We start from the raw sequence: 143,266 nt of genomic DNA, 5'->3' as shown, positions 1-143,266 counted from the left end.
CGACGCAGTCCTCCGCCGCTCGCAATGGCTGGACTAGCCGACGGCCGCCGTCCGACCAAGCGGCCGAAGGCGGAATCCGGGGAGGAGGGACCGGCCAGCATCCGCACCACCACCACCATCCACTCGCTCGGCGACGATCTCCTGCTCGCCGTCTTCCTCCGCCTCCCGTCCCTCGCGGCGCTCGTCCGCGCCGCCCTCGCCTGCCGCGCGTGGCGCCGCACGGTCGCCTCGTCGCCGGCCTTCCGCGCCCGCTTCCGCGCAACCCACGGGCCGCCCTTCCTCGGCCTCTTCTTCGCGCCCTCCGCCCCCGCGCAGGCGCCCAACGTCCCCGCCTTCCCTTCCTTCGTCCCCTCCCGCCCCCGCGACCGGGACATGGCCGCCGCCGTCCGCGGCGGCGACTTCTTCCTCACCTCCCTGCAAGATCGCCCCCACGACGAGCAGCAATGCTGGGACGTCATGGAGATCTGCGGCGGCCACTGCCTGCTCATGAATTGGGATGATGGGTTGTTCGCGGTGCTCAACCCATTGACGCGGCGCACTGAATTTGTTGTCGATTTGAGCTCCGCGGAGTTCTCTGATGGGGCGTGCGGCCAGCATCACACAGTTGAGCTCACTCCTCGCCTGATCTGCTCCGACGGGCACCCCAAGTCGTTCCGCCTTGTGGTTCTTGCCATTGATGACTCCAGGGTGCGTGCAAGCATCTGCTCATCGGACAACACCGGGGAGTGGGAATGGTCGTCCCTCCCATGGGTGGACATCCCAGAACCTGTCAGGTCAGATGACACTGGCTGCTGGCTCCTGAATGAGGGTACCATGCAAGCCAATGGATCCCTCTACTGGGTCTAGGATCGGAGGTATCTGCTTTCGCTTGACGCCGCCACGATGGCGTTCTCCGCTGTTCAGCTTCCACAGTGCCTGAGACATTGTTCTTCTCTTGATGTCGGCGAAACAAAGGATGGCGCGACCTGCATCGTTTACGCGCATCAATTGAATGTCGGCGTTCTGATGCACACCAAGGGTGATGATGGTGCTGCTGAGAGATGGGTGACGGACAGGGTAGTTCCCTTGGGCAAGGAGGTCGAACGAGTCCTTCGAGCCCCGCTGCGCGACGGCAGTGTACTGATGCATTTGGTGGATAACCCCAGACAGGTGTTTGTGTTAGCTGTCCGCGACGGCTACGCGTATTTAGCAACATCTCATATGTTCCATGATCCCCAATCTCCTTGTTGGTTCCTGTCCCTATGTTTGGAAACGATGAAACTGGAAAGGCTGTTTCGCAGGACATTTGACAATCTTGTTCAGCCGTACATCATGGCATGGCCTCCTTCTTTAGTCGGTAACTATGGGAGGTTTGCAGTTGAAGAGGCTCCATGAAATGCAGTACTCCTTGGTCATTGGGCATTAGAAGAAAATGAGCAGAATCTATGAACCACACTGCCTTGCTCGTGATTAAATCGAAATGCTGGAGAGATACTAGAAATTGATTTTTTTTTTTTGCCGGGTCGGCCGAAACAAAGGACGAACAAAGGCCGACCAAATTTCATTAAGATTAGGGGTGTGTACAAATACTAGAAATTGATTTAGTTTGAAGCTGTATCAAACTGAAGAATCTAGTCAAGTTGCATGATGTTCATCCTTTGTTTTTGGTCTTACACTATTTTTTTTAAGCTTATGTTTATCTGTTAGTGTAGAAGTCACCTAGAGCTTTTCTGATTTAGTGTAGGAGTTCAACCTGCTCTTTTAGGATGTCAACTGGGTTTAATTTTTGGCATTCCGGTATGGTATTATTGCTCTATTTTGTATGCCAATCGGATGCATAGTTAGCAATTTATACAGATAATGTTCCTACTGTATGATTAGCAGGTCTTCAGACATTCACTCACAATTGGGGAGATACACAGACTGGATTGAAGGAAAAGAGAAATTACAAAACACACACACACACACACACACACACACACACACACACACACTTTCCTGGCCATTTATAGTTGTCAACTACTCCCTCCGTCGCAAAAAAAAGACCAATCCTAGCAATGTATCTGGACGCGTCCGTCCAGATACATTGCTAGGATTGGTCTTTTTTTTGCGACGGAGGGAGTAGTTGTCATACAGCAAGCATGATTAGCATTGAGTCATAGGCTGATTAGCTCTATAATATTGCAATGTCGGATCAGCTGGGTGTTATCCAATCTTTGGTAACTCCAACGAATGAAGATGCCACTTTGTTTTGAGTTGATCAAGTCGAAAATTCGTACTGCTTCCAAATGTTTGTTTGGAAAAAAATGCTTCTGCCACATAGTTGAGTACCGTCATCTCAAATGCCACATACTTGAGCGACAAATTCGCTGATTTGCCGCAAGAAAGTGTAAGTTTCTTGACTACATTGTCATTGTACTGAACAATCTTATGCAACATTCATATCATTATTGCTCATTGCTGTCCATTTTATTTTATTTTATTTTATTTTTGGTTTATGATCAAGGAGAAATCCTCTTCTCGATTTTGATGGGCAGACCATGCAGCGGCGTCGGCATGGGGTCCCTCGCGAAGGTGTCCTCCTTGCAGATGGAATTTATCCTGAGTGGGCAACAACTTCCTCAGACAGATGAAGATAGATTATATGCAGCCCGTCAAGAGGGACAGAGGAAGGATGTTGAGCAAGCCTTTGGTGTGCTGCAGTCTCGCTTTAACATCGTATGTTGTCCAGCCCGGATGTGGCAGAGGGGTGATGTTATCAACATAATGGAAGCTTGTGTTATTCTTCACAATATGATAGTTGAAGATGAAAAGGAAATGGCTGAAATTCCTTTGGATTTGAATGAGAACCCAGGAGCATCAATCGTTCTGCCACTGGAAGTGAGCAATTCCTCCAACCCCAACCCATGCTTTGCTGCAGTATTACGAAGGAATTTATATATTCGTGATCGTCCAACTCATATGCAACTCAAGAAAGATTTAGTTGCGCATATATGGCAGCGCTTTGGAAAAAAGTAGAACTACTCTATATAACGAAATAATGTAATTTAGCTTACTGTTTGCTTAAATAATATTCCCTCCGTTTCACAATGTAAGTCGTTCTAGCATTTCGCACATTTATATTGATATTAATGAATCTAGATATATATATATCTATCTAGATTTATTAATATCAATATGAATATGGAAAATGCTAGAATAACTTACATTGTGAAACGGAGGAAGTAGTATATGTGTGTGGCTCGTTGTCTTTTTATATGATAGCTTACTGTTTGCTTAAATATAGCTTACTGTTTGCACAATGTATGGAAGGCTGAAATTTACATTTGATCTAGTATACATGATGAATTTATTAGTCATTTATTAGCTTGTATTAATGGAGAGTCAGCTAAAGAGACCATCCTTTGTACATAGGAGTTTTTTCGCTGACATGGAGTGTAGAGAGAACCTGCGCTGGGCTCTAGCTTTGAGCTTTGAACATGCCCTTAGCTAGTTGATGTCTTAGAATCGAAGCAGATGGTTTGTGTATGATGACTAAGCATTAACTATTACAAACTTAAAAAATAGAGAAACATGTCTACCATAAACGACTAATTAGATGACTCTAACCGTATTATTATTGAACTCATCCTTAGGGTGCGTTGTAGTCTCGGTTAACTAATCGTAAGTACGTTTCCTAAACTTATAAACGATATGAATTTTGCAAATAGTTTCTATATAAGAATCTTTTTCTTTAAAATATGAAATAAATCTAATTTTGAAACTTAATACTTAATTAATCATGTACTAATCTCATGCATATACTATGTTTTCTGTGCTACCGAGTAGCTAAAAAGGTTGTGTTCGTCCATTCGAGAGGAGAGAAAGTTCATCGTGTTTCGCGTGCATGTTTTTCAAACTGCTGAACGGTGTGCTTTTGTTTGTAAAAATTTATATACAAAAATTGCTGAACGGTGTGCTTTTGTTTGTAAAAATTTATATACAAAAATTGCTTTAAAAATCATATTAACCTATTTAGTGGCGGCGGCGGCCACCAGTGGCAAGTGATCCATGGCTACCTGGCTACGTACCTCACCAACGAACACAAGACGGCCATGACAAATGTCACGTCCATTTTATAGAACAAACAACTAAACAAGCGTGGTTTCGTGGAAATTCCCAAAAACGGGGTGATTTTGGCATTTGTTTGTTTGCTTGCTTTACCTCATCAAGTCTCCTCTGATTGAATTGAGTCGAGTCGAGTCGTGGAGCTGATGGTGCCATGGCCCCTCTGTTGGTGTTTAGATTCAGTGTATAAAATTTTAGCGTGTCACATCAGATATTATATAAGGTGTCGCATAGAGTGTTAGGACATTAATAAAAAAACTTAATTACAGAATCCAGTAAACCGCGAGAAGAATTTATTAAGCCTAATTAATCTATCATTAGTAATATTTACTGTAGCACCACATTGTCAAATCATGGAGCAATTAGGCTTAAAAGATTTGTCTCTCAAATTAGTCGTAATCTATACAATTAATTATTTTTTTAAGCCTATACTCCCTCCGTCCCAAGAGAAGACAACCTTCTAGTACAACGAATTCGGACATAGAGCTGTCCAGATTCGTTGTATTAGGAGGGATCATATTCCCTCCTAGGTTAGCTTTTTTTTTGGGACGGAGGGAGTATTTAATACCTCATGTAGATATTCAAATGTTTGATGTGACAGGGGTGTAAAATTTTAGGGTGAAATATAAACACACCAAAATTGAAGTTGGTATGTGAAAAAGGAGAGAATCCTGGGTGGAATCCATGGGCGCGACGCGGTGATCTCTGATGCGGAGGCGGCACAAATGACGGTGGATGATCGATCGAATCACGGCATTAGGGGACCGACAAGTGACTATTATTGGATGAAACTATACGGAAAAGGCCGTGATACCGATCACTTAATCCACTGTGATAAAGAAAAAAAACCCAGCAAACTATATAGCCTTCTCTTGTTTCTATTAGGCGGCTTGGTTCTATTAGGCCTCTTACAGTGCACCGAGTTGGCGCGGATCCTAATTGCGCCAGTTTCTGATTTTCGCCAACGTGGAGCGAGCGACCGCGCCTTAGCTAGATTTCTCGGCACCTAACTGAGCAACGCAGAACCTCGCCAGGACCAAGGCGCAGCGAGGAGAAGACGTGGGAAGCGCGCGCTGTGGGCGGCGTAGCCTCGCGCTCGCGTGCCCCTAGCACCCAAAATCCCCGATTCACACTCCCAAAATCCCCTCCCACCACAACATAATTTCTCCCGCCACAGATCGGATTGGAAGAGAAAAGGCAAGAAAATCTTGGGGATTGGAAGAGAAGAACAAATCGGATTCAACAAGATGAAAAAGAAAATGAAAGCAAAATCATCACAGCAAGATTCAACAGATCGGACTCCTCCTGCAACACCACCCCCGCCTGCTCCGATTCCGACGACGAGGACGACGACGACGAGGTGGGGAGCAACGCTGACGGCGGAGGACTCATCGCTCCCGCCGCCGGCGGAGGACTCGAGGAGGACTCGCTGCCGCCCTCCAAGAACTGGTACGGGAGGCGAGGAGGAGGACCAGCTCACCGTGCTCCAGATCCGGCCGCCGCCGCCAAGAACCGCCTGCTGCCCGCCGCTAAGAACCGCCACGCTGCCCCCGCCGCTCCCACTGTCGGGAAAGGCACGGTGGTGGACCGGGAGGAGGCGCGACAGCGGACTCGGAGAGGAGCGGCGTGGGAGGTGACAGTGGGAGGTGAGGCCTCGCCGCCGTCCGCTCCCGCACTTCTCCCGAGCGCGCTTCCTCCTCGGCACGAGTGAGGGAGGAGAAGCAGAGTGTGGGACATAGAGGGAGGGGAAAGACTCACCCGGTGCGTGCGGTTTCTTGCGACGAGGCGGCACCGTTGACGTGGGAGGCGAGGAGGCGCGGCAGCGTGGCAGGAGAGGAGGAGGCACGGCGGTGCGGGAGAGAGGAGGAGCCGAGGAGGCGGTCGCGCCGAGGAGGGGAGGGAAAGGGTGGTGCGAGTAGTAGGCGAGGGTAGTTGAGAGAAATAAATGTGGGGGTAACGTGCCTGGGGTTACGATCACTGTGGGCTTGGTACCTTTACCAGTGTCTCCATTCAATTAAGCCACACAACTAGAGGTGCTTACACTATGGTATGGGTGTCTCTGGGCCAACTTTTTAGGCTAGGGTACGGGCCCTATAACTTGCACTGTGAGAGGCCTTAGGCGGCCCTGTTTTGTGAAACACTGAGTGCACTGTGCAGTGGGAAGGTAAAGTGCACCTTTTCTCGCATGTTGTTTCTCTTGTCGTGTACTTTTTTCGGCTAGGCGTGAAAACAGGACAAATATTTCTCTACCGCCCATCCGACCCAAATCTTGCGGGAAAAGTATATATAGGAGAGAGAAAATAGGATACCCGATATTATCCGAGTTTAAACTTGAATCTATAAAATAATATGGGTTAAAATACGAGAAGAGTTGTATCCGCTCGTATAAAATCTATTATAAATGCACCTATAAACATAATAAAAGATTAGTTAATCACTATTTTTAATGAGCTCACACGTAATATTATATAATTTATTTCTTGATGTATCTCTTTTAGTACTTTAATTGTCTTATTATATTATATATCTATAAGTTACATATACAAACAAATATATGTTCGCGAATCTGATTCGAAAAAAATAATATGGGATAGGATACAGGATGAATAATAAGTTATCCGATACTACCTATCCTCGGTTCCGAATTTAACGGGAGATATGGGTTAGGATATGAGAACGATGTGATCTGACCGTACCCGATCCGTTTTCACCCCTGCTTTTGGCTTTCTTTCTTTCTTTCTTTTTCTGTGAGATGCTAACCAACAGGTGTCTGCGTTCACATGAATGTTGTAAATTCTCGAATTTGATCGTTTTAAATCAGTCCGCCGCCCGTCCAAAAATGTAGAAATCCATGGGCTTGCTATTCATTACTCACTGGAATTTTTTTTCATAAAGCATCAATCACTTTTACGGACAACCCAGATTACTTAGCAGATAAGCTTAGTGGGCAGCTTCCTCTTGCTCCCGATCCCGGTTCGAATCACCCACGCTACCACGTGGCCCCCTCTTCTCCTCACTCCATGATCCCCGTGCGCCGCTGCCCTCTACTTCATCAGTGACGACAACACAAGCTGGTCATGTTGATGCCCTCTCCCTTCCTTAGGGCAAGCCCAATGTATGTGTGAACATTGGACTATAAAGGTGGGGCTTGCTTTACTTCGTGTTGCTGACTTGCTGCTGTTGTTGTCCAAGGAGCCTGCATCATCGCTTCTCAACCACATGGCTTTCCGGGGATGCCTGATGCACCCGCGCGGTCAGTCCCCCCATAGTCTCTCTTCTCTTCTTTTTATATGTACAAATATATACTTTATATACACACATATAAATTTTTAATATATAAAAAATATATACACATATGCATTTTTTTTAAGAATTACACAGTACAACACAGACACTCACAACACACGTACACTCACCCCTATATAAAACTGAGCCAACAAATCCTGGAGATTAGCTGTCAACGTGAAAGCACAATGCCGTTAAATCCTGAAAAATTCACTCCCATAGGGACTCGAACCCAGGACCTAAGGTGCTACCAATGCGCTTGTAACCACTAGGCTATAGGACCTTTCGCCACATATGCAAAATTTGTATAGGTACGTATACAAACAATTTATAACCGAAAAAACCACGTATATAAACTTTGTATATGCACGTATAAAAACCAACCACCACGTGCCCCCTCTCCCACGCCCTACTGCCCCCCCCCCCTCCGCATGGCCATGTGGCTATGCCACGCGGGGAGGGGGAGGGGGGATTTCATGGCTTTGCTCCTCCCACCCCAACACCAACCCGCTCACCATCCTCCTATGTCCATGTGGCTTTGGAGCCTTGTTGTCTACCGGTCTTCCACCGATTCTGTTATCCCTCTAAAGCTATCCTAACCATCCTCCTACCCCCTCCCACTGCCTCCAATGCTAAACCGTTAATTACTCCATGGGTTCTCAGTTGGAGTCTAGGTCATCGGTCTACCGTCACCGTTGAGGACTCATGGAATAGTCACTGTCAATGTCGCTGACTCCCTGGTGAGAGTCCTCCCCGCCAAGGCTCTCTCTCTCTCACCTCCCCGGGCTAGAGGTAGACGAAGACGACAACCATCTGGCTATTGGATTAACAACCGACGGCTTTGATCAGCCCATTGTGATTTATGAAAACCTGAGTCTGATAGTAAAGGTGGTATAATATTTGAGGGCCCTTGGATTCATATGATTAACAAATGAGTTTTATAGGATTTAAATTCCTATGGATTCATAAGAAATGAATAAAACTTTTTACATGATTGTATTACTATGCTTTACATTTGATAAGAAAAAATAGCAAGAGGTATAAACTCTTTGTAATCTTTCCTTCTTATTTTCCTATAGCACTATCAAAGGGTTCCTATCTTCTTTCATGTGTATTTAAATTCCTGTGAAATCAAAGAATTATACCACTTTAATTCCTGTATTTTTTCTATCATCAGAGGCCTAGAAAACGGTTCATCTCCTGTGGGAATTCAAATTCCTCACTCGGTTGCAAGCCTGATCAAGTTACCAAGGCCCATAGCGAGTGAACATGGGCTGTGCCGAGATGTGCTCTTCAGACCGAGGGGCACCTGGCAGCTCTACTCAGCCCAGCGACCACCGCGAGGAGGTCGCCGCTCGCCGGAGAATGACAACTTCCCTCGAGTACAGTGAAGCGACGGGTGCGCTCAAACTGTATCGTCAGTGTTAGTACTAAGGGCAGCCGCAACAGGTGCCGTTAGGCTCTCTACAAGAAATTTATATCATCAATCTCTCCTACATCAAAAACAATAAATTAGGAAAGAGAACACAGCTCTCTGTAGACGTGGCGAGAGCCGATATACACAAATCGAAATCGAGGCTCACAACGACGCAAGCTGGCAAGCTGCCCCTATTCAACACGTTTTCTCGCCAAAGGGGATCAGGTGTTCCCTACCCGCCCCTGCGTTTTTTTTCATGTAGCCACATGTGTAGTTAAAGGGATGGTGTTCACAAAAGATCATTGTCTTTCATATGTACATGCAAGTATTAAAAACCGAGAATGCTCCTTCTGGGTTGCGCGGGGGGAGGGGAAAAAAATTCGGTCGCTCTCCCATCCCCTATCACGTGCGCACCAGCAGCCCCTCTAGGCCCCCCACCACATGTCCACTGTCCCCACCTGCCACTTATCTACACACACAATTCCATTGCAATAAAGCACCCACATATTTTGAAACCCCTATATTAAGAGAATTTGGTTTATTTTTTTTTCCATAAAAAATTTTCACCTAGTGTACTCACAATGTTTCACTATGTATAGATCTAATGTTGCAGTGAACTGAAATATTCCATTGCAACAAACAACCCACATATTTTGAAAACCCCTATTAAGGGAATTCGTTTTATTTTTTGTTCCACCAAAAAATATTTTACCTAGTGTACTCACAATGTTTCACTATGTATAGATCTAATGTTGCAGTGAACTAAAATATTCCAATGCAACAAAAAAAACCCCACATATTTTGGAAACCCCCTATTAAGAGTATTTGTTTTATTTTTTGTTCCACCAAAAAAATGTTTCATCTAGTGTACTTATAATGTTTCACTATGTATGGATCAAATGTTGCAGTGAACTGAAACATTCTTTCGCTATTTGCTAAAACATTATTTTTATATAAGGTGAAACAACACCCGATTTAAATGAGTGTAACATTTTCGATATACTTAGTTAAACAATTCCGATATACCTGGTGGAACATCGTGCAACATTTAAAAATAATTCAATAATAAGCTAAAATTTTTTTCGTCGGAATATATCCATGTGTGTTATTGTTTTGAAGATTTAATTGCAACGAATTTAATAGTGCAATCGGATCATGATTGGATAAGTAATTTAAGAGAAAATCAATTTAAAGTAGTTTTGCATATAAATCAGGCGCTGACGTTAGCGCCCGATTTTTTCTCCAAATCGATCGAGTGCCCAACCCGTAGACTCGTCCATTAAAAACAGCTAAAGATATCCTCATGGACACACCATTAAATTGGTTTGCTATAAAATTATCTATAGATGAGGTGGACAAGTTTTATAGAGAACAGCTTACTTTACCATTGAGGCTGCTCTAAGGGGTGTTTAGATCTAGGTGTAAAGTTTTGGCGTATCATATCGGTTATTATACGGGGTATTGTATAGGGTGTTCATGCACTAACAAAAAAAACTAATTACAAAATCCATTAGTAAACCGCGAGACGAATTTATTAAGCCTAATTAATCCGTCATTAGCAAATGTTTACTGTAACACTACATTGTCAAATCATAAAGCAATTAGGCTTAATAGATTCGTCTCGCAAATTAGTCACAATCTGTGCAATTAATTATTTTTAGCCTATATTAAATACTTCATGCAGGTGTTCAAACGTTCGATGTGACAGGGTGAAAAATTTTGGGGGTGTGATCTAAACAGGGCGTAAGCATATTTTGATGCAACTTTTATACTGCGATGGTTTATTAACACTTCATCCATCTCATAAAAAAAATAGACGAAACACATCACTCGTGTATAAAAAAAGAATCTTGATCTTTCATTCATAATCAATGATAATACAGATTGCACGTTCTTCTTGCGAAGAATTCCAATAAACCATCCTATCTAAGACAAATACGAGATCACTGTGCCTTCCATGACACAAAAAAAAAAAAAAACAGAGGAAGACATGTCTGAATCCTACAAGCTTCTGCACCTACTGAAGAACACTGATCACAATGCCAAGAACGCCTCGGAGTTGGCACGCAGCTGCTCCTTCTCCAGCATCTGCATCTTCAGCCGCGGCAGCGACTTGCCGGCCGTGGTCGGCCGCGGGGCCGCCATGTTTGCCGGGGTCGGGGCCGGGCGCGGCCCCTGCAGCTTGACGTCCTTGACGGCGACGCGCACGGCACGGAAGGGGTCGTCGCGCGGGAAGTTGCCGTTGTAGATGACCTCGAGGTGTCCGTTGTCGTCGGCGGCGTCGGCGTCGGAGACGACGACCGCGCCGAGCCACATGACGAGGCGCAGCGCCGTGGTCCCTAGCCTCCCCAACGGCGTGCGGACGCGCACCTCGTCGCCCTTCTTGAAGGACATCTCGTTGACCGGCGATCGTCCTGACGGCTTCTTCCCCTTGGCGTCGACGGCGCGGTGGATGATCGGGCGCGAGGAGCGGGGACTCGAGCGGCGGGGAAGCGCCATGGACGACGGCTACGAGCGCTGCTAGCTGCGACTGCGACTCTGCGAGGATGGGGTGGAAGGAATTGTGGTGGATGCAGCGCTAGGATTTATCGGCAGCCGAGTCCGACTCCGAGTCGAAACCAATGAAGCTAGCTACGTAGCACGTCGGAGACGGAGTTGGAGTTGAAGTCGGTGATTAGCTTGCAGTGATTAATGGCTAATCCTTGTGAATTCTGCTCTATACACGCGGCATTATTGAATCCGAGCCCGACTAGAAATCGTAGATTTCTCGAAGCCTAAGCCGAACTGGTGGAGGTGTCGCCGGAGGGGCAGGGAGACGACGTACGGCGGCTCAGTTTGCACCGTCTCCATATGCAAACATCAATCGGAGAAAAACGGAACGAGTGAATTATCCGCTTCATTGACAAATCAAATATTTTAAGAAACAAGGTTAACAGATAGCTTAAAACAAATGATATTAGCAATGCAGTAGAAAAAAAGGTTTTTTTTAAAGAAAGTATATTGTTTGAAGTGTGGAAGAAATATTCCGTTTCAATAATCCATAAATAATTAAAAAATGAATTGAGTAAACCATGAGTAGAAAGTTAAGAAGTGGGGGACGCTAGTCCACCAACAAGTAGGAATGCACCATTAAATTTGTTGCAATTAAATCTTCAAAACAAGACTACACATGGATATATTTCGACGAAAAAAATAGCTTATTATTGAATTATTTTTAAATGTTGCACGATGTTCCACCAGTTATATCGGAATTGTTTCACTAAGTTGATTGAAAATGTTTCACTCGTTTAAATCAGGTGTTGTTTCTCCTAATATAAAAACAATGTTTCAGCAAATAGCGAAAGAATGTTTCAGTTCGCTGCAACATTAGATCTGTACACAATGAAACATTATTAGTACACTAGGTGAAACATTTTTCGGTGGAACAAAAAATAAACCAAATTCCCTTAATAGGGGGTTTCCAAAATATGTGGGTTTTTGGTTGCAATGGGATGTTTCATTTACTGCAACATTAGATCTATACATAGTAAAACATTGTGAGTACACTAGGTGAAACATTTTTGGTGGAACAAAAGATAAACCAAATTCCTTTAATAGAGAGTTTCCAAAATATGTGGATTTTTTGTTGCAAAAGAGTATTTTTATTCACTGCAATATTATATCTATAAATAGTGAAACATTGTAATTACATTAGGTGAAACATCTTTTGTGGAAAAAGGGGAGAGAGAAGTGAGTGGGCCCAATAGGTGTGCACGTGGGGGGAGGGGCGCACGGGAGGAGCGCCCGATCGGGCTCCCCCCGCGCCGGACGCCCGGCTCTAATCATTCTCGGAATAAATATTCCGTTTCAATAATCCATAAATAATTAAAAAATGAATTGAGCAAAACATGACTAGAAATATAGATGGTCAACTGGGCTGCCCGACGCAGCACGGCCCACGCCCGGCCATGCCTAGGCTGAGGCTAGTCGGGCCAGCACAGCCCGACCGACACGGCCGTGCCGTGCCACGGGCGACATACACGGCCCAGGCACGATGGCCCGTCGTGCTTCCTCATAGAAAAAGTCTATTATTCGTCCCTCAACTCTGTGGGTTGTGTTCAAATGGCTGGAAAATAAGTCTATTTTGTATTTCTCTTCTCTTTGGGCCTTGCCTTATACGGTTATTTAAGTCTATTTTGCATCCCAATATTTTTTTATTTGATCGGGCCGTGCCGGGCCGGCCCACTGTGCCGAGGGTGCAGCCCAGGCACGACCCGGCTGTTGAGCCAGGCCGGTACAGGCACGACCCCAGTCAGGCCGTGCCATACTTGGGCCGGGCCAAAATAGTGTGCTTCGGGCCGGGCCGTGGGCCTCGGGCCATATGGCCATCTATAACTAGAAAGTTAAGAAGTCAGGGATGCTAGTCCACCAATGAGTAGGAATGCAAGTGGGGTAGGCTTGTGGGCTTTGAGGCCCCCATTGTAGTTATATTTTTGCATCTGTTTCTGATTATTAGGTAAAAAATAAACTAACATGTGTGCTTTTATATGCATTACAGTGCCGAAGACTCGAAGTGTTAGTAGGCACTCCGAAGGAAAGGGGAAAGGGGACACCACGACTCTTGTTCAATCAACAATTCTCTACTATTATAAAAATTGAAGATGTTTTTGCCGGTACTTTGGTACATCATCTGTATATGAGTAGGTTTTTAAGTTCGTCCTCTTTTGGAAATACATTTCCGTATTTGAGTTGGTTTTTAAGTCCATTTTCTTTTGAAAATACAAAATGAGTCGTATAAGAAATCTCTTTTAAAAAAACTCACATGCTAACTTGAGATGAACAGACTCCTATTTGCAACTCATGATTTTCTAAAAAATATTATCGGAGGGTGAACTCCGCAAACGGGGGCCAGTGAGGCCCCCCTTGTTGGTTTGGCCGGGGGCAGCGGGTGAGATTCGGGAGCTCGGTGAGTAGTTTGACGTAGAGGGGGTCGGGCCCCTCAAGAATGATGAGACAAAAGGGGTTTATACATGTTCGAGTCGCTGAGAAGCGTAATACCCTACTCCTGTGCTTAGTTGATCGTGTGATGATTTACAAGATTTCCTTATTCGAGTAGAAGGTGTTGATGATAAGGGGGCAGGAAAATTCCTCTAGTGAAAAGGGCTCATCCACTCCCTAAGTAGGCTTGGACCTCCTTTTATATCTTAAGGGGTTACCACATGGGCACACCGAGCCTATCTAGGGAGGATAATCACATTAAATGCATGTCTTATTGCTTGCCTTAGAAGCCACTAGCACGCCTGCTGTGGCGTGGGGCCAGCCAGATCTATCCGGCTGAGACAGGGAACACGCACGTCTTATTCGTCATTTAATGAGTGAAGACTTTTGGGTCCTTACTCATGCCGGGAAACGAAAACCCTGCACTGACCGGGTTAGACGGACCGCCTCCGACTCATCATCGCGACATGACAGGGGATATTAGGCGGCACGCCGCCTGACATGCAACTAGTATGCAGACACACTACCCTGGTTACATCGGTCATTCGACCGGTCGCAGACGGGTCGCAATCCATTCAGGTGCACCACGCACCGCATTTAATGCGGCGTGGTGCGCTCGCTCACACTGCCTTAAATGGGGGCGTCCACCTAACCCGGCACACGCGGCACCACATGGAAGGGGTTGGGGTAGCCCGATCCTAGGCAAGGAGGGGCCGCCGCCGCCCTGCCTCAGGCCAGACCCCCCCTCGGGGAGAGGGCCACGTGGCTACCGGGCACAGCCTCCTCCCTATGGACCTGATACCTCCGGACCCATATCACCAACAAATATATATATCCAAGCGAATTCCCACAGAATTTCACCTTAACTTAAAAATATAACCATATAACAATAATAAGATAAAAATAGTCGTCACCCGTTGCAACACATGGCATTTTTTCTAGTTAATATAAAAATCCGAGTTTACTATTTTGTGTCATTTCTTCATCAATGTTGTCTTTGCCAAGGACTTATCCTAGCTGTATTTCTTCCGGCTTGCATAACATGCATGGTAGCTAGAGGGAGTAGGGGAGGTTGGACATTTACCAAGTAAAATGCGACATATATGTGTGAATTTTGAAATCATATGACAAACAAAGAAACAAAAATGAGACTATGCCACTCAACTTTATGGTCAATTATAATATCATGTTTTTTTCAATATGCACGCGGTAAGCCAATGCAGAGATCGAACCAAACAGAACCGTAAGATTTTTTTTTATTTTGGCATTAATTTTGGGGTGGGAGGCTAAGGCCGTCAAGGTGGTCACGATGGAGGAGAGGGTGACCAGGCTCGATCGGCTCCTCGTCATGGCCGCCGGAACCGCTGCGGCGCTCGCGGGCTGCTACGCGAAGGGCAGCGGTGTCAGAGACGGTGGTGCGTGAGAGCCGGAGCGCGCCCTCGCCAAGGTGGAGCGTCTCGTCCGATTGAGAAGGGGCAAATTAGTACTTTTCACGATTTTTCTCTCTCGATCTACATCGGATATAATCAAATAAGGTTTTCAGTAACTAATTACCAGACTTTTGCGGTGTTCTATAACCAATTTACATCTTTGCGGTTTCCCATAGCTAATTATATGTTTTCTGGGTGTTCTGTTGTAATTTTTGACTTTACGATACCTCCCATTACTAATGATAGTAGGGTGGTAGAGGTTTGATCTTACCGTTGATTATGATGGGTGTTTTAGACATTTAATCCAATATCATATTATATTCGACTTCCAATTTAATTTATTTGTGCAAAACAGATCACTGTATTGACCTGGACATTAATCGGCTTCTCTAGGCTATGATCATCACCTGCCAGCTACCCATCGTGTGGCATCGTCGGCGAGCTCGTCGTTTAGGTTTAGATTGATCCTCTCGCTGCCGCTAGAAACTATCTCACCTAATTCCTATGCATGCAAACCGTGTACGTAAATGCACAGAATCACAGGAGCATGCCTACTTTCTCTCCAAGTAACTCGCACATATAATCCAGTGATTAGCCAAGAAAATCATATTCGTATTACGGATCAGTGATCAGTGGCCCCACCAGCTGCATAAGGGTTTCACAGTGCAAGCCTCAGTTGCCAACTAGACCCAAGTCCCTCTAAAGTCACATCCTTCAAAAGTGCAAGTTCGTTGTAGTGGGCCTCACCATTATCTTCTTTTTTCAATCTTTCCTTCCCCTCTCTCTCCTCGTAGTTCTTCTTTTTCACTTTCCCCGTCGGTTTAGACGGCACCGGGCGGAGCCTCGGTCGGAGCAGCGGCGGGGCGATCCAAGCGGCAGCGGCGACGACGGGCAGAGAGGTGGTGTGGTGACCTAGGCGGCTTGGCGGCCCAAGCGGTGATGGTGTCGGGTTGAGCGGCCAGATCTAGCTTCGGGCGACGAGGTGGGGGGATGATGGTGCGGCGAGCTCACTAAATCCGACGGATGCGGCGGCTTGTCGGGCACGGCGCGAGGTCGGCCGTGGCCGTGGCTTCCTCGTCGGCGTCGTAGCCACCGGTTCCTCGCCGGTGCTGGTGACGAACTCTGCAGCCGCCACCCTGCCCTCCTCACCTGCACCGACGAGAACCTCTCCTCTCCGCCACCAGCCCACCATTGTCTTTCCTCCTCCTGCTGGTTCCGGCCATGCACGGAACTAACGAGGCTTTCACTCACCCAATTTTTTCTGACAAAACTGACGAGGCTCTGGGTACCCAAATTGGACATGGGAACACTATGAAAACATGGTCCCCACTCCATTCTCTCCACGTAAACATTTTGTCTATTAGTTGTTGGGGTTGAATGCCACGGAGGCGCACTATAAACGCCCTAAGAAGGCCATGCAAGAATTTATACAAATTTACTTATCTATCATGATGCTTTTTCCCCAAATTTGCCACAACTTCTACTTTGGATCAAAAGATATGGATGGCTCATATATCCATTGGAGGGTCCTCTTCAAAAAAAAAAAAAAAACTTTTTCTATTGGTCTCGTTTGCTTGAACCCACTAGCCGAGAAAACCGATGTCACATAAATCTTATCCACTAGGCATGACGCATCTGGCCCAAGGCCCACCAGCTCAGCAGTGGACAGCTCTTCGGAGCAACGAAGTGAGACAAAATAATGTTCCCGCCTCAACTAAATTTCTTTGTGAACAGTCAACAGACTACCACTAGTTCGTCTGAACGAAAAGTGAAGGAAATACATATGGCCCTTGCCTTCCTTTCAGAAAGAAAAAAATTGACACAAACACTGGCACAAACTAATATCCAAGTCAGAGTAGAAATGACATTACTAGATGCTTTGTTTGCTGCATACCCAGGCTCTTGATCTAAACGAAGGAAAGGAAAGCCAAAGGCATGCAAAGAATTGGAAGCTGAATCCTAGCTACAAGATCAAAGTTGTCAGCAGGTGGATTGTAATCATACATATGTAATCAGAGGGCAGCTGGATTGTGATTCTGATCTCTTGAATATCAACAAAACCAAAGGATTAAGGAAAACATTCACCATGCATATATTGGTAAAAAAAATAAAGAAGAGAAACCTCGATCTTTCATTCATAATCAATGACAAATTACAGTTGACAGATTGCATGTTCTTCTTCTCATGCGAATAGATCATCCTATCTACGAAAATTTAAAAGATCACATCGCCTTCCATGCAAACCAAGAACAGAGGAAGACATGTTCTGATTCCTACAAGCTTCTGATTCCACCTACTGCTACTACTGAACAGCGCTGATCACAATGCCAAGAAGGCCTCGGAGTTGGCACGCAGCTGCTCCTTCTCCAGCATAAACATCTTCAGCCGCGGCAGCTTCTTGCCGGCCGTGGTCGGCCGTGGGGCCGCCATGTTTGCCGGGGTCGGGGCCAGGCGCGGCGCGGGCAGCTTGACGTCCTTGACGGCGACGCGCACGGTCCGGAAGGGGTCGTCGCGCGGGAAGTTGCCGTTGTAGATGACCTCGAGGTGGCCGTCGTCGGCATCGGCGTCGGAGACGACGACCGCGCCGAGCCACATGACGAGGCGCAGCGCCGTGGTGCCTAGCCTCCCCACGGGCGTGCGGACGCGCACCTCGTCGCCCTTCTTGAAGGAGGACATCTTGTTGATGGGCGATCCTGATCCTGACGGCTTCTTGGAGACTACTCTCCCCTGCGCCTCGACGGTGAGCTCACTGCGGCGGTGGATGATCGGGCGCGAGGAGCGGGGACTCGAGCAGCGGAGAAGCGCCATGGACGACGAGTGCCGAGCGCTGCTGCGAGGATGGGTGGAAGGAATCGTGGTGAATGCGGAGGGAGGCGGCGATCGGCCGGGGCTGCGAGGATTTATCGCCAGTCGGGTCCGAGTCCGAATTGAAGTCGGCGCTGTCAGGCACGATCCGTCAATCCGAGCTCGACTCGGAATCGGAGACGTCCGTTACGCCTCGCCACCATCACGCAATCCATTCCGAATGGCGCCAAGCAGGCGGGAACGCGCAGCGAAGCTAGGTGTGTCGCCGGCGGCGGTGGCGGCGGAGGACAAGCAGATAACGGCGGCTCAGCTTTCTGATTGGTCTTAGTACATCCGAGCAACTGATTGGGCTTATAAAGGGGACAAGTTCTTGTATTTTTACGTGTTGGTACTTTGTCGACATATAGGCATATAGCCGACAGGAATTATCTAAATTGAGTTCTACTTCTAGTTTGTGGTTAAAGTTAGAAATTTACCTATAGTCCGATCAAACTAAATTTTACTAACCTTTTAGAGATACTTGGTATAGATGTTCTTACATTTTTATTTAGAAAGCGAAAAGTTTTTAATTTACCTTATTCGAGCTACTCTAGATAGCTGGATGCTTCCCTACTTGAGAATTGAGATTGTAACAAAAGTTTTCGAGAAAAACTCTTCATGAAATTTTAGTTCAGTTGAATTTTCCAAAATAAGCCGGTCGTACACTCGCGTCTTGATCTCTTGAAATATAATGCCGTTAGCACGTTTGACTTGGCCATCACATCATGGGAAACTGAAGCAAAATAAATTTTGAATCATGTCGGTTGTATTTGTTGATTCTTTATAAGGGAAACTATTCTAATCTCTCGAGGGGATGTCCCCTCGTTTGCTCAAAAAACATCTAAACAGTTATGAAAAATTCTGGAAAAATTTGACAACATTCATACAACACATATATATAACTCCACAAAATTTTAAGTCCAAACTCAACTCACACGTCGAGATATAAAAAAGACAAATTCAGCGTATGAATAGTAGCGTACTATTTATATATAAATTTGTCTTTTTTGTTTCTCGATGTGTAGATTGAATTTAAACATGAATTTTGGTGGACTAGTAGATATCATTATACTCTACATTGTCAATTTTTTTCAGAATTTTTCACAACTATTTGCATCGAATTTAGAAGAAAAAGGTATACGAGGGGACATCCCCTCGAGGGATTAGAATCCACTCCCCGTACAATAGCCTTGGCCTCACATTTTAAAATTAAAAACCTTGGCCACAGACGTCAAATTGGTAAATCACAAGGAAAAATGTGTTCTACTCTAAACAAAATACAAATACTTTTTCTTTGAATTCCTTTTCACTATAGCACATGAAAAATAAAATTGTACAAAGTAACAAACATGATGCGGAGTGCAATTTGTTCTGTTGATACGATTATTGACGCAAGTAATCTTCATAAAAAATACATCGTACCCTTTTATATGCTCACATGAATTTTGTGCCTGCATGAAAGTTAGCCGCTAGCATCAAGCGTATCAACGGGTCAAAAATAATTCGTAAATGTAAATAAAAACGGAGACTCTTTATAAAACATGACATGGACACGTGGCCTTGCGCCTTGAGCTGCTTCAATTCAGTTGGGCACTCAGTCACTAGCTAGTCACTAGACCACTAATTAAGCTTTTCATTAGGTTAACTCGATAACTAATCATCTTGGCTGAGTAGTAAAAATACGTATCACCAGTCAGTCAGCAAAGGCTCGCCATTGATGAGTGATGATGGATGGCTTAGAAGCTCAAGTGCCGCAGAATACTTGGCTCAAGGATAGCATTGAGCACTGGTCATGTATGAGACAACAGAGACAAAAACTCATCCTACGCCTATAAAGAAAGAGAGAGGAGACCTTTTCTACCATTCATAATCAATGATATATATAGGTCATACATTGCATGTCCTGTTACGCAAAGAATTCAAAACAAATTATCCTAATTACCAACAGTGCCTTACAAGAATTCAGAAACAGAGGAGCCGCTGCACCTCACAAATGAACAATGATTTTCTCTCTATCCCTTTTTCATTTCCTCATTCAAGAGAGAGAGAGAGAGAGAGAGAGAGAGAGAGAGAGAAACTATATAGGCTGAGCAAACAGTTGCAATGTACAATCAAGCAATGAATCATTATCCATCACCATCACCACAGCAAGAAGCAGCCAATTTACATGAATGTAAAAGTGCAAGACTATCGTTCTCTACTATTACAAGACCCCCGGTCACCGATCTAGAACCTGTCTGATTGAATGCTGTTGTCGTCCTGATAGTGTTTTAGGAAAAGAGACATCAAATATTATCCTCAAGTTTCCTTTCAATCCCTCGCCGATTGGCGATTCATCATTTATTACCAGCTCATACCCTGGGTACACGACCTCATCAACTTTGATCTTCAAGTAGCGCCCATCAAGTGTCTTAAGATTTATGGTACACTTTGCAAGTGCATCCACAAGACGAAGAACCCAATGAACTACCAGGTCATTTCCATAGAGGATGTAGGTCTCATGAGGTGCGCTGTCAAGGGTCAAAATTAAATCATGGGGCGGCTGGCCATAAAAATGGGACCCTTCATAAGGAAGTGTTATTTTTGTTCCTTTCCTTGATCCAGGCAGCACTTTAACTTGTAAAATTATTTCTTCATTCTCCACAGGTCTGCATAATATGAGAAGCCTAAACTTAGACATCAATTACATCCACTGTTGTTTACAGGTCGCAGATATATGATTCCTTCAGTTGCAGATTTTTAAAACATAAAAAGACGGTAACACTTAAACAAAAGTGCAAACATACTCATCAGTATGTCTTGTGATCCTCCTATGAAGTGCTACTGTCAAATCAGTTCCCTGGTACAGCTCTTCAAGGGTGCACATAAGTTCTCCAACTGTTGCTTGTGGATTATCCAATTGATCATGATAAATCATTGCACAGCTTTGTTCAGCATCTTGAATCTAATAAAATAAATCACAGTTAATCAAAAGTTCAAATTACTAATAAACAACACATAAAACTGCAGGAAGGAAAGAATGATAGTTACATCACTTACATTTCCATAGAAGAATAACGTGTGGGGTTTTAGGCACCTCAGCTGGTTGTATCTTTGCAATTCCTGTTGCAACAACGGTAAGAATAGTGGATACTTCACAATGAAGATCAATTCAAACTGTTCAGCGGAATAACCACCAACTTCCTCTATCATGAAGCATCTGTCTAACCGGTGGCAATTTGAATGTCGATAGTATTTAAAAAATGTTTCTGGGTCATGAGCCTTTTCCGGATTGTCATCAACACCATAGTTTTTGTGCTTCAGCGAAGCTTCCAGTAAATAATTCCCTTCGGTGATTTGAAACCATCTGTTTTGGTATGGAAGCATCTTAAGTATATCACGATAAGCAGCATCATTGGTGTAGGCTAAGACAAACCTCATATGCTCATAAGCTCTGAAATAGAAAAGTATCCTGTTCTCGATTGGTATCAGTGGTGCATAATTGCAGATAAGATAACCATGCTCATGTGGATTGTGCAGCATTAGAGACATTAAAGATCTCCAGTCCTCTGGTATTTGGTCCATACTGTAATTCCTGAATACGGTTTGACGGATCACATTACGAAGATCAAGATAATTTTGACAAACCAATTCATCCGTCCTTTTTGTCCTGGTGACAAGCCGGAATCTTATGTGTCCAGTAGGGGCAACCCAGATATTAGATTCACCAAATCTTGACAAGCAATACCCCTCTTCATGTTGATTGAATAACTCCACAGCCATTGATCTGACACAACACTTAATCCTCTCCTTAACAATCCAAACATTGAGTTTCTTGTATTCTCCCAACAAACTACACCGAGTGCTGTCTATATATTCCATCGCTGATGTCGTGAATTCTCTGACAGAGATAAAATACTTGTGATCTGGTAAATCACCATAGGAAGTGCCTATGTCATCCTTCATTATGTCGTAACCCTGAGATAGCATGCTAGCGAATGTTAAGACATTGTATAATTTATTCAAATCCTAATTTCATTGAGGAATTCTCCCATAACATAAAGGGCATTCACATTAAAATCTGAATAAAGGGCCTAAGGGACATTTAATACACTGCTGTACACCTAGTTTCAGAACATGAACATCTATCTAGTAGCTGTACACCTAGTTTCAGAACATATATATCTAGTATCTAAAACCACAAGGCATTTTTTTCTAGTGAAACAAGATGATCCTTTTTACACTTTTCAAAGTCAATATTATATTATTCTGTACCATTGCATAAAAGTATTTCAACATATGAACAGTATAGTACTCATACCCTGTAGATCAAGTTTGAAGTTGGTTCTTGGCGGAGTAATAGATACTAGTATAATCTACATTGTCAATTTTTAAAATTTCTTCACAAGCATTTGCATTAAATTTTAAGAGAAACATGCATACAAGAAGATATCCTCTCAAGAGATTAGAATCCATTCCCATATCACGAACAGAAATTATCATTATGCATAAGATTTGAGAAACAGAATTGACCCCTTGTTGAAATCAAGAGTCTTAGGATGAACTGGCACAGGCATGCGTTCTTTCTTCAAGAACATTTCATTTCTTGATTGAGAGAGAGAAAGGGAGAGAGAGATGGCGATTCAACCTTAAACGAGGCGATGCTCTCAATCAAGAACGTTTCTTGATTGATTGAGAGGAGAGAGATGGCGACTAACCTTGAAACGAGGCGCAGCTCGGCGTGAGAAGCGTCCCTCCTCCCCATCCCTGGCGCAGCTCGGCGTGAGAAGCGTCCCGTTCTTCTCTCCCTTAGCCTCCTCCTCCCAGGCGCAGCTCGGCGTGAGAAGCGTCCCGTTCTTCCCTCCCTGAGCTTTTGTTCGTAGACGAAGGAGAAGAAGTGACGTTCCGGCAGGAGCACACGAAGGAGAAATGCTGGAGAACGCAAAGAAGAAGATGACACGACGTTCTTCTCCTCTTCCTCCTCCCAGGAGAGGAGGCGCCCCCTGCTGATCGCTGGAGATGACCTCTCTGCTTTCTGCTTTCGTGGCAGACCAAGGAGGAAGAAAGGAGGTGTCAAGCCGTTGTAGAAGAAGAGGTGAGTAATTTAAGTATTGGACCGCCAGGCCCGCCACAGTCTAACCATCCCCATGGGCCGTATAGCCCACGTTCGGCCCACTCCTCCTCTGTCCTGCCATCGCCGCCGCATCCTCTCCTCTGCGCGTGGACGGTGGCCGGCGGCAGCGGCGGCGCGCCGGAAGTCTTCATTCAGTAGCCGCCACCCCCGCTGGTTAGCAGGGCTCCTCTCGTGCTGCCCTTCACCATCCGTAGCGGACTTGCATAGCGCCCCGGCGGCCCGGACCTCAGCGAGTGAGTGAAAACCCTCGGGCGGCAGTGTCGCCGGAGCAACCTGCCGCCACCGCCAACTCCACGATCGCCGCACATACTGGATCTCGCACTCGATCTCTCTCTCTCTCTTTTCCTCAGTACTTCTTCGTGGGGGCGGTGAAGATTGGGGATCGGCGCGGTGGGAGGAGGCGAGCGACGGAGGAGACGAGGAGTCGGATGGGGCGACTGAATCAGAGGAGTTTTTTTTTTTTTTCTGGTTCCACGCATAGACTGGAGTACTGGACCCACCACCTATACAATGACACATTTTAGGGTTAATTAGATCCATGCCACTATAACTTTTGCCAAATTTAAAAATATCGCTATTTTCATCATATCGGCTATGTACCACTGGAAATTTTTAAAATTGAAACTATATCACTCCCGTCACTTTTTATGTCTCATCTCTCGCGCCGTCTCCGTTCCCATCCTCATCCCCTCCAGGACCCAAGCGTTCACGTGGCGGGATTCGCGGCAGAGTCGTCAAACGCGCGCGCGGAAGCGAGGGGGGATGGTGGCAGGCGGGACGCCTCCGCGCCGACGACGAGGAGCAGCAGTAGGAGGACAGGCCGGGGCGGTTGCAGCCGGGCCTAGCGGGGTTCGCGGCAGAGTCGTCAGGCGCGCGCGGCGTCCCGTGCCAATGACGAGGAGGATCAGGAGGAGGAGGACACGCTTCACGCCCTGGTGTACATCTCCTTGATATGCCAGAGGAGCGCCGTCAGCAAGGACCTCGTTCGCTACCGCAACATCCTCTGTGCCGTCGCCGAGATGCTCAAGAGCGGTAGCCCCTGACTCCGCCTCAAGTCCCTCCAGGTCCTCCGTGTCCTCGTCGAGGACAACGATGACGACAAGGTCGCAAATCCCATTCCCCAAGTTTCAACATCCCCCAAAGCAGATAAATTCTGCAAGAAACCAAGTAATAGTTGATCGATTCTTAGTTTCAATTTTGCAGAAGTTGGGGAAGGGCGACACAATACACACCATCATCAAGTTCTTGTCAAACAAGCTATCGGGTCATGAGCCGACGTGCAAGCGGATCGTCGCGGTCGGGATGGGGAGTAGCAAGTCAGAGAGCGTCGTTGCCGTCGACAAGGTGGAGAGCACGCTCTGCAACCTCGACCGCTTCAAGGCCAACACCCAACATGAAGTAGGGCCGACAACGCCAGACTGCAACTACTCCTCACCAGGCTGCTTCAACGCCAACGTCAAGCAGGTCGCGATGGCCACGCGTTGGCGAACTCGGTGAACTCGGCTAGATCACTACCTCAGCGAGCTCACACTGGCGAACGATGACAAGGCCACGGTGGCTGAAGCCGTGCGTAGCCATGGAGAGGAGGGTGATGAGGACGTGAACAAAGACGGAGTGAGAGAGGCCGATAATTAGGTTTTGGTACGCACGTATGACGAGTTACAAACCAGGAATCCTAATTAGGTTTTGGTGTGCTAGGGAGAGAAGTCGCGCACGGTTTCCGAACATGTTGCGACAAGCTAGGGTTAGGGTTAGGATTTTAGGGGTGGGGTGAGGGGTGGTGTTGTGGAGGGAATGCAGGGGAATTGGGCATAGAGGGGTGCCGTAGGAGGCGGCAGACCGGCAGTGGGTGGTGGGCAAGGGCGGGCGACGAGACGATGGTTGCATGGCCCGAAACTGTGGGTTCAGTAGCGACGGTGGGCCAATGTTGGTGGCGTTGGCAGAGTGAGGCAAGGGAGACGCCCGGGTGGGGCCTCTCTAGCATGTTGACTCCTTTCGGCACTGGCAAGGCCAGGCGGCCTTATGGTGGGGGGGGGTGGGGGGGGGGGTGGGGTGGTGGAGGAGAAAGAACAAACCCGGTGGCGGTGGAGGACGAGGGAGCTCGCCCGAGGGTTGTAGCCCTCGCCTGCTTCGCTCACCATCGTCATCGTCACCGTTGCCTTCTGTGTTGGGGAAGTTCACCGGAGGGAAGAGGGGGCCATCACTGTTGTCGTCGCTCGCTCGATGAAGACGTGAAGACGAAGAGAAAGACGTATGGGATAAGGTAGAGAGAGGAAGAAGAGAGGTAGGCTGCACATAGGCCTCGCGCACGACTTCCTCCGTCAGCATGTGTGCGCTAGGTGCCCATGTTGCTATAAAAGTTGCGAACTGAGCTCAGGCCTCCTTTCTCGCGCGTATGCACCCGCAGCGCACATTTTGGCCCATCTAGCCCATAATGCTGCCATCTAAAGGAGAAAAGACAGTCAACAAGACCACTGCTTTTTCTCTCATCTCCCTGCCTCTTTTCCCATTGAAATCCGTCAAATCCAGATACGGAAGGGGAAGGGGAAAGAAGATGAATATGGACCAAGGTAAAAGAAAGGGGCAATTTGGTACTAAAAATTTTACAACTGCATCAATAGGTTAAATAGTGGCATATCTTAAATACATGTAAAATTGTAATGACATGTTTAAAAATAGCTGAATAGTACCATCCGTTTCATAATGTAAGACTTTCTAGCATTGCCCACATTCATATAGATGTTAATGAATCTAGACATATATATGAATGTGGGCTATGCTAGAAAATCTTACATTGTGAAACGGATGAAGTAATGGTATATTTTACAACTTAAGATTTTTTTTTGAGGTTCATCCGCACATTCTTATTACTGGGGAGATTCAGTACGATCACGAATCACCAGAGTACGTACAAAATACGGGTCAACCCAGACCACAGACTGATCCGGGTCCCAACTCACACCAATCTTGGCTAGATTATGAGCAACATTATTACAGGATCGAGGGGCAAAGGAAACCTTCGAATTAGCAAAATGAAGTTGCAGCAGCATCTTGATTTCAGCGAAAATTGTAGCCCCAACAGCTTGGTTATGGGAGGATGACGTTACTGCTGAGACCAGAATAGCTGAGTCAGACTCGATCTCCACCTCAGTCACACCTTGCACCGAGATGGCCAAGAGGGCAGATAAGCATGCCCTTGCTTCCGCCGAAACAACATCATGAACGAATTCCAGCCGTCCAGCTCCTGCCAGTAATGCATGCCCTTCTTCATCCCGCAGCACAAACCCCCAACCACCCGTCTTGCGATTTGCTTGGTATGCAGCATCAACATTGAGTTTAATCTTCCCTGCGGGGGGCGGTGCCCAGTGTTTCATCACAGCAGCAGTAACACGCGTATCAAGCGTGTTTGGGTCAGCCATTTCCTAAACCATCGCGTTTTCACTCTGTGCACAACTTTCTCTGGCAGTAGCCCACGTTCCCCGGCGTTGATTTTGTTTCGGGCAAACCACCAGTTCCACAGAAGCAGTATCACCTCCATCCTACATTCTTCTTCTAGTAATAACACACGATGAACCACTTCTTTAGCTGATTTCAGATTGATTAAGTCTAGTCTGATCTGCTTCTTCTGTAGCAATCGCCAGCACTTCTTGTTTTGTTTACATTTCATAATGGCATGAATCTAACCCTTTAGTTTCCGTACTTCAACTCCCGGAGCGCGCGCGCGCCAGAGCTAGCTTTTTCGAGGCCGGCCGAGTGCGAGTCGGACCGCAAGAAAAAGAGTGGCCGGCCGAGTGCGACCGATACCGATGGCGATACATACGGTCTGGCTGGCTGGCGGCGCGCCCATATATAGCCAATTGAATACCCCTCGCTAATTAAGCTACAGTACATACGATACGATGTGTTTGTTGACTACTAGTATGGCGGGAAAGGAGCGGAGCCACGTGCACTTGTGCCTCACCGACTACAGGGACGGCACCTACACCTACACGGTGCACCACATCGACGTCGCCCCCTTCTTCCTCCGCTCCGACGACCCCGACGTCCCGGACCCGGGAGCCATGGAGGAGGCTGTCCTGCCCCCACCCGCCACGCGCCTCGCCACGCGCCCGGAGACCAACGGCCTCGAGTTCCACCACCTCCTCCGCGCCGCCGACGGAGGCGACATGATCGTGGCCACCGACGACCAGCGCCGCACCCTCATCTACGACGTCGCCGCCCGCGCCGTCGGCCCGGGGCACATGCTGCTCTCCGACAAGCGCGTCCCGGTCTCCGCCGCCGTCGCCGACCGCCTCTACGTCCTCGACACCTCGCACGCCGCCCGGCGCGCCACCTGCTTCGAGGCCCTCGTGTACGACGGCGTCGAGGACCCGCTGCGCGCCGACTGGTACTGGCGCCGCCTCCCGGGCCCTCCCTACGCCGACGACGGCATCGGCCGCCCTCTCCCCGGCTCCCGTGTCACCGCCCTTGCGGTGGTCGGCGCAGGCATCTGGGCCACGACGGCGCCGGCGGAGGACGGCGTCGCCTCCGTCCGCCCCTGCTCCCGGCTCGACCCCAGGCGCGGCGTCTGGACGACGCCCAAGGGCGCCGGCGCCGGCCCCGGCACCTACTCGTTCGACACCGAGCGGCAAGCCTGGAGGAGAGAGGGCGACTGGGAGCTGCCGTTCGCCGGCAAGGCCGAGCTCGTCCCGAGCTGCAACCTGTGGTTCGGCTTCTCCCGCGCCGACGGGTCGTCGTCGCTCTGCGCCGCCGACCTCGCCGCGGCGCCGCACAGGGCGTGCGGTGTGTGGGAGGACTTCCGCCCGCCCAAGGAGTGGTTCAGCTGCGGCCGCCACCTCGTCAGCCTCGGCTCCGGCAAGCTCTGCGTCGTCAGGTTCTTCGCCACCGACCCCCTCGACAAATGGAGGCGTAGGGACCCTGTCGCCATCATCACCGCCATGGAGGTGCGGACTATGCCTGCTTGCGACGGCGACGACGACGGCGGAAGAGGAGGAGAACGGCGGATCAAGGTGGTGAAGCACATGTCTAGGTGTATCAAGCTCCCAAATTACAATAAAGGCAGAAATTGGGTTCTCTAATACTCGTTAAATTTCACTCTAAAAGGCACAAGTATGATTTCTTTAATTAATTTATAGATCTAAAAGATGTATGTATCTACATAAAATTCAATGCAACTCCAACATTTCCTTCCAAGTAAATGGTATTAATAATCTCTCAAAACTGAAGGATAAAGATGATGTACTCATGGCGGCTTCTCAACTCTAATTCCCAGTGGTTTGCTTCATCCTCCTCTCATCCAAACGGATAGCTGCTGTTTACAATTGGCTTATTAATCCCTGTTCAGTCCCCAGATAGTTATTCACTTGTCCAAAGCCTGTCCATTGTCTTGATTCCTACTACTTTCCTAACCAATTTGTGCAGGCAGAAAGAAACTTCTCCTGCAAAGCAGACAACTTACAAATTAGGTTGAGTTATTCCACCTCCAAACAAACTACAGCTTGAAGATGCAGTTGAGACTGTAAAACCAGCCCTTGAAATTTGATTCACCGCATCGGAACCAGATCCTCTGACGTAGCGCTCGCTACGTCAGAGGGACGTCCGATGGCTCTCGTCCGTCCATGCGGCATCGGACGGAGTCGAGGCGAGCATAGCGAATAGGCTCGGCCCATATGGTATAAAAATCGACCCACGCGATTCACAACCATCGACGCCAGTCGCCACCTCCGAGCCACGGCCGCCGGCGCTGCTAGGAAGCAAGTCGTCGCCGTCGGCGTCACCACCACAGCCTGCGCGGCTGCGCCTCCATGTCCTCCCTCGAACGGGAGCCTCCGCTGCGTCCGCCGTGGAGGTCGCGGACCGTCCGCTTTGACGAAACCATGACTCCTGATTGGAGGTCAACCTGTCATGGAAGATGCAGCAAGAGGGAAGCAACTTGTCCAAAGCAACAATGCATTGTTGTGAGATTTATTGTTAAGAGCATCATAAGTGTTGCAATTTCAACACAGATTTGATCCAAGTCTGTATTCATGTCAGTTCCGTTCTCAAATTGCAGCACTAAATTAATGATGTATATGTGAATATACCTTTGTTTTTGCCATTTTGCAAGCAAACATTAGGGTTTCGTCAAATGCTCAATGCAGCAAGAACAGCACATTGTAATGTTCAATGTTTACTGTCGAAGCAGCATCAACACAAGTGACATTCTTTTGCTAGACTGAAGTTTCACTTCAATTCCTTTAAACGTACTGAATTGAAAACGAAAAATTGATGCAACTACAATCTTCACATTCTCAAATAGACACAACAATCAATCTCAATTGGCAAAGGCATTCAGTCATCACATTCAGTGTTGAGTTACAAACTTACAATCCCAATTCACATCAATTTACAATATCCATTCATATCAATTTTAGATCTCGATCTAGGATTTTCAAGATGCTGCCATTGCAAGCCCTTGTAGTAGGTTCTGGTGATGATATTACTTTCATCCTCAAGAAAATTGAAACTAGGAATCAGTCGGCAACCTCGAACAACAGCTAAGTGTATATAACCTGCTGCTGCTGCTACTAACGAATTAACAGGAGTCCCCTTGAACTTTTATGCAGGGATGATTTGAAGGAGTACACTGCCGGCAGCGAGCCAGCAACATGCTAAGGGAGAGAGAACGCAGGGGCGAGAGATGGGGAGGAGGGCAGCGACGAGGGGAGGGGCTTCTTCCAGGATCCACTCCACCCGCGGATGCGCCGGAGGAGACGACGAGCGGCAGTGAGCGGCCGGCCGAAGACCACGGGAAATCAGGAGCCATCCCGATTTTGCTGGCCGAGAAGAGGATGGTGGCAACGAAGGGGCCCTCGCGCGGGAGACGCAGGCTGTGGCGGTGGCGACGACGCCGACGGTGCAGAGGTCTCCCCTCCCCCATTTGCTTCCTAGCCGGCCGCGGCTGTGGCGTCGATGGTTGTGGATCGCGTGGGCTGATTTTTCTACCATATGGGCCGAGTCTATCCGCTGTGCTCACTCTACTCCGTCCGATGCCGAATGGACGGACGAGAGCCGTTGGACGTCCGTCTGACGTAGCGCTTGAGGATCTGGTTCCCACAGCATCAGTACCCCACCCGGTCATGAACACTTGCCATTTTGGACATCGATGTGGTCTTCAAAATGCAGCTATGATCACTAATTTCTATCTATTGCAAAATATTCAAAAGGCTAATTATAATACTAAAAAATATTTTTTCCTTTTCAAGACAAATCTATAAACATGATTTTTATAAATTTAATCCAAATGTTTTATAATATATGGATGTTCAAAGTTTTTAAACTTTGACTTGAGGTATGTCCAAAACGACATGTTTTTGTAACTGAAGGAGAGAGTACGTGGCATCCAATTATAAAAGAACCGAAAGAATCACAGGTTTGTAGGAAAGCACTAACAAAATGAAATGAGATGGTGCCATCTGTCAAGGGTTAAGGGAACTTGTCATGTCTTTAGCCACAGATAGTTCAAGGTTCCAGAATTCCCGGTAGCTATAGTGCTATACCAACAGGTATACCATCTGAGGCCATTGGAAGCAAAGATTGTGTATCGATATGAATTAGAACTTACAAGCGGAGGTCATTTTTGCTACTTACTTTTACACAAGTGTATCATCATAAAGAAATTGTTCAAGGTTGCTATATCTGGTGGGCCTTGTAAAACTGAACAAATGCATCTTAACGAAAAAAGTGTCAGTTAGGACAAAAATCGCTAGTTGGTGCTTGACTTAAGCAGCTAATGTCCCTGCTGTTGTAAAAATAGTACAGCCATATTGCTTCACACTGAGACATGGTTAGAAGGGTAACACTGCCCTATTATGTAGTGAAAAGATGTCGATAGCATAGCTCCATGATGTCAACTCCCTATCAACACTAGGTAAAAGTTTGTCACTCACTCACTCTCACCAAACACATTTTATGTGGAAGCTGAAGCTATGCAACAGTAATCCAATTATCTCCTTGTATATCATCATCATCTGAAAAGGCCAAAAAGGGCAATCTCGCAAACTAATGTTATTACCTTCTGTGCTCCAAAGTCCAAACATCCAACTCTGGGCTAGACCATCATCATTGTAATACTTTCAGTGTGATAAGAAATTGCCAACAATACCATGGAAAATTTTCCCTACAATCATGCCATTGAACAAGGAATGAGCCACAATTGCAGTTTGCAGACTTGTATTTCCCACTCATAATCAGATGCAAGAACTTAGAAGCACACAACAAGATGTACATTAGTACATAACATTTTTCGTACAGGCTATATATTTTTTTTCTTTAGAGAATCAGACCATATTACAAATATAAGTAGTTTGACAGTACAGTATATTTATGGTATGCAACACAAGGAACTATAAAGCATGCTAAGATTCACAAGCATAATTCCAGAACGTAATGTAAGTTTGAAAGAACGGTGTATATACTTGTGTACACCATAAAAAATGGAGCATATAACTAAGAGGAAAAAAAAAGTACTAGTAGGATACAACAAGGACATGTATAGGACTCAGCAGACAAGGTATTGCAATGTTGTTGTAATGGTGGCAAAATAACATCCAATCATAAAGATTAAACGCTAAGCAGTTTAGCAGAAGTTCAGCTAAAGAAGTCCTTGGTTCACTGATATGTTCTGAAGTAGTTGAACTTGATAGTAGAGGATAGGACTTGAGTACTTACTCCATCACACTATCAGATATGGATCATACAAAAGGCACTGTAGAAGTGAACAGTATTCATTTCTCATGGCCTTAAGTGCTTGTAAGAATCATCACTTTATTTCTTTACATGCTCCACAGCAACAGGATGGTCTATCTGTCAAAAAATATCACAAATTTATTGATCACACGTCATGAAGAGGATGTTGAGTACGCATATGTCAAGGCATGACAATATTGAATGATCTAACTGCATGGATTAACACAGGTAATGATTTTAACCCTATATGTAAATACAGATGCTTGTACAGTTCCCTTTTTTTTCCTATGCATATATGTGTGAATGTGTGATCGTGTGGCTTAACCTTACTTAATTATAAAATTGTGATCTTATGTGTGTTGTGACCTTGAGGTCAACATGACATCATCAGTTCACCAGGACTCTGGTGTCAGAAGAGTCCTGATTTGACCAACAGATGTAATACAGTGGCAGATCAACTCAAGCAGCCTGGAGTAATAGACATGTAGCCATGTAGGCAAGGCACAATTACAAAAAATGATATCCAACTCTCTACAAGGTTTACAGCATTATGCAAAAACTGCCATTCAAACGCTGGACAGCTATAGGAATTCCTATTAGTACAATTTGAAACATAAGTACATAAAAGCACTGGTTCTCGAAAACTTTTCCCTAACCAATGGCGATGTGAGTTACAAACATAAGTCCACACAGGTCAAGCAGTTAACTCTACGTAGCTGGACAGCTCTAGGAATTCTTATTAGTACGATTTGAAACATAAGTAGTAAATAATAAAAGCACTGGCTCTCCAAAACTTTTTCCTAACCAATGGCAATGCGAGGTACAAACATAAGTCCACACAGGTTAACACTATGTAGTCGGTACAGATTTGACAATGTCATCACCTAATGTTACTTGAAAGTTTGTGGAGTGATTAATGAAATCATTTTCTATGTTACCAATTGTTTAAGAAAATTGTAAATTTCTGAAGGGTTTAAATTGGTTGCAATCACCAAAATTTAGGTGCTCCCAGAGCCCAGAAATGTCGTCATATAGTAACTGTACAAGAAAACGGCAGGCAATACTCTGGAAAATAAAACAATGAATTCAATGTGCATTTTGTCTCTTACCTTGCAAATTGCATAATAACCATGATGAGCAATCCCATACGTATCTGTAATATCCAAGAACCTCCCACATCTCTTCAAGGAATCTCATGATAGCTGTAAATAGAGGATATTATCATCAATCATAAGAAAATGCAGGAAATTGCTAAAGTGTCCATGGATGATTGATTTAAGTGATTAGATGAAATGAATGATTACCTCAACTGTTATTTCAGCATGGCAAAAAGGGCAGTGCTTTGTCTGTTGTGTGTTCTTGGTTCACTTTACACATTGCCAATCCTGAATAGATTAGGATGATATCATTTGCCAAAGCATGTTACTTACATATATGCTCTTCTGCAAAGTCATCATCCGTGTCAGCTATAGATTTCACAAGAGTGACTTCCACCAGTTCATCGCAAAGTGCAAGGGTTGACTCCAAATTATCTTCATTAAAACTGAGATCAATATAAAAGTTGTATACATCTGGTTCTGCTGTAAGACGTTCCTTCCTCATCTTCTCAAATAATCTTCTCGCTTCAGTAAATTTCTTTTTTTTATTCAACAATCTTATAAGAGCATTGTATGAGCTTGCAGTAAGCCTGAATCCCTTTTCTATCATTTCACTATGGAAATACAGAGCCTCTTTCATATTTCTTGCCTTACAATGTCCCTTGATCAAAATATTATATGTGTTTTCATTTGGTACCACCTCCTGTGAAAGCATTCCCTTGTAGATCTCGGTGGTTGATTTCATGTTCTTTTCAATGCAATACTGCTTCATAAGAGAATTGTATGTTGTGGTATTTGGGTGGATGTTCTTCTCCAGCATCCATTCAAGCAGCCTCTTACCTCCTTCTACCCTACCTGACATGCAAAAGCCATTCATTAGAACATTATAAGTCACAATAGTAGGCTTAATTCCTTTATCTAACATCTCTTGCAAAAGGCTGTGAGCCCTGTCAAGCTCTTTGGACTGGCAAAGAGCACCAATAATAGTTGTATATGTGTAAACGTCTGGTTTAAGACCTGCTTCATCCATGTCTATCATGGTCCTCATAGCTTGCTCCAAATTGCCAGCCTTGCACAAGCCATTGATCAGGGAGTTGTATGTGAAAATATTCAGCTCTAACCCCTTGCTGCACATCTCATGCAATAGTTCATTAGCAGCACACACATCCCCCTGCTTGCAGAGTCCATCTGACAGAGCCGTGTATGTCACTACATTTGGTGTCACTCGTTTCTGCACCATTTTGTTATGCACCAGAAAGGCCTCCGTCATCTTCCCAACCTTGCAGTACCCATCAATGAGAACTGTATATGTGACCGCATCAACATCCAATCCCTTGTCCTCCATCTCCTGAAGCACTCTCTCTGCCTCTTTCAACTTTCCAGCCCGACAAAGGCCATTGATCAGCGCAGTATACGTCACTCCATCAGCTGCCAACCCTCTCTTCTGCATCTCATCAAACCAATTCCTTGCAGCTGCCAAATCACCTTTCCTACAGAACCCACTCATTACCGTTGTGAACACCGCTGCATCCAACACCACTCCATGCATCACCATATCCTCTACCACCCTCACAGCATCTGAAACCTGCCCTTCGTCGCACAACAATGCAATAACACTAGTATAGGCTACTGGGTTGAGTTCCAACCCCCTTGCTGCCATTTCACTTAACAGCTTAATCGCAGTCTCCAGCTCACTAAGAGTACAATACCCATGCACCATAATGCCATATGTTACAACATCTGGCGGCGATGCCATTTCATCAAACAGTTGGTGCGCATCCTTGATGCGGCCAGCGGTGCACAGCGCCTTGAGTAGTATATTGTACGAGCAGGTGTTCTTCTCCGGGAGTTCCTGAAACAACTGAACGGCTTCATCAAGCGGGAGGCGGCAGAGCACCGCGTTACAGGACTCCGGGGAGGGAGAGATGCCGTACTGGCGGAGGCGGAGGAGGAGAGGCGCGGAGGGGAGGCACAGGAGGAGGAGGTCGAATGAGACAGGGTCGGAGGAGAAGGCCTTGTAGGTGGAGATGAACTGCTCGACGAAATGCCGATGAGGGGACGGGAAGCGAAGGGCGCGAACGAGGATGGCCCGTGCGGCGCCGGGATCGCGAACGGCGGCGAGGTGGGCAGCGACCGCGAAGGACTGGAGCAGGTGAGGGTGCGGGCGAGGCCCGGAGGGGAAGAGGAGGAGGAGCGGCAGGAGGATGGTGGGGAGGTGCGGGTGCGAGGCGAGCAGGGGGAGCGCGAGGAGGAGGTGAAGTGGGCGGAGGAGAGGGAGGAAGGGGAGGGGAGGGAGAGAGCCCGGGTTAGGGGAGGAGAGGACGGCGGCGGCGAGGCGGCGCGCGAGGTCGTCGTCGGCCGGCGAGTCCGGGCGGGGCGGGGAGTAGTCCGGGAACGGGCGTGGCGCGGCGGTGGTTGTGAGGGCGTTGCTCTCAGCCGGCGGCGCGCGACGGCGGCCGTGACGATGTTGGGAGGTGGTGGTGGTGGTGAGGCTAGAGCAGGCAGGGCCCGCGCGCCGGAGGAGGGGTCGCGAGTGCGATAATCGGGAGGAGCGCTGCGCTACGGCGGCGACGGCGCGGCGGAGGAGCATCCGGCGCGGGCGGATCCGGGGATTGGGCCGCCTGCCGGAGGCGGCGACGGCGGCGGCGGCGGCGGGAGACGGGCAGATCGGTTGGCAAAGAAAAATGAAAAACTTTCGGGACGCGATAGCATATTGAATGTCACTAAAACAAGAATAAATTCAGCCCAAAGGTGCACGTAATTGGTCCAAAAGTTTATTTGCAAGTCAAATAGGCCCAGAATTTCATCCCAATAATTGGGCTATTTTGTGGCCCATAGAAAAATCAGTGATGGGCCAAACCGTTGCCTGACGTCAGCTGTTTGCAGGGCAGACCGACGCTTCGAGTCCCAAAACGGTCAAACCGAAACCGAGCCACCTCTCGCCGTCGTCTCCGGTCGCCAACCCGTCCCACCCGTGACGTCATGCCGACCGCCAACCTCAGGTCGCGCGCCGCCGCGGCCGCGGCCGCCGCCGCATGCCTCGCGGCCCTCGCGGTGGCGGCTCTCCTCCACCGCCGGCGCAGACGGGGTCGCGCTCGCGCGCCAGCCTCGCCCGGCCTCCTCGGGGGACGGCGAGGGCGCCGCCCGCGCCGAGCCTGCGAGGAGGAGGAGAAGCCGCAGGCCCGGTTCAGGCGCGTGGTCGCGGACAACTCCTACTCCGCCTTCAAGCACCTGCGCCGCCAGGGTGCTGGACCGGTTGGCTCCGGCCATCACGGCAGCGAGGCCCAGCCGACGTCTCAAGGTGTGGTCACCCTGCTCCTGTTTCTTTTGATGTCGGCATTGCCTTGCCCTTGTAGATGTGTGGTTGTATTGGGAATTCTGCGAACGGTTGGTACGCTAAGGAGACTAAGGCAGGATTAGGGGGGACGTAATAGCGTGTTGGTTCTTCGGGGAATTTCGTCGAACATTTTGAGTGCAAGGTTGCTCCGAGCTTGAGGATTGACTATGGAGATCTGGACCTGTCTCTTTGCATACGGGGAACATAAGGAAACGATTGCTTAGTTGATTGCACAGCGTGTTAGTCCTTACTTGGCATAGGAAGGGGCCTTCATGATGCCAGTTCCCTTGTTGGAGCTTCGTCAGGTAGTTATCAACGTGCACTGAAAACACAACGTGGATCTATTGCATGCTTTGTCTATTTCTTTATCAATGCATTACTGTACATCATCACACCCTTACCCATAATATTTGGTACAGTTAGTGCATCTCTTGTTTAGGAATTAGGATTCCTAGTTAGACAAAAATTAAAAAGGTGGATCGATCAAAATTACTACTTCACGAGGACTTTTATTAACTTTACCAAAGATTCCTACTTCTCAAATATTATGAGTTAGTAAGTTTACTACAAGGCTGTACTGCACAGCCTTGCTCACAATATTTGGTACAGTTACTGCATCTCATGTTTAGGGACTCCTAGTTAGGCAAGTAAATTGAAAAGATTGATCGATTAAATTACTACAAGTGCATAAACCGTTATTGATAGTTAGTAAGAGGAGATGCTGAAAGCACAAGTGCCTGAGTTTAAGTTTGATTGCATGAGTTTTCACCATAGTCTCTATGCTCATACTGCAAGCGAATTGACTGCACATTGAGTAGGTGACACATTTCCTTTTCTTATCGATACAGAGTCATCACAAAAGGTGCATCCATTTGAGGAGGAAATCACTTCCTTGCTGAACAACCCACCTGATTTTCAGAATTTTATGCCTGGTGATCGATGCCCAGAAATGAGCACTTCATACAATTGGGTCGAAACAGATGCTCAGTTGGAGGACCTGGCTAGGTTGTTGGATGATGAAAAAGCTTTTGCTGTTGATACAGAGCAACATAGCCTTCGGTCATTCTTGGGATACACTGCACTAATGCAGGTAACTGGTGGTGGATACCTTCTTATTGCTCTGTTGCTTATTGGCCTGTTAAGATTATGACATATAAATATCATTTTTAGATCTCTACCCAGAAGGCAGATTATTTAATAGACACAATAGCGCTGCATGACGTGATGAGCATTCTACGACCAATTTTTGCCAATCCTTCAATCTGTAAGGTTGTGCATCTCTTATATCTGATATCACTGGAAACCATTAGTTTTCATTTTCAGTTCTGCTTAAAGTGATTTTGCCACTTACCATTTGTATTTTTGAATTGTGATGGATTTGCATGTTGTCCAACTTTGGAAGCTCTAGAATTATGGAATGTGCAGTACAGATGATGGTGTGAATTGATTTACATGTTATTCCAATAAAGTTTAAATTACACTTGTGATTACAGAGATAGGGTGTAGGAGAACATGGTGTAAACAAGTTGTTTCCACCAGCGTCACATTTGTGTGCACCCTTGGTACTAAGATTACTATAAAAGATATCTAGAGAAGTTCAGAGATTGATTCTTTCTGGTTAAAGAGCTGAGCCATGGTCCATGGTCCATAAATAAAACAATGTAAAAATGCCTTTTAATGATTATATTTTCACCATAACACATGATTCACATTGTCTGATGTGCAGGAGGGATTAAGCCTAGAGCTTTCATAGTTCATCCCTCCTAAACGTGGTTGCTTTGACAGTCTAATTTCCTGTTTGTATCAAGCTTAAACCCACTAAACTCTAATTTATGATATCCATAAGATGGTGGATTGTTCTTTCTCAGCCATCATGAAAGATAATTATGTGTCTCTGCATTAGAGGTAGTAATATATTTTTTTTTCCAAGAATCATGCTGCATTGTTGATACTGCAGGGCCAGGAACCACTATACACAAACAACCAAAATATGGAAGTTTGAAGGACAATAAGTTAAAAGTTTTTTCAGCCAATCCTAATAAGACATGTAATTTCTATAGAAGCTGGGCCCCGAACACTCTAAATGAACGAATGCTGAGTTTGGTATTTGGCCTAACAAATCAATCCAACAAACCTAAAGCCCTTAAATCTTCTTGTAAATTTGAATTTCTGGAACATGGGGCCCTAACAGCATGGATGATTTACATGGTACGGTGGGTGTTTGGTTGATCAAGATAAGATTGCTGAATGAGTCCATCAGTGTTCTCATAGACATTTTACTATTTTGCCCAGCGATGGTCCGTTTACCCTTGGCTCTTCAGAATCAATGCTATATGAATCATTTGGTTCTTGTTTTTTCCTTTCCTGTCTGGTTATTATTAACTTTTTTCATGTATTATTCTTTGTCAGCTCTCTCTCTCTCTCTCTCTCTTTTGTTTACTCTTCTCTGTCTATTACTCACTATCAAACTGATGATCACACTTTAGCAAGTGAACATTTGGACATTGGTAGAGTTTTAGTTATCGATATGTCTGCTTGATATTTCACCATGGAGAAAAATAAACCACAGTGAAGCGAACTTTTACAAAGCCGTATAGACATCCTTATGTATATGAACTGATGCTAGCTCTAACCCCTAGACTACGGTTTTGAGTTGTTTCATTACCATCCTTGCTCCCTTTTCTTTTTCTGTCCTTTGTGCATATGGAACCTTCAGTATTGTCTCTGACACTTGATAGTCTCATGAATTCCTTCAGAGCTCATAACTATTTTAGCTTGTAATCTCATTTCTTTGCAATGTAGTGGCAGAGGCCTTTTTTAGACACCTACACTAATTTCTAATGAGTTTTTGACTAATAGCCAAAATCAATTGCTGTATAATCGTCTCAGCAGAAGATCTGTGTTGCTTTCTTTTATTAAATGCAGTTTCATTTACCTTCTCCCTACTTATTTGTCAGATCTTCCATGGAGCTGACAATGATGTTCTTTGGCTTCAGAGAGACTTTCATATTTATGTTGTGAATATGTTTGATACTGCCAAGGTAAGTCCCCCTACAGTATGCATGTCTTGGATGAAACATCTAATACCATTCCGCAGAGATTTCTCCAGCATGCGAGCGAACTGTGCCTGTTTTTTGTCGCATATAATGTTTGCTTGCCATGTCTTTTCACTGTAGCAAGTTACATGCCATACTGTACGTTGATATGGCAATAGGTCATGAAACATCATTTTACTTGGACATCTCATTAGATGTGAGCATATTTTACTTTCTTTAATGTAATGAAAGAACATCAGCAGTGCCAATCAACTGCTGACCTACATTTGTGTGCTTCCCGTTCATTTTTGCATTAGTGGTTATAGTTTTTTCATGGGACAACATAATGAGCTGCTAAGCATCATCACCAATATTATGATATGTGATAGTTTAAAGTTCGTCACGCTTGATTACAATTTCTTATGTTTCAATTTTATATATTTGATTTTAGCTTCAAGTTTCAACCAGAAATGTATTCATGGTTTAAGCAGGGGAAATGATTTCATAACTGGTTTACTGCAATATGAAAAGATTTATGGATTTACAATGTGTTTACGATGAAAACATCTTTTTTTGGTACCAGTTCCTATAATCTAGAGTAGAGATCACCTTCTTATGAATATTTTGGTCATTGAACATTGGTTGTTTAATGGCAACTTTGCCCCTAAAGTTATTCACCTATTCTATCTTAGATGTTCATTTTTTTTTTCACCGGACCTCACTTTATTATTTATGTTATGCATGTATGCCCTTTTCTGAATTGCCTTATGAAAGTAATTTATTGCAGGCATGTGAGGTTCTATCAAAACCACAGAAGTCATTAGCATATTTGCTTGAATTATATTGTGGAGTGACCACAGATAAGACAATGCAGGTAGGCCATTTATTAAGGTTGGCTTGCTAAAGCCACTAAAGTGTTTTCATCAGCTTATTTACTGGTTTGTTTACTGTTTAGTAGCTGGTTAGCTTTCATCTGCCGCCTCAATTTTTACATGATTACTTCTTTTTAGCACTTTAGACACAATGGTGCACAGGGTGCTACAAAATGTTTAACCATGTTAGTTACAGAGAATCTTTGCCAATTCATTTAGAGCATTTGTGTTGCACTTATTTATGAGCTTAGCAAGATATATGTTTAGCTTTTGTTGAAGCTTTCATGTCCTAGAAAACATTAGTTGCATAAGCTCATGTTATGCATTGTTGATTGTGATTTCAGAATAATAATGTAGCAGTAGGTTCTTTCAAATTCATTTTTGCACCTATGGAAGCTCATGTTATGCATTGTTACTCTGATTTCAGAATCTACTGGTGTAGCAGTAGATTCTAAGTCATTTCTGCACTATCTGTTGTTACAAATATTAAGCACCATTACTGAAATAAATGATTGTTGACCTAAATACCTAATGGTGGTCAGTGGTACTAAACCCTAAATTGTGGTGGTTTTCTGAATTTGTGCCTTTACATCCTTTAAAGCATGTCACTAAAATGGTTGTCACATCTTTAGTTATATTTTGTCACTACTTGCATTACTTTATGCATGATTCCCTTGCCCTTTTACTCACTTCCATTTGATCCTCATACAAATTCTTGATCGAAACTCTGTTCCATTAATCAATCTCAGCTGATATTTAGAAGCCTGTTTCCTTATGCATTCAATTGTTATTAAATAGGTGACATGTAAAAGAAAATGATAAACAAGTTCCTTCTGCCTACTTGTAATCGATGACCTTTTAGTTGTGCCTGCAAAATTTACTCCTTCCAGTCAAGTATATTTGACATAGGGAGTACTAGAACTGATACTCCCAACGTCAGATATACTTGACTGGAAAGAGCAGTTTGTTTTCCAGCATCACAGTTGCTCTCATTTTTACGGTTCATTCTCCTTGATTCTGATATTTCAGCGTGAGGATTGGAGATTACGCCCACTAACACCAGAAATGATTCAGTATGCCCGTTGTGATGCGCATTATCTGTTGTACATTGCAAATTGTTTGGCATCAGAGCTTCATGCAAAAACTTACGGTATGATCTATGTTCCTATGTCGAGTTTCCCCTTGCTTTTTTGGAGGGGAACTTTTCCCTTCCAATATGTACTATATGCTACTTTTAGTTGTTACAAGATAGTAATTTGTTCAGCAAACTGAGTCAACAAGGCAATTAGGGTGTGTTTGGTTGGGTGGATGGGACTGGATGGGAGATAGCCGCCTGATTTTTTGGGGTGTTTGGTTGGAGGACAGGGTGGATATGGTGGCCCAGAATAGAGAATATTCTCTCAATATGCTGGATGAAGGGATCCGGTTCTTTTGGCCAGATGAAGCCATCCACCTTCTTTAGGATGCTGATTAGTACATGATTAGTGAGTTGATTAGAGTATGATTAACGGTATTAGCATGTTTTGCTATTAATTAGTAGTTAGCATGGCAAGATTAGTGTCAACAAGTGTTAATTCCAACCGGTAAGTGTATAACTAAGTAATATTATGCCAATTAAGATATTATAATTAGTTAATTAATCTCATCCGATGCATCCTCATCCTATCAACCAAACAAAAAGTTGGCTCATCCCATCCATACAACCAAACACAAAACTTGTATATCCTCATCCTTAAAAACATGGATGGACATATCCCATCCAACCTTGCCCTTCAACCAAACATGGATGGACATATCCCATCCAACCAGACATTACAGCATTACCACAGACAGCTACATTTGACATCTTAGAGTCCTAGACAATAGAACTCATGACTCCCTGCATCTCTAAATTAGTTTCACATGAGCTCACAAGCATCAGTTTATCTGGATTGTTCTATGTTCACCCTTCAGTTCAGCTGAGCACATTGTTTTCTGCAAATGTAAATTACTGATGTAGCTCTGTTGGGCTGCGTTCCAACCTAGAGGTTCCAAACGTTTCCTCTCTGGCACGAAAAACAGGTGGCTCATTAGCACATGATTAATTAAGTATTAGCTTAAAAGACTTGAAAATGGATTAATAATTTAATATGATTTTTTTAAATAAACTTTCCAATATAAAATTTTTGCAAAGAACGCACCATTTACCAATTTGGGAAGCCTGCGCATGGTAAACGAGGGAGTAGAAGTTTGGAAACTGGAAAGGGGAGCTTAGAACACAGCCTTAGTCTGTTATGCTTAAACTTTAAAAAGCTTCCAGTCCTTGAGCTGTGTCTGGAGGACCATCTATGAAAAAATTATATAAAGATATGCACTATCTATTGTACTCTCTTTTGAATGCTTCCTCCACCCAAGAATGTAAGGCATATTTTTTGGACTGCAGCCCTTAGAGATACTAATTAGAGAGTAATCAAGTAACGTCTAATGACTCTTTGGTCTATGTTCAAGATGAAATATATCTTACATTATAGGACAGAGGGGATCAGTAACTTTCAAGCTACAAGTAAAAACAAAATTTCATGTACTAATACCTTAACCTGTGCATAAACTGGAACCTTCTGGATCAAGTATCTAAAACTTATTTGATAATAATATCAGCAAATATTTAGCTTTGTAAGAAAATATATTGGTCTATTAGCCTATACAATCCTGTTATGCAGCTTAAGAAAATGAGATTCCGTGTTGAATTGATGATATTTTATTGCTTCCTGAAACCAAATTACATAATTATTTCCATTGTTCCCTGTCTCACTTTTTTGATAAACTGTAATATCTAATCAGATGCTTCAGACTCTCCCAATGACAAAATCAATTTTTTCTTCGAGGCCAGCCATCGCTCAAATATGGTGTGTATGCAACTGTATGCAAAGGAAATTGAATGTCCACCAGGAGCATCCTCTGCGGCGTCTATTTTGTCAAAAAATTTGCAAAGCCATGGACTTGACTCCTATAAATCAAGTGAAGTGAAGGTGCTTGTTTTCTGTATTTGTTTGCCTGCTTGCCAGTGATTTCAATAAATTCTCAATTTTGTTGCTCTTTTGTAGGATCTTGTTTGGAAAATTTGTGCATGGAGGGATTTAATGGTCAGCCAACATATTCTTATTCTTTTAGAACAATTGATTTTCGCATTTTCGTAGGGTATATTCTTAGCTTTTTGTTAAATCTATTAGCTGTATTTGGTGCTTCACACATTGTATTTTCCTATTTCTGCATATATTAAGTTGCTGTACCCAATAATTTGACATATCTGTTTTCTTGTGATTCTGGTCTCTGGATTTCCAGACTCTTCAATTATCTTGATTACTTCATTGCAGGCTCGCATGCATGATGAGAGCTTACGGTATGTCCTGTCAGACCAAGCTATAGCTTCCCTTGCTGTTAGTGTTCCAAGAGGTCCAACTGAGGTGTGTTCTGCCATATTAGAAACTGAAACAAGCAATTCAACTGTGTATCCTTCCTTGCCGCCACCTTCACCTATTGTTGTTGCTCATGCTGAAGAACTTCGCTATCTGATTGAGGACATCACTGTCAGCATGGATGCCACCTTTAAAAATTTGCTTGAGAAGTACAAAGATCCAAGTAGATTATGTCGACTATCAGTTTTTAATTATAACCTTGTATCACAGCTGAGTTTGAAGCAAAAAAATATGTTCTCCTTTGCATCAAGTGGGGAGAAGTTGTTGATGGCACCAACTAACAAAAAGGCTTCCCGGGAATTATTCATTAAAAAGTTTTCATGCAAGTCCCCAGTATATCACAATTGCAGGATCTACGCCAGTGATGGAAGACTGCTTTGCTACTGTGACCGTAAAAAGTTGGAATGGTTTGTCACTTAGATGCACTATTTAGTGTTTATAGGTATGTAAAATCATGGTTATCTTATCAAACTGACCGACTCTTCTTTCCAGGTATATTCAACGTAATTTAGCAAAATTAATAGAAGATAATCCTCCAGCAATTGTGCTCTTGTTTGAACCTAAGGGTCGCCCAGAGGATGAGGATAATGACTTCTATATTCAGAGCAAGAAAAATATTTGTGTTGGATGTGGAGAAAAGAGCCACTATATCAGATATAGAATTATACCATCGTGCTACAGGATGCATTTTCCAGAGCATCTGAAGAGCCATCGTTCACATGATATTGTACTTCTTTGCGTAGACTGCCATGAAATTGCTCATTCAGCAGCTGAGAAGTACAAGAGGCAAATAGCCAAAGAATTTGGGGTGCCGCTTTTTGTACAGAAGATATTAAACTCAGGTGATATAAGTTTAATAGCTGGTGCATCATTATCTGAAGATAAATCAAATGGAACAGGTGTGTCTCCTTTGCAGCTGAGGACTGCTGCAATGGCCCTTTTAAGACATGGATCCAATATGCCTTTGAAGAGATGTGAAGAGCTAATGCAGGTGATGAGAATCTTCAAGTATTTTGGGCTTCACCACAGTTTCAACATTGTCTTATTGAAACTTTTCATTCTAGTTATCATCAATATTTCAGTAGACCAAATTTGTTCTTATAATTAGCCTTAAATCTGTATTGCTGACCTATTCATTTCTTTGCAGATTGTGAAGTCATACTATGGTGGTAGGGATGTGACTCCTGAAGATCTTGAGATGGCATTACTTGTTGGCATGAGTCCCAATGAGCGAAGGCGACATTCAAAGAAAAATGGTTTTTCTTACCGATCCCAGGCTCAAAATGTTATTAGAAAAAGCAACAGCAACGGCATTGTTGAGAATAATGAACATGATCCAGAAAATGGATATGCTGAGCAATTTTCTAAAAATGGAGTTGAGAATAACAGTCATCCAGACATTGATGAGAATAACAATCAGCTAGGTATTGATGAACATACCAGTCAGCCAGGCTCTGGGGATAATAAGATACATGGTCCAACTCTGAGCAAAGAAAGCACAATCTATCCACCCTGTATGGCTAATCCCATTTCTGACTCTAGCATGGAGGCAGACACCGTGCAGCAAGCAAGCTTAGGTGGTAATCCTGCAAACGGTGATCTTGACAGGGATCCATGCGGCAGTAACAATTCTAACCAAGCCATTCCCCAAAACGGTGACAAGAAGATCTCCCTGTTAGGTCATGGGCATCACGGTAAACAGGTCGTGGAGCTTTTGCTTTCCAACGGTGGCGAGGAGGCCATTAACCAGTTCAGCCAACGGTGGAGGCAGGTCTTCGTAGCTTCTCTTCACCCTCGTTATTTGCCTTCGGGCTGGAATATAAAGCACAGGTGAATTCACCTGTCGTTTTGCTACTCGGTTTGTTCTCACACATTGATAATTGCGCATGTTTGTGGTGCAAAATCACCCTGGTTATCTATCAACTATGTGTAGGTAGATTTGGAAGATTTTTTCTGTTAGATGATTTTTTTTTCCTGGACAATTATCTTTGACCCTCTGGACATGCATACCTTGTGTTCTTTGCTGTGTAGTGGACGGCGGGATTTTGGCGATTTCAGTGTCTACAAGCCATCAAAGAAACCTCCTGCTGCAGATCAATCCGAGACTTTAGCTGCTGCTGCTGTTGTACCCTGAGGTTCTAGTTTACATTCGAAGTAACTTCCATTTCATTAAACCTGAACCTTGTACCTGTACTGTGCCCTTCTATATTCATGTACTACCTTGTTTCTACATCTGGAAAGAACTGGGTTACATCTGTTTGTTCCCTCTGCCATGAAGTTTTGTGCTCACCAATTCTATATATGCAGAAGAATTACAGCAAAACCGGTAAAATAAATAAAATCATTTCCTTGCTAAAATTGAAAGCAACAAGCACAAGTACTAAGGCTGTGTTTAGTTCCACGCTAAAATTGGAAGTTTGAATAAAAAAGTTGGAAGTTTACGTGTGTAGAAAAGTTTTGATGTGATGGAAAAGTTAGAAGTTTGAAGAAAAAGTTAGGAACTAAACTTGGCTAACCTAACCATCATGTCTAAAGCTTGTGTTAATTTTTATTTTTTTGGGTAGTATCTGATATCTACTGCAGGATGCCAGGATATCCTCAGCACGATCCTGAGTCCCAGCCAGTGTGAGTTACTAGTATCTCTTTTCCTTTTATTTTTCATTTTTCCAATATGCTATTCTTTCAGTTTCAGATGGGCCAAGCCAAAAAATGATTCGAGTGAAATGGAAGCAGCAGAAGCAGCAGCACATCCATCCACATGATCCGACCACTGCCTCCTCCACCACTCACCCCGCCTTGAAAACCCCACCTGCCCTACTTCCGCCTGGAGAGCCTCGGCCCCTCGCCTCGCCTCGCCTCACCTCCACCCAAACCCAATCCGAAATCTTTCCCTCCACCCGCCGCCGCCGCCGCCGCCGCTGTTGCCGGTGACCCGCCAGCCATGTCGTGCTCGCACCTCTCCACCGCCTGGTCCTCCTCCGCCCTGGCCACCCGCCGCCGCTCCGCTCCTAGCAGCGGCAGCAGCGGCCGCCTGCAGGTGGTGCGGTGCTCGCTGCGTGAGCTGCGGAGCCGCATCGACTCGGTGCGCAACACGCAGAAGATCACGGAGGCGATGAAGCTGGTGGCGGCGGCCAAGGTGCGGCGGGCGCAGGAGGCGGTGGTGTCCTCCCGCCCCTTCTCGGAGGCGTTGGTGGAGGTGCTCTACAACATGAACCAGGAGATCCAGACGGAGGACATCGATCTCCCCCTCACCCGCATCCGCCCCGTCAAGAAGGTCGCCCTCGTCGTCCTCACCGGCGAGCGCGGCCTCTGCGGCAGCTTCAACAACAACGTCCTCAAGAAGGCCGAGACCCGCATCGAGGAGCTCAAGCAGCTCGGCCTCGAGTACACCGTCGTCAGCGTCGGCAAGAAGGGCAACGCCTACTTCATCCGCCGCCCCTTCATCCCCACCGAGCGGACGCTGGAGGTGAACGGCATCCCCACCGTGAAGGACTCCCAGTCCATCTGCGACCTCGTCTACTCGCTGTTCGTGTCCGAGGCGGTGGACAAGGTGGAGCTCCTCTACTCCAAGTTCGTCTCCCTCGTCCGCTCCGACCCCATCATCCAGACGCTGCTCCCCATGTCGCCCAAGGGGGAGATCTGCGACATCAACGGCGTGTGCGTGGACGCCACCGAGGACGAGCTGTTCCGGCTCACCACCAAGGAAGGGAAGCTGACCGTGGAGCGGGAGAAGGTGAAGATCGAGACGCAGCCCTTCTCACCCGTGGTGCAGTTCGAGCAGGACCCCGTCCAGATCCTCGACGCGCTCCTCCCGCTCTACCTCAACAGCCAGATCCTCCGCGCGCTCCAGGAGTCGCTCGCCAGCGAGCTCGCCGCCAGGATGAGCGCCATGAGCAGCGCCACCGACAACGCCATCGAGCTCCGGAAGAACCTCTCCATGGTCTACAACCGCCAGCGCCAGGCCAAGATCACCGGCGAGATCCTCGAGATCGTCGCCGGCGCCGACGCCCTCGCCTAAATCCAATCAACTCATTTCTTCATCCCATCCACCTCGCTTGAGCTGCTGAGGTTGCTGCTGTTATATATACTACTCTATTCTTTTTGACTTCCTTTTTCTCTCTTGCTATTGTGTCTGTAATTTCTGTGATAGCACGAAAATAAAAAGGAAAAAAGATCGATCCGACTCGATCGATGTAATTGTTAATCGCGCGAGATACACAAGATTTCAATTCAGCGATGCCAAATGTACAAGCAGAGTATTCTACTACTATCTTGCAATCTCCTCTACTTGCCTTTCTAGATTAGGAGGGATATCGCCGTATGCAGTTTCTTCCTTTTCTTGTGTGATTTTGGTGTTGACGACACTTCCTTTTTTTCCTTTCCTTTTCTTTTCTGTTTGCTTCACTTTCCTCGAGCAAGCAAACCTGTGATGCTGCTTCACCGTGCACAACTGAAACAGTGTCGTGTCGTCTATTAGCTGCAAGTTAGCAACTTTGACGGGCAGCAGTTCACAGGATCATCGGAGAAGAACGACGCCGCCGGCGTCCAGAGCTTCCTCAGCGAGCTTCATTCCCGACTGACGCCGGACACATATGCCCATCGTCGATCTCTCGTTCTGCTTTTCTCCGATTGGTCTCCGTATTGCATAAGGAGAAGGTGCAAACTGAGCCGCCGTAAGTCGTCGCCCAGCCCCTCCGGCGACACCTCCACCAGTTCGGCTTAGGCTTCGCGCGCGAATCTGCGATTTCTAATCGGGCTCGGATTCAGCAATGCCGCGCATATAGAGAAGAATTCACGAGGATTAGCCATTAATCACAGCAAGCTAATCACCGACTTCAACTCCAACTCCGTCTCCGACTTGCTACCATCACCGATTTCAACTCGGACTCGGACTCGGCTGCCGATAAATCCAAGCCCGCCGCCACTCTCCGTCTACGCATTCCCCACAATTCCTTCCACCCATCCTCGCAGCAGCGCTCGTTCGTCCATGGCGCTTCCCCACCACTCGAGTCCCCGCTCCTCGCGCCCGATCAGCCACCGCCGCAGTGAGCTCGCCGTCGAGGCCAAGGGGAGAGTAGTCTCCAATAAGGCGTCAGGAGGGTCGCCCGTCAAGAAGATGTCATCCGCGCCGTCGCCGGCGCCCGTGTCCTTCAAGAAGGGCGACGAGGTGCGCATCCGCACGCCGGTTGGGAGGCTAGGGACCACGACGCTGCGCCTCGTCATGTGGCTCGGCGCGGTCGTCGTCTCCGACGCAGACGCCGACGACGGACACCTTACCTTCCGGCGACTTATGGCGGCGGTGCAACCTGAGCCGCCGTTCCCTTACCTTCCGGCGACACCTTCAGATTGAACAATGCCGCGCAGAGAATGAATAGATTGTCCAAGTAGAATACCGGATCAGTTAATCACAGCCAAGCTAATGGCCGACTTGAACTCGGACACCGACTTCAATTCCAACTCGGACTCGGCTGGCTATAAATCCATGCGCGGCCGCCTCCCTTCGCATTCACCACAATTCCTTCCGCCAATCCTCTGCACTCCCAGCAGCGCTCTCGTTCGTCCATGGCGCTTCGCCGCTCGAGTCCCCGCTCGTCGCGCCTGATCATCCACCGCCGCAGTGAGCTCGCCGTCAAGGCGAAGGGGAGACTAGTCTCCAAGAAGCGGTCAGTATCAGGATCGTCCGTCAACAAGATGCCCTTCAAGAGGGGCGACGAGGTGCGCGTCCGCACTCCGGTGGGGAGGCTAGGCACCACGGCGCTGCGCCTCGTCTTGTGGCTCGGCGCGGTCGTCGTCTCCGACGCCGATGCCGACGACGGCCACCTCAAGGTCATCTACAACGGCAACTTCCCGCGCGACGACCCCTTCCGGACCGTGCGCGTCGCCGTCAAGGACGTCAAGCTGCCCGCGCCGCGCCCGGCCCCGACCCCGACCCCGGCAAACATGGCGGCCCCGCGGCCGAACACGGCCGGCAAGTCGCTGCCGCGGCTGAAGATGTTTGTGCTGGAGAAGGAGCAGCTGCGTGCCAACTCCGAGGCCTTGTTGGCATTGTGATCAGTAGTAGCAGTAGGTGCAGAAGCTTGTAGGAATCAGAACATGTCTTCCTCTGTTCTTGGTTTGCATGGAAGGCGATGTGATCTTTTGAATTCTCGTAGATTGAATGATTTGTTCGCATGAGAAGAAGAACATGCAATCTGTGTGAACTTCAATTTGCCATTGATTATGAATGAAAGATCGAGGTTTCGCTTCTTTATATTTTTTTTTACCAATATATTTTATCCTTGATTTTGTTGATATCCAAGAGTACAGATCAGAATCATAATCCAGCTGCCCTCTGATTACATGTATGATTACAATCCACCTGCTCACAACTTTGATGTTGTAGCTAGGATTCAGCTTTCAATTCTTTGCACGCCTTTGGCTTTCCTTTCCTTCGTTGAGATCAAGAGCCTGGGTATGCAGCAAACAAAGCATCTAGCTGGTAATGTCATTTCTACTCTGACTTGGATATCAGTTTGTGCCAGTCTCTGTGTCAATTTTTTTCTTTCTGAAAGGAAGGCAAGGGCCATATGTATTTCCTTCACTTTCCGTTCAGACGAACCGTTTGGCTCTCAACAACATCAACGAATCCCAAAAGAACTAGTAGTAGTCTGTTCACTCTGTTCACAAAGAAATTTAGTTGAAGCGGCAACATTATTTTGTTTCACTTCGTTGCTCCGAAGAGCTGTAAACTGCTGAACTAGTGGGCCTTGGGACAGATGCGTCATGCGTGGTGGATAAGATTTATATATGACATAACGGTTTTCTCGGCTAGTGGGTTCAAGCAAACAAGACCAATAGAAAAGGATTTTTTTTCTTTTTTGGAAGAGTACCCTCCGATGGATATATGAGCCATCCATATATTTTGATCCAAAGTAGAAGTTGTGGCAAATTTGGGGAAAAAAAAGCATCATGGTAGATAAGTACATTTGCATGTATTTTTGCATGGCCTTCTTAGGGCGTTCACAGTATTCAGCCCCAAACAACTACATAGACGAAATGCTTACGTGAAGGAGAGAATGGAGTGGGGACCATGTTTTCATGGGGTTCCCATGTCCAATTTGGGTACCCAGAGCCTCGTCAGTTTTTTAAGAAAAAATTGGGTGAGTGAGAGCCTTGTTAGTTCCGCGCATGGCCGGAACCAGCAGCAGGAGGAAAGACAATGGCGGGCTAGTGGCGGAGAGGGGAGGTTATCGTTGGTGCAGGTGAAGAGGGTGGGGCGGTGGCTGCAAAGCTCGTCACCAGCACCGGCGAGGAACCGGTGGCTACGACGCCAACGAGGAAGCCACGGTCAACCTCACATCGTGCCCGAAAAGCCGCCGCATCCGACAGATCTAGTGAGCTTGCCGCGTCGTCATCCCCCCCTCCCCCTCCCCCCTGCCCACAATTCGCTGCCGTCGCCCGAAGCCAGATCTGACTGGATCTGGCCGCTCAGCCCGACGCCATCACTGCTCTGCCCGCCGCCGTTGCCGCCGCTTGGATCACCCCGCCGCCGCTCCGACCGAGGCTCCACTCGGTGCCGTCTAAACCGATGGGGAAAGTGAGAAAGAAGAACTGCGAGGAGAAAGGGGAAGGGAAGATTGAAAAAAGAAGATAATGGTGAGGCCCACTACAACGAACTTACACTTGAGTATGTGAATTTAGAGGGCTTTGGATCTAGTTGGCAACAGAGGCTCACCAAGTGCGATAGCTGCACCGTGAACACCCTTATGCAGCTAGTGGGGCCGCTGGTCACCGATCCGTAATACGAATATGATTTTCTTGGCTAATCACTGGATTATGTGTGCGAGTTCGTTGGAGAGAAAGTAGGCATGCTCCTGTGGTTATGTGCATTTACGTACACGGTTTGCATGCATAGGAATTAGGTGAGATCTAGCGGCAGCGAGAGGATCAATCTAAACGGCAAGCTCGCCGACGATGCCACACGATGGGTAGCTAGCAGGCGATGATCATAGCCAATAGAAGCCGATTAATGTGCAGGTCAATAGAATGGTCTATTCTGCACAAATAAATTAAATTGGAAGTCGAATATAATATGGATCAGTGATGGCGATGTCCTCCGCCGACAAGCATGTGCGCGGCGATGCCTCTCTCGTCTCCGCCTCCATGCTAGGCGTGCTCGTGCTCCTCCTCTATGGCGAGCGTGTGCGCAGATCGGCCGCCGCTACGAGCTCGCCATGGAGGCGGTGAGATCGACGGTGAGCTCCACTACCTGCCTTGATGTGCCAGAGATGGAGAGAAGGGAAGACGCAAAGAGGAGGGGGAGAAGAAGAGGATTGGGCTGACAGTGGGCCCCACCATGTTTATTTGTTGTGGCTGACAGTGGGTCCCATGTATCTTTCTTTTGTTTTGGTTGACTAGACTGCCACGTGTACGTCCACGTAGGACTGAAACTACACTGGGTCGATCTAGGGGGGTAATTCGTCCCTTTTGTAAGTTCAAGGTTAAAAATAACCGGTATTAGAGTTCAGGGTTAAAAATCAGACGACCATAACTATTGAGGGGGTAATTCGTACTTTTTTTCAAAATATAACTACAATGGGGGCCTCAAAGCCCACAAGCCAACCCCACTTGCATTCCTACTTGTTGGTGGACTAGCGTCCCCCACTTCTTAACTTTCTACTCATGGTTTACTCAATTCATTTTTTAATTATTTATGGATTATTGAAACGGAATATTTCTTCCACACTTCAAACAATATACTTTCTTTAAAAAAAAACCTTTTTTTCTACTGCATTGCTAATATCATTTGTTTTAAGCTATCTGTTAACCTTGTTTCTTAAAATATTTGATTTGTCAATGAAGCGGATAATTCACTCGTTCCGTTTTTCTCCGATTGATGTTTGCATATGGAGACGGTGCAAACTGAGCCGCCGTACGTCGTCTCCCTGCCCCTCCGGCGACACCTCCACCAGTTCGGCTTAGGCTTCGAGAAATCTACGATTTCTAGTCGGGCTCGGATTCAATAATGCCGCGTGTATAGAGCAGAATTCACAAGGATTAGCCATTAATCACTGCAAGCTAATCACCGACTTCAACTCCAACTCCGTCTCCGACGTGCTACGTAGCTAGCTTCATTGGTTTCGACTCGGAGTCGGACTCGGCTGCCGATAAATCCTAGCGCTGCATCCACCACAATTCCTTCCACCCCATCCTCGCAGAGTCGCAGTCGCAGCTAGCAGCGCTCGTAGCCGTCGTCCATGGCGCTTCCCCGCCGCTCGAGTCCCCGCTCCTCGCGCCCGATCATCCACCGCGCCGTCGACGCCAAGGGGAAGAAGCCGTCAGGACGATCGCCGGTCAACGAGATGTCCTTCAACAAGGGCGACGAGGTGCGCGTCCGCACGCCGTTGGGGAGGCTAGGCACAACGACGCTGCGCCTCGTCATGTGGCTCGGCGCGGTCGTCGTCTCCGACGCCGACGCCGCCGACGACAACGGACACCTCGAGGTCATCTACAACGGCAACTTCCCGCGCGACGACCCCTTCCGTGCCGTGCGCGTCGCCGTCAAGGACGTCAAGCTGCAGGGGCCGCGCCCGGCCCCGACCCCGGCAAACATGGCGGCCCCGCGGCCGACCACGGCCGGCAAGTCGCTGCCGCGGCTGAAGATGCAGATGCTGGAGAAGGAGCAGCTGCGGGCCAACTCCGAGGCGTTCTTGGCATTGTGATCAGTGTTCTTCAGTAGGTGCAGAAGCTTGTAGGATTCAGACATGTCTTCCTCTGTTTTTTTTTTTTTTTGTGTCATGGAACGCACAGTGATCTCGTATTTGTGATAGGATGGTTTACTGGAAATCTTCGCAAGAGAACGTGTAATCTGTGAAGTGTATTTATCATTGATTATGAATGAAAGATCAAGATTTTTTTATATATACACGAGCGATCTGTTTCGTCTATTATCTCATGATCAATGCAATACTATCTTTGCCTCTCTCTCTCTCTCTCTCTCTCTCTCTCTTTTGTTGGTGTTGTTTGAGACAAATATTAAGTTTACAATCACAATGCTTTACTCTACTGCTAAAGAAAAACAATCCTCATTCGTTTGTTTCTCTAAAGATAACTTTAGGTGTCAAAATCACCACTACATATAAGGCTATCTCTAATGTGCAACAAAAAGTGATTTACCACCTTATCTCTTTAAGCGTGTGTTAACATTATAACGATGCTATTATAACAAATTTATGCTAAAAACTATCTAAACATTGTCGAGCTGGATAACTGTCCAAACACGTGCTAGGTAATGGTAAATACACGTAGATATAATACTAAAGAGCTTTGAAATACAACTGCTAATTGGCAGCCAATCCTTGCTATGCCCTCACATGTGAATCAAGCAGCAGAACATCCATTTTATCGACGCTTGAGATATGGCAGATGATTTGCCCTCGAACATTATCTGACCATGACCCATCAATGACTTGGACACTGACAATAGTGGCCATGCAAGCGACCCGACCTACGAACTTACTTACATGTCAAATAAGTGGTTACCCATGGATTTCCACATCGTAACCTAGATTGTCGCATCTAGAAATGCAAGTGGATTGATCCATAAACTCATTTATAATCTATGGGTTACCCATTAATTTTGCTTATAAATAAGTTTGTGGATTAGACTGCTTACATCCCTAGTGGCCTCGAATATAGCTCGCATCTTAGCTCAAGCTTGCAACGCTTGCTGGAGCAACGTTTGTGCATCCTTACAGGGCGTGTCGCGTGATCGTAGATCATGTTGTGTGTTATGACACTCAAGATCAAGGTTTCGTCCTCAGACTCTGTTTTCTCCCTTTATGAAATCCATTAGCACGACTGCACAACACGGGCCCGTTAACGATTTGGATCTCTGCAAGCATCACATGCAATTGATCAATAAGTTAATGACCTATATTAGCATCACAACTCAAGTAATTGATCAATAACATAAATTGACCAATCCATGTTAAATGTATAATTACTCTACACTTAGCAAACTAAGGTCAGGAACATATAATGTTTTTCACAGGCTTATATTTGTACAGATTATAGAAGTGCCAAATTGTTCATTTAGTTTGTATCAATGAGTTCTTTACAAAGAAGAGCATCATAGGAAATACACAATTATGTATAGTAAGAATGTTAAAAATGAAAACTAGAAATATAGGAAGGACCTCGATGAAATTTTTTTTTTCCAGGGAAGGGTATTTTTTTTTACCCGAACTCTACATCCAACAATTATGTATACTAAGAATGTTAAAAAAAAACTGCAAATATAGGACCTCGATGAATAGTTTTTTTAGAGAAGGGTATTTTTTTTACCTGAACTCTACATCCAACTGGACATATGCAACATTTTAAAATTAGGAACTTAGCCTATCGAACATGGAACTTAGCCCTCAAATAACCCAATCTAAAATTCGCTCCTATGGAGATTTGAACTCAGAACCTTAGGTGCTACTTAGGTCACTGCATACGCTAGGCAAATATAGGACCTTGATGAATAGTTTAGGCATATAAAAACTATAAATGTAGCAATGACACCCTGCTCTCACGACAACAAAAAAAAAAGTTCAACGAATATGTGCTTACGGCACCTAGACAGGCTGCAAAACAAAGTGATAGACCGTCATACTTGTCATCGAAGAACATTGTAAATATTGATTAGATGTTATGCAGATATCTTGATTCTTGCATAGTTCTGGACGCAATAGGTACCCAATCTCTTGTGGATTTTTTTTCCAGTTAGGCAAAATATAAGAGAAATCTATTAATTTATTAAAGGAATAGAAAAAGGAGCCTTAACGTTCGCTCTCACCGACTAGAAATTCTTATATCTATCGGAGAAAAAGAAAAACAGTGTCCATATAGAGATACATTTTAGAAATAGTTGAAATTCGGAATTAAAAAAATAAGGAATATTGGAAGAGGTGACTAGAGTCCATATAGAAATACAATTTATAAATAACTGAAATTCAGAATTAAAATTAAAAAAAAGAAATATTGGAAGAGAAGACTAGAGTCCATATAGAAATACAATTTATAAATAACTAAAATTCAGAATTAAAAATAAGGAATATTAGAAGTAGAGTATAGAGTCTATATCGAAATGCAATTAAGAAATAATTGGAATTCGGAATTAAAAATAAGGGATATTAGAAGTAGAGTATAGAGTTCATATAGGAATTTAAAACTAACTAAAATTCGGAATAAACATAATAAAATTAAAATTAGAGTTTAGAGTTCGTATAAAAATACAATTTACAAATAACTAAAATTCAAAATAAAAAAACATGGGAAGTAGATTCTAAAATCAATATATGAATACAATTTAGAAACTGAAATTCGAAATTAAAAATTAAAGAATATTGAAACATGAGTTTACATAGAAATACAATTAGAAATAATAAAAATTTAGAATTAAAAATAAATAATATTGGAAGAAGAGCCTAGAGTCTACGTAGAAATACAATTCACAGTTAATGAAAATTCAGAATTTAAAAAAAAAGAAATATTGAATGACGAGTCTGTAGAGTCCATATAGGAATATAATTTACAAATAACTAAAATTTGATATTAAAAATAATTAATAACTAACACGCATATAAAATACAATATGAATATTACACATTAGTAGTTCGTAAAGTTAGTACAAAATTTAAAATTATGTTCTCATTTTAATATATTTGAATAATACATTAAGAAAACATGTATGATATTATATGAGAGAAAATATAACGATGCTAGCCGCACAATCTGCGCGGGCTACTATGCTAGTTACTAGTATTGCAGTAGCAAATCTGGGTATTAGTAAGATAAGGATGCACGAGAACAGGTTTTTTCGCGAGAAAATGTTGAAGAAAACTACTTGAAAAGAAAAACTGAAAAAGAGTCCTCGGCGAGCTTCTCTCCACGACAGATGCGAGAACACGCATGCCGTAGCTCGTTCCATTTTTGCGACCAGTTCTGCATATGGAGATGGTGGAAGCTGAGCCGCCGTCATCTCCTTGTCTGCCGCTGGCGGCGGCGGCGGCGACACACACCTAGCTTCGCGTTCCCGCCTGCTTGGCGCCATTCGGGATTGCATGATGGCGGCGAGGCGTAACGGACGTCTCCGATTCCGAGTCGAGCTCGGATTGAAGAATTGTGTCTGACAGCCACGCTTCGCTTCCTTCACAGACTTCAATTCGAACTCGGACTCGGCTGCCGATAAATCCAAGCGCGCCGCCCCCACCACAATTCCTTCCACCCATCATCGCAGCAGCTCTCGGCGCTCGTCCATGGCGCTTCCCCGCCGCTCTAGTCCCCGCTCCTCGCGCCCGATCATCCACCGCCGCACTGAGCTCGCCGTCGAGGCGCAGGGGAGAGTAGTCTCCAAGAAGCCGTCAGGATCAGGATCGCCCATCAACAAGATGTCCTTCAAGAAGGGCGAGGAGGTGCGCGTCCGCACGCCTGTGGGGAGGCTAGGGACCACGGCGCTGCGCCTCGTCATGTGGCTCGGCGCGGTCGTCGTCTCCGACGCCGACGACGGACACCTCGAGGTCATCTACAACGGCAACTTCCCGCGCGACGACCCCTTCCGTGCCGTGCGCGTCGCCGTCAAGGACGTCAAGCTACCCACGCCGCGCCCGGCCCCGATCCCGGCTAATATTGCGGCCCCGCGGCCGACCACAGCCGGCAAGAATCTGCCGCGGCTGAAGATGTTTATGCTGGAGAAGGAGCAGCTGCGTGCCAAATCCGAGGCCTTGTTGGCATCGTGATCAGTGTTCTTCAGTAGTAGCAGTAGGTGGAATCAGAAGCTTGTAGGAATCAGAACATGTCTTCCTCTGTTCTTGGTTTGCATGGAAGGCAATATGATCTTGTAAATTCTCGTAGCTAGGATGATCTATTCGCATGAGAAGAAGAACATGCAATCTGTCAACTGTAATTTCTCATTGATTATGAATGAAAGATCGAGGTTTCTCTTCTTCTTTCTTTTCTTTTTTACCAATATATGCATGTTATCCTATTGCTAGGATTCAGCTTCCAATTCTTTGCATGCGTTTGGCTTTCCTTGCCTTCGTTGAGATCAAGAGCCTGGGTATGCAGCAAACAAAGCATCTAGCTGGTAATCAGGGTTTTCAATTTTGATTTCAGCTAAAATTTCAAGGAATTTTCGGTATTTTTTGGGCCGAAATTTTCTGAAATTTTGACCATTTAACTGAATTTGACTAAATTTTAAAAAATTGAGAAAAACCGAAAATTTCGGCCGAGAAATCAACTTGTCGGGGGGTCCGAAATTACTGAAATTTAGGACATTTCGAAACGAAATTTCAATCCCAGTTCTGAATTGGATAGTGGTATGAGCTAGTCTGTTATTTCCTTCACTTTTCGTTCAAACGAACCGTTTGGCTCTCAACAACATCAACGAATCCCAAGAGAAGTAGTAGTCTGTTCACAAAGAAATTTAGGCTGTGTTATTCCCCCAGTTTTTCTAACTCACCTCTCTCATTTTCTGCACGCACGTTTTTCAAACTGTAGTTTTTGCAAAAAAAAAATCTATATGAAAGTTGTTCTAAGAAAATCCATTTTTTTAAAAAATAGTTAATACTTAATTAATTCTGCAATAATATGTATTTCGTTTTGCATGCGTGCCGGGGAGAACGCAGCCTTAGTTGAGGTGCCAACGTTATTTTGTTTCACTTTATTGCTCCGAAAAGATGTACACTGCCAAACTGTGGATTAAGTAGTGGGCCTTAGGCCAGATGCGTCATGCGTGGTGGACAAGATTTATGTGACATATCGGTTTTCTCGACTAGTGGGTTCAAGCAAATAAGACCGGAGAACTTACAAATTGGGCTCCCGATTTTTGTTGTAAAAATCGGACGATGTTTCAGTTTTTGCAAAAAGAATGTTTTCCCACTAGCTTAACACATGTTTCAGACTATTAAAATGATGAAGAACGGTTGAATCATTGTTGAAACATGAAACATCAAAGTTCAATTACTGAAACATCAACAAATTCACAAGAATCAAAAGACAAAATTGAAACACAGTAAGAAATCTCACTGCGGCAATTTGATCTTACACAAAGAAACACCGAGATACATCAGCTGAAACATAAAAAAATCACGAAAATATCAGTCAGACCTGGCTTCTTCCTATAGAAAACATCATAAACCGAAGGTTACAAAAATAAAAAGACGAACAACAAAATGAATGCAAAAAAATAAAATCTTATAGTTCTGTTTGGTTCAGTCTCAGTACTGGCTTACCGCATGCGTATTGGAACAACGTGAAATTATAATTTACCATAAAGTTGAGTGACATACTCTCATGTTGTTTCTTTGTTTGTCATATGATTTCAAAATTCAAACATATATGTCGCATTTTCATTGGGTAAATGTCCAACCTCCCCTCCCCCTCATAAGAATTGACTATTTTCCATCCTCCCAAAATGCACATGCTCAAATGTCAGTCTCCCAAATTTTCATTCCTATTAGCCACCCGAGCCCACATGTCAGCCTCATTTTCCATTTATTAAGTTTGTGCACCCGTGTGGTCCTAAGAGTGATGCTGGCATGTGGGCCCGGGTGATAAATGTTAATGAAAATTTGGTTGAGTAACATTTAAGCATGTGTATTTTGGAAGGATGGCAGCTAGTAAATTCTAGCTACCATGCATGTTATGATCGAACTTATTTCCTTCTTTCCTTGTTGGTAGGTTCGCAGATGAGGAGGTGGCGGCGGCGGCTACTGCTACTCGAGGCGAGGGATGGAGAGCCGACAGCGGTGGCAACGAGTGCATCCGACATCATCTTCGTCGTGGGCAGATCTGATGATGACGAGTGCAGCCGCAGCCTCGGATGATGGCCCTGATGAGGGCAGCGCTCTTGAGGCCGGTGTGCCCTTTGATCCGTCCCTAGCCGGCGTGCTCGAGGTTATCACTCAAGCTAGGCCGAACTTGCTCCACCACCACCGCCCACCGCTCCTTGCTATGAGCCACCACTGTCACCGCTCCATCCTCGGCTATCAACACTGTCGTCGTTGCTTGATCTATCACTATCGGTGTCGCTGCTTGCTGGTGGATGGCTGATGGAGAGAGAGGGGGAGGGGAGAACCACGAGGGATGGGAGAGATGGTGGGACCCACCTTTAGCCAGTGAAGGAGTCTGGCTACATTTGGCCATCCGGATGGAAAGTCTGTTGGAGTTCGTTTTTTCTCAATGTTGACCAAATTTTAGCAAAATAATTTTTGAATCATGTCGATTGTATTTGTTGATTCTTTATTAACCCCATTCAGTTGCTCGGAAGTACTAAGGCCAAAGATTACTGCATTGTATCAAAATATAATGAATCATGTCTCTCGACTAAAACCAATTATTTTTTTTATTTTTTTTAGAACACCCTCTGTTTTCTGTGACAGCCGCCAGGTGTTCGATGTCATCCCCGGCTTCCTCGGCGAGCTTCCTTCCACGACTGATGCGAGAACACGCATTCCGTCGTTACCTCGTTCCATTTTTACATATGGAGACAGTGGAAGCTGAGCCGCCGTCATTTCCTTGTCCTCCGCCGGGCGGCGGCGGCGGGCGGCGGCCACACACCTAGCTTCGCTAACGGACGTCTCCGATTCCGAGTCGAGCTCGGATTGAAGAACTGTGCCTGACAGCCACGCTTTACCCTTTACTTCCCTCACCGACTTCAATTCGGACTCGGACTCCGACTCGGCGGGCGATAAATCCTCGCCGCCTCCCTCCGCATTCACCACGATTCCTTGCACCGATCGTCGCAGCAGCGCTCGCTCGTCCATGGCGCTTCCCCGCCGCTCGAGTCCCCGCTCCTCGCGCCCGATCATCCACCGCCGCAGTGAGCTCGCCGTCGAGGCGCAGGGGAGACTAGTCTCCAAGAAGCCGTCAGGATCAGGATCGCCCGTCAACAAGATGTCCTTCAAGAAGGGCGACGAGGTGCGCGTCCGCACGCCGTTGGGGAGGCTAGGCACCAGCACCACGGCACTGCGCCTCGTCATGTGGCTCGGCGCGGTCGTCGTCTCCGACGCCGACGACGGACACCTCGAGGTCATCTACAACGGCAACTTCCCACGCGACGACCCCTTCCGGACCGTGCGCGTCGCCGTCAAGGACGTCAAGCTGCCCGCGCCCCGTCCGGCCCCGACCCCGGCTAACATGGCGGCCCCGCGGCCGACCACGGCCGGCAAGTCGCTGCCGCATCTGAAGATGTTTATGCTGGAGAAGGAGCAGCTGCGTGCCAAATCCGAGGCCTTGTTGGCATCGTGATCAGTGTTCTTCAGTAGTAGCAGTAGGTGGAATCAGAAGCTTGTAGGAATCAGAACATGTCTTCCTCTGTTCTCGGTTTGCATGGAAGGCAATGCGATCTTGTAAATTCTCGTAGATAGGATGATTTCTTCGCATGAGAAGAAGAAGATGCAATCTGTCAACTGTAATTTCTCATTGATTATGAATGAAAGATCGAGGTTTCTCTTCTTATTTCTTTTTCTTTTTCTTTTTTACCAATATATGCAGGCACAATGCATGTTATCCTTGGTTTTGTTGATCCAATTGTTAAAGATCAGAATCACAATGCAGCTGCCCTCTGATTGCACGTATGATTACAATCCACCTGCTGACAACTTTGATCTTGTAGCTAGGATTCAGCTTCCAATTCTTTGCACGCCTTTGGCTTTCCTTGCCTTTGTTGAGATCAAGAACCAGGGTATGCAGCAAACAAAGCATCTAGCTGGTAATGTCATTCATACTCTGAATTGGATATTAGTTTGTGCTATTATGTGTCCTTTTTTTTTCTGAAAGGAAGGCAAGGGCCATATGTATTTCCCTCACTTTGGCTCTCAAGAACATCAAACGAATCCCAAAAAGAAGTACACTAGTTCACAAAGAAATTAGTTGAGGCGGCAACGTTACTGTGTTTCACTTTGTTGCTCCGAAGAGTGGGCCTTGGGCCAGATGGTTGGTGGACTAAGATTAGGGACGTATCGATTTTCTCGACTAGTGGGTTCAAACAAACAAGGCCAATAGAAAAACCCAGAAACCGAAGGTTATAAAATTTGAGAAAAAAACGAACAAGAACTATTGTTCAGTTTGGTCCGGTCTTTGCATTGGCTTGCGGGTTTTTTTTTCCTCCACCCCTTAAGACATGCATATTGAAGAAACGAGAAATTATAATTGACCATAAAGTTGAGTGACATACTCTTATTTTTGTTTCTTTGTTTGTCATATAATTTCAAAATTCACACCTACATGTCACATTTTACTTTGGTAAATCCATAAATGCCCACTTTCCTCCTCCCTCTGGCTAGTCTGTTATGATCGAGCTTCTCTCCTCGTTGGTAGGGATACAAGCTGGACATAAATGCATGTACGAAATTAAGTCGTTGGTAGGGGTAGAAAGGAAGGGCACGGAATAGACAACTCTAATTTTTATATTCAACTGTTGATTGAATAATGGTGTGTTTAGTTTACGCTAAAATTAGAAGTTTGATTGAAATTGGAACGATATAACGGAAAAGTTGGAAGTCTGTGTGTGTAGAAAAGTTTTGATGTGATGGAAAAGTTGAAATTTTGAAGAAAAAGTTGGGAATTAAACTCGGCCTAAGGAATGTGGTTTCCCCTTCTTGTGAATCCCTTTCCGCTTCCGAGTGCCTACTAATACTTCGACAATGCATAAAAATACATGTGTTGGTTCATATTTTACCTACTAGGCTACTCGTACAATAATAGATTTAAAATATAGCTATTATTTTAGCCATCAATCCTATGAACCTGGACATGCACCTTTTTGGTCTGCTTAGGTTTTTTTTTAATTATTCACCAAATTATTGAAACATATTGTTTGCTCCAAATTAAAAAGATATGTTGCTAAGATCACTTGTTTTAAACTACACCCTCCATCTCAAGAAAAGAACAATCCTTCCTATAAACCTAGACATGTGCGTGTCCAGATTCATAGCTGGGATTGGTTTTTTTTCGAACGGAGAGAGTATTTGGTAGTTTTTTTTTTTTCAAAATATTCAATTTATCCATCAAGCGAATAATTCATGGCAACAATCCGTTCAATAATCTAAATCAAACGAAGCCAACATGCCCATACTATGTTCCATGTCCTCTTTGGTGATGAGTTCGGTGTCAGCACCGGCTTCGCAGCCATCGGTGTCCCTCCATTGCCATCCACACGAGCTTGTGCCATGGGAAGCAAGAGAGCTTGGGCACTGAGGCTGGCTGCTGCGGGTACGTTCGCGAAGAGAAACAACGAGAATACAAGACCATGCATAAGACGCTGAAAGAGATGAGGGCAATTAATATTAATCTCGTCTTTGCACACATGACATAATGACATTGAGGCGTTATGAGTGAAAACTTAACAGTAACACTTGCGAACTTTCGATGACATTGAAACAACCAATTTTCCAAATAACTATTGTGCCCCCCAAATTAAAAAACACACACGCAGCTAGCCAAGATGTCGTGCCAAATCTATATCGACCTGTGCTTGAGTATTCCAGTAGTATTGTACAGCAGTACACAGTACAGGTCTGAGCGACTGTGGCGTTGTGCGCAAGTGAAGACACGGCCGGCCGTCGCATCGATCGGTCCATCTGCGCGCCTCTTTCTTCACCTGCTGCGGCAGCGCCAATGCGCCATGGCCGACCTCTCATCACATCCATCGATCATTCACGTCCATCGATCTTGGACGTGAATCGATCCGGCCGCTCTGGATGAATATAATGCTGGTTCGCTGGCTAGCTGTGGCTGCTTGCTTCCTGCAGACAAGGGGCACAGGCGAATCTGTACTTGCCTCGAGCAGCCTCCCACCCAATCGCAGCCCCTCCGCTACCCCGTCTCGTCACTCAGCTTATCCGATCCAACCACATCTCTACATACATATATATATATATATATACATATATATATATATATATATACATATATATATATATGGAGTACTAGCAAATATGTCCGTGCTTTGCAACGAGAGATCTAGTAAGAGGGGTTAAATGTTTCGTTGCACTCTATTATTATATGTTTTCATTTTTTTAGTGCTACAAAAGGAAAAAGGTAAAAGGCATCTGCAATGAAAAAGAAACACACACCTTATAGTATCGAAATAAAATATGTAGTGGAATATGTTCGAATTTTAGAAATAATTTAATATTTAAGGAAATAATAATTATTTTGACCTGAAACAATCTACTGAATCTACTGAGTGATTAAATAATTGATCATAATTTCCTAGCAATTTTAAATGGCTTAAAATAGTTCCAAACAAAATTCTGTAATTTTTAAAAAATTAAATCAGTTGCTTTGAAAAATAAACTGATTAGGGCCTTAGTAAGTTTCGGGGACAACTTGAGGGACCAAAACTGAACTTATCCGTGCGGAGCGTACACGTGGCCCAATTGTGTGGCGGCCCGGGAACGGCGGCCCGATGCAGGAGAATTCGCAGCCGTCCGATCTAATCGACGGTCACGATTGATTCGTACATATATAAAAGGACGGCAACCCTAACCCTAAATCATTTCCCTCCCCCCCTCTCTCTCTCACGACTGCATCGGCGACGCGCGCGACGCCTTTCCCCTTCCGTCGCTCCCCCTCTCCCTCCCCACCGGCGCCGCCGCTCCCCTTCCCCCTCTCCCCACCGGCGGCGACGCTCCCTTTCCCCTCCCCTCTTCTCTCTCTCTCTCACGACTACATCGGCGGCGCAGCGGCGCCTTTCCCCCTCCGCCGCTCCCCCTCTCCCTCCCCACCGGCGCCACCGCTCCCCTTCCCCCTCCCCCGACCGGCGGCGACGCTCCCCTTCCCCTCCCCCCACAGGCGGCGACGTTCCACCTCCCTCTCTCCCTCCCGTCTCTTCTCCCTTCAGTGGCGGTGGTGGCGTCGGCTGCGGTGGCAACGGCCGAGGGCCGCGGTGGAAATGATCTGGCGCCCCTCTAGCCTCCCTCCCGTGGCATATCCGCCGGAGGTGGCGACGGCGTCGGCGGCGGCCGTGGGTGGATCCGACGGCGGTGGGCGGATCCAGCGGTGGTGGCTCGCTCCACCCCCTCTCGCCTTCCTCCCGTGGCGGATCCGGCGGCGGTGGCGGCGTCGACATGGAGGCGGCGGTTCGGACGGCGTGGAGGCGGCCGGCCGGACCTCGCCTCCGCCAGATCCGGTGGCGCTGCGGCCAGGACGGCGTCGAGGCGGCGAGCCGGGCCTCGCCTCCTCTAGATCCGGCGGCATGGAGGCGGCTGCGGCCCGGCGGGGCGGCGGCCCGGACAGCCGGAGGCGGGCGGTGGTGGCGTCGGCGGCTGCCGATTTTTTTTTTTTTTTGCAATTTTTTTTCCATCGCTATCTCTAACCTAATCGGATTGTGTATGGACGAAAAATCGGACGAAATTATATGTGATGACCGGAAAAATACGAATATTTATATTAGTTATAGATATATGTCTCTACATATACATATATGTGGAGTATATATGTTGACATGTTTGTGTCGAGATGTTGGGTTAAATCTCATATCGATAATTGATGATGAAAAAACACAACTTCAAACATGAGTAGTTCTTATCCATGAGACTGTATTTTGGATTGTGTAAGTCCACGATCTAAAGTTATGACTCTGATTGAATCCATGGTGGAACAGACCCAATGTAACTTGGGTGATCCATGGTTAGTGGGTCCGGCGCACTATAACAAGTGGTATATCAACTAGTATGGAGATCAGCTTAAACATACTATGTGGACCAAGCTATGCACTATAACACAAGTGGTATATATATCAATAGTTTCAAAGTCAGCTTAAAATACAAGACCCCTTTGAATCAAAGGATTATGCAGGAATTTCATAGGATTGAAATCCTATAGAAAATTTTCTATTTGGCCCTTTAATTCAAAGGATTGGAGTTTTCCAAATTCTATAAAATTTCTATGGAATGGGTCATTGCATGTAGGTTTTGGAGGAAATTCAGCAAGAGGTCCAACCTCTTGAAGAAATTCCTTTGAGTCTACCTAACTCTCTCATCCGATTACTGTATTTATTTTTCTTGCGGTCTAACTAAATGATTATTCATGTGTTTTTCTGTGTTTTGTAATTCTGTGCTTTATGTACTTATATTCCTATCAGAATCACGTGTTTTTCCCCTTTTTTATTTCTACGATTTAAAGGGGCTCATAGTCATAATAAATCGGGTCAAGTTTAGCTTAATTTTAGCTCGCTAGCTAGCTCGACCCAACATGTGGGTGAGCTTGATTAGTGTATACTTTGTATATAAGGCCACACTATCAATTTATGCTTGTTGTTTTGTTATATTTCCAATCTATTTGTATTTAGTTAGTACTTTGCTAGCTAGTGTTTATTATTTTATTTACACATAATAAGTTGAAGTTAAAACTGTTGAGGTGATATGAATAATCTCAGCGGCGGAGCCAGGGCCCAGCTAGCCTCGGCAGGTGCCCAGGCTCCACTAGATGTAGCTGTACTGTGCAGTCACTACCACATAAAGGGCCTTTGGTGCCAGCTGGGAAACCCCCTTAGGTGTCGGTTTTCCCAACCGGCACCACGTTGGCGGCACTGATTAGACAAACCGGCACCTTTGAGATATATGATTTGCAAAAAAAACTCCGGCTCGGCTCAATTTGAGCTGAGCCGATGCTTCAAAGCACCATAAATAAATAAAAAAGAAGATAAAACAATCCACAATCAGACAATCAACAATAAGCTCATGATCAAATGTTCATCAAATTTTCACATTAGACAATGAACAACAAGTTGATCAAATGTTCATCAAATTTTCACATCATTGAATCAAATGTTCAGACAATCATCAGCTCACTAGGTGTTCAGATCTGAAGAGGCCGCCGGATCCAAAGCCCCCCGACGTCAACGTCGCCGCCTTCACCGCCGCTGCCTCACCTCCCGCTAGATCTGGTGGAGGGGAGGGCGCCACCGCCGCCGTTGCCCCGAGGATCCACCGTCGCCGGGCCACCACCGCCTCCCCTCCACCATTGGGCCGCCACCGCCACCCCTCCATGTCGTCCACCGCCACTGCGCCTCCCCTCCCGCCCCTGCCGGATCTGGCGGAGGGGAGGGCGTCTCCGCCCCTCCTGCCCCTGCCGGGCCGTCATCGCCTCCCCTCCATGCCGTCAGCCGCCACCGCGCCTCCCCTCCCGCCCCTGTCGGATCTAGCGGAGGGGAGGGCACCTCGAGAGCGAGAGACGAGAAGTCGAGAAAAATCGACCTTATCTCCACCGGGTGTGAGCCCCGCCGGGAGAAGAAATATCTCATCCGGTCCGGCTCGGCTCGATTCTAAAGGTGTCGTTTTTTAAAAAAAAACCGGCACATTTAATTATTATAGTTGTAAATATAAAAAAAGATAAGTCATATGTAAAATACTTTTGATAATAAAACAAATGACAAACAAAATAAAAAGTCAAAAACGTCACCTATTATGGGACGAAGGGAGTAATAAGCACATAATATAAAATCCAGTTAAAATTTTGAAGATTTGAATATCAATATATTATGACCTAAGGAGCTAGCACATATTTTTATTAGTGTTAGCAAACAGACATACAGTACACTATGACTGTTTAATGATTATTCTTCATCCATATCGCTGACTGCCTGATCAATAACAAATTCTCGCTAGCTATATATATATAGCGCATGTTTGAGAAGCTTAAGATTTTAAAAAGCAACAGCTAATTAAAAAAAAAGTTGGGTTTCCTAGATTCTGGCTAGCTTCTAGTTTATTTTTTAGATTCTATGACTTCTCGGAATCTGAATCAAAAGTTAGACTGTCTAAGGGGGTTTCTTGTTTTGAGACTTGAGAGAAGTTGCAGCAGTCCCTCGTAGATTCCAAGCAAAAATAGTATGTGGCTGAACACAAACAAGGCCGGCCACTGCTGCTAGCTGGAGTATACTTGTATCCAGTATCCTCACTGAAGCAGTGCGTGCTCAAGCGAAAACACCTGTGAGTCTGTTGGTCGGTGAGCGGCACCAGTGCAATCTTGTCTCGTCCTGCATTGTTCGGCTTGTGACAAGTATACTCCCCGCTGCCAATGCCAAGTGCCAGCCTCACAGCTAGCTGAGCTCGCAACAAATCATCACACACTAGCTCACAGCAAGCTATAGCTAGAGAGAAAGCTTTAGCTCAGCTTAGCGCCCATGGCGGGAGTGGTACGTCGAGTGGAGGAAGAAGAGGAGTTCGACGAGGGAGAAGTGTGGGAAGTGCTGCATCACGATCAGAGCAACGAAGCGGCGGCGGCGGCGCTCGCCGGCAGGACGACGAAGGGCGCCAGGAATAACAGGCAGCACGAGGAAGGCGGCGGCGGGGCGGCAGCTGCGAGGAGGAGCAAGGGGAGGTCGTCGGCGCCGGTTGCCATCCCGGCGGCTGCTGCCGGCTCCTCGTCGTCGTCGTCGTTGTCGTCAAGGCGCGGCGGTGGCGGTGGCGAGGAAGACGAGGAGGAGGAGGAGGAGATGATGATGATGCTGCCGCCGCACGAGTGGCTGGCGAGGAAGATGGAGCGGATGAGCGCGGCGGCGCCGGCGCCGGAGATCGGCGGGGGGAGGAGCAAGGGGAGGGAGATGAGGAAGGTCAGGGACGCCGTCCTCCCCAAGACCGCCTTCTCATCGGAGCAGTAGAAGAAGAAGACGACGACGACGACGACGAGCTAATTAAGCATGCATTCATGTGCGTGCACACTAGCTATAGCTATCTAATTTATAGTAGTGGAGTAATTAGAAGTAAGTGAGGTAGATTTCTTTTTGGAAATGCATGCAAGCATGTTGCTGCTTGCAATATTGCTTTCTTTTGATGTTACTACCTCAAAGCCTGCAGGGTACGTAGTTAATTAATTAATGCTACTGATAATTAGGGTGAGGTTAGTGTAAGCTGTCTAGCTAGCTATCACTTCGCTGTAATGTATTTTAAGCTGTAAGGATCATATGCATATGGTGCATGTCTGCATGACCACTTATTTTTTTGTGTGTGTATTTTGCTAGCTTGAAGCTAGAGCTAGACATGTACTTTGATCCCATGTAATGCAAGTCCAAGCTTAGTTTACCGGCCTTAAGTAAGCAGCAGTTATCGTAATATCGTTGGATACCCACGTGTTTCAGACTTTCAGTGGAGAATTTTCAAGTACTACTAAGAAAATATTTAGAATTCTTGTACTCGTAGTATCTAAAAAGACTATATATATATATATATATATATATATATATATATATATATATATATATATATATATATATATATATATATATATATATATTGGCTCTGTAGTAGTTGAAGTTGATGTGGAATTATATATATAATTATGCAGGTGCATGGATGGTTATGATCCAGCATTAGAGGTTTGTCAATTTGTCTCCCCAAATGATGCTCTGACATGTATATTTGCTGCCAAATCAGACTAAATTACAAGTCCAAGCGATTAGTCATGGCTTGATTTTTAAAGGGTTTACAGAGATTTTAATAGGCAATTGCCATGCATATGAAAATAGTTGCATCAATATGCAGGTAATTTTCAGGGCAACATATTGGCTCTGGTGTTGGGCACAGTTACAAAGGTGTGACGAAGACGGAGAGGTCCTAAAAGTTGCATGCCGCAAGCTTGAGTCAACGATTATGCAGCTTTTTGCCAATTATGGGTGGAGATTCACAAAAGACTTCAATAATGTGTTCTCCTTATCTTTTATTGGTTCGTTTTTATCTTTCCGCTATGTTTGCTTTCTTATTTGAACCACACCCTGTTCGTTTCCTCTAAAGTTTAAGGATAAACTTTTGGATTAAAATGACATATTTTTTAAACTGCTAAACGGTACATTTCGTGTGAAAACTTTCTATATGAAAGTTGTTCTAAAATATCAGATTAATCCATTTTTCAAGTTTGTAATAATTAAAACTCAATTAATCACATGTTATTACCACTTCATTTTGCGTGAAACACTTACTCTGTATCTTCATCTTTATCTTCATGAGATTCAAACACCACCCGAGTGCTAGATTATAATAATGGATTGTAGCTCTCTTGAGTAAAGGCCGGGATGTTATATTCTATTATCTTAAAAAAATTTAAGATCTTCTTGTTTTATATATACGTACTAGTAGTTTCTTTGGTTAATGATAATTATCAGAAGGTTCTAAAAAGAATAGGATGTGAATAACATAGTGAGTTTGAGTTTATTTTAATTTGCTAGCTACTGCCAAGGAATACTATGAATCTATGATCAGTTCATTCTTCTTTGGGAGTATTTCTCATGTAGCTTGCATCATAATGCTCACCATAAAAATATTAAACATTTTATTATTTATTTATTTACTTCCATTGCAACAACCACGATGAGAATATGCTCCATGCGTAAGAGGATACACGGAAGCTAAAGATTCTCAGGAAAAAAAAAATAACTCCATGGAACAAAAAGAGGAAAAACAAAATTCTCTGAGAGGAAACAAATTGGGCCTGGGCCCACTAGGCCCAGCGAAGTCGGCCCAGCTAGAACTACCTCGTGGCGTGGTCGTCGCCTCGTCGGCAACGAGTTCGGCCCCGAAAGTCCAAACAATTCCCTTATCTAAAAGAAATTATATTTTTATTGATTTTTTATTAATCAATCATGCTTTGGATAAGAGAGACGATATACTCCTATACGTCTTCGATTATGGGCCGGAGCGTATAACGAGGAGATCTTGAAAGTTCAACGTTGATTCTTTAATATAAACCCTCGGTTTTGCCTGGAAACTCAAGTTAATCTAAAGAAACAGCCCTGAATAAGTAAACTTCAAAACTAATATGATAGTAGGTTTTGCCTTGAAACTCAAGTTAGGCTGTTTGGATCCAAACTTCAGTACTTTTCCATCACATCAATCTGTCATACACACAACTTTTCAGTCACATCATCTCCAATTTCAATCAAAATCCAAACTTTCCCCTCAACTAAAGAAACAGCCCTGAATAAGTAAACTTTAAAACTAATATGATACTAGTATGTATGTCCCATTGTCCAACTTAGCTAAATAGTAGCTAGTACTAAAATAGATCAAATATTAAGTGGATAGGATATATCCTATCATAGTGCAATAATTTGGATATATGTCTATCCAGATAGTACTAGGATACCTTTCATCCACTCAAAATTTGTTATATTTTAGGATTTATTCAGCTACATAATACTTCTCAGATTAATAGTACTATGATATGTCTTATCCACTCAAAAATATACATTTAAACTTGTTATATTTTGGGACCAGATCTGTAGTGCTAGGAAATGTCACATTCACTTAAAATTTGTTATATTTTAAGTTGGAGGGAGTACTATTACAATTTTTCATGTAATTCAAGAAAAAAATTATGATGTTACTATCACTTAAATGGACTATAGAGTAATAGATGTAGAGTAATACTAGATGTGATTTTCCGGTGAGTACGAACGAGGGGGCAGTTCACAAAATTTGCACTAAACCTAATACAGTATATTCCAGATTTTGTAAATATATTATATAACTCCTCGTGAAAGTAAAGGAAAGTGGTAAACCAAAAGGAAACGCTTAACAACTCTACTCCGAGCCGTAGACTTTATTTATTAACGATGGAATTAAAGCAATATCCAAGGGGTTAAACGCAAAATCCGCAACAAGAAATCCCCATTAAATAGCGGCGACACGCCACCAACCAAACCAAACCCTACCGCGACTTCCTTCCTTCCTTCCGGTTGCTTCCGCCGATCGACTTCTCGCCCCCCAAATCGATTCGCCCCCCGCCTCGATCGATCGATTCCGCGGCAGCGCCCCTTCGATCGGTGAGCCTCTCGTCTCGATCCCCCAACGGAGCCGGCCGAATTCGCGAGGATTCGGGAGGTTTTCCCTCTGCGTTCGTTTCTGCGGATGATTTGTTTTTTTTTCTTTTGGTGGATCGGTTTGATCGAGGGGAGACGTTGACCTTGGGGGTTTGTTTCTGATGATCGATTGATGATTTGATTCGCAGGTTGGAGATGGCCAGGACTTCCTTCAAGCTCGAGCACCCACTGGGTTTGTTGCTTCTTCTCTCTCGCCCCATTACCTCTTTGCCCTGTCAATTTGTTGCGATTAGGTTGCAATCTGTGATTCGATCGATGGTGTGGTGGTAGATTGATTGCGAGTTTTAGATGGGCGTTTTATAATCGGAACTAGCTTTGCGTTTTTGTGTGGTATATGATGATCTGATTGTAGATTATATATGAGTACTACTTTTGTGGAGACTGCCTTGTGTGTGGGATTGTTTTGTCGGGCGTTGTGTTTGTTGTTGGAGTATGATTTGGCCCACCCAAGGATTGATTTTTTCTTTTGGTTGCGTGTGTTGCATATTGGTCTTGAGCTGTGTATTAGTTGCAGAAGAGGACTCTGTAGTTTACGGTCGCTTGTTTCCAGAACAAAAGTTTAAACTCTGGGATACTTGTTTTATTCCCAGTTGCAAAAGGGTTTTTATCATATTCGGACTAACACAATGCTTATTGTATAGATTTTTGTTGGTAGTTCTATTACTCGTAACACAATGCTTATTCTTCGGTAGTTCCATTACTCGTGGCAGATAACATCAAATGTCCAATTAAGCAAACATATTTGTTCTTGTTGATCTAGTCTGTTTTATGATTGAATTGTGTTCAATGTGCATTGTTGTTTCAATAATAAACTGTTTCATGTATTGAACTTGTTTACTTCAGTCTTCAATATATCATGATTCTCTTGATTAGCAGTACCCTGTTTACTGGTGGTTGGAACATGCTGTACTTTGTATTTATTTGATTGAGCCTTGAACATATTTGCTAATCTAAGAAAAGCTAGCTTGTACAAGAGGTTGAGATGATATTTTTTCTTCTATTTATCTGCTTTACACTTAGCACAGACTACCCCTAATTCCATTAGTGTAGCAGAACCAACTGTGAAAAGAAAAAAAAAAACATTCCCGACTATGTTTATGTCAACCACATGTAATTTGCATATAGCATCTTATGATGTTTGTATTTTGAATGATATTGCAGAAAGGAGGCAAGCAGAATCTGCCAGGATCCGTGAGAAGTACTCAGACAGAATTCCGGTAATATATCTCTGCTGTTTACTTTTTCGTTTGTGCATATCTCCTATATGCATCTGTCTTATCTAAAATTCTGCGATATGCTATTTCAGGTGATCGTTGAGAAGGCTGACAAGACCGATGTTCCAGAAATTGACAAAAAGAAGTAAGCTTTCTTTTCCACATCTCCTTTATTATGACGGGAGATGTTCTATCTCATGGTTGCTTATATCAGCTACTAAAGCTTTTTTTTTATGTATGAGAGGGCTTCCATTTTTCCTCTCCTTTTTAACACCTGCTTTAGTTGGAGGAAGATAAAATAGGAGCAACTTTTCTTTCACATTGGGTTCTATCTAACTCAATCAGGCTAATTTCGCTTTAGATGTCCTGTATTCTCTGGAATTTGGCTTGCTATGTTCTATTTGTTTGGTTAGTACTTAGTACTCTTTATTTATGTTGCTTATTGACTTAGAATACCCAGGCATCTGCTATTAATTGAATTGAAATCCTGAAATATTAACCTTCTCTTGGATACACACATCTTTGTTTTTTTTTTTTCTGATGTAGGTACCTTGTCCCTGCTGATCTCACTGTTGGCCAGTTTGTCTATGTGGTTCGGAAGAGGATTAAGCTTAGCCCAGAAAAGGCCATCTTTGTCTTTGTGAAGAACACATTGCCGCCAACTGGTAAATTCATTGTTCTTGATTTGTCATTGTCATATCACCTACCCTTTTGGTTTCCTTATATTTTGCGCATACATTCTATTGGCAGCTTCTTTGATGTCTGCAATCTACGAAGAGAACAAGGATGAGGACGGCTTCCTCTACATGACTTACAGTGGCGAGAACACATTCGGCTCTGCGTAATTCATCAACTGTTGCTGCTGCTGTAAATAAACATGGATGGCCAGGTGTCATGGTCAACCTCCTGTGTACATAGCATGTCCCTGTGCTGGATTGCCTCAATGGTCTAATGCGTCCTTAGCTTTTTAAGTGGTTCGTATGCTATCGTTTGAAAGTTGGAACGACCCATAGAACTGATATTATTCATTCTGGGTTGATGACGTTTCTTATTCTACCATTATGCATTTGCAACGTGTTTTAAGTCTGAAGTGTGATTGGGCGTTTCAATTTCAGTTATCTGTTATCATTGTTAATTGCAACTGATTCAGGCCAATAAGAAATCAAGGCCTTCTTAATCGTCATATCTCGCATGGTTGCACGCATGATTGTTTTTTTTTTTGGTTGTTGTTGTTGATGTTGGAGACTGCACCATAGTCACCGTGTTTTCTTCTCGTCTCATTCCATCAGCTATTTTCATTTTATCAATTTGGTGTTTTCTTCTCGTCTCATTCTATCAGTTATTTTCTTTTTATCAATTTGGCATGGCACCGTCAGTTATTGCTAGGCGGTAATGTCATATGCGCGACGCTAGATTCAATATGTTCTTCCTTTTTTTTCGTAAGATGATAATCGAGAATGGACGTAAATGGCATCGAGTGCTTTTACTCTACATATGATTACTCTTTTTTGGGAGCAGGCGACAGCTGGATGTTTGTAATCATCTGTTTGTGTTTGTGTCACCTCTAATGCCATTATTATACGCAAATGATGCCACTTGTCCCCATCATGTCTCGACTCTCGACGATGCTCCTTTGCTATACAATGTAGGCCGTCAACTTATTCCTTTCGGCCGTCCGATCCAGATGTACAGCTGAGAGGCAGGGAGGGTTAATGGGCTGGCCCGATTCGCATTTTCTGCTATATGTTAGTCTGGTATTGTTATGGCATGTACCGCGTATATCTCTCTCCTGATATTGTTTCTATAAGTCGGTTAAGTAAATAAGGGAACGATGTGTCAGTATATTCCCAGGAAGGCTGCGCCAGGCTAGCAGGGCGGGCCGGGTAAGGCGGGTGGCAAAGGAGGCGATGGCGCTAGCGGTGAGGAGGGCGGGACAGGCGGCCGCGGCGGCGATGGGGGTCCAGCGGGGATCGACGGCAAGGGCGGTCGCGGCGGCGACGGCGGGCCTTCCCTTCCGGCCGCTAGGTAATGCCCCCCACTGCGGGCGCTACCGCCTAGGCGCTAGCTACTGGCCTACTGCGCTGTCCCAGCCATACTGATTTGCTGTTTAATTTCCTTCCGTTTGAGATGGAACCCCTGAACTTTATGCTTTGGCAAAGATTAGGGGCCATATTCAGCACCAACTTTGGCGAAGATGCATGGTCCGCCATGCATGCGATGTCGGTGTGGACGATGCTTGTAATTTTTGTCTTGTGGTGCTCAGGCACATCAATAAAATGGCTGGGATGGAATGTTAGTGTGACGTTCGGAGTGTTGGCCTGTGCATGGCTACCAATAATTGAAGCAACGTTGTCCGAGAGCACTATTTAACACGAAAATAGTCTCAGACTTATATATATGCTATGGTTTTTGCATAATATTGAATGCATCACAATCCAGAACAACTAAAAAAATATTGATTTTGGGTCGCATAACAGCGTAGATCGATTCGACGTCATCATTCTTTCCTGACATCTCTTCTGCCTCTAGATGTTTTTTGTTGCACTATGAATTTGCTCAACTCCATCTTCAGCGTTTGTTCTCTTCACAGGCTTTCCTGTTCAGAATGACAACTGTCAGAATAATACGTCCGTTAATTCTCCATGAGTTACCGCTATTGAACCAAACATTATCATATCAAGAAATATAGTTGCTGCTATATCACTAGTAACCGTGCACGTGCAATGCACGTTTATGTCAAAAGTATCACTTCAATTCCATTTATTGTTATAAGCAATAAACTTATTCCAAATCGTTGATGTTTACATGAAACATAACCGATTCCCTCTAAAATAAGCACTGTAGAACCATCCTCTTGCCATAATAATCTGTGGGCAGGCGAAAATGGAGGTGGTGATAGGATGATGTCACTGTGGTAAGCAACTGTAGAACCATCCTCTCGCCATAACAATCTGTGGGCGGGCGAAAAATGGCGGTGGTGATAGGATGATGTCGCTGTGGGAGGGTGAAATCCCGGTGGATGGTAGGGAGGGTGAAAGGGCTCTACGAATGGACGGTAGGGATTTAACCAATTGATTTGACCCGTAGGATTGTTAGGGATGAACGGCTCTTTTTTATATTACTACTCCATAAAGTATAGACGTAGGAGTAACTCCAACAGTTCATGTGGGAATATCAAACCACTCATATCACTTAGTACTCCAACGCTTCACGTGATTCGGTAAGAACGAATTCTGAATTTGATTAAACCACTCTAAAATCTAGGAATTCAGCCATGGGTATATAGGTGGGCTATTCATGTAATTTCGATAAAAACATTGTAGCGAGCACAACCTTATTGGTGGACTGGTTCATGGCATTGATGGATAGTGAAAGGGCATATAGCCTAGTGGTTGCAGTGACCTGAGTAGCACCTCAAGGTCTTGAGTTTAAATCTCCATAGGAGCGAATTTCAGATTGGGTTTATTTGAGGGCTAAGTTTTCTGTTTGATAGGCTAAGTTCCTAATTTAGAAAAGGCTGCATATATCCGGTTGGATGTAGAGGCCGGGCAAAAAATACCCTTCTCTAAAAAAAGGGCATTGATGGATTGGTACATTAAATAAACTATAAAAAAATGAATGTTCTCTCTTTTTTATTTAAGCTATCTACTCTTTCCATCCATAATATAAGAGATTTTGGAAAATGTAACACATCTAATTACTACGAATCTGAACAAACTGTATGTCTAGATTCGTAATAATAGGATGTCACATCCTTTCCAAAATCCCGTATATTTTGGGATGGGAGTAATCACTACCGTATTTTTCTCATCTAGGAATCACAAATCCTTTACATTGATGGATAAAGTAAAAAAAAAACATAGTCCCTTATATTTACCGATAGAGAAAGTAATCATTGCAAATAAATAAACTCATCCACTTAGGAGTATATGAAAATGATATCCCTTAGTCCCAAAATAAGTGCTCTTCTAAAGAAGTGCACTCATTTTGATAGAACTAGCGAAGTATACATATTTTAGGATGGAGGAAATACTCCACTATAAAAAAAACCAATTCTGATGATGTATCCGAATAACGTGTATTTCACATATATTTTTAGAATTGATTTTTTTTTAACGGAGAGAGTACTTACTGCAATGCGCAATTGAATTCTAGCACAAGTTGGTAGTAATACCAACAACTAAGGGGGTGTTTAGATTCATACGTGTAAAGTTTTGGCGTGTCACATCAGATATTATATAGGGTGTCGCATAGGGTGTTCGGTACTAATTGCACAGATTGCGACTAATTTGCGAGATAAATCTTTTAAGCCTAATTGCTCCGTGATTTGACAATGTGGTGCTACAATAAACATTAGCTAATAACAGATTAATTAGGCTTAATAAATTCGTCTCGCAGTTTACAGGCGGAATCTATAATCTGTTTTGTTATTAGTCTAACTTTAATACTTCAAATGTGCGTCCGTATATCCGATGTGACACGCCAACTTTTTACACCCCTGATCTAAACACACCCGAAATTTTGACAAATTAACCCTTTAAGAAGACTTATTTTAAGATTGATCCATGCTAAAAACTAATTGCAAAACTAAGCCATCAGCTCAGCGCTATGAAGATTGGCGCTGATATATAACGTCTCAGCGCCCGTAGTGTTGGTGCTAAGATCCTAAATGAGTTGGCGGCGCATTCCATGTGGCAGAGGGTCAATGCTAAATTCTTTGGCACTGACCCCATGTACCGCTTAAGGCTGTGTTTGTTAGATGGGTTGGGAACCCATCTTCTCTGCACGGAAAACGGATCAGTTCATTAGCACATGATTAATTAAGTATTAGCTTTTTTTTTAAAATGAATCAATATAATTTTTTTAAGCAATTTTCGTTAGAAACATTTTTTAAAAACGCACCGTTTAACAGTTTGGGAAGCGTGTGCGCGGAAAACGAGGCAGAGGGAGTTGGGAACTCCTACTTACGAAAACGAGGTGGAGCGCCAATGAGTTTGGCGCTGCTAGGATCTCAGCGCCAGTTATCGGCGTTGAAAAGTTACATGTTAGCGTCTAACTTGATGGCGTTGAGCCAACGGCTTATTTTTGCAATTAGATTTTGGAACAGTCCAATCTTAAAATAAGTTTTCTACGAGGGTCAATTTGTTAAAATTTCAGTAAACACACCCCCCGACTGATCCATCCATCCATCAAATCGGCTTGTTCTTGTAGGCGTGGACGCGTGTGGATAATTGCAGTTGCAGTTGCTGCTACAGCTAGCTAGTGGACCTCCTCTGTCCTCTCCCCCCACCTTCGCATGGGAGGCGGACACGCATACTATAGCTTCAACCGCAGTGCTGATTGGTTCCACCGCCCACGCTGTCGTGAGGATCTTCTGCGCCGGCCGTACAACCTGTCGAATTAATCACCACCAATGGAGCATAGGAGTATGTTTGGAGGTTTAAAATTTTAAGAAGTAGCTGGTTGCTAACTATAGCTTATGAGAACATAAAAAAGCATATTTTTCAGCTTATGATTTTTAGTTTATTTTCTGGATTCTATAGCTACAGCTTCTTAGAGCCAGTTTGGTTTGAGGCCTAAATTAGAGGCCTGTTTACTTTGATGAAAAAAAAAACCTTACCAAATTTTGGCAACTTGCTAAAATTTTGGTAGGATTTCTTATATAGTTGCCAAATTTTGGCAGCAAACTAAATGTAGCCTTTTTTTTGGCAATTTTACCAAAATTTGGTAAGGTTGAAAATGGCATCAAAGTGAATAAGCCCTAGGCTTGTCAATTTTTTTGCAATCTCAACAATATTTGTGTATGTTTGGATTGAAGCCAAATTTTGGCATGCCTATATAACATAGGCCAATTCAATAGCCAAATTAGTTTAATTTGGCTTCAATCCAAACACATGTTGGCCTTACCAAAAATTAGCATGCCAAAACTTGCCAAAATTTAGCATGCCAAATTTTAGTAAGGCCAACATTGGTCACAAACCAAACTGGCCCTTAGAATCTGGACTAAAATCTAAACTGCTTGGGAAGTTTCTGATTATGGTAGACGTTGCAGCAGTTATAACCTCTCCAACCAGACCTTAAACTAGTCAGTAACAGTGGCAGCACAGAAGATCTTGAGGAGAAAGAGTGTTAAGAGCAAGAAGACAAGACCGGCCCCTGACCCCGTGCAACGTCTACTTGTATGCTTCATCTCCATCCCCGATGCCTTGTTGGGCTTGGGCCCCTTTCTCTCTCACCAATCCGTTGTTGCGTGGTTTTATTCACAATCACTGACCCCAATCTGTCTTAATAATTCTCTTTTAATCCTTTTTTTAGAACTCCCTTTTAATCCTAGATCCGTGTGTTTACTAGTACTACCACTGCAACTATACTACTGCCACTAGATTCCCAAGCCAGGAAGCCCAGGATCTCCTGTGCCACACTCTTTTTTTTTTTTTTAAGATAAAGAGAGTAGCCATTTGCTATTCAGGTCTCCTCTTCTAGGAGTAATGATTTTTAGAATTTTCGGATGAATGGAACCACCCTTACCCTTTTCAGTTATTTCATTGGATTGTTGTCGTGGATTATTTTGCTCCAAGGCTGCATTCTAATCAGCTGAATGGCTGAAATTTTTGGGGGTGGCAGGTAAACCGTGAGAAACCATTAGCACATAGTTAATCGAGTATTAATTATTATAAACTTAAAAAATAAATTTATTTGATTTTTTAAACAAATATTTATGTAGAAAATTTTTGCACCAAATACATCAATTAGGAGTTTAGGAAGCGTTCTCACGGAAAACGTCGAAGTAGCCAAGCCTAGAACGAACGTAGGCCTAAATCTTCAAAAATATGTTTTTGCATCCTTTATTCTAAGCTACTACCTCCATTCCACAGTAGAAGAAGGTTAATTATATTAAGAAAGTAGATAAAATTAAATATAGAAATATTATGATAGGTAAAAAAAAGTATATAGAGAAATTAAATTGGTCACACTATGATTGGTTGAGAATACAATGTTGGTGAATAGATTATTATATTTTGGGATAACTTTTAAATAATAGAAGTTAGTATTATATTTTGATACGGACGAGTATTAGTTAAGTTTGTTTTTCAAAATAGTTAATTTAAATATAGAACCGCGAGGAAAATCACCGCTATAATCAAGTCAACGAGAAATCTATAAAATTTCTGCGTTCTAAAAGATCCCTCGACATTGCCCAATGCCCATTGCCCTTTGCCATTCCGTCCTTCTTTATAACAGAGTGACTTTAACTATATTCTGTATAATCAAAATCCCTTAAGCATTACCATCAGCACCAAACAGAGTTACACTACTCCTACTATTTCGTAAGAAATTCCCGCGTTTTAACAGAATCTTCAGGCCTTGGTGTCTAAACTTGGAGCCTCTCACACATCATCATCATCCATGAACATGAAGGTGTGGTCCAAAAACCGGAGATGAGAGCTGCAACTGCAACGGAACAGTGTCCCCGACTCCCCGTCACAGGTGATCCTCCCTTTTTTTTTCTCTCTCTTTGTTTTCTCCTTTCCTCCCCAAATCGACGTGGACCCTGCAACAACGACAACAACATCTCCCATGCATGCATCCATCCATGATCCATGGACCCCAAGAGCTAGTACACTAGTGCTAGCTTAATCTCAGTACTAATCTGGATGATTCTCTGAAGAAGAAAAGAGGTAAAACCCCCTAGTTTGGAGGATTCCAAGGCAAAGAGGAAAAGAAGAAAAGAGGAGCAAAGAAAAGCAAAGGCAAAGGGATGATCCAACCGTCTCCCATCCCAATTAAAGGAGATCCCATGGTTTGTACTCACCAAAAGGCAGATGGTATCAGATCACACTACATAGGTGAGTGAGTGAGTGAGTGACCAGTAGAGCAGTCCATACCAGCCTGCATTGTATAACCAGGCTGGTCATGGAAGAAGGGGAAGAAGGAAAAGGAAAAGCTAAAGAGAAATCCACGGTTTTTGCATGATACACCCTCATACTTTGGTTGTTCATGTGTAGCATTCATTGATCAACCCCTCTTTGGATGATTGGATCGTGCCTAAGTGCCACCATGAAGAAATGGTTTGGTAACAAAATTTAGCGGTTGGTCATTATTTATTTATTTATTTTATCTATTATAGCGACTAAATGATATTATATATAATTATAGGTGTATCTACCTACCTGAGAAAAAAAATATATCATTTTTTACTCAGGTACTTTGTCTTTTTTTTTTTCCTTTTCTATATTGGAGATGAGACTAAGAGTCTGACCATAGACATAGATAGAGCCAGGGCTAATTTGTTTTCGCCTGTTATGTACATATTTTTTCAAGTATTGCCAAAATAGTTTTCCATTTTCGTTAAAAAATAAATCTTTTTTCAAGATGTATTGGAAGGTATTCTAAAAAAAAAGTACTGGAAGGGGTTTTTCATCCTCCCAAAGGAAAACCTTCTCCAGCGTGACGCAGTAACAATACACAACCATCTCAAGGTCCTTATTGCAAATTTCCAAAGAGCGGTAAAGAAAAGCAAAAGCAGTAAACAGGCAGTTGCTGACCAGAACCCAAGAGATGCAGGGGCAGTTAGCGTAATAAAGCGAGGAGATGGCAGATACGGGCCCCCGGCCCAGCCCTGGCCCACCCCACAAAGCTCAATTTGTCGTACTCACACACCTCACAACACGCCACGTTGATGCCTCGATAGAACATCACTTTTTTGTTGTTTTTTTCGCTCACTTGCCACTTTCATATAGTATACCACAGTAGTAGTAGTATTATTGCTACTTTATCCAACTAGTTTCTATTTTTATTTGGATGGCAGGAGGATCTGTGTAAATAATTTTATAGCAATTTCTAATTGTATTATATGACAGTTTTAGTGGAAATAAGATCATGATTTGGTAAAAAATTATACTACATCCATCTCAAAACTTATCTAGATTAATAGTTAAAATTTATTACCATCTCTATCGTAGAATATAGTGATTTTTAGCTATAAGGATGTTCGGAAGTGATTGCTGTGCTGCAGAGCCTAGCACCGCAACATAAGTTGTGATGCTTATAATATAGTCGTAGATGACTGCATACAAACGAACAAAGCCTCGTCATATTCGAGTATACTTGTATTTAAATATAGAGCTAAAAATTATTACATTTTGAGAGGAACCTAGTATATCTTAGGACGGACGGAGCTGTAGATATTGGATTATTAAAATATAAAAAAATTGCCGTTTAGTGGAGCAAATTCCGGTTTGTGGGCCCGGCCCGGCCCGGCCCGGCCCAGTTATCCGTCACCTCGCTCGAGTCTCTCTTCCCCACCCCCTCACCTCAGCAGCAGCTGGGAGCTCTCAGTCACCACTCCGCTCGATCTCCCCCCGCACCACTGCGCCGCGCAGAGCGGAGCAGAGCTTCTCCCAGAGCTAGAGCTTTGCGCTAGCCGTCCGTGGCGCGAGAATCCCGAGAGCTCGCGCCCTGAGCAGGAGCAGGCAATGCCGGTCCAGGACCCTTCCTCCCCCGTGCCGGCGGCGGCGCGGCCGAAGCGCACGTCGTCGGCGCCGATCCGGCCGTCGGACTACACGCACAGCCCGGCGCACCACCGCGTCGCGCTGCGGGACGCCGCCGGGCTGGCGGGCGTCCTCCAGGGGCTCCCGCCGCTCGCCCACCCGAGCCGCATCCTCACCGCCGCCGACGCCGCCCGCGAGGCCCGCCTCGCGGCGTCCGTGTCCGGGGCGCTCGACCGCCGCGACGTCCCGGCCGGGGACACCGCGCTCCACCTCGCCGTGAGGCTCAGGCTCCCCTCCCTCGCCTCCGCGCTCGCCGCCGCCGGCGCCGACCCCACGCTCCAGAACCACGCCGGGTGGACGCCCCTCCAGGAGGCGCTCTGCCTGGGTTGCAAGGACATCGCCGCGTGCCTCCTCCGCGCCCACCGCCTCGCCGCCTGGGCCAAGCTCCGCCGCCGCGCCCCCGCGCTGTCCGCGGCGCTCCGCCGGGTCCAGGACTTCTACCTCGAGGTGGACTTCCACTTCGAGAGCTCCGTCGTGCCGCTCCTCTCCCGCGCCGCGCCCTCGGACACCTACCGCATTTGGAAGCGCGGCGCGGAGCTCCGCGCGGACACCACGCTCGCCGGCTTCGACGGCCTCCGCATACGCCGGGCCGACCACTCGTTCCTCTTCTTCGGCGAGGAGGCCGACGCCGGCGGCCGCCACCTCCCCCCGGGCTCGCTCCTCGTGCTCCACCGCGGCAAGCGCGAGGTGCACGACGCATTCGCGGCGGCGGCGGCCGCCGGCGACGAGGATTCGGCCACATCTGACGCGGCCGCGTATCGACCGGGGCTCAACATCTCCTCCGCGAGGCTCGTGCCGAGGACGACATGGCTACGGAAGGAGAAGACGGAGAGCGTCGGGGAGTGGAAGGCTCGGGTGTTCGACGTCCACAACGTCGTCTTCTCCTTCCGCACGCTCAAGGCAGCCAACGCCGGCCGCAAGGACTTCACCTTCGAGCTCGCCGGAGACGACGACGACGACGACAACAACGACGACGAGGAAGACTTCCTCCCCCTGGAGATCCGCGACGATGACGAGGACGGCGACTTCCTGGTCGCCGACATCCCCCCGCCCCCGTCGCGCCGCAGCTGCTACGTGCCCGGCCGGCGCAGCGTGGCGGCGCCGCCGTCGCACATGGCGACGCCGCAGAGGCGGCGGAACAGCGTGGACGTGCCGCGCCGGCTCCCGGCGTGCGCGTCCGTCGGCCGCGGCGAGGGCGGCGTGTTCGGCCGCCACGCCACCACGACGGGGGGAGCCAGGTGGAAGGAGGAGGAGACGGTGAAGACGCTGCGGCCAACCGTCTGGCTCACCGAGGACTTCCCGCTCACCGTCGACGAGTTCTTGCCGCTGCTCGACATCCTGGCCAGCCGCGTCCGCGCCGTGCGCCGCCTCCGCGAGCTGCTCACCACCAAGTTCCCGCCGGGGACATTCCCGGTGAAGGTAACAAACCACCAATTCTACCATTCTGCTGCTCCAATTCTTGCATGAAGCACTGAAATTCTTAGTGTTTCAGCTGAAGCAAATTCATCATTTTGCAAATTTGGCAAGAATTTAGAATGTTTCAGTAATTCTTCATAGTTCATTCTTCAGTACTGGTACTGGCAATGTGGTTGCAGAAGTCAATGGGCATATCAGTTAACTCATCACTAATGTAGCATCAGCAATATGTAGAACTTATCTCCTTGAAATTTATATGAGCAAATTATCTCTATGTGCACTAGAAATTCTTGTCATCAATCTGATAATAATGTTAGGTGTTAGCCTGTTAGGTGACTTATTGTCATTTGCTACATTGGGACCATTTATCCATACGTGAACCGTTCTTCACTGTTCATTGTACAATAGCGCAAGCTTGATGTGCATAAATGTGTGACAACATTTAGGACAAAAATTGAATGAAGTTTACTCGGTGCACATGCTGATCTGCACCGAGAGGGAATTTCCTGGTTTGCTCAATTTGAGGAGTTGGTGATGGATGTTATTACCTTGTCGTGCTAGAAGCTGGTTTAGGATAAAAAAGCATGGAACATTTCAAGCTTACTCAATGCATTGTTTACAAAAGTAGTACTCATTGTAGTTGCATGCTCAACACTATCCTTATGCTGCTTCATCATGTTCATGCATCATTTTGCTTCCAAAGAAATATTGTGGGAGACATTGAGTTGGTCTGCTGGAATGGACATATACTCATTTTTGCTACTCTAGAGACATTCTGTGAAGTTGAAGTGTATGAATTCAGCTGATCCATACTTCTGTTTTTAATGCAGGTTGCCATTCCTGTTGTTCCAACGGTGAGGGTAGTGATCACCTTCACCAAGTTCGTCCCTCTCCTCGAGCCGGAGGAATTCTTCACGCCGATGTCAAGCCCCAGCCTGTTGGCGAGCCCCGGTCCGGGATCCATCATGCACAAACCAGACACTCAGAAGAGCTCCTATTTGAAGTGGGGCTTGAAGAACTCCAGATCGAAGCCGGTGAACCTGTCGCAGGTTGCGGACAACACCGACCCGTTCACGATCCCGAGTGACTACACTTGGGTAAGCCTCGGGTCTAAGGGCCAAGACAAGAAGTCATCCAAGACTAAGAAGGGGAAGACCAAAGAGACCAAGCTTAGCTAGAATCAGGTTACATGATCCAGTGGCCCTGGTTCAGTGAGAGCTCCCAGAACCTGTAATTACCAAATCATCTGGGAAGAGCCATGCCACTGGTAATAATACCTAGCATTAGCTTTGCACTACTCAAGAAGAAAAGCACAATGGTTATCAGTAGATGCCAGGGAATAGAGCTTGTGAAACCATGCCTGGTAAATTTCTCCCCCCCCCCCCCCTCTCCTGTTCTTCTCAACTGATTGTTCAGCTGTGTTGTAAAACTGCGCAAGAACCGAGACGCTCAATCATTACATGGATTCCTTCTGTTCTTTCTGTGTAATCCTATCTAGGTTGTGTTTAGTTCCCTTCAAACTTCCAAAAATTCCATCACATTAAGTGTTTGGACACATGCATGAAGCATTAAATGTGGACGAAAAAAACCAATTGCACAGTTTACATGTAAATTGCGAGATGGATCTTTTGAGCCTAATTACGTCATAATTTGACAATGTGGTGCTACAGTAAACATTTGCTAATGACGGATTAATTAGGCTTAATAGATTCGTCTCGCAGTTTACAGACAGAATATGTAATTTGTTTTGTTATTAGTCTATGTTTAATATTTTAAATGTGTGTCCGTATACTTCGAAATTTTTACACCTAAACAACTAAACACGGCCTGGCCTGAATCATCTATACAATGTTGCCTGAATCATCTGGTCTGGAACTCTGGATGGAAGAAGAGTTCATGAAGTGTCTAAAGATGAACTCTGAACTCTTCTGAACTGGTGTGTACATTTGTGCTTTTTTTTTTTTCCTTTGAGGCAGATGGAATGGAAACAGGGGAGTGTTGGATGGAGGTGGCGGTGTGGCTGCATGCCGTGGATCGATGCGTTTCGATGGTTCCTTTTCCTGTGTCGGTAGTACTGGCCTACCATGGCAGTGTGTGTGTGTGTCGGCTCTTTGCAGGGCAGGATCATTGGCCCTACTCTCAGGCTTTACCGTGCAATTTTGGCTGCCAAAAACATTCCTGGACTCGCAGTGAAAAATGGCAGTTTTTTTTACCACGGGTAGCTCAATTGCTGAAAACTCTACAGTCACAGGGTGTCTACTTGCCATGGAGCCTTTTCAGCTGCGTAATTGAAATGTTCTTTTACAAATTTTCTGTGTTGAAAAAAAAATATGTGTCGATAAGTAAGAGCAACTGATTGGGTCTATGTTATGGTTTGGGGAAATGCAGAAAAATGACTCTTCCCCGTAAGCACGTTGATGGGAGCTAAATTGTGCTGATTCAAATTGTAAGCACAAATTATATTATTGTCTATGTCCTAAAATATAACTTACAAAATTTATCATAGAATATAGCAATTTCTTACCTTACTCTCCCATATCAATCAATTACGACCATCTCTCATTTACTTTCTTTACCTACTTCCTTATCTAAAGCAATCACAACCATCCCTCATTTAATTTCACCTGGCTTATCTCTTTAATCTATGAAAAAAAACTCGAGAAATCATTATACTCACTTTGTCCATAAATATAAGGATCATACCGTTTTGGTTTGTCCACATATATAATAGATTTGTAATTCCAGGTATAACTGTTGTACTAGTTTATTCTTTATCTGTCAACTTTTGTACTATTTTACTCATCATATATTTACTTTTGTCTAGTATTCGTCCAACTATCTTATTTTGTACTATGTTTTTCCTTATCTATTATATTATTAAAACATCCTTGAAAGGAGACACCACGTTCGCTGTGGGGGCTAGAAATTTTCACATTAATCGAACAAAAAGAAAATGAGAGTCCAACTAGAAATACAATTTGAAAATAGTTGAAATTCGGAATTAAAAATAAGCACTATTGAAAAAAGAGTCCTCGTAAGAATCCAATACGAGATTATTTAATATTCGGAATAAAAATAAAATAAAACCCGAAATTAGCAAAAAAGGAAAAGAAGAGTTTGAGTAGAAAAATACAATTTTAAAATAACTAAAATTTAGAATTAAAATTAACAAATATTGAAAGAAGAGTCCATATAAAAACCCAATATGAGATTATTAAACATCGAAATAAAAAATAATAAAAAAGAAATTACAGTAGAAAAAAGAAAAAGAAAAGAAGAGTTCAAGTAGTAATACAATTTAAAATTAACTGTAATTCAGAATTAAATATAAGCAATATTGAAATAAGAGTACATATAAGAACCCAACAGTAGATTAATTAAAATTCGAAATAAAATATAAAATAAAATCTGAAATTATACAAATTAAAAAGAGATTTCAAGTAGGAATACAATTTATAAATATCTAAAATTGGTGATAAAAAATAAAGACTACTGACAGAAAAGACCATCTAAAACACATGACAAGATTAATTAACAAGCCTATAAAGGAGTAGAGTGGTGGCGGTTGATGGGGCATCTAAAAAATACTAGTAAAACACCAAATAGAATCCTAATGACGATTAAAAGGAAGGACGACGGGCAGGTCATGAAGCAATCGGTCAAGGCGGTTGGCGGGATATATAGAAAGTAAAAAAAAAAACCCAATGATAAGCATATTTGATTTTTAAAACCTCAATGACAATAGAAATGAGAGGCAGCAGGCGGGTCGTACAGAAGTACAATGTCAGAGCCGCCAATGGTTGGTAGGGCTTCTAGAAAGTAAAAAATAAATTCCAACTATAGTTATGATCAATTTTTACAATTCCAATGACAATAAAGAGTAGGCGACGGATGGGTTGTAGAGGAGTATAGTGACAACGTTTGACAGGATTTCTAAAAATTATAAAAAAAAAAACCCAACGAGGCAATAAACTCTAAAAACTAAAAGTCTATTTTTTAAACGTTCGGGCTTCTAAAAAGTAAAAAAATAAACCTCAATGATAATCATGTTTGATTTTTAAATCTCAATGACAATAAAAAAAATGCGACAGCGGGCGAGCCGTAGAGAAGTACAGTGACAAAGTCGTTAAGGTTTTGGCGGAACTTCTAGAAAGTAAAAAAAAAACCTAAACGATAATTATGTTATTTTTAAAATACCAATAACAATAAAAAGAAGATATAGTGGACGGTCGTAGAGTATAATGGCAGCATTTGACGAGACTTTTAGAAACTATAAAAACAAAACCCAACAGGACAATAAATTCTAAAAACCATAAGATCCAATTTTTAAAAGTTTAAGGAGAATGAATAGAAACAGTGGTATATCGAGCAAGAAAATAAAGAAGAATATGACATAAATAAGGGGTAGCAACTGGTGTGACTTGAAAACAATAAAATTAGAAACACGAGTATGATAATTTTTTGTCGTTTAAAGTGTTTAGAAAACGGGATAACTATTTAATAAATTTTAAGTAAAATATTATTAAAAATATATAATTTTATATAGGTACTAGCCGTGCAATTGAGCGAGCCACCCAGCTAGTTTTTCTTTAAAAAATAATCTCTTAAATTTGTGGAGGAAGTACAACTTTACACGAGCAATTTTGGTCCTTCAAACCAATTGGGCCTACATATCAGACAGATGCCAACTTCTCAGCGTAAGGGCCCCCAAAAGTAATGACACGGCGTTCAAGTACGCTACACTAGCCTAGAGACCACCATGACTACAACAAGTACTACGGTCAACTGGACAAATATTGGAGGGCAGTACGACAGTATAGTCAGATTCGATCCATCTTTTGGACTTCCATGCAAGATGCAATGCATAAACTGATGTGATATTTCTGCAGGTACCGTACACGAACATGCTGTTATTTGGGAGTTTTCCTTTTACTAGAGAAAATTTTTTACCCACCCATCACATCAAATGTTTGACATATATATCAAGTATTACATATTAAAAAAAAACCAATTACACAGTTTGCGTGTAAATTGCGAGACGAATCTTTTAAGCCTAATTGCGTCATGATTTGACAATATGGTGCTACAGTAAACATTTGCTAATGACTGATTAATTAGATTTAATAAATTTGTCTCGCAGTTTTCTAGTATTAGACTACATTTAATACTTTAAATATGTGTCTGTATATCTGATAACCAAAACTAAAAATTTTCCCCAACAAGGCCTAAGCCTAATACTCCAACTCCGTGTGAACAAAGTGCAAGTGGTGGTGCTTTTTCCTGCACTTGAGATCTGATGGTTTGACCGTAAAAATGTTTCAAATGGGACATCTCTTTGAGAAAATTCACCAATATCACTGCAAAGTATAGTTGTTTGTGTGGTACTACATTAACCAAGAGTTTCATGGAGGAAAATTTTGGTAGGGCTTCTCATTTTGACAACTCTATTGGAACGAGATGTTAGAATTAATCAGGCTTAGCCCAATTAATTCTAGTAAATTTTAAAAACTCACAATTAATGTTAGAATTAATACTATATGAAAAAACAAATGAAAAAATATCTCAACTTAAATAGGTTGTAAACTGGTGTAACCGTTGACTTGTTAAACTAGTGGATGGACAGCCATGCGTGCACACTGAACCGAGGGCCAAGGCGTGGTGTGGCGTGCGACGGAGAGCCATCAAACCATCCCATCAGCTTATTTAAGAACGTCTTCAAATCCTTCTCCTGGTATTCCCGGTTAAGAAGTGCAGACGGCTTTGGTTTCGAATGGTACTTACTCGTCTTGTGACTAAGTAAAAAAAAAGATTGTTGCTTTTCAATTGGTTTGGTCACCGAGGCACCAGCGGCTCACTATATTTTGTAGTTTGTTCACTCCTTTATAAATCACTCATCAGGAATGGGCTCGTTCCGTGCCGTATCAATAAGGTCATAGAGGATTGGTGTTATTACGGATCAATCTATTTGGAGCAAAGGATTCAAGTAACAATAAGAACTTTTTAATTTTTGTGGAGATGTCTATATTTGGTTTGTTTGATTTTTTGCATGGAGGGATGTTTTGGTCACTTCACCTCCCCTATATAAAGAGGTGAATCAATTCTAGATGATTCACCTTATTTGGTCGGTGTGATTCTTGCATGAGGGAGGTTATTTGCATGAATCGAATGGAAAAAACATGTGAAAATGCTAGGTTGCTAAGTGATGGAGCTGCTCATAATCATGAGATTTTTAGTTGTGATGAAGTGGGTCGATCACATATACATTCACAATTTCACATCCACCGGATTGAGAGAACCAGCTGGTGTTTAATTTTCCCCCTCATAAAGTCAGGTCCAATTTTTGCATTTCTCAGCTGGCAACTGTAATTAAGTCAGATTACAAGCTTTACAACTGTAATTTTTGCATCAGAGCTTCTACAGTTGACAACTGACTGGTTGTAACTAACACGTATAGTAACGCCTGCTTATCTCGCCAGCTAAGTACTCCACAAACTTACAAACTAAAACACGCAAAAAAAAGAAAGAAAAAGAAAACAAAAAAACAAAAGCAGCTCGAAACGGCTCCGGATTTCAATTCGCTAGTTGTTCTTCGCCGAAAGCAGCTAGAAAGCTCTCTCTCGATCGCTACAAGCTAAATTTAAACCCCCTACTCCCCTAGCGTCACACGCACCGCTCGATCTTTTTCTCTCGATTTCTCTCCCCCTTCTCCGGCTCGATCGATCTCCCTAGTCGTCGTCGGCCGGCCAGCGCCATGGCTACCGCCGCCTCGTGCCTCTCGGTGTTCGCTGGCGCCACCGCAACGACGGTGGCCGCAAGCAGCCGGCTGATGTCGCGGCGGGCGGTCGCCTGTGCTGGCTACGCGGGGATGGATGATGGTGGTGGCGGCGAGGGGATGATGATCATGGCGCGACGACGCCGCCTGGTTGTGCCGGGGATCATCGCTACGGCCGGCGGCGTCGTGAGGCTTCGACCGGCTACCAAGGGTGCGTATACATGCGCACGTGCACAGCGTGCAAGAGGTTAGTGGGTTGTTCTGATTTGATGTCATAGCTGCTTTTAATTGTCATGTTTTATTAAAGGAAAGATATACTCCCTCCGTCTCATATTAGTTGGTTGTTTTGCATGGATTAAGTTTTACGAAAAAAGACTACAATGCCCTTTATTAAATGATGCATGGTTCGATATAGAAGGATGGCCAAGGGTAGAAAAGAGATAAATTTGAATTAGAAGTGATTGATGGGACAGATAGTACTCCATTGTAATAACTATTTTGGGACAAAGCTTGAATCTTAAAAAGACAACTAATTTGAGATGGAGGGAGTACCCTCTAAACTTTGATAGAAGTTCACCTAGCACCTAGATTTTAAAACCAGAGACATCCAACCCCAATGTCGTTCATATTACACCTTACGTGGTTTTGGATGCTGGCTATGCGTAATTGGAAGTTTAAAAGAACGGTTTTGAATAGCTAATATCACATATTTACATATCATCCATCATCGGTCATCAATTTATACACTCTAGTGACGTCCTACTAATATTATATCGACATTGTTTGTAAGTGAGAGCTAAAAGGGTAAAAAAAAAAGGAAACATTTAGGTGGAGATTTTAACATATATGTCCAATGCATATGTCATGTCGATAAACTAATCCAACGTATATCCAAACTAGATAAAAACCACTTTTCAAAACTATCTTAGGGTGTTGTATGAATGGTATTGTATACTTCAGAGGGTTGGATGATCGATTTTAAAGGTTAGGGTGTTAGATGAACTTTCAGTCAAAGTTTATAGAGGTATTTAGGCTTTTTCCTTTCTTAAATAGTAAAGAATAGTAGTTTTTGTTGATCAGTTGGCATGCATATATGATGCCTTCACATGTATGCTTCCAATACATTAGTCCACACTCTAATCCTACTAAAGGCATGAGAAGTTTGGAGCGAGAGATCATAGAGTGTTCCAGCATATAAAGAGCTCTCGACGATCATGCTAGTTGTAAATGGAGAAGGCCAAAAAACTTGGGTTTTAAGAGGAGCTAGCAAAATGGCTTCCAGAGTTTATACCTTAGTCCTCTCTTTACGTACAATTCCCTTTCCATACTTGTACAATTGATTTTTTTTCTCATATATTCTAGTGTTGGTTTGTTAAAAACAAATACATCAAAATAATCTAACCGCATATCAGAACATCCAAAGTTTGTAGTGCATTTATGGGAATCTACCCCCAAATCATTAATAAAATGTCTTGAAAAATGAATTTAAACAAGGGAAGATCAAATTCTCCGTTAAATAAGCAAAAGTACCGTAAGATGGAACGAAAACAAGGGTAGGAACTTTTTGCATGATACGCAAATGATCATAACCAGAAAAACTTTTACAGTCGTGTTTGGAGAACTGAAAATTCTAAGAAGCACCGAGTGAGTATCCACCTAGTGAGAATTTGGAGTTGGGGTTACCTAACTTCGGATTGGAAATTCTGAGAAGAGTTTCTCTACCTAAGCGTGGTGTTGGATGTGTGGTTAACTAGACATTCCTCTTTGACCGAAAAATTCCAAGATTTTCAAATCAGTACCTAATGGCTAGTCCATTGTGGGTGGAGTATTTAACTTCCTCTACCTCTCCTTTTGAGGAGCTATTGTTCCCAAAGTTGAAACAAATCTTCCACAGTATCTAGAGCTCTCATCTCTCCCCTTTGCCTACATTTGAGTGAAAGTTAATGAGTGGAAAGTGCTAGTAAGCTTCAAATTTATCGAGTTCGTTTCCATGCTAGAGCCATATCTTATATTACTGTTTGAGGTGGTCACTCGTGAGCACCTGATGCATATGGTGTGCGTAGGATCATTTGTGAAGGTTCAGCCTCGCCTTCACAAGGAAAAGAGGAACATGAGTGGCTATCAATTTTGACCTTCGTGGTACTTTGGTGAGGAAAAGGGTTAAGAGAGACCTGGTTCGTAGGAGCCCTTCAATGAAGACATAGGACTTTGATATTTTCATATTGAGAAGTGTTAGTCCATACCGAATCGCATACAATTATAATTGTTTGTGGTAACGTACCTAGTTATTACAATGTGTTTGAATTTGTTACATTTAGTGTCTTGTTTTGAGCATCACTTGTAAGAGCAAGGTCAATAATATAACCAACTGCTGGCTATATCCATTTCCACGTCAATTTGCAGCTAATATTAGATCCAACTAGTACGATAGGTTGTCTATTATGTTGACTGTATCTCATCAGTCAAATAATTAATTTTGTATGGGTAATATCAATGCATACGAAGTCACAGCACACCGGATAATTCAACAATCATAGAAAATAAAACTACCGACCACCAACATGCATTCCACAGACTTGACAAGCATGCAATGGGGAAGAAGCAGAAAAGAAAAAGGAGGAGATTACATGATGACAAGTCAAATTAAGAAGTTGTTGTTGCTCGATGAGAACCAAAGTGCATGGCATGGCGACAACGCCTTGATTGATTTGGAGGGTGAGCAGGAGAGAACATGGGCGTCGATTGGCTAGGTAGGCTGGTGTCGATTTGGCAGAAGTGCCACTCGCTATCACTCACACAAGAGATATTGCCTGGACCGTGGAAGCAGATGGACGGGGGTGATGGGCATAGATCTAATGCACGGCGGTGTTTCCATCTGTGGGGCCTAGGAGATCGGGTGAGGCAGGCCAGTGAAAGAGGAGCAGGTGGTATGCGCAAGACGAGCTTCGATCTGGCAGGCTGGATATGCCAGACAGAACGGGGAGGGGAAAAATTACACGGGATTGCAAGGGGTGGTGGTGGGGCCCATAAAACATGTTTTTAGTGCCTATAGCAATTGCATGCATGCTGCAACGCATATATGGAATTGTGTTCTCGTCGGCGCTAGATTTGCTGCTTGCTTACTCCGTCTCTCTCCTCCATATAGGAATCAGATGATGCGGAATATTTTTTAGTTTTCTCTGTCAGACTATTGTACCTACTCTTAACATATTGGTATGATATGTTTGGCCTAATACATCAATGAGTTATTTATTTGTGGAGTAAATAATAACATCTTGATGTTTGGCTGTTGGATATGATGTAGATGGACTTGTGCATCAACGACATTGTGTGTGGTTGAAGCAAGCAATAATATTAATTCAAGAGTACTTAGCTAGATGAAATTGTATTTACCTAACAATTATTATTTGACTAAATTGGTGTCATGGAAATAGAAGGTTGGGGGGGGGGGGGTGGATTGAAGATGGGCTTCAATGGAATTGCACTATACATATGATGTCTCACAAGCGTCGTTGTTTCGCAAGAATATGTTGAGAGGATGCAAGATCCTATACTGAGTCGCTTAAGGTGGTAGTGGCAAAGATTGTGAAGAATGATGATCAAAAGTGACTTTAATATCTTCCGAGCTTGAAGGGTGGCCGCCCCTCAGGCTTGACGCAAAAAACATATCATGTTATATTTGCTGAAAATGGCTAATAAACCAATAATAGGCAGGGGTGGGCCTTCAACAATTCAAGGGTATTGAAATGAATACCCAAGAATTTTGGCAAAAAAAAAAGATATATATACTATGTATTTTATATGTGTATTCAAAAAATAAAAGAAAAGACATCAAACAGCCCATCAAGCAATGTGTCCTCCCCCTTCTTTGTTGGCCCATTAGCACAATTGATTCACTCCATTTTACCCAACCAAAATATATATATATATGAACTTATGCTCAATTTTGTGTTATATATGTTATATATTATACAACTACTAGTATGTGATATTATATAAACCAATTATTATGATTTTTGAGTGTAGAAAATTTTCCCCCTCTTTATTTTGAATACCCAACCTTCAAATCCTGGGCCCGCCCCTGATAATTGGAGCTATCTCATTGGTCAAACTTCCAAAAGCTTTTGGCTCCGCCACCACTAAGGCTCTGTTCGACCGAGAATTTTGCATTAGCTAATCAGCCGGACATAAAACGAGATGAGTTATTAGTATATGATTAGTTGAGTATTAATTATTTCAAACTTAAAAATAACTTTACTTTATTTTTTAAAAGAAACTTCTATATAGAAAACTTACTTTTGCACGAAATGTACCGTTTAGTAGTTAGGAAGCATGTTTACGATAATGTTTTTCTAATTAATTAAAAATATCAAAAATAAAACTAGATAATAATCCTAATAATAGAATCGAAATCTTCAATACGATCATATTAGCAATCTTCAATATGCGATCATATTAGCAGGGTTTGCAAAAATGATGTGACCATTCGATTATCATGGTTATCAACCTGATGACGTGGTAACTTGGTAAAATTCAATGAAATTTGAGTGGTCATCACGATAACCGGGAAATTCAACTATTTGTCGGGCTTCAATTAGTTACTGGGCATCGATTTGTGAACTTCAGATAATGATGGAAAACCCCGCAATAATGATTCACTAAGAAATTGTAATAGGAGGCCACATCCAAGAAAAAAAAAACGATAGCCAAAATGTTTTAGAGAACCAAAAGGTTTGGGCATTCATCTTGCCAGACCACTATTTTCAAGGCAATATAGGTTTTGAGACCGTGTCTCACAAAACCTAGGTTTTATACGAAGGTACTGTTTGGATCCTCCGAGCTATTAAATAGCTCTTCTGAATCTTGCTATTTATGAGTATTAAACGTAGGTTATTGATAAAACTCATTCCATAACCCCTATGCTATTTTGCGAGATGAATCTAATGAGGTATATTAATCCATGATTATCCCTAGGCCATTTTGCGAGACGAATCTAACGAGGTATATTAATCCATGATTTGCTACAGTGATGCTACAGTAATCAGCCGTTAATCATGGATTAATATACATCATTAGATTCGTCTCACAAAATAGCTTAGGGGTTATGGAATCGGTTTTGTCGGTAATCTATGTTTAATACTCCTAAATAGCAAGATTCCGGAGGGCTATTTAATAGAATGTTTGATGTTGTTTTTTAAAGAATGTGCACTAGTGAGTCCAAGATATGCTCTCTAACATCTGTGTTCGTAATCTGGGGTTGGGAACCCATCTCCCCGCACGGAAAACGGAGCAGTCTATTAGCACGTGATTAATTAAGTATTAGCTAATTTTTTCAAAAATGGATCAATTTGATTTTTTAAGCAACTTTCATATATAAACTTTTTGCAAAAAAACGCACCGTTTAACAGTTTGAAAAGCGTGCGCGCGGAAAACGAGGGAGAGAGGTTGGGAAAAGGGGCATCCGAACACACCCTAAAGCATTGGTTACCATTGTTGTGTGCTGCTGATAGTGTACATAGTAAAGTAATTACGCAGTGTTATTTCTTTCTTTCTTGAGATTGAACGGTCTGGATTATTACTGCCACAATTAAGATAGATTATGTATTATAGATTAGAGAAATAAAAAAAAACCTCCCATTTAATGAATTTCTTAGATTGTTGGATCTAAGCCGTCCATCTCGCATCCCACGGTCCAAAATATTCAGAAGCTTGGCCCCTGCCCGCCGGAGATCTGATCCGAGAGTCCCGCGCGCGCATCGGCGTCGCCCCTCTCCCGCTTCCGCGCGGTTCCGCCGCCTCCCTCCCCTTCGCCTCCTCCGCCGCTGGCCGCCGCCGCCGCCGTAGCGCCGGCGAGGCGGCCGGGCTCCCTCCATGCGCGTGCTCGTTGCTGTCTTTGTCTCTCCCTCTCTCCATATATATGAGCATCTGATGGGAGACATATGGAGTGCACATCTGTTGGTTTCCTTTCCGGTAAGCTTGATTAAGTCCACCATTTTTCGTGTATTTTCTTCCACATGATCCGATAATAAACCAAGTCTAAATCGTTCATGGCCATGCACAAGCTGAATTTTTGTATCAATAAGTACATGGCCTACACTTGCCTAGGAAATCAAACCTTACTACCCGGCTTCACTGAGGTTGCAGGGATGAAAATAGATCAGATAGTTTCTGATTCGATCCACTTAAGAATCGAACTAAAGTGAGGATATATAAGTATTTCCTAAAATCAGATAGATTTGGATTAGGGCATTGTATTCCTAAAATCCAATGGATGTGGATTATCCATTTTTTTTAATATGGATTATATATGATAAAAGGGCTATCCGATAATACGCATTTTTAGGCTACTCCCTCCGTCTTAAAATATAACAACCTAGGTTTAGATGGGACACCTAGTAGAACGTATCTGGAGAGACCTTTATTCAGATACACTATACTAGGATACGTCTCATCCAATTCTAAATTGTTACATTTTGGGACGGAGGTAGTATATCACAACACCATACGATTCCGTACACCATTATGGTCCATTCAAATGGTTATCTATATTTTTACCTTAACGACTCATGTGAGCTTGGGAGCATAACTGGCTTCATTGTTTGATGCTAAGTTGTTACTTATTATTGCCTTTGTTGTATCATTTATATATATGCATGTATTATCCGATAATTTTGATCCATTTTTAAGTCGAGACTACTCTGATTATATACTACTTTCGTTTGCATCCGCACCAAATCCCAGTCCGCTAAAATAATATGGTATATAATATGCTATAACCATTATCCATTCAAATTTGCTCCATTTTATCCAGGCCAAGGCCTCGTGCAGGGTATATATTAACGTGCCCCAAATAATACTTCGAACAATAATATATGTATTTATAAATCAAAGGAATGTGTACTTGTTAGTTATTTGATCATATTTACTGATCATGTTATTCATATTACCTAAAATGCGTTCTTTGTACTTCAACCAAAACCTACCTACCTGAGGGATCCAAACAAAAGACATGGTTACTGTTGCTTTGATCGGTCTCTGTCATGTCCATGCTCAAACAGTCACATGCTCGCGGCCATTGTGACACACGATAGGGCCAGCACGGCCACTGGCAGCAACCAAAGTCAAGCACCGATCCAGGTTCTCCACTAACTTATCAAGTTGTTGGTCACTGGAAACTCTGAAAGAATAGCGTTCCTTTATTCCGTATTTCTGATCTTCTGGATTGTTTTTTCACCTTTCCTTTGTTGTATTGTTAAATGCAAATGCAGATTATTCCATGCTGTCAAAGTTGTAAGATTGATATGTGTATAAATTAGGTGCTGTTCAATTGCAGTTCTGGTATGTGGCCTCATTAGCATATCGTAAGTCAATTCCGTTTATGCGATCTTGGTATTCTATTGGGATTCTTGGACGGAAGCGATTTTAGATAATATATGCTCTAAACGCACATATCATCGAGATGCTATGATTATTGATAAAATATCGAAGTCTAGTTGTGCTACAGGCAAGTTCAACAGTATTTTCTGAGCATGCTTTAGCACTCAAGCTACTTTTCAGAGCTTATTTCTTGGGCATATAATCAATAATTTGTGATCAGAGACAAGAACAGATGATGACTATCTTAGCAACTTTTCTTATTCCTATATGTAAGTGATGCCCCATTACAATTCTCTGCCCTCTTGGCCTCTTGTGCAGGACCATCACTTGCCACTGATCAGTCATTAGATATTGAAAGGGCTAATGTCCGTGTGGCGTATCAGGTACAAGATGCAATCATGCTTGATAATATTTATTTAATTTAACAGTGTATGGTATGTTTGATGCCATCCTTTTCTTGATTGTAGGGCTCACCTGGTACGGCCATTGAGGAGATGGTGTTTAAGGCCTTCCCAGACTGTATAGCCGTTCCCTGCAAAAAGTTTGTGGCTGCATTTGAGGTTGTTGTAAATATGTTCTTCTAATCTTAAACCTCATTTGCTCCAAATATATCTTACTCTTAAAAGTGATCACTCTATAATTCACAGGCGGTTGACTCTTCACTTGCTGACATAGTTGTTCTTCCTATTGAAAATTCATCCACTGGAAGCTTTCACCAGAACTATGACTTACTTCTTCGACATAAGTTGCATATTGTGCAAGAAGTTCAAGTGGAGATAGAGCTGTGTCTCTGGGCTCTTCCAGGAGTGCAGAAGAATGATTTGAGAACGATTTTCAGCCATCCAGAGGTTATGATATGCTAAATAAGTAATTAGCAGTTTTTGTTGTTGGTCCATGACTTTGTGCAACAATTATATTGAAAATGAATTTTGCCTGACAAAACATGTACAGTCAAGTACATCTCTACAAATGAAAAGGCTCCAAAAATGACTGAAAATAGAGAATTATCAGTCTTGGGAATGGAGTATGACTCAATTTCTTGATCATCTGTACTTGTTTTATATGGCAGGAATTTGCTCAGTGCGAGCATTCACTCTCTAGTCTTAGGGTTATAAAGAAAAATGTCGACCACTGTGCTGCTGGTGCCGAGGTATCTAATAAAAACTTCACATGCTCCTTTTGATCTCTTGAAAAAAGCCTGATGTGGTTTTGGATATTAATTTGCAGATTATATCCATGCAAAATTTAGGAGATGCTGGAGTTATAGGCAATGCTCAAGCGGCAGAATTGTATGGGCTTAACATAGTAGAATGCAACTTTCAGGTGATATTTGTATACTAGATATCTTAACTGTCTATAAATGAGGTGTTGAAAAGCAAAATTTAACCACAAATGCATGGTGTCCATTGATCCCAACCAAAATAGTTTGTTGATAAAAGAGAAACTCTCTAAAACTATGGTGTGCTAGCACTTACGTGGACTCGTTGGTTAATTCTCTGATTACTCTTTGTTTTGTTATCACTGGTATATCTGCTTGTTCTCTTAGCAATGATGATTGTGAATTATAGATTTTAGTGTAGATAATTCTATAGTTGTCATGCTATCATGCGAAATTATAACAGCTTGCTAAACTCTTCACCAAGTCATGATGATCATCCAAGACTCCAGTTGATGCTTGCTTGTTTAATGTTTAGTTAACAATCTCATTTAGAAATCTGATACTCAGTTGGAGAAATATGTTGCAGGATGCTTCACCCAATCTCACAAGATACTTGGTATTGGCCAAAACTGCTGACATCCCCAAGGAATATGGCCAATATAAGGTATGATTATTTTCAATATAATACTCCCTCCATCCCTAAATGTTTGACGTTGTTGACCTTTTTAAACATGTTTGACCGTTCGTCTTATTCAAAAAAAAAATAAGTAATTATTAATTCTTTATCATTTGATTCATTGTTAAATATACTTTTATGTATACATATAGTTTTACATATTTCACAAAAAATTTTGAATAAGACGAATGGTCAAACATGTTTAAAAAAGTCAACGGCGTCAAACATTTAGGGAAGAAGGAGTATGATTTATTACATTTTCCAATCAAATGCCCGGTGCTACAAGTTAGTTGCCCTGATTTATCAGACAAGCATCGTTTTCGGTCTTGAAGAAGGGCCTGGCATACTTTTCAAGGCCTTGAGTGCATTTTGGATGAGGGATATAAATTTGTCAAAGGTACTTGAGATCCTAACTTCTTTAACTATTTATTTTTCCCTTTTTGCTTCCGGTATTTGTTCTTCACAAACATGTTCAGTATTTTTAACTTTCATTATGTTGCACTGAAGATTGAGAGCAGACCAAATAAGCGCGAACCAATGAGGACTCAAGGAAATGAAAAGTACGCTGCACTGTTATTACACTTTCAACACAGTTCTCTTTATGTAAAAAATGCTTATGTGTATCAAATTATGGAGCAAAAAGGGAAAAAGTGGATGTGCTACCAGCATTTTTTTTCCCATCCTGTTTCAATAATTTATGGGTGCAGCGCGCTGACTGATTCACCTATGCTTGATACTAACCACAGCCACAAATTTTCTGCAAGCTTGCAACATGTCAAGTAAAAGGTTCATTTGTATCTAGGCAATTCAGTTTGTAGAGGTGCATCAGATTAGACTATTGCGCTTTTTGCTATATTTGTTACCTTTCTATTTAAGCAATTCAGTTGGTATTAGGAATTTATAGCCATATATGTATAGATTATATAGCTATGCATTCCTTGTTGACGCCGGTGTTCGTCAACCCGTACGTGACTGTTGCTATCAAGACTCATGTTCCGATCTCTCTAGAACTCCACAGCCCCAACTTCAACAAGTGGAAAGCTTTCTTCCGTTCGATATGCGGGAAATTTGGTCTCCTTGACCATCTCGACGCCGCTCCACCCGCTGACCCTGACAATGCCTAGGAGCAAGCTGATTGCTACCTCCACAGTTGGCTCTTCAGCTCAGTCGCCGACGACATCCTCGACGGCTCAGGATTTGTGGATCGCCATCAACAACCTCTTCCAAGCCAAGAAGGAGCCTTGCGCGATCTTCCTGCATCACGAGTTCCACCCTATGACTCAGGGCGATCACTCCATCTCTGACTACTGTCAAAGCATGAAGACGACGGTTGATGCCCTCCGCATTGTCGGCCACCCTGTCACCGAGTCCCAGCTAGTCTCAATCTCCTGCGTGGCATCAATCCTCGCTTCTCCGGCACCATGGACGACCGCTCCCGTGCTGCCCTCCCTCGCCTCCATGCGGAACACCCTTGTCCTCAAGGAACTTCGCATCGCCAACGAAGTGAAGGTCCAATCGGAGACCGCCCTCGTCGCGGCCAATGCCACCACCTTCGCTTGCGCCTTGGGCTCATGTCCTTCTGATAGTGGCAGGGGACAGCAGCAGAACCACAATGGTGGCGGCAACAAGCACAAGAACGGGGGCCGCAACAACAACCGCAACAGCACCTCCGGCTGCAACGGTGGCGGTGGCAACGGTGGCCACCCTGGTGAACAGAACAATGACGGCAGCGGCTTCAGCAATAGTGGCATCTCCTTCACTACTCCGCGTCTAGCTGGGTCGTGGGTGTGCTTCTCTCCTTGGGCTGGACAACAGCCGGCCTAGCGAGCCCCCCAAGCACACACCGCTTTCACTGGGCCGTACTTCTCGTCGCCCGTTGTTGTGTGCCTCCGGCGCCCCTATAAGCCCAACTGGCTTGGGACTAGACCGGTCTTGTTGCTACCCTCAACCAGATGACGGTCCACAGCCCCAATTGGTGGGTCCTCGACACTAGTGCGACCTCACACATGTCCTCCACCGACGGTATATTCCTTACTCGCTTGGCTAGCTCTCACACTTATATTACCATTGGCAATCGTCATTCTATTCCAGTTCTTTGTCGTGGCACCTCCTTTCTACCAATCGGCACCACTAAATTTGACCTCAAACACGTTCTTGTTGCCCCCTCTTTGGTTCGCAATTTACTTTCTGTTCGTCAATTTACACGTGACAATAAAAGATCCATTGAGTTTGATGAGTTTGGTTTTTCTATTAAGGACCTTCAGACCCAGCACATGATTCTTCACACCCTTCCACACTCTTCTACATATTTTCGTCAAACCTCGCTCTGATAACATGTAGAGAGGAATGGGGAGAACACCTCACACCTAAACATAGGGTTGACCATGTATTGATATAGGATAGCCAATGTACAAGATCCTCAATCAGAGGAGAATACAAGGAATACAACGATACAATATAATCTATACATATATGGCTATGCATTCCTAATAGTTGGCTAATTAATATCCATATTGACAATTATATTACTGCACAAAAAAATATGCTTCTTAATTTTCCCAAACTGTCACATGAACAAAGAACATGCCCAAGTAGCAATTTGCTATTGAGAGAAATATACTAAAGTTTTCGCTGGAATATATAAAAAAACTTAAGGACGCCTTAAGTATATCATTTCAAACTCAGTTATTAATAGAGCGAATCACACTTTTTCCACTAAATCCCCTACATGTAAATTATGATAAACACTACCCTTTGTCAAGGGTAGCGATTTGATATATATGTTTACAGTTTATTTCTCAAAGAGTGCTTATTTTGATACCTTCAGTGCCATCTTTCAGTTTTAATAAGTTTGTTTTTCTTAATTGCAGGCACTTCAATTACATTTTCTATGTTGATTTTGAAGCATCAACAGCCGAAGTACGTGTGCAAAATGCTTTGAATGATCTGAAGGTAAATGTCCTCTTATCTTTAGATATAGTTGAATAATGGTGCAATTTATATACTCCCTCCATCCCAAAATATAGCAACTTCTAGCGCTCAAAATTTATCCCAAAATATAGCAATTTCTAGGTTCTAAAGTGCTCTTTTTTAGAGAAGTTGCCGTAATCCCTCTAGCACCACCCAATGCATGTAATGGAGGATAATTTAGTCTTTGTACCTCACTTTATATAGTGTGCTATTCTCTAGAAATTGTTATATTTTGAGGAGTGGTAGTAAAGAATCATCGGTATCAGACATCCAGTCCATGGCATAAAAATGGATGAACTATGTATGTCCTTCTCAAATGGAGATGGCATTGTGTACTACCGCTTGCATTTTTCTTTCTGAACTCTTCCAGTACTGAAAACTTATGGTGTTTATAGGTGCAGCAAAGGGCTACTTTCCTGCGTGTCCTTGGCTGCTATCAAATGAGAGAAGTAGGATTGACTGCACCAATTTGTCAACTCTCGGTTTCTTCAACCTGAAGAACTCTTAAGTATGAAAGCAATACTCTAATTTCTACTCATCAAGAGAGAGCGTAAATTTTGGGCATGTGCCGTGTGAGAATTAATCTCGTGTATTAGTTCAGAGTAAATCATGAGACTTGGAGCTTTCTCAGGAAATCAAAAGCTATCTCTGGTTGTTACAATTGTGCCATTTCGCCATGCCCATTTGTCTTTTTCATCAAATGTTCATATGATTACCCTTCACATTTTGTTTTGGATGGTCAAATTCAAATCTAGGTAGATGAAATGGAGCCAACCTTTTCCAGAAATTTAAGTAACAATCGACATATTAATACCACTGCATAACAGCAGTGGAAATCATCCAATTTGCAGTCAAGGCTCACAGTTCACAAATTCCTACCAAAACCCTCATTTCAGACTCGGGGTGTGAAATGGCACATAAACTCACTCTGATAGCATAAAAGTACACTGAATCTTTGCCAAGAGAGGGTTATTAACAGTTCGCATTCAGCATGTCATTTGAACTGAATGGATCAAGTAACACAGTTCCTGGCACAGAATATGAAAGTGGGAAGCAATTTCATTCAGAAAAGAAGATCTAGTCTAACAATCTATTCAATGCTGAACCATTTACAACAAACATACAATGTGACAAGGGGCATTACATAGGGGCGACCACGTAGTCTTCTAGTCTACCGAAAGAACGATATATCCTAAGTTCTGGTGCAAAAATTTCCACCGTGGAAAGCTATAGTGTGGTCAGGCGGGTGCGCTAAGTATTTTGGATCATGAGCATGCTCTACCAAGAAGCATGCCACCACAGCATTTACTCAAAATGCTGGATTCTGAACTCCGGTAATGAACAAAATGCCCAAGCATATATAATGATGTCATCCTAAGCAGGTGTTCATCCATCCATTTTCTCATATCTTTGCACATGGAGGATGAGTCACAAACAATGTACGATGGTCTACCATGAATCGTCATCGCTCCATTGCTGTCGATCCATCTAATGGATGTCCCAATCTGCTGTTTGCGCTTTGCGCCTAACTTCCATTTGTCTTTAATTGTTCAAGTTCAAGTCTGCCGTTCAATCTGTGGTCACATGTATTCATTATCCGTTCCAAGCTTACAACTGCAAAGCAAGGTCTGGCTGTTGTGCTTCCAAATTGATGCCCGAAGACTGTCGAGCTGGTGGTGAACCAGGAGAAGGGAACCCGATGTTCAAGTCTGGGCGAAGCATATCCTTGTTTGGTTTCTGTTGCATCGGGGGAACCAGGCCTTGCCATTGTGGTTGGCCCTGTGATCTTGAGAAGTCTGTCTGGACCAACTGGGGGAATATTACCAAACCCTTGTTTTGCCCTGGACTTTCTCTAACCATCTGAACGGGTTGCCTAAAGAACTGTGGAACAGCAGTCATCTTTGCTTCATCAGGACGGGCATTTGCAAATGGCATCTTCCAGCCAGAATTACTATCATGGAAAGTTGGACTGACAATGGTTGGTTTGCTCTCTGACGAAGCACCAAATGAGATCCAAGATTGAGCCACTGGAGCAGATGGAATGCTCTGATTCTCCCTGACAGCTGGTGGAAATGCTGAGAAAATATTCCGGGAAGAATCAGGCCCTCTGTTTGTTGTATTTACCTGCACAGGCATTACAGTTGATCCCACTGATTTTACATTGTCATTGACATTCTTTTGCCCATTCAAATTCATTGCAAAGCTGGCCGCATTTACTTGTTGATTTTTAGTGATAAAACCCATGCTGCTCATTGGTCTGCTTTTGTCGGTTGTCCCATACTTCCCATCACCAGGTCGTCCATGGTATACCCATGTATTTTCATTTCTAGGTTGTGGAACAGCTGCTTCTTGCGACTGGAAGAAGGGTTTAGGCTGCCCACTTGTATTGTTTAAGGAAGGCATATCATGAACACCAGAAGCACCTTTTGCACACTCAAGCCTCTGGTGTGCCATTTCAAGTGGATGAGAACTTTTAGGTGTCTCGCTTTTTCTCATTTGCTGAGTTATAGCTGCTTCTGCTGGTTGGAAGAAGGGTCTGGGCTGGCCAGTCATTTTGTTCAAAGAAGGCATATCAAGCACATTGGAAGCTCCTTTTGAAATTTCAGGCCTCTGTGGTTGCTTTTGAAGAGGGCGAGAACTGGAGGATGAGCTCCCTTTCCTTGTTTGTTCACTGGGTGCCCTTTTGGTCTTTGCAACACTTCCAGGCGCCCGATGATTTTCATGCAGAGATGGTGCTTCAGTGCTCCTCTGCTGGGGCTCAGCTGTAACACCGAATAATCTTGGCTTAATTTCTGGACTTTCAAGAGGACCAGGAACTCCAACCACATTATTACCAGTGGTTATTTGATTAAGTAGACTCAAACTCATATCCTTTGGATTGACACTTTCTGTTGGTCTGATCCTTTCATTATTCCTAGTCATTGAAGCACTCCTTTGTACATTAGCCTCTGAGCTAACCAGACTTCTCGGTTGGTTTTGCACAAACAGAATAGGTGGTAATGGTGGCTCGTATTCTCCAACCCAACCACGTCCAAACTTTACATCAGTGGGTAATACCCGTTGAATGCGTTCAGAAGCAAGTCTCCAGCCTTGAGTACCAAGTGAGCCAGCAAAACGAGCAAGACTTCTTGCATATGAGTGCTCAGAATGAGGTCCAACCTGCAGGGCACATATAAACTTATGAGCTTACCTGAAAATCAAATTGGTCCAAGAAGCATAGAAGAGTCAGGCTTTAGTTTATCATACATTAACAAGCTCTTTTGGCTCCTCACAGAATACGTTGAAAATTGTGTCAGATTCCGATGAAGGCTGTTCTTCATATGTATCATATGTTTTGCGTCGTGTCTCATCTACTACAATTGACTTGTAGCTTGGCTTCACTGAACTTTCCCTAGCTGAAGAGTGAAGGAAAGAACAAGGATGTCATTACACAACAGAAGTTGGGTAGATAGAAGTATCACATGTCCAAAAATAAATGTATAGCTCCATCAGTTCTTCATATGGAAATGCAAGATATGCAACTCGGTTATGATTAAATTAATTATCTTGGTAATTGCTAAGCATTTTCTAACATCACTGACTAAATAGTTCACAGGAAGTCCATATACATATAGTACGATTTAAGAAGTGATGATCAACTTTATGTATATAAAAGAAGACCAAGATATTTTTGGGTGACTAGTTTCCTTTCCATGGGAATTTATCCATATCATGCTGTTGCTAACTGATCCATTCACCATCGCAAGAAAGAAAAAAAAATGATCCATTCTATTAGCTTATTTTTTGAAGTTCTAAAAGGCGAGGTATGACCATCCAATGAATACGTAGTATGTCAGTGACAACTTTAACTAGTGGATCACTTCAGGAGAGGTGGTTCAGCTCTTGGGACAAACATATGTACCTGAAATATCATCTGGCTTCTCAGATCTTATTTCATCAAGTGGGGAACTGATATCTTTGTCCATAAACCCGTTGGCTGCAATACAATCTTGGGGCTCAACAGCATTTGCCTGCGACATGCTTAAACCATTAGAACCATCTCCTGCAGAAGCAATGGTTGCAGCAGAAACATCTGAACCCAAAGCATCTTGGCTATTCATACGCACTGGCTTCTTAACAGTCTCTCCATTGCAGGAGTAACCCATATCATCCTGTCCATCTCCACAAATAGACTTATTATTCAACCCTTTTTTGTGGGAGTGACCTAGGTCATCTCTATTTCGGCAAATGGGCTTCTCAACTAGCCTTTTCGGGGACAAGACGCCTACATGTTCTCCATTTGTGCAAACTGGATTCTCTACTGAATCTCGGTGTGATGAGAAATCTGGTTCTTCACCATTCGTGCAAACAGGCTTTCTTATGTGTTTTTTCTGCGATGGCAATTCATCTTTTGAACTCAGGGAAGTGGGTCTCTTGTCATGCTGTTTGTGGAAAGATGCAACTCTATCATTTTCTGAATTTCTGGAGATGACTTTCCTTCCTTGCTCCTTGTGGAATGAAGAGCTTATATCATCCCCTGAGTTTCTGGAAATGGGCCTCTTAACTTGTTCTTTTTGGAAGGAGGAACTTAAATCATCGTCTGAATTCCTGACACTGGATTTCTTAACTCGTTCTTTCTGGAAAGAGGAACTTAAGACATCCTCAGAATTCCTTGAAATTGTCTTCTTAACTTGATCTTTGAACTTTCGATCATCCTCTAAGTCTTTGGAATTTGGTCTACTAACTTGCTCTTTGTGGGACATGAAGCCTAGATCATCATCTGAATACCTCAAAACAGGCTTCTTAATTGGTTCTCTATTGCTAGGGTGTGGTCTAATTTTCTGTTCACTCTTTATTAGGTTTTCAGTGGGAATGCCTTCATCTCTCAGTTCCTGAAACTTTTTTCTTGCCAACTCATGTATGGAATGGGCCTGCATGAAGAAATGTTCAATGCAAATTGCCAAATCACGGTATCACGAGCATTATAATTTTTTTAAGAAAAAAAGACTGTTTGCACACCTGTCTGAAGTAGATTGTATCAGGTGCATTGTACTGCATCGCATTACTGCAAATTAAGAATACATCATCCTGCAGTTCAAAGAAGCATATCATATGAATTGCTAGGTTCTCCGAGTGCAATGTATTATTCATAATTTTGATAGACAACATCAAGCTCTTGGTTTTTACCAAAGGGAGAAAGGAAACAAAGAAATTAACCAACAATGAAGTGTGCTAGTTTACTCATTTAGCTAACGCATACAACAGGCAGCACCGCAGCAGTAACAAACACTACTTTGTTGAACCTACAGCCTTGACTCCGGCTCAAGAGAGCAGAGTATCTTGATTTTTCGGGCTAACAAAAAAAAACTTAACTTCTAGAATTTCAAGCTAATAGGTCAGGCCAGTTTGGTTCAGTCTACAGTCAACATAAGGTTGTATATCTGAATATGATGATGGTCAAGCTATGAAGCTACCCTTGCACCTTCTTCGATCTTCATGAAATGCACTAAGCTAATTCAGATTCTTTTAAACCTCCATGATAAACCCTTCATAGTCTTAGACGATATGATGCCATCCTGACACTATACAAGTAGTGCCTAGCCCGAACTCTTTCACACTAGCAGGCAATAATGGCCGCACACTTGCTGATATGGCTTGGAATCACTAACTACAATATTATTGGTACAGTGCAAGGTTATCAGGGCAAACATGACAAAATCTTACAACCAAACCAAATAATTTGAAATGAAAAGTATGGGGGGAAATCTGTCATGTCTATGCTCAATTTGAAATAGTATGATCACTTAGTACAGACATTTAAAAGCAGCAGCATACTAACTAGTACAAACAGACAGTTAATAGTGTGCATGAATTAGTACAAAAACCCCAAAGTTCATAATGAAACAGTTGTTATAGACAAGGCTAATTGAGGATACCCGCTAGTCATTTGTCTAGTACCAGTAGAAAGACGAAATCTACAGATGTAATTGTAAACCTGTGATTAATTTGATATAATGCTATGCCATTGCATCTGTTGGGCTGTAACTGTAAACATGCGATGAGTTGGTTAGCCCATGCTATGCCAATGGACTTGTCAAGCTGCAGCATAAACTCCGTTATCTAAGCTTCTAACGTAATGGAAAAGCATACCAACTGCTGTTTCCTACTTTCCTGTTTTGGACATATAGGAGAAATTCACCTAGACAAATATAGCACGAACTGAAATGCCATTTCTTCCCATCTACAGTGTCATTTGCTAGCATAGTAACATCCTTTAAAGCAACACCCAGCGAATGACGATGCTCCATTGGCGGCTCGAATTGTACTTAACCAGCTCAAGATACAACAAAAACGGCAACTCGAACTCTACTTAACGAGCTAAAGATAGGACAAAAGATGGAAGTATGACCTCAAATTGCTCGAACGAGCGATATGCATTCCTGGCAAGCTTCCTCCTGACGGTGCCAAAGTCCATTGGGTGCTCAATCACATCATGGTAGTCAGGCAACTGCATCAATGAGAGCAACCATGGATGGCATCATCAGCACTCAATAACTCCCCCTCAAATAAATTGGCAACTCCAACAAAGCATGACGATCGAACAAACGGCCTCACCTCCTCCGGATCGACGGGCTCCGCGAACACTCCGTAAGTATCCTTCCTGCAGAAGAATCAAGCAGAAATCGAGCCCATTAAGCCATGAAACGAATCCCATTTCGCAGTGTAAACCAAGCTTCAAAAAAAAAAAAACAAGAAGCAAAGCTCACTTCTGCAGCTTGTCGAGAATCATGTCCAGCGCCTTCCGGTCAGGCAGCGGCGTCGTCCTCGCCATCCCTAAACCCATCAGCGCAAAAAAAAAAAAAAGTCAAAATTTTTTTCTCAACAAAAAGGCAGTGGTAAATTCATAATCCCATCATCGAACACGGCGAGATCAGCAGGAGAGCGAGCGAGCGAGCAAATCGAACCTGGCACCGGGAGGCGCTTCGTCCTCGGCGCGCTGGCGGCGTCGCTCCTCCCACCAACCTGAAAGGGACGAGAAGAGAAGAGAAGAGAAGAGAAGAGTAGATCTCGCGTTAGAGAGAAGCTTGACAGCGAAGCTAAGGGACCAGCTTGGGGTTGGCGGTCTCTCCCCGCACCTCCCGATGGCGAGATCTGTCGCCGCGCGGCTCGATCCGGCGCTTCTTGGGCGGCTTGACCCGCTCCTCGCCGCCGCTGACGTCGTCGCCGCCGTTGCCGCCGGCCTCCTCCTCCTCCTCCTCCTGCTCCTGCTCGCCGCCGGAGGAGTCCGAGTACGAGGGGGGAGGCGGGCCCCGCCGGTGGTGGTTCTGGTCGGGGGCGAGCTGTGAGAGCTTCACGACGAGCTTGAGCTTCCGCCGCCGTCGGTCAGAGGCCGAGGAGCCCCCACCCCCACCCCCGCCGCCGCCGCCATGGCCGTCCGAGTCGGAGCTCGACGGCTCCGGCGACGGCCTCCGCTGCTGCTGCTGCTGCTGCGGCGGCGGCCTCGACGGCGACGACGACGGCGAGGAAGGGAACGGGAAGAAGTCGTCCACCAGCGGCCTCGACGACGGCGCCGCCGCCCTCCTCGGCCGCAGCGACCGCGGCGGCGGGGCCGCCGCCCCGGCGGGCCCCCTCCGGCGCGCCGGGTGGTGGTGGTGGCGGTGGTGCCTGTCAGGCGGCGGCGACGGCGACCGCGGCATGGCTGGTGCCGTCCGCTTCTTGGCTTCTCCTCCTCCTCTCTACTACTCCCCCCTCTTGGCCAAGTTGCCTCCTTTCTCTCTCCTTCTTTCTTCCTCTTTTTTCCAAGGCCGCTTTTGTTTGTTTAATTCCTATCGCTAGCGATTGCGTCTCTCTCTCCTCTATCACTCTTTCTCTCTCTTCTTCTTGCCTTGCTTGCTGCTGCTTCTCTCTTTCTCTCTCTATCTCTATCTTTTTTTTCTCTCTCTTAGTGACCTGCACCAACCACTACGGCTGGGTCTAACTTTTGCTGCTCTCTTTACTTTCTCTCTCCTCTTGGGGGAGGGCCGGAGGGGAGAGGGAGGAAGACGATGGGTGGGGTGCGTAGACTGGGTCTATCAAATTGGGGATCGAATTATTGCTACCACCGCGCCTCTCCTTTCGCTGAGTGAGAGCCCACCTCGCTAACTAATCTGTGCATTCACCTCATAAAATACTACTATTGTTTGGGGGTTTCAAATAAACAATCAATCCATGAATATATTAGATATTTGATAAATATATGAACAAGTTGTCTAAAAAATACGGGAGAAAAAAAGTTTTTACAAAAAAGTATTCGTCTGTCCCAAAATATAACAACACATTTCCTAGTCCAAATTCGTAGTACTAGGAAATGTCTCATCCGATTGTAAATTTTTTTTTGACGGAGGTAGTAATTGGGTAAATAAGCTGAAAAGAACATGGGCCCGTTCGAACTTAATGAAGATGAAGATTAAGTATGAATAAATATGATTAATTTAGTTTTTATTATTTCAAATTTGAATAATGGATTTATCTAATATTTTAAAGCAACTTCTACATAGAAAGTTTTTACACGAAACACACTATGTATAATTTTAAAAAGTGTGCTAATGAAAACCGAGATATAATCTGTATTTTTGTATTTTAATTAGAAATACCAGCCCCAGCGTGCTACAACTTGGTCAAATCGAGAGTGGCTAAAATCTAGCTTTTGTTCAGCCATGGAGTTAGATCGTCGTCTTGTTTACTTCTAGATGCATATTTTGTACAGTAAAATAATACATTTCGTCAAACACCTAGAATGTGGATGCGCGACATCGAAAGGTTGTTTACCAAAGGGTATATAATTTATGTTTGTTTTATCTGGGAGACTTGAAGTTTTTTAATGTTGAACTATTAACTTTAGCTGATTAAATAAAAGTTTTGACAAATGACATTAAAAAAACTTAAAGTTGCCACTGTGGTAAAGTAGCACAAGTACTTTGCCAAAAGTTAATACACAAGCCACTGTAAGAGTGTGTCTGGATCTAGGGACTAAACTTTAGTCCCTGTCATATCAGATGAATTTGGAGTATTAAACATAGACTACTTATAAAACTAATTACATATAAATGAGAGCTAATTCACGTGACAAATTTTTAAGCCTAATTAATTCATAATTAGTGCATGTTTACTGTAGCATCACATGGGCTAATCATAGATTAATTAGGCTCAATAGATTCGTCTCGCGAATTAGTCCAGGGTTATAGAATGGGTTTTATTAATAGTCTACGTTTAATATTTATAATTAGTGTCCAAACATCCGATGTGATAGGGACTAAAATGTTTTAGTCCCATCTAAACAGGGGCTAAGATATATGATAATACACTTATAACTATTGATCTGTTTCCACACCATAACATATGGTATACAAATTAATACACAAACAGTGACGCACATGTTTATGTGATGCAGGATACATCTCTGTAATCTATACATCATTTTATCCGGCTCGATATCATGTGATTAAGAATCAACTGAAAATCAAGAAACATTGAATGTTAAACCACATCTACCATGCATCTACCCTAATCTTCTTTACGGCAATACTACTTGCACAGATAATTAATACACCCCCAGCAACTTACTAAAAATACAGTCTTAGTACTACCAAATGGCAAGTGAAATAACTACACTGTGTAAAAATTCTAAAAAACCTTTACAAAATAAAATAAATCTTGCCCTGACTAATAAACAACTACTACTCCACTCCACCATAAAATCAGAGAAACCGATCTGCATCTCGTGTGCCTTGACCGCCATGCACGCACGCATGTGATCTGAATCTGAGCAGGGTTTTGGTCCACCGTGGGCGCGGTCTACGCAGCGGCGGGCGGGGGGCAGCGTCGCTTTCGCGCTTCTCTCTCTTGTTATTTTTTTCTCTCCCATCTTGCTTTCGATCTTTCCTGACAGCACGACAATTTCTGGCCCTTTTTATATTCGATATAAATCCATTCCCGTCTTTGCCGGGGTCCATATATCAATTTTTTTTCCTCTGTTTCCCACATGCCCCTGCTGCTACGGCCACACGCTTTGGTTTACACACCGTTTGGGTTTTTGTGTGGTTTTTCTCATGATTATAATATATATCTCTCTTTTGAACTGTGCTTATGTGGACTGAGTGGTTGTTTTGTTGACTCAACTAAATTCTCTGCTTCAGCTAAACCAGTTGGTAAGAATTGATCAGTTTATATTGTTGAATTATAGTTATATTGTTGACTCACATGTTAGTCCCGCAACAGAGTAAATTCCAATTGAAATTACTAGTACTATCTATTTCCATAAATATAAAGGATTTTAGGTTTTGGTTTGTCTACCAGGATAACGATTTTGATGTTAGGGTTTTGGTTTATGGGTAGATAAAGTAACACAATGTAATTAAAATGATGTACTCAAGTTAAAGATAATTAGAGTTGTGCTTTGGATTTATAATCCAAAACAATGTTTTTATTAATTTTGGAATTTGAATTTACATGGGATTTTCTTAGTCACCCATATAAACGCACATATGACACGCATACTCACCCCCTATGAACGCACATACGTACACCATACCCTTTTGAGTATATTTGAAAGACTAGGGTGACATCACAGACGCCTTGCTTATCGACAGTTATGTCCCCTACCATTGAAAGAACAATTAGCCGTAAATGTGAACACCTGTATCACTGTTTTCAGCAAAAGATTCCTAACCAGTTAATAAGCTATGCCTAGTCACTTTTATTAACAAGCTAAAATCCACCGAAAATTCTTAAAAGTCAACAGTAAAGTTCAAAATTACAGTCTAAAATAACATGTATTTAGATATTTACACTAAATAGAAAATGCTTTTTCCTTTTCAAGAAAAAAAAGAGATTTGGAGGGAGAGATGTCCCTCCAAATATTTTCAAAAAAGAAATTGTGAGCATGGAATTAAACACAAGATCTCGGGGTACAATACATCATTGCCACTACACTATCAAGTGCATCTTGCTTTTACATTTTCTAACTTTATAATTGTTATGGCTGGTTCAATTATTACCATCATCTTCGCCTCAAAATCTACATAGATGTATTGATACAAATGTATAAACCAACATTAACTTAATTTAAGGTCAGTTCTTTTTTAAACAAAACGAGAACGTAAATACAAGCAAGTGACCATGTGTACGCGAATATGTTTTTACTAAGAACCAGTACGTGGGGTTTTTTAAGCCAAATTTACCGATCGAGATTAATTACGATCATATTGGCCGTGGTCCTGGTTCACTTGATGTGACGTTTGAGTTTTCTCGGTTTAAGAAAAGCTGGGAACACATACATGACACAAACTTAGTTTGAGTAAACGTAATTGTATGCTAACGTATCTTTTGTGCCAAAAAAACGATTTGACTGCTGGCTTTGTGCCAAGTTTCAATGAAGCTCAGATAGAGTTGCTTCATCATTAACACCGTTGACCATAAGTACACTATATGTTGGTCTGGTTTGAGCTAGTTGTAGTGCTCCTACTACTTGGTCATAGCTTAATTCAGTATAGTGTCATGTAGCCTCATTAGCGTTGAATTCATTTGGGCTGATTTGATGTCATAATTTCACCATGCAATTTGATACTAGTATATTCGCACATATCTCATCAGCAAGTGTACAGATTTTCTGACGCTCTATTTGGAAATTAAAAAGGGTCAAAATTCTCACGTTCCTAGCAGGACTTGTATAAACATGTGAAGACATGTTTTCCATACTACGTGATAAACACAACATTTTTGTAAGGACTCAACGAGCTCGCCCATTCTTTTATATTAAAAAGAGAATAAGCAATGTGAGTTGCCCTTAACCAGCTAATTAATTTGCCCTGTTCTTTTTAGATTAATTCTTTTAAATTTTCAAGCAAACTTTCTATGAAAAAAAGAGTGCTGAACGAAATTTCCAGAAATTCACTTACACAACATAGATCCATGAATAAAATGTGCACAATGCTGCTGAAAAACCTGATTCGGTGAACACATAAAGCACAGAAGGGGCAGGAGGAACAGAATCAGCAGTACACTGCTAGCTCTAGAGCTACATGCACACCTGCTTACTAGCTAGCTGAATGATCCTCTCTCTCTCTCTCTCTCTCTCTCTCTCTCTCATTCTGGGCCGAAACGGCTGGAGTTTTCTCCCTTGGCGATGACATCCAAATGATCAAACTCTCCTGTTGCAGCATGGGGAAAAAATGGCAAAGACTCGCTTGTGTTCTCTTTCAGCCCTATCACCGTATCACGGGCTCAGGCAGGACACAGCAGAGGCTGCCAAGTGTGGCTCTGTACTTTGTTTGCATATCTGTGGCTTCAGCTGATGGCCAAATGAAGCTACTTGCTGCAGTGTACCGACATTTTGCCTTTGCATCATGGCACAGAAGATGGAGATTTGGGGCCGAATATTTAGCTCAACAGTAAGCGCACAACAGTATCATGGATCTTAAATCGAGCAGAACTCTTTTTTCCCCTACTATACATATATTAGACTTGAAAAATATATTCCCTCCGTCTAAAAAAACCCAACCTTGAGTTTTTTTAGACGGAGGGAGTATATGTGTACCATACAGGATCCTTAAATGTGTAGGCATCGCTCACTCTAGTCACGACAGTGAAAATTCCTGACCAACACCGTTTCTGTATTAGTGTCATTTGCGATCGTCTTTCAGTATTATATTGTTATATATATTGAATAGTTAAATTGGTAATATAGTTAATAACCGACCGATCAAATATCGTTTCTGAAGACAAGTTACCGTTTCCAGCCGTTTTCATGATTTCATCTACACAGGAGGGCATATCATTTTGAATGTGTTTCATGTCAAGTTTCTAAACTTTACTCCCTCCGCCAAAAAAAAAAACTTCGGTGGAGATGTGACACTATCTAGGACAACAAATTTGGATAACCTCATGTTCAGATTCGTTGTTCTAAGTGGTGTCACATCCCCTCCTAGTTTTTCTTTTTACGGAGGGAGTAGACGTCAAGATCCTAATTTTCAAGATTTACTCTATGTGTACTAAAAATCGCCTTGAAAAATGCTTTCAAATAGTGTTCTAAAATGATAAAATGCATATGAAAGTTGATGTATGATCTATTTGATAAATAAAATATTATAAAGCTACCCAATAATATAGAACAGGTGGTAAAAGCAATATACTTAAAGAATCTTTTTTCCAGAAATATTATTTTCATAAGCTTGGAGCAAATCATCTGTGGCAATAATCCGATAAATAAGTTGAAAAGAATGCACTACCTATATTACATTTTACGATATTTTGCAATAGAGATCGGTGAGCAAAAGTTCCGTTTTGAAGACTAGCTAGGTTGTTTCAACCGCAACAAGTTTTATGACGAGGGGTACATTCGGCTTCAAAAATAGATATCACTACTCGATCCGTATAAATTTATGTGTAGATTTGTCCGCACGGTTGGGGTGCAGTGATTGATGATTTGCGTGGGAATGAGAGAGAGAACCGGCCAACATGGGAACTGGCATCATCCTCATTAAATGCCAATTATCAACTTGCAACGACTGATGCTGGGGAGTCATTGAGACTGCAGATGCAGCTATAGGGCATGCCTTTTACTACATGCCGTCACACACACACATATATATGTATGTATGGTATATGGGTTCCTTTGAAGGAGCTTATGCCGTGTTTAGTTCTAAATTTATTCTTCAAATTTTCAACTTTTTCATCACATCGAAACTTTTCTATACACATAAACTTTCAATTTTTCCGTTACATCGTTCCAATTTCAACCAAACTTCTAATTTTGATGTGAACTAAACACAATCGATGAAGATTCAGTCGTTGAGAACCAGTTAGGTTTCCTAATTTAGCTTCTAGTTTATCTTTTGAATTCTATAATTATATACTCTCATAATATAATTGAAAATATAGATTGTTTCGTACAACTGAAGATTCTAGGAGAAACTGCAGCTGTCAGAAGCTTTTTCAAATAGGATCATACTGATGTTTATTTTCTACAGAAGATGAACGTGAAGGTGAATTAGGGCACGAAAATAAGATAGTGTTTAGCACAACATTAATTGAGTTTTAATTACTATAAACTTAAAAAATAAGTTTATATGCTATTTTTAAAGTTATATAGAAAGTTTTCACACGAAATGTACCGTTTAGCAATTTGAATAATGTGCTAATTAACAAAAACCGATGTAAAATATGATTAAGTAATCAGAAAAGAATGAGGTCTATAGTCATAAGGACCCGTTAAGTTCAAAGGAATTTGAATCCATAAAAATAAGAAAAAAAATGAAGAAATAGAAATGCATGTACGTATTAATCCATAAATAAATTTAAGAGGTTTGAGTGGATGTAAAAATTTCTAGGTTTTCTCTACAATTTATAAGAAAAAATTCCTTTGTGTTTCTCTATAGTTCATTCATATAAACCGAATGACACATAAAGATTAATTTTTGGAAATTCGAATCCATTGTTTTATTTCTACCAACTGCAAAAGCCCTAATAAACAAATGATGTTTTCAACAATTATTCAGGCACTAAAATATTAAAGGGTGAATAGGCAACCTAATCCATTAAAGTTTTACCAAATATTCAATTAGTCCTTGAGTTTTATTTTATCCACACAGGTAAGTATATGTTTTTGACTTAGGATCATCTTTGGATTCACTTGATGTGCCACATGGCTAATCCTAATCAATATTTGTATTAAAAAATATCCCTTTTGCCCCTAATTTGCATAGACTAGAAAATTAGAGAAAAAAAACAGATAAATAGTATTGAACATGTATTGCCTGGCCGTTACTTTAGCCTATGCACACAAGGTTGAAAGCTTTAATGACTATTTATCGGTGATATGGGCTCGGAGGTACCAGGGCTAAGGGGAAGAAATCCCTTCCCCTCAGTCACGCGCCCAGGTGGCCCAGACCCCCCCTGGGGGATCGGATGCTCGGCCAATGAATGGTTGAAAAGCGCCCACGTTTCCCCGGGGGGCTCAGGGGATCTCATCGTACCCCTCGGGCCTGAGGGGCTGCGCCGCCCCGAGGCCCTCGCTCGGCCGCCAAGTGGCAGCCACATGGAGGTTCGGGCGGGCGGAGACGCGGGCTGCCAGGCGCATTTATAGGCGGCGCCCCAACCGCCCCTGTCGCATTTAATGCGGCGTGGCTGGTCGTGCGTCACCCGCCGAAAGATGTGCGCCAGTCAGCCTTGACCGGTCTGCGACCGGTGACAGACGGACGGGACCGGCGGTAGTGCACCCACGCCCTACCCTGTGTCAGACGGCATGGGGGCAAGTATGCCCCCGTCCCATCAGCAGCAGGGGATCGACATGCGGGTCTGTGTACCCTACGCACGTGAACCCACGAAGTCTTCAAGAATTTATGAGGGAATGACAGGCGATCTCCCTCGTGTCAGGTGAAGGACTTCGCTGGGGACCACCTAAGGACAAGCGTGTACTTTGCTTCCGGCCCAAGGCATGGACAGTTGTTCAACCCAGGCCGGTGTGGGCCCCTCTCCAAGGAGGAGAGCGTAGAGGCAGTGCATGTGGTATCCCCCTGAACTATAAAAGGAGGACCTTGCCCTGCAAGCAAGGGGACGACTCTTGAGAGTTCAAGTTCTAGGAAGAGACTAGCAAAACCCTGGTTGTTTCCCTTGGAATTTGGATTCCTTGTAACCATCCGAAGATCAACCCACATACAGGAGTAGGGTATTATGCTTCATAGCGGCCCGAACTTGGATAATCTCTCGTCTCTGTCTTGATCGCCATCCACCTCGCAAGCCTAGCCCCGGGCGAATCTGATTCGCCAAGTAGAGATTGCGCTCCTAATCATCACGCCTAATCCCCTGGCCGAACTCACGGGGGGGGGGGGGGGGTCTCACGGGCTTCCGCTAGAGGGGATCACTCCTCGACAACTATCATATACATAATTATTTTTCTTGTACATAAATTACTATACATTATCTCTATAACAAATTTCATTGTGCATAGATTTTCAAAAAAAAATCATATGATTATTGATGTCCAAAAGTTAGGTCTATATGGGTCTCGTCATATAATTTCACTGCCTTAATAGTAAAGCATATATTTCCATTATTTTTCTTATATATATATGAATGAAATGTATTAGGTTCATTTAACAAGAGAGATGCTAATTAGATTTAGCCATATGGTTTTCTACGGGGCTCCAAAGACAAGTTTGAATTTAAGTGAAAACTTAAATAATTAATATGAACAGATTGAAATATCAATGACCAACTTGACTATTCACCCAACACTAGATCATTAATTACTAAGTATAAAACCTACAAAGAACATGACAAAGTTTCAAAACCAATTTGAAACTATAAATCTAACTGTATCACTTTCAAAAGTTGAGATGAATTGTTCGAAGAGAAATTGATGCTAGAAGCTTAAGGTCCCTTTGATTCACAGGAATGGAAAAATAGACGAATAGGAAAACACAATATTCTAACATGAATGCAAGTGTAAAACAGAGAATTGAGAAAAAAAAAAATAGGAACGAGCATTCGATTGAACCATAGGAAAAACGCAGAGCGGATAAGAGAGATAGACTAATTTTTTTTCCCAAGAGATTGGATCTCTTGCTAACTTTTTTTTTTCAAAAATTCTATAGGATTACCTATTCCATAGTCCATAGAAATTTTAAAGTATAAGATATGATTCAATTCTTTATTTCAAAGGAATTTATAGAATTTTTTTTCATAGGATTAAAATCCTCCAAAATTTTTTATATTTTTGCTACAAATCAAGGACCCTCAACATGTTAAATGCATGCATTACAAAATGTTACTCCTACTTATTTATTGGTGAGGACTGAGGAGTACTAGCAGCACCCAGTGTAGTTATAGGGCTGCCGACTGGTTGTTGCTGATACTCCAACCAAAGTCCTCTCGCCACGTACGTACCTCTTATATATGGTGGAGTACTACTACAGTGCTACTGTACTTAGCCGCCATGCTGTATTTGGCATGTGGGGATTATGACAAATAAAGTTTGTAAGAAAATAGCACATCCTACTAAATGAGAAGCGATTCTTTTAATTTTTGGAAACTGCATAAAGTCCTGAGTTTGAACGGTTTGGAGACCGATCGAGGTACTTGAGCTGCCTACAGTACTCTTATGTAATTCTAATGATCCTAGATAATTATAGTGATAATTTTAGAGGGGTTGTGATCCTAGATAATTCTAGTGATCGCGTATATAGAGTTTACATGTACAGTGTTATTATAAGCATTTTTCGTTCAACATCGGGCTGTTAAAAATTCCAATACGAAGAGACAATAAGACTAATAACTCCAACACAAATGGAAAAAAAATACATCTATTCAATTTTATTTTTAAAATGGAAAAATCTACGTGGTCGTTGACTTCAAGTTTCATATCTTTTTAAGTTGTGTCCAGACTGGAGACAACATGTTTTTCTAAAAAGTAGTACATGTATATAAGATTTAATTGAAGATTTATTAAGAACATATTGTTTTTATTAAATAAAAAAGGAAATATAAAGAGAATGCTTCTACTTGATTTTTTTTGGTTTTTAAGTGAATAACAACAAGCCAATTTTCAGATATATGAGAAATACTTTTTTCGGGTTCTAAGCCAAAATAAATATGAACTGTTCTCTTAAGAAATTTAGAAAAATGACAACCGAAGAATAAATGTTGGCTAGTGTTGATGCGAAGACACACACTGGCCTAGGAGATTTGCTTAACTCCAGTACAGGTCCTAAATCTTGCTCTTGGGTTCAAAGGCGTGCCAGTAGATTTGATCATGTAATCAACAAGAAGATAAACAAGGAAAACGGGGTTAAATAATAAACGATAGCCGATCGGCTAAGGGTCGATGACATATCGTTAATCATTGAGCCGATATTGTTGGTATTAGATCAGCAGTGAAAAATAAAGCAATGTAAAGTTAAATCTATTTGATCGGCTGTAGATATCAACGATATGTAATATTCTTCTCAAAGTATATTTAAACCAAGTGATTGGAATAGATCGAACAATAAGCCGAGACAATATAAATCACTTATGCCTAAAAGTACTTTAAGATGAAGATTATATATGCGTTTATAGCATAGCCGATCAAATAGATCTAACATGTATCGGCTAATACTTCGATACCACTCTATATAAAGATATTAAAACAACAAGCCTAATATACTTTAATGCAATAAGATCTTAATATAAAGGGTAGATTTAGCATATCAAGTGAACATATAAGAAATAAAGTAGCTAAATCAGGTAAGATTGGCTGAAACTCCGATGCTATCTCTATTGATGATTATAAAACAAGCTAGATATTGCAGTTGTGAAAATTACTTAATAGATCGAACTCAACCGATGCAGCATTAAGCATGAGAATAAATACAAGATCTAAACAAGTTGACGAAAACCTCTAAGAGATGTTAGATATGCTATATAATCTAGATTAACAACTAAATCTAACTTTATCGGCTACCTTATAAAGATAGGTGTTGGCCGATTGAAGGTTAGATCACGATACTAAATAAGATTATGAAGCATATATGATAACTCGACGATTTACATAACCAAGATTAGAGTATCATAAAGATGGAAGCATTAATCCCGAGAACGCAAGCCGTCATGACAAGCTTTACCTCTTGTTGAAGATCGAAATCGATACAGCTCAACCCGAAAGCAAGAACTCGTCGAAACAATGAAAGTAGAAAAAGAGTGGCGATGCGCCGAAAGTGTTATTGAACTGTTGTTGTAAATTACATGGGATCGGGTTATATTTATACCCGCGATACACGACTGGTCCTTGCCGGATACGACTCTTATCTTTATTAAACTCTAAGATACGAACAAGTCTTTACAGCAGACTCTTGCCGAAACATTTCTCTAAAGAAACTATTTATAATATCCTAATTAATAGATACAATTGCATATCCGCGAGCTTATCTCCATCGTGGCAATCCTTGTGTAGCACGTCGATCGATCCCTGAGATGGTTTTACAACCATCTCAACGAAATCGGCTACATCGGCTATCTTCTATCCGATCTATCTCAGCCGATGCCCTCATAGCCGATGCACACTCTGTTTTCAGCATATGATTTCCTGCCAAATCCGCTTCGATTCCGACGTTGAACTTAGCTCATGGCTTACCAAATTTGGTCGTTAACAGCTAGTCTTATTCTTCATACAAAAGTAACATCTCTTACTACCATTCCAATTTCTTCTTCTAAATATTATCTTTGATTAAAATTATGCCTTTGAACAAATACCACATAAAATGTTTATTTTAATAAAAATTTGTAGTTTCCACATAATCTTATTTCTCTCCATGTGTCCATTGTAAACTAATGCTAGATAAACAAAACGAATCAAAAATTGACCACGTCGATGAAGATTGCACCTAAATATATTATTTTCATCAATAAGTGAATATGCAAGCTGAACGCGCAAAGATGTAGCCTAGGGGGGTGAATAGGCTTTCCTGAAATTCACAAACAAATCGTAGCGGTAAAATTCAGCAGGACCGTAACTTCCGGGTGTGAAACACCGGAACTTCCGGTCTGCTCAGACTGTTCGGAACTTCCGGTGTTCTAAACACCGGAATCTCTGGGCGACAGAAAAACCTGAAGATCTAGTAGAGATTTAAACTAATTTGCACGAATTAAGAAACAATAAGACAGAGCAGATACACAATCACAGTAACATGCACAGAATCATCACAGAGAAGGCAAGGGGGATTTTTTTTTACCGAAGTTCGGATCTTGCAATCCTACTCTCCGTTGAGGTGCTCCAAAGAGCCGGTCTTGATTAACCCCTTGTCTCACTTGTGCAAAGAACCCAGAAGAAGTCCAAGGCCTTCAACTCAACACTCCTAGGTCATTTTCTAGAATTTGAGTGACCACCAAGATCCAACTCACAAATCATTATAGAAAAGACCACAAGTGCAAGTTGCTCTACCTAGGAGAACCTCTGAAAACTCAGCACAAGAATCCTTAATCACTTACCTCGTTTCCTTGTGGAGGTGAGGAAAACCTTCACAAACTTTCCTGGGACATCCACAAGATTTCGGAAGCTCACGGGCGACACCTATCCGTCTAGGAGGAGATCTCCAAGAGTAATAAGACCAAGTGACAGCCCACAAGATATCCAAAGTGCTCAAACACACCTAGTCTTCAAACCTTCTCCATATCACTCCTACACTCTTATCTATTCTCTCAATCTCACAAGAATGGCTCTAGATTTGAGTGGAGGAAGCAAAGGGATCATAGGAGAGGCTAGAACAACCTAAGGGATGAAAGAACTGAAGTGGAATGGCCAAAAAGTGAGTTGGGTGAGATCTGGATATATATAACAGCTAGGTGACGTCATCTAGCCGTTACTCACATTTTTGAACTGGAAGAGGTCCGGAAGTTCCTGTCCCTCGGAACTTCTGGCCAACACTTAGGAAAATTTCACCTGATGCAAGGTCTGGAAGTTCCAAATCGAGGGATCGGAACTTCCGGCCAGCCTTCTCTGTCTGATCTGGACCCATTTGCAAAAATGGCTCCAAAAAATATTCTACCACTAGGAACCCACTAAGAGCACTTTTTATATCTTAGAACCACACTTGAACCCCTCTTAACAGTACGGTTTTTCCTAAAACTCGATTTCAAAAAATAAACTATCCTATTGACCTTTGAGCTTCAAATCCACTTTGAATGAGTGTTGTAGGGGGTCTCCAAGCATCTCTTGATCACCTAAGATCACCTTGGGACTAATTACCTGAATATCTCAATAAACACATTAGTCTCTTAACCTTATTCATCATTAATCACCAAAACCCACTAGGGGGATAAATGCAACTTCACAAGCAACTATAAGTATGTCGATTAACTATGTTTTGACTTACCAACGCTCTTCGAAAGAAAATATTAAGTGAAACAGAACTCATAACAGTTGCAATTAAAGCACTTGTCGTACGAACAATAATATAGATATGTCTGTAAAGGGAGAATTTCCTAACCATTAGTTCTGTCAAAATCTAACTTGATTCCCAAAACTCGTTTCTTGATGGATTTGAACATTCATAAACATTAGGTTTGTTCTAGCCAACATTTGAGCACTATAAAAAGTATCCAAACTTTTGAAAAGAGCCATAAAATCCCACCTTCGAAATTGTCTCATAATATGACTATGCCTTTAACTCCGAAAAAAATTTATTGTCCTTATTTTCATCCAAACCCTTGAGACGTCATCATACACTATGTTACACACTCTCGAGTTAAAATCCTAAAAAAAAAATAATTCCCTGCTATTCATGATACACGTGAATATTACTCTGTTATGCAATCCTATTAATGGAAAACGAGAAATAGCTAGTTATAAAAATCGATACGAATAACCTTGAAAAATATTCATAAAATGAATTTTGGACACATCTATAGTTTCTTTATGGGAGTGATGTGGCAGAAAACTATTTCTAATTAACTTATAGGCCCCTGAAACAATGTCATCTTGTGGGCAGGTTCTTTGTCATGGCATGTGAACTGCGGGCCTGGTTTGTATGACCTGTCAGGTTGCTTACTGTTGGCCTATTGGCCTTGCAGCCGTTGCTTGCTTGCTATGGCTAGAAGGCCCACAGCCCACGGGATGCTAATAAATTTTTTTTATGGATTTTTGTCATGAGTAAAATACTCCCATATATTCTCTAGAAAATAAATATATGTCACATATATTGTCAGCAAGAATAAAAAGTTCTTATGTTTCGTGTCAAAATTTTTTGCAGTCAGTAGTAATGTAATGGCCGTACGTTATGGTTTATTTCCATATTTCTATCATAGTATCATACAAACCATTTTAACAATTCAACCATCTCCGATTAATGCAGGTACTTTGATGAGAGCACTTATTAAAGAAAACAATAATTACCATTTTTTTCTTGTTAAAGGGTGCTAACTCTGAAGCATTTACAAATCATCGTATCAGTGCTTAGCAGATACTCAAAGCTTAATTAGACATCCACAATTAATTAAATCATTATTGCAACCATTTTTTAATGGAAAAAAGTACGAATTACCCCCGAACTATTGCGGTAGTACGATTTACCCCTCTAAACTACAATACTGGACATTTGACACCCCAAACACTTAAAACCGGATAAATTACAACCCTAACTCGATTCGAAGCGGTTTTCAGCCTACGTGGCACACACGTGGCGGTACAGTCAGCAAAAGAAAAATAAAACAGGTGGGGCCCACCTGTCAGCATTTCTTTTTCACTCCTCTCTCTCCCTCTCTCTCTCGGTGAACCCAGCAGGCGGCGGGAAGGCAAAGAGCCGACTACCGATGCCGACGGGCGGCCGGCGGCGGGGATGGCGGTGGCCGGCGGGCGAGCGAGGATCCGACGCTGACGGGCGGCCGGCGGCGGGGATGGCTGCGGGTGGCGGGCGGGCGAGGAGCCGACGTCGACGGGCGGCCGGCGGCATGGATGGCTACGGGCGGGCGAGGAGCCGACGCCGACGGGCGGCCGGTGGCGGGGATGGGCCGGATGGCTGCGGGCAGCGGGCTAGCGAGGAGCCGATGCCGACGGGCGGCCGGCGGTGGGGATGGCTGCGGGCGGCGGGCGGGCGAGGAGCCGACGCCGACGGGCGGCCGGCGGCAAGGATGGCGGCGGGCGGCGGACGAGGAGACGAGGCCGGAGGCGGGCGGGCGCGGAGGCGGCTGTGAGTGGTGGTAGATGAGGTTGGCGCTCGATGAGGTTGCGGCGGTAGAGCTTGAGGATGCTGGTTGCTAGCCATGGCGGCCTCCCGCTCCTCAGTCTCCTCGTCGTCCGTGTCGACCTCCTTCACCGCGAACGTTGTCGTGTGCATGTTCCCCCCATCACGATCTCCCTCCTCGTCGGCGACCCCTCCCCTCCCTCCGCCCCCGTCCGCCCAAGCGAGCCGTTGCTACCGCATCCCATGCCCCGCTGGCTCTGTGTCCCACGTCGCCGCCGCCTCCTCATTCCGTGCGCCCGCCGGCTCTGTGTCCCAGGTCGGGCTCCGCCACCGCGCGCCGAAGACTGCCCGCGCCCGCCCCCTCGTCTTGCGCCGCTGCCCCGTCTCTCGCCGCTGCCCACTGCCCTGCCCCGCACGCCGCCGTCCGCCCATCCACCCGTCCGCCGCTCCCTCGTCTCGCACCGCCGCCATCCACCGACGCCTCCGCCGCTGCATGCAGCCGTCCGCCGTCTAGCGCCCGCCCACTCGTCTCGCTCCGCCGCCTGCCCACCGCCCGGCCCCGCGCGCCGCCATTCGCCCGTCCGCCGCTCCCTCGTCTCGCGCCGCCGCCATCTACCGGGAGGCCCCCGAGGTCGACGCGGCCGCGGCACGCAGCCCCCCGGCGGCTGCCGCCTCGCCTCACCTCGCCGCTGCCCGCGCTCGCTGCCTCCGCCGCGTCTGAACTCTGAAAGAGAAGAGAGAGAGAGAGTGAGGGATAGAAGAGAGAGAAAAAAAAATGACAGGTGGGACCCACCTATTTTTTAATAAATAAGTTGCTGACTGGACTGCTTCGCGTACGCCACGTAGACCAAAACCACCGCGGATTGAGTCGAGGGGGGTAATTCGTTCGATTTGCGTAGTTGGGGGGTGAAGAATGTCCGGTTTTATGGTTCAGGGGGTAATTCGGACGATCGCGATAGATCGAGGGGGGTAATTCGTACTTTTTCCTTTATTAATTAAGTACCTATGAGAAGAAGTTTTGCACTGGAGAAGAGGCCGGGTGTGCTTAGAAAAATATGCTTGATTGTACAGAAAAATAACATATATATTATTCCCTCCCCTTAATTATTCACCTCTATATAATATCAGTTGCATTGGAGATGCCCCTAGATGGGGAATAAACTGTGGATGGATGTCATGGTCATATACCAACCCTACATATTAACTCCATCCAATGGCAGCATTTGCTCTGGAGTATCTGGACCAATCCGTCCGGCCAGAACCATCAGCTTGGCTCATCCATAGGTTTCCCTTTCTGCCTTCTTTTTTTTTCTCTTTTTTTTTCTTTGCTGAATCCGAAAGAGAAGCCCAAAGAGACGTAATTAAGCTCTTTTTGGGAAAGGGTACTACGTGGATGATGCATGGATGCAGCTAGCCGAATATATACATGCATTGAACAATAATTGATCATGCCGGGGCCGGTAATTAACGAGCTTAAGTTGGCAGAAAATGACGTGATCTGTTCGATCTCCCAGTCTCACACTTAATTAATCGCTGAGAGATGATGAAATGTGAAGTAATTAAATTAAATTAATTGATTGGCGTGACAGGAGAACGTACATTACGGGATATATTTAGGGATCCACAGAACGAAAAATCACTACCTAACATGGCCCGGTCGATCGATCCATCCATCGCTACTTATCAATTATCATCATTCTATTGTCCCGGCAACTGTCCTAGCCACCTACTCCCTCCGTTTAAAGAATAAATAAATAAATCTAGAACTGAATGTAACACATTCTATAACAATAAATCTGTGTCCTAGCCACCTACTTCCTCCGTTCAAAGAAAAAATAAATAAATCTAGAACTGAATGTAACACATTCTATAACAACAAATCTGAACATGGATATATATATGTCCAGATTCGTAGTATTAGAATGTGTCACATCTAGTGCTAAGTTGATTTTTTTATGGAGCGAGTACGTGGATATATTGGTGGCCGGGCCCACATGAGAGGAAACACTAGGTGTAAAAACATTTACATCGCTACACGATGGATGGACGCTAGTCTCTCATGCATCCACGTCGAATACAAGCCAGCATGGAGCATAAAAGGAGAATATGTTTGTTTGTACCATGGCTTATAATTAGTCGATTTACTCAGGCCAAATTATGTAAATTAGTTGGTGTGATTGTTTAGTGGTTTAATTATAAGAGTAGCGCAATTTATATGTGTGCAGGATTATTTGGTGCACTGGAAGGTTAAATCGGGTGCTAGCTTGCTACTCGATGGTCTGCATGACGGTGATTAAACATAAGCAGATGGATGGATGGATGTGGTCATCTGATTTCATGGATGCATTAGGCTGGCTGCTGGTGCTGGCGTGGCGTGTTAGAGCTGATGAAGCCGGTTAGCGCGTGTTGCGGCAAGATAGATAGAAACGGATTAGTCGGTTAGTTTGTTTCTTTTCCGATTAAACTTTTCCATATTTATGGGATCAATTAGGATTATTAAAGATTGATTAGAGTGACCAGTATATATACTGGTGACGACAGATCAGAGGAAACCCCGAACAAAATTATCAATCTACTATTTTCCTTTTCTTTACTTTCCTGTTATTTTCTATTTTGTTTTCATGGCTGAGTTCTGGTAACCTTAGAATTTAGTTAATCTTTGCCGTTTTGCGCTGAAAAACGGTCATGCTTCTCCACGAAAACGAGAAGATTATCCTTTGCTAGTTTGCTCGGAAACTAGTCGTTCGTCGTCACGTAAGTACGATATTTATCCTCTTTGCTAATTTGTTTGTAAATTAGTCGTGTGATTCCACGAAAGTGAATTAATCTCGAAATTGGTTTCGCTAGCCGATTTTGATCTATTGATTTTGGCGACTCTATTATTTACACCGCAAATCGTTAGATGATATTGTGTTGGCAAAAAAAAGTGTCACCATATTTTGACGACTCCGCTAGGGAAAGTTTCGGCTGTAATTTGTTCGGCCGAAATCAGCTGATCTACTGCGTCTATTTTCTCTATTTTATTTAATCTACCCCGTAGATCAATTTTTGTCGCCGTCGGTGCCGGTGGTCTGTGCTGCCGAATCGATTCATTCGGCGGCAGCGGCGGCTATCATCAGCAGGCTAGCGGACGGGTGTCAATCAGAGAACTGATTTCGATCAGGGCCCAGGCGAGCAGCAGATTGGGAACAGCGAACTATATACACTGGTCAACAAGGAGATCAGTTGGCTAGTGATCAACCAATTCACGATCTGTAAGTGTAAATTAATTTCTCTGATTTTTGCTAGGTAGACGAATTGCACCAGGAAAAGAACAAGCCCTGCTACAAAATTCATGGAGACATACTGGACTGCTACAACGCTACCTCAATTGCGAGGTAAATACTTTGTCTATTCCTTCAAATAATTTTGCAAGTCCTATGAATTCTCATATAGATGTTGCTAGATCTACTTTTAATGAATATACTGCATCGGCTAATGATAGTTCAAATAATTATTTGAGCTCTTTAAATTATGAACATAACATGTCACAGTCTATGCAAAGTAATTCATATACTATAAATTTTAATAATGCTAGCAATACACATTATGTACGTGCACCTTTTGATTCATCGGCGATTATTTTACAACCTATTACTACACAACAAATTTTGCCGATGAAAGAAATGTATGGCCATGGTAATATTAGTTATCCAGTTGATATTTATCCTCTTTGCTAATTTGCTTGTAAATTAGTCGTGTGATTCCGCGAAAGTGAATTAATCTCGAAATCGGTTTCACTAGCCGATTTTGATATATCGATTTTGGCGACTCTATTATTTACACCGCAAATCGTTAGGTGATATTGTGTTGGCCATAAAAAAAGCGTCAACAATGTTATAGCTTCAAATATATCAGCGTGTCTTATAAAAGATATAGTGGAATTGGGGATAAATGTGGTGATCCATGAGAGATGAGAGGGAGGAAAGAAGTTACACCTGGTCACTTTGCCATATCACACGTCAAAACGGTTAACCGCGCTTCATAGTTAGCGAGTGAAAGAGCGCCATGGATGTTGAGGTAACAACTATTGGATCCAATTTGACGAACTTTGACTCGGCGATAGTGGCTTGGACTGTATTGAGAACGGTCATGGCGAACCAATTTCGAAGAAGTTGGGTCAATTTGTCGAGGGCGCTGGGCACCAGATCGAGGTTGCAATAGCCCAAGCCACTCTAAGGCTGCGTTCATTTGGGTGATAGGGAGTGAGAATGCACATCGTTTTCCGCGCGCACGCTTCCCAAACTACTAAACGGTTTTTTTTAAAAATTTTCTATATGAAAGTTGCTTTAAAAAATTATATTAATCCATTTTTGAAATTTAAAATAGTTAATACTTAATTATTCATGAGTTAATGGCTCACATCGTTTTGCGTATCTTCCCAATCTCCTCAATCCCCTCAATCCCCTTCTCCTCAAACACACCCTAAGCTGTCACCATGATTACCACGGTGGTGAGAAGAAATTCAATGCAAAGGAGGGATAAATAGTGAAGGTGTGAGAGGGGGACAATTGGTAGGTTGGAGACACCATCGATGACCGGGATAGACTATATATGGATAAAATTGGGCACCGCCAATGTCAATAGTCAATGGAATCATCATTTCAACACTACAGAAAAGGGGAAGCCGAGGAAACGATGGGGATGGGAGGAACTGAGGAAATGGATGGCTACTTTTTATGACTTGCAGGCTAATAGATGAGTCGATGTGATTCAATATTTATCTTATTGTTCAATGAAGGGCTAAAATGCAAAGTTATATGTAGGCCCACTAAGGATCCTCCATAATGTGGAACTAGTAGCTTAGAGGCCGGATTCGTTCATGTGGAACGTTATTTCTCCTGAGGCTACACCAAGATACTGACCAAAATGTAATACAGAAATAAGAATGAACAGAGTGTGAGAAATGCCGAGGCTATTGAGAAAAGTGACCCCCTTAATTGTGTGTGTGTGAGTTAGGGGGATTGGGGGTGGTGGTGTTTGTATACCATGTGTGGACATTTACATAAACAACACTGCGGAGAATCCTTCGCATCGGTCGCTTCAGGGGGGGGGGGGGAGGGAGAAAAATCGGGCGCTCCCTCCCCCCGCGACGCGCGCTGCCTCCTGGGCCCCACCACGTGCCCCTGCCCCCACATGCCACGTGTCTTCACCACACTCCATTGCAACAAATCATCCACATATTTTGGAAACCATCTATTAAGAGAATTTGTTTTATTTTTTGTTCCACCAAAAATGTTTCACCTAGTGCACTCATAATGTTTCACTACGTATGAATCAAATGTTGCAGCGAATTGAAACATTCTTTTGCAACAAACCACACACATATTATGGAAACCCTCTATCAAGGGAATCCATTTTATTTTTTGTTCCACCAAAAATGTTTCACCTAGTACACTCGTGATGTTTCACTACGTATAGATTAAATGTTGCAGTGAATTGAAACATTCTTTCGCTATTTGCTGAAACATTATTTTTATATAAGGTGAAACAATGCCCGATTTAAACAATTAAAACATTTTCGATCTACCTAGTGAAACAATTCCGATATACTTGGTGGAACAACGTGCAACAACTAAAAATAATTCAATAATAAACTAAACTTTTTTATTCATCGGAATATATCCATCCATGGTCTTGTTTTAAAGATTTAATTGCAATAAATTTAATGGTGCAATCGAATCATGATTTTAATAAATAATTTAAGAGAAAAAATAGTTTAAAGTAGTTTTGCATGCATGCATGCTGATGTCAGCTGACGTGGGCGTCCGATTTCTCCCACCCCAAATCGGGTGCCCGATGCGTAGTGCCCTCCCAACACTACATTAAAATATGAAGAAACATATTAAAGTTGTTTTACATTTACTTAAGTATTCATGTTTTGGAGTGGTTTATTTCTCTCTACCAAAACCATGTTCAAGCTGGTGAGGTTACTGTCACCAAAACTAACAAATAGAGAATGCCTCTAGAAAAAAGGTTTGGGGAAGCTCAAGAAGATTTAGACAACAAACATATGTATGACAAATAAGGAAAAAAAAATGAGGCGGTGGTGATAGTGGTAGAGCTCTAGGGGTTTGTTTGGGGGAGTTTAAGATTTTGATAATCTAGAAAGTTGGGTTTCCCAGCTTATAGCTTCTAGTTTATTTTTTGAATTCTACAACTACAACTTCTCAAAATCTGAATGAAAAACTAGACTGTTTAGGGAACTCCTAATTCTGAAAGAAGCTATAGCTGCTAGAAACTTCTCCAAACAAGTCCCTAGTGGGCTATCTAGCATGGTGTCATGTTTGTAATGGATGCTATGCCATGTCCGAATGAAAGGGTTGTTAGCTTTGATGCCTAAATCAATCTTCTCAAATTTTGACATTGCTAATATTTGTTAAGTTTGAGAAGTATAAGTTGTATTTAGTCTGCTTCTTTTGTCAAGATTTTGTGAGAAGAAGATTCTAGTATTCAAACTTTGGTAGTTGAGGTTTTTTTTAAGTAATATTTAGATTTTTGCCTTGCCAAATTTAGATAAAGTCAAAACTTAGTTGGGTTAATTTTGGTAATAAAGTGAACAACCTCTAACATCATGGTTTTTTTAGAAGAAGATAAGGTTAGAGCATATAGGAGGAAGATTAGGGTAGATCCGGATGGGTGGGTCGACACCAAATTGATACTAGATTTCAAGATTTTGGTGTAAAAATGCAAGGGATCGGAACGCCACTTGAAAAAAATCTATATTTTCTCTTTTGATTTTATTTCGAAACATTCTGGTATGTAAGTACAAAAGTAGGTCACTCCATTTAGATTTTATTCGATATTGTAGCTATTGGACTTTGTCGATGTCTTTTTTTCCCATGTCCAGATTAGTCTGTTGTTACTAATAATGACATGCATAAACAAAGTGTGGGGTTAACATGCAGGCAGTTTGGCACTAGTGATGAATATTTGGTTGGTTCATCCACTGCATCCTACTAATGTTGAAAAAGAAAATACTCACTGCATTATTTTGCTGCTATAGTCGTCTGAACGTGGGGGGAAATGAATAGTTGCATGGAAAAGTGTGGGTCCAACATTTGACCAAAGTTTATGTGATGTTGACTAGTTTACTAGACCCATGTGAGAAAAGCGACAAGTTTCATGACAAACTGAAACGCTGTGTTAACATTGACACACCATAGTTGAACTTGTAAAAAAAACATATTTCCAATAATGGTTAAAAACGCAATTGTTGACTTAGAAAAAAATAAAATTAACTGTTGGCAGCCCTGGTTGCCACAGAGGCAGGATATTCTCATTGATTAGTGAAACATTTCCATAATTAAAAAAATGGAATTGTGAAAAAAAAACTGTTTTCTCTAAAACTTTCGATTTGTGGAATATCAAATTGCCTTGAGACTTGTACAAGAGCATGTAAAAATTCTTTTAGGACGTGCGCTGTTGGAACCGCTAGGGGCGTGACTGCGATGAGATATTTAACTATTTGTCACTCTTACAGCTTACAAGTGGCAATTAAGCATTTGTCATTGGACCCACATATCATAGACATATAAGGGTTCACATGTCATAGACCGTGTGGTAAATTCTTAATGGTCACATCTTAAAGTGGCAAAAAGTTAAATTACGCTCTAATCTAAAAAAGAGTTACAATATAATTACACTCTAAATTATACTATAAGTTGTATTTGAAAGAATTTTTATAAAAACTGCCACAAATGTTGTTGTGTAACCTCTCTCTTAAAAAATTAAAGCAAAACTTGCTACAAGACACCGTGACTTCGCGGTTTTAGTTGTAGGACACGGCACGGAGTGACTTTTGGTGGAAAACACTTTCAAAAGATGGATATTTGCTGGTGGCCATCGCACCCATTAAAATAATAATTTCCGGTTGAAGAGGAGAGAGAAATCTTGTGAAATGTCAAAAAAGCCCTTGGGATCACATGTCAGCTCTCCTATCTCTATCCCACATGTCAGCGAGTGGGCGGAGCTAGAGCAAAGCAGAGGGGGTACACCACTATATATGCTAGCTTATATGTTTTATTAAACAACATTACAGAATAGCTTGACGAGGCTGGCCGGCAAGAGCGTTATGTTTCACTATGATTGCATACTAAGTAGCTCTATATTTTAATAGATAATGTTTATATGCTCTATCAAACAACATTACGGAATAACTTGATGAGGCTAGCCGGCAAGAGCGTTATGTTTCACTATGATTGCATACTAAGTAGCTCCGTATTTTAATAGATAATGTTTATATGCTCTATCAAACAACATTACGGAATAACTTGACGAGGCTGGCCGACAAGAGCGTTCTGTTTTGCATACTAAGTAACTCTGTATTTTAATAGATAATGACATTGACTTTTTATCATATTTTGATCATTTATCTTATTCAAAAGAATTTAAGTGATTATAATTTATTTTTGTTGTGAGTTGTTTTATCGCTTAAAGTATTTTAAGCATGGTTTATATCTTACACATTTGTATACAATTTTTGAATAAGATGATCATCAAACATGTATTCAAAAGTCAAAGCGTCATCTATTAAGAAACGAGGGAGTACTAATTAAGATAAGGTTGACGAGGTTGGTTGTATTGGCCTCCAAGCATGACAATTTGTTAAATTATTGACTAGTGTTATACTTAACAGCCAAACTAAACTTTCTATGGTCACAAGAACACTCATCACTCGTGTCTTCGATTGGTTTATTGCTTTTGCTCAGCCTGATTGGCTGCTTGGGGGTACACAAAGTTAGGCCGACGGGGGTGCCTACATGGTAAAGATGGATACGTATAGCTTGAAATTTTTTTTCAGCCGGGTGCCTAGGAATCCCCATGGCCCTATGTAGCTCCGCCCCTGTCAGCGACGACCGCGGCCGCTCCGCCCTCGCCCTCCCGCCGCCGCCGCTGCCAGACCTCACCCTCGCCCGCGCGTTGCCGCGGCCGCTCCGCCCTAGCCCTGCCGCCGCCGCCGGACCTCGTCTGCTGAGAGAAGAGATGAGAGAGAGAGAGAAGAGAAGGAGGGAATAGAGAGAAGAGAGATAGGAGAGCTGACATGTGGGCCCAAGGACATTTTTGATATTTCACATAATTTCTCTCTCCTTTTCAATCGAGAATTATTATTTTGATGGGTACGGTATCCACCAGTAAATATCCAACTTTTGGAAGTGTTTTCCCTTAAAAGTCACTTCGTGCCGTGTCCTAGCGCTAAAACCACAAAGTCACGGTGTCCAGTAGCAAAATTTGTCAAAAATTAAAGGAATGTTGTGTTACCACTCTCTTAAAAAAATTAAAGGAAAACTGCCTTCCTCGCTTTAATAGTAAGGCGCTCAGCCCCTCTATCTCCATTCTCTGAGGCTCCAACACTGGCAAGATCTCAAATTATCGTTGGATAAAAAAAAATAGATGCCTGAGATTCGTACAAATCAATATAATTACTCATGAGTAAACCTACGAGTAAAATTTTTACTCGTGATAATATAGACGAATCTTAGATGTCAATTCTACAATCTAACGATAGTTTTCATGTTTTCACTCCATATATAATTTCCACCGTATATTTTCCCCAGGATCTCGTTTTAGGAAAAAAAGAATTGGAGGGGCGCATCGCATCTCATGCATGGGTGGGTGCCGGATCAATCTGCTTTGCCTTTGCTCGCCACCATTCGCCCATGCCCCATACAACGCCTTCCTCCGAATCCGCCGCGCGTCGGCCAGGCAGAGGCAGCCATCCTTCCATCCATCCAGCCACGGCTCGCATATGATCCAGCAACGAGCGAGCAAAGGCAAAGCAGTGGCCCCCGAGGTGGCGGAGAAAATGAGATATCACTTTGCCCCCAAGCAACCAAAGCAACCGGCAAGCCCAGAAGCGAGCGATTGATTAGGAGGAAGCTCCAATTAAACCGCCAAGTCCTAATCAGCTAGTATAAATGCTTAATACTGTACTGTTGTCTGTATTATGGGAGTACTTGTGCGCTTTACTTTAATCACTTGAGTCGGACTGGCGTCGAGTGCGTGCCCGTCCCTGTCGCAGGCTGACTGACTAATTGATTGATTATGGTAAATTGTTACTCCATCCGTCGCATTCTAAGTGCAGCCATAATTTTTCGTGCGCAACTTTAATCGTTCATCTTATTTAAAAAAATTTTAAAAAAATTTAAAAACATAAGCCACACGTATAGAGTATTATTCAAGTTTAATCATCTCATAACAATAAAAATACTAATTATAAAAAAATTCAAATAAAACTTACAATCAAAGTTGGGCACATAAACTTATGGTTGCACTTAAAATGGGACAGAGGGACCCAAAATAAGCACCGTCCTAAGTTTCTGTGTCCAAATTTGATCGTCCGTCTTATTTTAATTTTTTTATGATTAGTACTTTTATCGTTATTAGATTATAAAACATAAATTGTACTTTATGCGTGACATATATTTTTTTAGCTTTTTTTTAAAAAATAAAGAAGACGGACGATTAAAGTTAGACACGAAAACTCACAGGTACGTTTATTTTATTTTGGAATGGATGGAGAATCTTCAAACAGGGTAGTAGTAGTACTAGTACTACTATAGCACCGCCTCCGTTCCCAATTATTAGGCCGTTTAGTTATAAATGCTAAGGTTAAGGTGACAGATTACTCCCTCCATTTTAAATTGATCTACATATAGTTTTTTTTAAGGTTATTTTTAAATGATATACATATTTGTGTTTATTCATTAAGGCCCTGTTTGATTCAGCTTAAGATTATTATAATCTAGATTATTAGGAGTAAATTGAAACAAACAAGTAGATTATTATGCTAGATTATTATAATTTATAAGCTAGATTACTATAATCCAATAATCTCCTCTAGAGGAGCTTTTTCCAAATTATTGAGTGGCTTAAGACCCACTACCCTTATATGCCTCTAATAATCCAGAGAAACAAACAACTCGTAGCTTATTTTATGTTAGCTTAGCTTATTATAATCCAGTTTAGAGTAATCTGATTTAATAATCTAGATTACAATAATCATAAGCTGAAACACACAGGGCCTAAGTCTATTCGTTATTTGTGCATTGTAGTAAATAGACATTTATGCATGCATCCATGCATACAAGTATTTATAACCCACATGCAATATCTTGATTTGCTATTGGCTAGGAAATATTGAGGATGGTCATGCATTGAATTTGTTGCTAAAGTAAATATGGTATAAGAGAGTTATTAGCTTTCTTAGTCTTAGTGTACCTATGAAATATGTAGATCAATTTGGAATGGAGGGATTATCATTTAGTTACTTCAGCTGTTAAATTTTAAATTTCTAATTGCTTGAATTCCCTTTACAACAATCTAATTGGTTTTGGAATCATTGTAATGATTGGAATCATATAAATCAGTAAAAGGTGTTTATATTGTGATATAAAATTTAAATTCTAAAAGTCTTTATAGTTTGGATTAGAGGGAGTAGCACTTATCACTGCTAACTATAGTTACTTCAATTTTGATCACTAATATTTTTAAATGGTTAGATTACAATGTATGAAAAATTATTAATTATGTTTAGGATATACTCTCTCTGTTCATGAATTCCTAAATATAAACATTTCTAGATTGCTAAGTACTAGCAGTATGCTTGTGCTTTGCAACTGGCTAAACCCATAAAGTTAGGGATTGGCTGGGTAGGTGAGCGGATTGAGGGTAAAGCATACCTGTATAATTGGAGATTAGTTTGGTGGGTGGATTGAGGAGAAAGTACCCTAGCGGATCACTTTGTGCACATGGTGAGAAGGAAGTAGGATGACGACGTTTTTAAAGAGAGATGAAAGGATAACAATTGCGATTATAAAATAGTAGATATAAAGTAAAGAAAAAAATCCCTTTTAGTCAATTTATTGGTTAAATTTTGAATTTTAAATTGATTAGATTTTCATTTAAATTTCAAGTTGCTTATATTTTCCTTCTAAGCATTGGATTGGCTGAAAACGCTTGCATTTCCGTACATTAGTCCCAGGTATGCTTTTACTCTCTCCGTCCTAAAATATAAAAGATTTTAGAGGGATGTGACATATTCTAGTAGTATAAATCCCGGGTATGCTTTTACGTTCTCCGTCCCAAAATATAAGAGATTTTATAGGGATGTGACATATTCTAGTAGTATAAATATGTATAGATTGTCAGACTGAGATAAGTGGTTAAAGTTTATCCAAAGTATCTCGGCTTGGTGCCAGACTGCTAGTAATCTCGTCTTGCTCCAAGCTGACTATGAGATTTATAGGTTTCTCGCGTTAGACGAAACTGGATATAGCTAGATGTTGTATCATTTGATGTACTAAAGATATTGTATATTCACACCGTTCTAAAAAAAACTTAACTTAATAGGATGTGATCTATCTTAGGATAACGAATATGTTAAAAAACAAGATACTTCCTCCGTTCCAATATGTAGTAATCTAGGATGGGTCCAATCCTATCTTAGTCATAGATTCGTAGTCTTAGGATGATGGGTCTAATTCTATCTTAGTTTGCTACATATTGGGACGGGGGAATACGATATATTATAGGGCAACGAATCTGTTGACGTGTTTTTTAGACAACACAAGATCACCTAATGATTTATGGTGTAATCAACAGAGTTACCAAAATCGAAAGATCAAAACCGGCCAACTAAACCGACTTTGAGATTAATTCACCTTCGTAGAATCACATGACTAATTTATAAAATCTAAACAATTTTTATTCAGATTCATTGTCTTAGAATAGATCACATCTCTAATACCGATTTCTGGGTCCAGACTCTTGTTTTTCATTGGACCACGTGGCACCCTACAAATTTGGTTAGGGCTCACTGAAAAACTGCCACGTGTGATGCGTGAAGTATCCGGATTGAAAGAGATCGGGAAAAAAAAACGTAAACGTTTGCCTGCGTGTGTGTGCGGGGTGGGCTTTTTGCATCTAGCTAGGCTGTGCGACCTTGGGCCTGGGGCTGTCCCTGGCGCCCCACGGCCTTTCCGCAATATGTACCGCAATCCGCAGTACTGGTGCATGGCCTCTTCACGCAGCGCTAAGCACGTTCGTTCAAAAGAAAAGGGAAGAAAAACAGCGTGAAGGACTGAAGTACAGAGCCAATATAGAACAAAATAATAGTAATAAAAAGAAAAGGAGAAAAAAATAAAATAATAGGATTATGCAATCAACTACAATTATTCGGAATGAGGGAAAGTCACTTCATGTTAGCATCATGTGTTTCTAGAAAATTAGAAAAAATAGTGAAATTAAATGGAAAAAAATATAGCAGCAACAAGAATTGCGTTAGGACAACCGAAAGTCTATAGATAAATACAATCTAGGATGTTTACTTCAAACGAGGAAAATTAATACCTAAATTTCTATAGAATGGAAAGAATAAAAAGTGAAATTAGATGAACAGATATGTATTCTCTGTTAACCGACAAATTCAGCACTACTTTCCTATTAATTCGGAGCATTTTGTTTTTCTTTTTTAATCATCACATTATACTTTTTCTAGATACTAGGAATCCATTTATTTTGGAACATGGGTAAGTAACGACAATAATTTTGCTATATTTTTTGTTTGTGAAACTCAATATAGTTATAGATGCTTATATGCACGTGCGAATATTATTCACTCCTATAAATATACACACGGGCACCTTTTAAGACTGGGCTGTCAGGCATATATTTGAATTGATAAAGATTGGTAGGTTGCCTATCATTGAAACAACAAATAGTCGTAAAATGTAAGAACTCGTACTAAGTCTATGACCTAAACCCATATAGGCACGGAACCTAGCCAGCTAAGCTGCATTAGAATAACTGGATATATGAAATCAATATAAGTATGTTTACCATGTCGATGTCCCTTGCTCTAAATAAAACCAATATAAACAAAAAGGTAACCGACGACACATTTATTTTAGATATGTATTTCGGACTAATTATACAAAGAGCAACGCTACATACTAAATTTTTCTTGCTAAACTTTTACTAACAATCATCTCAACCGTTTGATTTAAGTAGATGAAAGTTATAATAATCTAGATGCACTCATATCATGACACATCAGTGTTAGTAAGAAAAAGTTAGTATGTATAGCCTTTTCCTTACACAAACTATATGACTTGCAAGTTTATAACAATCGCGTTGAATATTAATAAAAACACATTTTTTCACTAATATATGGAGACGCCTTCGCCTCGGGCGCCTGACAGGAGAAGATTAAAATCGGGCGCTCACGTCAGCGCCCGATTTACGTGCAAAACTATTTTAAACTGATTTTCTCTTAAATTACTTATCTAAATCATGATCCGATTGCACCATTAAATTCGTTGCAATTAAATCTTCAAAACAAGACCACACATGGATATATTTCGACAAAAAAATTAGCTTATTATTGAATTATTTTTAAATGTTGCACGATGTTCCACCAGGTATATCGGAATTGTTTCACTAAGTAGATCGAAAATGTTTCACTCGTTTAAATTAAGTGTTGTTTCACCTTATATAAAAACAATGTTTCAGCAAATAGCGAAAGAATGTTTTAGTTCACTACAACATTAGATCTATACATAGTGAAATATTGTGAGTACACTAGGTGAAACATTTTTCGGTGGAACAAAAAATAAACCAAATTCGCTTAATAGGGGGTTTCTAAAATATGTGGGTTTTTTTTGCAATGGAGTATTTCAGTTCACTACAACATTAGATCTATATATAGTGAAACATTGTGCGTACACTAGATGAAACATTTTTTATAGAACAAAAAATAAACCAAATTCCCTTAATAAAGGGTTTCCAAAATATGTGGGTTTTTTTTTTGCAAAAGAATATTTTAATTCACTGCAACATTAGATCTATAAATAGTAAAACATTAATACATTAGGTGAAACATATTTTATGAAAAAAAAGAGAAAAGTGGGTGGGTCTACAGGTGCGCACGTGGGGGGAGGGGCGCGCGGGGGAGCACCCGATCCGGCTCCCCCGCGCCGGGCGACCGAAGGAATTCATTCCCGCTAATATATATAATCTTTAATCATTTCTTAACGTTAAATATCCGTTCAGCATGAAAAGACCACAAATTAGGATAATTTTACTATTCTAACTTACTTTTACAAACATAAAATTTGAAAAAAAAACTTTAAATAATCATTTTGAACCTATTATTTCTAAAACAAAAATACACACATGCTATAAACTAGCTAGCGTGCCAACGGGCACGCTCATTTTCTAGTTCTAACTTAGATTGAGATTTTTTAGGGATGGCGAGAGTACAGAACAGAGAAGCCCTGGCGTCGCAGCAGGTAGGTTGGCACTTGCCAGTCCAGGCCTGCACACCATTCTCATACGATGTTACACATGGGAGGAGAGATTGGAAGCAAGTTGCCAGGGATCGCAGCCCAAGAGGCCTAATATACGGCAAGAACGACTGGACCAGGCAGGTACCAGAGTTCCGGCCTCCGGCCACTCTCTGTCTCTGCTACTACTCTACTAGTCCCTTTGTCTCAAACAACAAGCATTTTTACATCCTGACACAGTTTTCGAGATGCTATTTTAACCAACAATATTTATAAAAATAAGATGTTTTAAATAAAAAGAGTTACATATTATAATAATTTATTTAATAATAAATCTAGTAATATCAATTTTACATAATTTTACATGATTGATCGTTTTTATTTTTTTGCTATTAATGATCACTATACTAAAAATGTTTATATTTTAGGACGGAGGGAGTAGATAGTGCGACTGTATCTGCCGCATCTACTCAACCACTTCATGATACCGTACTACTGATGAAAATAAATAGCGCACCGGAAACCTATTTCTATTAAAAAAGGCAAACTATCAGCCACTCAGTATTTTGTTCTTGCAAAGATTCAACAAGAACGCGACGCCCTGGTTTCACCCCTCTGTAGCCAGAGACCCAAGAGGACATGCGAACCCGCAGTGCGACTATGCGAGCACCTTTACAACTGACGCGCACTGTCAATCTGTCATGGTCATGGCCCCCCTAACATGTCAGTAACTAATCCTAGGCTACGCCTACACAGGGAGTAATCACCTATTGGGGGAGAATCAGTTCTGGAACAAGAACTTGAGATCAGCCTCTGTAAGCTTGGACATGGCCTCAGGTGAGTCGCCAACGGTGCTGCAAAGAGGTTTGGGGGGAGAAATGGTATCAGGAGAGGCATTCGCTGAAGACAGTTATCAGACAAGCACGGGAGATAATGCCTTGGTAATTGGGTGGAAAAGAGAATTTTTACCCTTCAAACACCAGTCGCTTCTTCTCTTGCAGCTGCAGTATACGCTCCTCAACGGTGTCCTTGATCACAAACCTCATGCTTCTGTATAGCGGAGTTCAAATGTAGGCAATGTCAGACAAAGAGCGGCATGGTTCATAAAAAAAACAGCTACTCCCGGTTTTATTTTAATTGACGTTTTGGACAATGAGACGGTCTACAAAATATATCTTTGACCTTATTTTTTTATTAGAATATATACAATAAATAAATGTGTGTTTACTTTTATTATAATGCTTTGAAAGACAAATCTATATATGTTGTTCTAGTTTCTTTAAACTAAATATTTTTAAAGTTATTGATAATCAAAGTTATAAAAGTTTGACCTCAACCTTGTCCTAAACGTCAATTATTATAGAACCGGAGGGAGTACATCATGAGCATAGAGCAAGGAAAAGCAAAATGTTACACTGCAATTGCACCTGATTGGCTTGAACTGCCCAATTCGGTGGATTCGATCCTGGGCCTGACTCTCGACTGCAGGATTCCACCAAGGGTCCATCAAGAAAACCTACATGGCATGTAATCTAGTCAGCAGTATGCACCAGTTCTGTTCCCACCTTTGTCAGGATCAGGAAGTTCAGAACTTATTGCTGTATATAAGTATAATAAATGGGGACGTTGCACTGAGCTTACATGTGATGCCACAGTGAGATTGAGAGCTACTCCTCCAGCTTTCAAGCTCATCAGAAAAATCCTGCAGTCTGGATCATTGGTGAAGGTATCTATAGCTTTCCCCTTCTCAACAATGTTCATTTTGCCATTAAGTTGCACGCACTTGATACCAGACTGTCAAAACATCTTGCATTATTACAATTGTCTAAACACAGAGCTGAAAAGCTTCACACCAATAAATGTTTTGCAGTGCATTACCTTCTGCAGGGAGAATTCAATCAAATCCAAGAATGATGTGAACTGGCTGAACACAATCCCTTTGGCGGAACCATCATGCTCAACCATGTTTCTTATCTCTTCTCTCTGTATGATGTAAATAAAATTAACAGTGACAAAAATTGGACAAGTATTAAATTACTTCTACAAGGTCTGCTCTTGAGGTAATACTCAAAAGCTGATCCAGTACAGCATTATGGAGCATTTCAGCTTTAGGTTGTGTTGGGAACTTTTCCCCTCGGCATGCAAAATGGAGTGCCAGATTAGTGTATGATTAATTAATTATTAGCTAAAAATACTTTAAAAAAGGGATTAATATATTTTTTAAAAACAACTTTCATATAGTAAATCTTTGCGAAAAAAAAACCACACTGTTTAGTAGTTTAGAAAATGTGCACACAGAAAACGAGGGAGTAGAAGTTGAGAAAATGTAGTGTAGAACACAGCCTAGTGGTGAGTGATCCAGGGAAAAAAAGGTTTTTGTAACCTTCAGTGAGTAATCTATACTTGCAAAAGTCTACCTACCAGGTTAACCAAAGTATTTTCATCATTAACATCACCATTAACATCATTATGTAACTCAATCAACAAAAACATGTAGGCCAAAAACTGGCAGTGAAAGTGAGACCAGTAGCAGGACTCGCATTCTAAAGTTCCTAAACCCCATTGCCCAGTTTGAATTCAAAAGGAATGCCCTACCAATGAATAGAGAAGTTTGGG

At 42.9% G+C, this 143,266-nt stretch overlaps 10 protein-coding genes and 1 pseudogene across 11 annotated transcripts in view; 7 read left to right on the top strand and 4 right to left on the bottom strand.

Annotated features, from left to right (window-relative positions):
* LOC127780735 (uncharacterized) overlaps window positions 1–1,521 on the top strand; it is a 1,530-nt pseudogene extending 9 nt beyond the window's left edge.
* An 18,396-nt stretch (window positions 1,522–19,917) lies between these two features.
* LOC127778430 (uncharacterized) lies at window positions 19,918–23,634 on the bottom strand. The gene is made up of 5 exons (XM_052305031.1): window positions 23,159–23,634; window positions 22,737–23,053; window positions 21,079–21,996; window positions 20,826–20,983; window positions 19,918–20,687 (listed from the first exon to the last, which is right to left on the bottom strand). Exons 1-5 carry the CDS (start codon window positions 23,211–23,213, stop codon window positions 20,258–20,260), a joined length of 1,878 nt encoding a protein of 625 aa, XP_052160991.1. The 5' UTR covers window positions 23,214–23,634; the 3' UTR covers window positions 19,918–20,257.
* Window positions 23,635–27,051: 3,417 nt separating this feature from the next.
* LOC127778247 (uncharacterized) lies at window positions 27,052–28,268 on the top strand. Its single transcript, XM_052304821.1, has one exon. It carries the CDS (start codon window positions 27,052–27,054, stop codon window positions 28,228–28,230), a length of 1,179 nt encoding a protein of 392 aa, XP_052160781.1. The 3' UTR covers window positions 28,231–28,268.
* Window positions 28,269–30,521: 2,253 nt separating this feature from the next.
* LOC127778301 (pentatricopeptide repeat-containing protein At1g05670, mitochondrial) lies at window positions 30,522–35,898 on the bottom strand. 2 transcript variants are annotated; one of them, XM_052304881.1, is made up of 4 exons: window positions 33,184–35,898; window positions 32,989–33,081; window positions 31,862–31,996; window positions 30,522–31,310 (listed from the first exon to the last, which is right to left on the bottom strand). In XM_052304881.1, the coding sequence occupies exon 1, from the start codon at window positions 35,564–35,566 to the stop codon at window positions 33,302–33,304; it is 2,265 nt and encodes a 754-aa protein (XP_052160841.1). In that variant the 5' UTR covers window positions 35,567–35,898; the 3' UTR covers window positions 30,522–31,310; window positions 31,862–31,996; window positions 32,989–33,081; window positions 33,184–33,301. The 2 variants fall into 2 exon arrangements, with proteins under 2 accessions (XP_052160841.1, XP_052160842.1); XM_052304882.1 differs by having other exon boundaries at window positions 31,862–31,992.
* A 2-nt stretch (window positions 35,899–35,900) lies between these two features.
* Window positions 35,901–46,363, top strand: LOC127778300 (protein RRP6-like 3). Its single transcript, XM_052304879.1, has 12 exons — window positions 35,901–36,277; window positions 37,162–37,403; window positions 37,484–37,582; window positions 39,271–39,354; window positions 40,136–40,222; window positions 41,250–41,370; window positions 43,041–43,228; window positions 43,304–43,342; window positions 43,574–44,082; window positions 44,168–44,666; window positions 44,823–45,505; window positions 45,707–46,363. The coding sequence occupies exons 1-12, from the start codon at window positions 35,959–35,961 to the stop codon at window positions 45,807–45,809; spliced, it is 2,973 nt and encodes a 990-aa protein (XP_052160839.1). The 5' UTR covers window positions 35,901–35,958; the 3' UTR covers window positions 45,810–46,363.
* A 117-nt stretch (window positions 46,364–46,480) lies between these two features.
* Window positions 46,481–47,942, top strand: LOC127778302 (ATP synthase subunit gamma, chloroplastic). The gene has a single exon (XM_052304883.1). It carries the CDS (start codon window positions 46,617–46,619, stop codon window positions 47,691–47,693), a length of 1,077 nt encoding a protein of 358 aa, XP_052160843.1. The 5' UTR covers window positions 46,481–46,616; the 3' UTR covers window positions 47,694–47,942.
* Window positions 47,943–71,303: 23,361 nt separating this feature from the next.
* On the top strand, window positions 71,304–73,919 carry LOC127780546 (autophagy-related protein 8A). Its single transcript, XM_052307465.1, has 6 exons — window positions 71,304–71,465; window positions 71,651–71,694; window positions 72,684–72,739; window positions 72,829–72,881; window positions 73,283–73,401; window positions 73,487–73,919. The coding sequence occupies exons 2-6, from the start codon at window positions 71,658–71,660 to the stop codon at window positions 73,579–73,581; spliced, it is 360 nt and encodes a 119-aa protein (XP_052163425.1). The 5' UTR covers window positions 71,304–71,465; window positions 71,651–71,657; the 3' UTR covers window positions 73,582–73,919.
* Window positions 73,920–82,054: 8,135 nt separating this feature from the next.
* Window positions 82,055–85,170, top strand: LOC127778303 (uncharacterized). Its single transcript, XM_052304884.1, has 2 exons — window positions 82,055–83,706; window positions 84,534–85,170. The coding sequence occupies exons 1-2, from the start codon at window positions 82,213–82,215 to the stop codon at window positions 84,879–84,881; spliced, it is 1,842 nt and encodes a 613-aa protein (XP_052160844.1). The 5' UTR covers window positions 82,055–82,212; the 3' UTR covers window positions 84,882–85,170.
* Window positions 85,171–96,339: 11,169 nt separating this feature from the next.
* On the top strand, window positions 96,340–103,634 carry LOC127778876 (arogenate dehydratase/prephenate dehydratase 1, chloroplastic-like). Its single transcript, XM_052305518.1, has 11 exons — window positions 96,340–96,445; window positions 98,171–98,235; window positions 98,320–98,412; window positions 98,500–98,700; window positions 98,922–99,002; window positions 99,080–99,175; window positions 99,598–99,675; window positions 99,995–100,084; window positions 100,195–100,247; window positions 102,558–102,639; window positions 103,053–103,634. Exons 1-11 carry the CDS (start codon window positions 96,415–96,417, stop codon window positions 103,152–103,154), a joined length of 972 nt encoding a protein of 323 aa, XP_052161478.1. The 5' UTR covers window positions 96,340–96,414; the 3' UTR covers window positions 103,155–103,634.
* Window positions 103,635–103,686: 52 nt separating this feature from the next.
* On the bottom strand, window positions 103,687–110,632 carry LOC127778871 (uncharacterized). Its single transcript, XM_052305513.1, has 9 exons — window positions 109,773–110,632; window positions 109,602–109,659; window positions 109,404–109,470; window positions 109,252–109,297; window positions 109,046–109,144; window positions 107,656–107,724; window positions 106,559–107,567; window positions 105,904–106,052; window positions 103,687–105,816 (listed from the first exon to the last, which is right to left on the bottom strand). Exons 1-9 carry the CDS (start codon window positions 110,331–110,333, stop codon window positions 104,266–104,268), a joined length of 3,609 nt encoding a protein of 1,202 aa, XP_052161473.1. The 5' UTR covers window positions 110,334–110,632; the 3' UTR covers window positions 103,687–104,265.
* Window positions 110,633–141,163: 30,531 nt separating this feature from the next.
* LOC127778872 (DNA repair protein RAD16) overlaps window positions 141,164–143,266 on the bottom strand; it is a 7,152-nt gene continuing 5,049 nt past the window's right edge. The window contains exons 11-15 of the mRNA XM_052305514.1: window positions 142,529–142,633; window positions 142,292–142,444; window positions 142,078–142,166; window positions 141,620–141,700; window positions 141,164–141,504 (exon numbers count right to left, since the gene is read on the bottom strand). Coding sequence (XP_052161474.1) covers window positions 141,432–141,504; window positions 141,620–141,700; window positions 142,078–142,166; window positions 142,292–142,444; window positions 142,529–142,633 — 501 coding nt within the window. The 3' untranslated portion in view covers window positions 141,164–141,431. The remainder of the gene's footprint in view (window positions 141,505–141,619; window positions 141,701–142,077; window positions 142,167–142,291; window positions 142,445–142,528; window positions 142,634–143,266) is intronic.

This window comes from Oryza glaberrima, chromosome 7 (assembly GCF_000147395.1).
Source record: "Oryza glaberrima chromosome 7, OglaRS2, whole genome shotgun sequence".
Taxonomy (NCBI): Eukaryota; Viridiplantae; Streptophyta; class Magnoliopsida; order Poales; family Poaceae; genus Oryza; species Oryza glaberrima.
Note: the sequence above shows the minus strand (reverse complement) of the source record. Positions and strands in the feature narration are given on the sequence as shown.

What these genes read in the sequence shown, in the direction of transcription:
- LOC127778876 (XM_052305518.1), top strand. Translation starts at nt 96,415, where the DNA reads ATGGAGTGCACATCTGTTGGTTTCCTTTCCG. An exon ending in ATGTCCGTGTGGCGTATCAG is followed by an intron (nt 98,236 to 98,319) that starts GTACAAGATGCA and finishes TCTTGATTGTAG; the next exon opens with GGCTCACCTGGTACGGCCAT. An exon ending in AGGACTCAAGGAAATGAAAA is followed by an intron (nt 100,248 to 102,557) that starts GTACGCTGCACT and finishes TCTTAATTGCAG; the next exon opens with GCACTTCAATTACATTTTCT.
- LOC127778430 (XM_052305031.1), bottom strand. Translation starts at nt 23,213, where the DNA reads ATGGCAGGACAGAGGAGGAGTGGGCCGAACGTGGGCTATACGGCCCAT. An exon ending in GAGCTGCGCCTCGTTTCAAG is followed by an intron (nt 21,997 to 22,736) that starts GTTAGTCGCCAT and finishes ATGCTATCTCAG; the next exon opens with GGTTACGACATAATGAAGGA. An exon ending in ATCACAAGACATACTGATGA is followed by an intron (nt 20,688 to 20,825) that starts GTATGTTTGCAC and finishes CATATTATGCAG; the next exon opens with ACCTGTGGAGAATGAAGAAA.
- LOC127778300 (XM_052304879.1), top strand. Translation starts at nt 35,959, where the DNA reads ATGCCGACCGCCAACCTCAGGTCGCGCGCCGCCGCGGCCGCGGCCGCC. An exon ending in ATAAATCAAGTGAAGTGAAG is followed by an intron (nt 43,229 to 43,303) that starts GTGCTTGTTTTC and finishes GCTCTTTTGTAG; the next exon opens with GATCTTGTTTGGAAAATTTG. An exon ending in GTGCATGGAGGGATTTAATG is followed by an intron (nt 43,343 to 43,573) that starts GTCAGCCAACAT and finishes ACTTCATTGCAG; the next exon opens with GCTCGCATGCATGATGAGAG.
- LOC127780546 (XM_052307465.1), top strand. Translation starts at nt 71,658, where the DNA reads ATGGCCAGGACTTCCTTCAAGCTCGAGCACCCACTGG. An exon ending in CCAGAAATTGACAAAAAGAA is followed by an intron (nt 72,882 to 73,282) that starts GTAAGCTTTCTT and finishes TTTCTGATGTAG; the next exon opens with GTACCTTGTCCCTGCTGATC. An exon ending in GAACACATTGCCGCCAACTG is followed by an intron (nt 73,402 to 73,486) that starts GTAAATTCATTG and finishes TTCTATTGGCAG; the next exon opens with CTTCTTTGATGTCTGCAATC.
- LOC127778247 (XM_052304821.1), top strand. Translation starts at nt 27,052, where the DNA reads ATGTGTTTGTTGACTACTAGTATGGCGGGAAAGGAGCGGAGCCACGTG.
- LOC127778871 (XM_052305513.1), bottom strand. Translation starts at nt 110,333, where the DNA reads ATGCCGCGGTCGCCGTCGCCGCCGCCTGACAGGCACCACCGCCACCAC. An exon ending in ACAGATCTCGCCATCGGGAG is followed by an intron (nt 109,660 to 109,772) that starts GTGCGGGGAGAG and finishes CGTCCCTTTCAG; the next exon opens with GTTGGTGGGAGGAGCGACGC. An exon ending in GAAGCGCCTCCCGGTGCCAG is followed by an intron (nt 109,471 to 109,601) that starts GTTCGATTTGCT and finishes TGATGGGTTTAG; the next exon opens with GGATGGCGAGGACGACGCCG.
- LOC127778301 (XM_052304881.1), bottom strand. Translation starts at nt 35,566, where the DNA reads ATGCTCCTCCGCCGCGCCGTCGCCGCCGTAGCGCAGCGCTCCTCCCGA.
- LOC127778303 (XM_052304884.1), top strand. Translation starts at nt 82,213, where the DNA reads ATGCCGGTCCAGGACCCTTCCTCCCCCGTGCCGGCGGCGGCGCGGCCG. An exon ending in CGGGGACATTCCCGGTGAAG is followed by an intron (nt 83,707 to 84,533) that starts GTAACAAACCAC and finishes TTTTTAATGCAG; the next exon opens with GTTGCCATTCCTGTTGTTCC.
- LOC127778302 (XM_052304883.1), top strand. Translation starts at nt 46,617, where the DNA reads ATGTCGTGCTCGCACCTCTCCACCGCCTGGTCCTCCTCCGCCCTGGCC.